Raw genomic sequence first — 144,179 nt, 5'->3', positions numbered from 1 at the left:
ACAATGGCCAAGAATGTCCTCTATGCTTGCTCTAGTCTACTTTTTATGTCCTCCTTACTTCGTCTGTATGTGATTTTTTTGCTTACAGGGTAGCAGAATTTCTTAGCTACGTCTACCTCGTGGTCCCCTATATAAGTTTACCGCTAGTCTCATTTGTGCTACTTCTCATTACTTTCGTCTTCCTTCGGTTTACTCTTAGTCCACATCCTGTAGTCTTCATCCCACTCAAAAGGTCCTGTAATTCTTCTTCACTTTCACTGAGGGTAGCAGTTTCATCAACGAATCTTATTGTTGGTATCATTTCACCATGAATTGTAATCTGATTGTTGAAAATTTCTTTCATTTCGATCTTTGCTTTTACGATGTATAAATGGAGCTGTGGTGGTGAAAGTTTGCGTCTCTGTCTCACAACCTCTTTACTTGGACCGCTTAACTCTTGGTATACCATTTTCATGTACCTTTCTTGGTTCTTGTACACATTGTATGAAATTTAGTGAACGCAAAATTGGAGTGTGTAGAAATGGCACAGCAGTAAGATAAATCCATTGTTAGTAGCGAGGACAAACCAACCACAAAAAGTGCCGTCAACACTGTCCCTAATAGCACAACCTCCACGGCCTGCGATGTTCCCAGAAAGAGAAAGAGAGAGAGAGAGAGAGAGAGAGACAGCTAGCTCCACTTTAAGCCTCCTGTGGAGCAACACCACTTTCCCCTGTTGCAGTAGCGGGAGATGGGGGCTGACTTATTTACAAGCAGCCGAGACGGCGCCCCGGCTCTACGGAATGCGATATAGGAATTCCGCGCAGGAGAAAGGCAGCCCCCTTCCAAATCCTCTCAGCTGACATCCGATATGCTGACCCAGAAAAATACTTTGCCTCGCTTACAGAATTGGAGAATGTATATATAAAAAGCACGACAGAATATTCTTTCCGAACAACGAATGTGTAACATACGTTTACGGATATTTTTTCTTCTTTAACGAAAGACAAGGAGGTTACAGATTTTAAATCTCCACATCGTGTCCATTAGAGATGGAGATGTTGCTCATGTTGGGCAGTAAATTACCCGTAGTCCCAGAAAGGGAACAATTACGATTTCGTCAAACGTTTTCCTTTTTCTTCCGTTTTGGCCAACTGTTGACTACTTGAGAATTTGAGGCTCAGTGTTTTTTTCTGTTTCTCCAATGTGTTTTAATCTTTCACAACATGCGTTTTTTTTTCTTTTTCAGGCCGTTTCATACATTTTCTCCTACAGCTTCCACCTTGGAATCCTTTACATTTAACACTTTCCTCCCGAAATTGTCTCTTTCTATTGCTTCTTCTACTTTTGTGTTGTCCATGTCTAATTTTTTTTTATTTTCCGGATGTCTCTTTTCAGAGACACCAGTCTTCAAAAAGAATTATCTTTATTGTTCTGTTATTTTTTGAGTATTTCGCTATATGCTGATGGAAAAAAATCCCAACACCAAAAAATTATTAATGTAGAGTTATGAAATTTTTGGAGTACATTTGTCTAGCTAAAATATTTAAGTGATTAACACCGCAAGATCACAGGTTAATGGACGCGTGAAATACGTCATTGCAAATCTGAAATGCTGGTACATTAATAACCGGTGTCACCGCCAGAAAGTTGAATGCAAACATGCAAACGCGCATGCATGTTATTGTGTAAGTGCCGTATTTCAGTTTGTGGGATGGCGTTCCATGCACGTGTCATTTGGTCGGTCAATACAGGTACGGTGAATGCTGCCTGTGGATGATGCCCCACATGTGCTGGAATGGAGACGGATCTGGTTATCGAGCAGACCAAAGCAACATGTCGACATACTGTAGAGAAGGTTGGTTTACAGCAACGGTATGTGGGCGAGCGTTATCCTGTTGGGGAACACCCCCTGCAATACTGTTCATGAGTGACAGCACGACAGGTCGAATCACCAGACTGACGTACAAATGTGCAGCCAGGGTGTATGGGTAACCGTGGTAGTAGTCCTGTTGTAATACGAAATCGCACCCCAGACCATACATATCTCCAGGTGTCGATCCAGAGTTCCTAGCACGAAGACAGCTTGGTTGCATGCCTTCAGCTGTCCTCGTCCTAACCAACACACGGCCATCACTGGCATCGAGGCGAAATCAGCTTTCATCAGAAAACGCAACAGACCTCCACAGGGCCTCTGGCTTGGAGCTGTCCTTGAAGTTACCGATTTTTAACAGTTCGTTGTGTCACTGTGGTGCCAACTGCTGTTGCAGGTGCTGCACGATGCGCCACAGCTATACGCCGAACACAACGTTCTTCCTCTCGGTAGTGGCACGTGGCCATCCGGGGCCCGGTCTTCCTGCAACCGTACATTCTAGTGACCACCGCTGCGGGCTGTCATGAACAGTGGCTACATTTCTGTCAGGTATCGAAGAAGGAACATCCAGCTTAGTTTAGCTCTATTACACGACCTCGTTCAGCTCAGTGAGGTATTTATAATGGCGTCTTCGTCGCCTTAAACGCATTCTTGACTAGCTCCAACTCACCACGTCCGATTTCTAAGGTAACTGACACTCAAGACTAATAGAGCGTGTATTTAAAACAAATCTGACATGCGTACTTATAGTGGCGCTACTACTGCCACTCTTATGCGACAGCTGTGAAATATGAATAGACATCTTTAAGATGTGGACAGGCGCCGTTTTGTTGCACAACTCATTCTTGGTGTTGTGACTCTTTTCCGTCAGTGTATTTCATCACTGATTCTTAATTTCCACGCTTCCTTACTCCTTATTTAAGTATTTAGCGGGTGGCTCATCATATAACATATTCTCAGGCACGTAAAATTCAAACAAGTGTGAAAAACGAGGACTAAAGTTCATAAAATACCAAAAGAGTATATATCAGTCCAATTTTGGGAATTCGCGCCATAGTGAAGAAGTCGGTTTGCCATCCACAGTAAGACCATAAACAGCAATCTGCTGTAGCTTGGTAAAAGGACTGTGAACTAGGACTACATTGCCATTCTGATGTAATTGGCTTCTCCCATCAGTGTAACAGTTCGGCTCCTCTACCGTCGTTTCATTTTATCCTCTTCATATTTTTGGGTGTAAAACGTATGCCAGAGGATTTTTCTGCGATATAGAGAATGTCGTAAGCACAATCTGACCAGGAGTTGTCCCACTCTCTTGCCACGTTTCCGAAATATAAAAATTGTCGCACTGTTAATACTGCAGCACCACGAAGATGGAAACAGGCATGAACACTAATAGTTGCTTCGATAGTCAAATGTTAAGTATTTCAGTGCAAACGGTCAAAGTACGTAGACGCAGACCCATCTACATTCTGTATATAAAGGCAAGATTATGCTGTGGGGTTCTAATTCAGGAATCTTATTTGAATAATGCTTGTTTATGAGAAGATGGGTTCATGTATGGAAGCTGTAAAGTCCCTACTGCGAGTGGTGCACGCTACTCATATAAACAGAGGTGCCCAGATAGCCAAAGGAAAATTTAATTTTATTAGCGTAGCACGTTCAAGAAGTACAACTTAAAGCTGTTTCCGATTTAATGTAACTGAAGGATCGTACTGATCTGATAAGAGTTTGACGCTAAACAGAGTGACATATTCTTTAATGAATGAGTCACACTGAGGTGGCAGAACTCAGGGGATACCGCCTAATACCTCGTCGCATCTCCTTTTCCCCGGCGTAGTGCCTAAGGTCGACGTGGCATGTACTTAACAAGATGTCCATAATTACGAAAAGGATGCCAGTGCAGGATTTTGTGCAAGAATTGAGCTCTCTATTATGTCCCATACATGTTCAATGGGACTCACGTCGGGGGATCTAGGTTGCCAACTTATTCGCTCGAATTGTCCGGAATGTTCTTCAAAGCCATCGCGAACGATTGTGGCCCGGAGACATGGCACATTGTCATCCATAAGAACCCATCGTTGTTTGGGAGCATCAAGACCATGAATGGCTGCAGCTGGTCTTCAAGTAGTAGAACATAACAATTTCCAGTCAATGATCGGTTCAGTTGGACCAAAGGACCCAGTGCACTCCATGTAAGCACAGCTCACGCCATTATGGAGCCACCACCAGCTTGCACAATACGCTGGGTCCATGACTTCGTGGGGTCTGCAACGCACTCGAACCCTACTATCAGCTCGTACCAACTGAAATCGGGACTCATCTGACCAGGCCATGGTTTTCTAGTAAGCTACGGTCCAACGGGTAAGGCCACAAGCCCAGGATAGGCGGTACAGGCGATGTCGTGCTGTTAGTGAAGGCACTCGCGTCGTTCGTTTGCTGCCGTTGTCCATTAACGCCTGATTCCGCCTCACGTTCGTATCAGATACATCCGTCGTACGTGACACATTGATTTATGTGGTTATGTCACGCAGTTTTCATTGTCTTTAAGCACTGACAACTCTAAACAAAAGCTGCTGCTTTCGGTCGTTAAGTAGAAGCCGTTTGCCATTGGATTGTCCGTGGTGAGAGGTATTGCCTGAAATATGGTATTCTCGGGACGCTTTTGACGCTGTGGACCTCGGAATGTTGAATTCCCTAACGATTTCCGAAATGGAATGTCCCACGCACCTAGCTCCAACTACTATTCCGCGTTCAAAGTCTGTTAATTCCGGTAGTGCGGCCATAATCACGTCGAAAACTTTTCGGATGAATCACCTGAGTACATATGACAGCTCCGCCAATGAATTACCCGTTTACACCTTGCGTAAGCGATACACCGTCATCTGCATACGTACGTATCGCTATGCCTTAACTTTTGTCACTTCAGTGTAAGGTTTTACACTGTGTTAAATAAGACCATCGCCAGGTTAATCAGTAGAAATATGTCACCTTAATTGTGAGCGTGTGGGTGCTATTCTGTTATTCTGCGCAACGCATTGCTCTGAGATGTACCCTTTACCCTGTGGCTCCTGCAAGATGCAATTTCCACCCCCACACTACTACAGAAGCCAGACAGACGATCCTAACGTTCTAAAGAGAAATGCCTGAAAAACTTTCAGCAATAAATATCTTCTGGAGTCGCTCGCTGTAAGGAAATGACACAAAAATTCACAAAATTTCTCGTAACTAGTGGGATACTTGGGTACTGGAGTAGTGCTAGCTAGTGTAAGAAAAACACGAAACTAACGAAAATTATTATTTTCTTGCAAAAATTCTGAGAAATGGCAATGGCACTTTCAATTATGAACTGAACAAATTATTTCCGGGTTCTTTTCGGAATGTGAAGCTACCTCTTAAGGATAGGACTCGCTAATGAAATTTCTATACAAAGTTTAAGATTGTTATTGACTTGGCAGAATGGCTGAGAGCAGCGCCTTCTCAACTTAAATAATTATCTGTTAGAATGTTGCTAGGTACGATCGAGGCTGTCGCATGTGAAATGCAGTGAAGTGTACTGTTGAGGAGAAAATATGGGGCTCGCAAGAGCTGTAGCGCACAATACTGTAAGCTGCGATGACTGCTGTCTCCGCCGCTCGCTGCTGACAAATAAGAGAACTCTCGTTCTATCTGGATTGACCTTCGCCGATCAAACTCTCCCTATGCCTTGATGAAGTCAAGGACTCCTATTCGCCCCTAGTCTAACTATTGGCGTGGTACACCGGTCAGATAACCAGTCCACCGCGATGCCACTCAAAAATTCGCTCGCAGGCGTTTAACTATAACTCTGTCCGTTCACACTGCACAATAAGTATGGCGGCCAACACAGTGAACAACACTTCATCGCAAGGACTCAATGTAGAGTCACACTCCGATTCCCTTTCGACAGAGGTGCTCTCGCAGTGAAGTACTGAGGAGAGACTTGTTCCTCACTCTTTGAGTGCACGTACGAACGCGCACACACTCGTTACGTGTTCTCGCTCCAAGAGCCACAACGGAACGGTCCCTCTCCACGCCAGATGTGAAGGGGTATATCTTTCGGTCTCTTCAGCTCAAGGCGTCAGGAATATCGTCTGCCAATCAGCATTGCTCTTCTGAAACGGGAGAATGACGTTTCGTTTAAGGCGACCAATCCAGAAATCTGTAGCATCGGCGTTTGGCGTTTCCTGTCTCCCTGTGGAAACCTCTGAAACTGTGTGCTATGTTTGTAAAGAATGCGTAGGCTGGGCGCTCCCACACAGTGTAGCGAAATTTGCTTTTAAGCTGAACATGGGGTCGTTCTCCCTTTCACTCGGGCAAACGCTGTCTGCTCTACGGGCGGTCGCCGGCTGATGTAGATAGGTTGACTCGTCCTCTGAAGGGACCGACCTACTGGTGTGCGGTTTGCCTCTCCCAAACTAAAAGCTTTTGTGACCGTCGTGTCTTGAATGTGTGTGTGTACGCCAGCCTCGAGTATTTCAATCTTGGTGCGTGCTTGTGATTTTTTTGTTATTTGCATATCGTTTACACGAATTCATACAACATTGACTTTATCTTATCGACTTTGGGTTCGAATGAAGCGTCTTGATGTGCGGAATATGTTGTGAGGGCGGAATATGTAAGCAATGAAGGCCAGGAGACCACAACGTCTTACATAATGTATGCTAGTTACAGGTGTAAGTACACTGTTCGTACTAATAACGGTATTACTGACGTATATGTAGTCCGTGCTGATGCACTCGCGATGACTAGTGGACTGGACGTGATGCGCGGCAGTAGCCTTCGACTATAAAGTAAAAATATCTCTGGAGTGAACATTCGGATGTGCAAAATGACTTTAACCTGGTCACGTGACCTCGAGATGCCATAGATTTTTCCTTAAAGCGCTATGCACATTTTGAATGTCGGCACATCACTAGCGCTGACAGATTCGCTCCGCAGGTGCCGTGGATTCTGCATAGTCGTTACGTAAACATCACAGCAGTCTTATGGAATAAACCGGTTTGAGGAGAAATGAAGGAAACCAAGAAACTGCAAAGAGCTTCTTTGAGACAAGCATCACAGCTCAGATGCACCCATTTTTTGTTATCTGTGTCAGCCACCGCATTTTTTCGGTACTTCATGTCATTTAATCTCATTACTGAATCTAATGTAAATTTTTTCTGTGGTAATATTACACAACGGCTTGATAGCAGGTCAGAACCTATGAAGGTGTCCGAAAACCACCGAATTTGCAGCATGTTGGCGACTATACAGCCTGCTTCATTTATTTTTCCATTTTTTTTTTTGGATTTATTTTCCTCTTTCTTTTAGGCCAGCGTATAGTTTTGCTTGCTTACTGGTAACTGACGTACACATTTAGCGCATTTGCTTCATACTGCATCTCAGACTAAATAAGTGAATAAAAAAATCCTCTCTCTGGCTGAACGCACTACAGGGCCATACGTATCCCACACATTACAAATGTATATGGCACACGTTTATACGCTCCTCTCGCCGCTAACCCTCCTCCCACGTTTCCCTTAACATGCAGTATATTGCATAGACTTTGGACTTATAATACTGTTGCTCCTGTAACGATTATTTTAGCTCTTCACTGTCGGACCATTTAACAGCAACAGGGGAACTGGGCGACACACTTAGATGGCATCTTATGTAACAATATTTTTTGTTTGTTAATGAAATGGCGAAACAGATATATTGGAAGTAAAATTCAACAAAGCAGCTAGTTATAACTTCGGTTACAATGCTTCAGTCTGTTGATTTCTTATTGACTTACTTCCAAAGCAGGCTATACAACCTAGGTGTGAGGATCCCAGTGTTGTGATAAAAACAAAGAGCGGTTATTCTGTAACAGACTTGTGCACAAAATGAATTTAAGATAAATGCACTCATGCGCACACGCGCAGACGCGCACACGCAAATTTAGATTTTGATCTCTATTTTGCAAAACATCCTATCCGACCAAGAGTGAAATATTTCATGAACATTTTCCATTTGAATAAAGTAGCTTTTTACGTGTATCACTACCAAGTGATAACATACATTTCGCACAGACAAATACAGATTTAAAATATTTATTCAAGATGCAACCAGAACAGCCCAGTACGTAAACGAAAATTTGTAGTAAGGACTATGGGACCGAACTGCTGAGGTCATCGGTCCCTAGGCTTACGCACTACTTAATCTGTCTTAAACTTACTCTAAGGGCAACACCCAAACAGCCACCCACCCACCATGCCCGAGGGAGGACTCGAACCTCCGACGGCGGGGGGGGGGGGGGGGGGGGGGGGGGGGGGCACGCGAACTGTGACAAGACGCCTGTGGCCTGTGACCTCATGACCTCACCCAATATTCATATAACATATAACACAAACTATTTCTGTTGCCACTTGCTTTTCTTTGGACCTGTAGCAACAACACTAGTTCGTCTTGCTGTTACGAACAAACAAATGGTGAAACGGCAACAAATACATTAATATTATGAGTTTCGAACTCTGCAGAAAGCAAAGGCAAACGGCAGTATCCCGAGGTCCCGTATGAATTCCCGTTCAATGTTGACAACATGCGAAGAAGGCAATCTCACTCCAGACATATTTGGCACCGACCGGTAAGTTCTGCGCGTTCGGCATTGAGCCGCGAGAATCTTGAACTGCCGCCGTCGACGGACTGGGGAGCGCTATATAAAGCCGTCCGGCGGAGGAACACCTAGAGATTGTGGTGGCAGCACATCGTGGAGGCGAGCTAGTGCATAGATAGCAGCGCGGTACCCGACGAACATCGCGCCTCTAGGTCCCGCAGCAGCAGCTGCTGCTGCTGCAGGCACGATGTTCTGCGGCTGAGTTCCAGGCACCTTGGAGGTGCAGCGACCTGTGGTACACTGCTGTGTGATTGGCTGTAGGCGCCAGCCTAGGCTGCAGCAGAATCTAGCCAACGTTTTTCTGCAGTGACATGTGGAATCCACGGAAAACCAATATTCGGAATGTTCGTAAAGAGATTTGAATCTTGTTTCTCCCAAATGTGATTCATGTATTTAAGCACTGCTCCATCTCATGACTGTGATATTATTGTAATCCACAACGCAAATAAATGAAATTATATATGGTACAGAAAAACATTTCGATAGTAAAGGTCATAGCAAGGTAGGGGCGTCGAAGTGAGTAAAATGTTTTGTCAAGTAACTTATACGTCGGATATTCACCTTTGTGTTGCTATGGACCTCAAATCGCCATTTGGCGACGAGTGCACGAAAATGTGTAAATTTAAACCAGCTTGCGTCAGCGAATACCTGTTATGCTAAAGAGAAAAGTTATTAAATAAATAAACTCCAGTAACAGTTTCAGTCAAACAGTCGTTGCCTTCGGCGGTTTCGTTAGATATGAATTTGCTGTGATGTTTGCTGGATAAATCAAACTACGCTAACATTGCCGTCACGCTACTAATTCGCTAAGATAATAAACCATAATATTAGATACATCCAAGCACGTTGAGTTCTCTCACAAACTTCTGCACGTTCGTCGCAAACTGGCTGTCGTTTTATAGCCATCACTAAAAAATGGTGCATGTCCGTCCTACGGCTATTTGGAAAATTTCACTTGACTGGATGTACCCTAACCTGCTCTTACATTATTATCGCATTGTTCCTCTCCATCCTTTAAGACACCCGTATTCTGCTGGTAGCTCACATTCCTGTGTGTCCATCATACTGGTACTTCTGCAAGAATGGTAGTGCAATATTTCTGATAGTGAGCTCATATCCAAGAGGACTGGAGTTTAAATTCCCGTCCAGATATATGGATTTTGGCTAGAAAAGATTTCGAAAAATTAGCAAAGCCACCCTTATTATATTGCCTTATTCTCTCCAAGTTTGAGATTCTGTAGCATCTCGAATAGCATGTCATATTTTTCTCCTCATTCTCAAAGTTGGTGAGCTTGTTTATCCGTCCTTGTTTCTTGATGCTTGTCTTTTGATGCTCTCATATATTCTTCATGAAAATTCTTGTCTCTGCAATCCTCTCTGTCTTCTTTTCCAAATCATTCGTTTAATCTCGATGGTGAACTGAAATTAACGGCGAAGTGGGTTTCTAATTATGTTGTTCCTCCCAGAACTGACTATTTTGAGGAGACTCATTGAAGGAAGTAGGAAGAAGAGAGTTTCGGTTTAGCGTACCGTCGACATCAAGATCATTATAGACGGAGCTCAAGCTCGGATAGTGTGAAGAATGGGGAGGGAAATCGGCCGTGCCCTTTCGAAGGAACCATCCCGGCACTTTCCTGGAGCGATTTTGGGAAATCACGGCAAACCTGAATCTGGGTGGCCGAATGTGGGTTTGAATCGTCGTCCTCCCGACTGCGAGTCCAGTGTGATCACCACTGCACCACCTCGCTCGGTAGGAGACTCATTGTCTCTCCTGCTTTTCTCACCATTCCTTTTTTTGAGATGCAGATCATGGTCTCTTCAATATTCTCCTTCAATATTACGTCTCGAAAATTTTCAGTCTTTTCTTTCGCACCTTCCTCGTCGTCCAAGTTTCTATCCCATACAAGAGAATTATCGAAATGCATTTCTTCAGAATAGTTTCCAAGTAGTCAAGGAGACACTGTTTGACGCCAAGTATTCTTTCCTACGTAAGTGATTCCTTTACATGTGTTGTTGTAGCTTTAACGTCCGTTGTACATTATACTTCCATCGTCTGCTATGGTAAAATTCACAAGGTAGCTGAAGATAGCCTTCAAGATGTATGATTGTGTTCCGTTTTGTGCACTTTATGGTATTTGTTTGTTTCTTCTGGTCTTCATCTCACACCTTTCTATTAAGATTTGATTCAAATCCTGCAGTCCGTCTCCATTTCCGCCATATGAAATTCCATCTGCAAGAAGGATCGTTCCGGGCTTATGCGAATTACTTCATTGAATTCACAATATGCAAACGAAGTGAAAGCTAAGTCAAACCACAGGATTTACTCCCTTTAGTACCTTAGCCTGTGGTCCGTCCTCCGCCACCACAGCACTTTGATTGTTGTAGAGCTGCAAGATTACTCTTTTGCCCCTGAAGTCTATGACGATGACGGAGTGATTTTTCATCTACAGAACGTAACATTATTCTGTCATTACGAAATGCCTCAAGATTTCTAAATGGTCCTAAAAAAAGCCAAATGGGAATAAATAATACGTTCAGAAAAATGATAATGCTTACTGACTTCATTACGTTTTCTCAGGGAAACAGCAGCTATAGATGGATTCCGGACACCAACTAAGTTACAAGCACTCACTTTTACATACCATGTCACTTCGTCTCACATGTCTTTAGTCACAGAAACGAAACTTTCAAGTTCAATTATAAGCAATCAGACGTGACGTTTTCATGAGTAGCTAGTCACAAGATCAACCAGTTCTGTATACGGCCATATGCTACATGAAATGGTGCGGCGCCTTTTAAGAGGGGAAAAAATGTCAAATGTTCTTGCCAACCAAGTTAAATACAACAAATACAGCATCATACTAAATACACAAACTAGGTACTGTTCAAAACTAAAGACAAAATCAAACATTAAGAACAAAGTAGATTTAATTAGATTGGATTGAAGCATGATGGGAAATTGTACGAGGTCTTAGAAGAAGAGGGAAGAATCGTATTAATAATCAGCTGGTTTTCGTGGTGTATTAGAGCTTGACTTCATCGAGACTGGTCTGTGTTCTCACGCTGTGGCCAGTTTCATACAATTTGTGAACTTAGAAGAAATAGACGAGCAGTTCACTACAAAGTATTACTGAGACCGATCATAAATGATCTTTTTCATGTCCAATAGACTTGGCCACTGTTTCTATGTTTCGATACAGTGCATCGATACGTGGAACTGTTTCAGTGTTTCGGAACGGCTACGGTTCACTGTTTCGAAACAGTGGTGTTTCGTTCCGCTGCTGTCTCGGATAACTGGACCAGATTTGGTCTCAAGCCAGACACAGAAACTGTATCGTTGTTTCAAAATAAGGCTGTTTCAGTCTACCTGTGCTTGGAACGGACTAATTGCATCGAAACAGTGATGTTTCATTCCCCTCTGTGTCGATCGAGATTCGGGCTCGGCGCAGGTACTGAAACACATTTAACATACCACTTCATGAAACCCTTTCAAGAGTGTCGAAATCTTTTTGACAAGCAATAGCCTGAAGCTTAAGATATCCGAAAATAAAGCTTCGTTTCTAGCTGACTGTCATATTCCGAAATGGCGTAACATCTTCTTTATAAACACTAACCAAGCAATAAAACAACGTACACTATTCACATTCAAAATAATAAATATGTGAAAATCATTCAGTTAAATTACACTTTTTGATAACATACGCTTCTCTGTTCATGTACAGTAATCATATTAAGAAACGTAAGTAAGCCTACAAAATTTTGAATAAAAAAAGGCGTAGAGTGACAGTTACTAGACATATACATAAATTTGATGTAGGTATTATTGCAAGCAATCTGTTTGACATATCACTGATAGTGTAATGATGAACGGGAAGGACTAGAAAGCACGGTGAATTTATAGTAACAGTTCGAAACACCTTGAAAGACAAAACTTTTTTCTGTTGTATTTTGTTATTTATTCGACTTATTTGGTGTTATTTGTGAGTCTATAGTCACTGTGCCTATTATCCTCAATGATTCCCTTTGTGTGCATGAAAATTAGCAGGATGGGTATATTACCCACACTAACGGAATGTGGGAATTCCAGTAGCATATCCGTTGTTTCTGCAGTTTGCTCCCACCTCCAGTTCCGTTCGTGGTGGCTCTTCTGTCTTTAGCTATAGCTGTCCTCAGGCAATTGAAAAGTATGAAAGTCACACGATACGAAAGCAGCGCATTTGCTGCAGAAATACGAAACTGTCAAGACGCCTATGTGATAATTTCATACTTTCTGCGATATGATTAGCGCTCTCGTACCTCATTTGTGTTTATGTGGACATACTTATACAGTAGACAGTCAAGACGATAAAATGTGTAGGCTTATTAGATTACAAAACACAAATAGTTTCACTGTTTCGAAACAGCGTATCGAAACATTACATTGTACCGTTCCATTTGTTTCGAAACAATTGCGTGTTTCAGTTCGCCCATCTCTAATGTCCAATCACAAGAAATAATTTTAATGGGTAAGTCTATCTGCTTCGAAAGTGATAGGGAAAGACAGTTTACGCACAATTACAACAACCATGGGGGTAAAATCACTTACTGTTAACTCATAGTTGAATATTAAGAACGAATTCTTAACTGCGAGTTGCTACTTTCATTATTTCAAAGTGCAAGGGAAAACACATAAGTGAATTCCACTACTGTTAAATGACCTACAATCCGTCTTTCGATTAATTGCAATAGATTGCAAGCTGTCGTCTCTCCACCCGAATGATTTAAGAGAAAACTGCACCCACATCAGAGAATCACTTACTATGGATACTGTGGGTTCCAAGGGAGCACGGAGTACCTGAAATACCGGTCTCTACAAAACAGAATTTTTAGTTCGTTGAGTGAATTTGTTCAAGATTTCAAGATGGCTGCTGTAACACATGATACGTTTAATATCCAGAAAAAGGAAAAATTTCTTCTTCTTTTTGTAGCATATTTGTTCCGAATATGCGCAGCGTCGACATGATTATTTGCAGATTTGGCACCGTTAGTTTAAGGGATAAACAGATGTCCTTCCTATCGCCATCCCGTTACACCCGTCACCGTGCCTAATTTGCGTATAGGAGGACACTGTCGTTTAGTCCATTTATTAAGTGGCGACCCTGCCCTACTCTGTGACTACTACTCTCAACCTTTGATGGTACATCACTTTGCAATCTGGTGCCAATTTTCATCTGTATATGTTTACGTGTGTGTTTGCCGGCTACTATGTCAGATGTTTCAGCGGACGACACTAGTTCTGTCGATCGCGCGTTTTGCTTTTTATTCGTCGTAGTGGCATGGCGAAGCAAATTTGATTCGCTATCTCCCTCTGCCCCCGCGTGCAGAAGCCACCACCATTTCAACGATGTCCTTAGCTGCTTCTCTTTTAAAGTTGCTTGACTGAGATTTTGTTTTCGCCTCAAGTTTTCATTTATCACTTGTTTTTCCTTACGTTATGATACTGTCGCTCATGACCGTAGCACTTTTCCACCCAAAGGTGTGCGAAAGTTTTCCGAATGTCTGCAAATCTTGTGACTGAGGTAGGACTCAGGTAGCAGCCGTGTTTTCACCTACTCAGTTGGCTGGTACACTTTTTTATTTGGTCTGCCAGACGGATTCGATGCGGGAGCGGCGCTTAATTAATGCTTTAACGTCACGTAAATTCTACGAAGCTATAATCTCAAATCAGAATCAGGTACACAATTCAACTCTGGTGGCTCTGCTAATACATAGGAATGATCGTTTTTTTTACCATCATCTTAAAATTACATCGAGTCGAACAAAGATCTACGCTTACAAGGGAATTTCACCAACTCGACCTCGTATTTTAAGGAGAAAACAGGACATATGCAAGATATCAGCCCCAGTGGTCGATAAGGCACTATAATTTAGACCATTATTCTGAAAGTAGGCAGTTATTACTTTCTGAACGTACAGCTTTTAAACGCCCCGCGTCGCTTGTTTATCACTCGCTCAAGTGCATTTCGCCTGCTTAACGCGCCTCCTTTCCACATTTCCAAAAGGCGACAGCTCGTTACCTGCACGCCTCTCTTACGGACAGGGGCAAAGTAGTATCCGCAGCCATTTCATATTCAAAGTAGGCTTCATCACCACTTAATTCCTCGTTTCACACCTCTGTCCGTTTGTATTAACGATGGTCGTGGGAAGCTAGCTGTGGTGAAAAGACAGCTCCATCATCGTCACCGTTATCCTCTAGTAAATAAGCAGCGAACGTCATTCCACTATTTTGTTCTATGTCTAGCGCGTCTTCATCTGCGAAGTTGGCTATGCTTTCTGTAATAGAATTGAAAAGTATAACTAGTAGCACGAAATAAGCCTCATAAACTTTTGTTCCCCTTGTATAAAATATAGTCGCATATCTACATATAATGACGCTTTCCAATCACGAATTTCAGGAGCTGTCGTTTTTCACGTTTTAACCTTGCAATTTGGTCATCATTCCATACCTCTCCTGGAGGTGTTGGACTACCACTTGCTGGTTTACCGACAGTATACATACAAAAGTCTTACTGACTTCACTGAACAGCACTTGGCGCTCGAGCATTAAGCGCGGGCAGTGGGGCGGAACGAGTTACAAGCAAGCGATGTGTGCGCTTGTTTAAGGTTGAGTTAGCGATATTTCCTCGTTAGTATGCGAAATCACAAACGGTTAATCCGAGAAACAAGAGTTTACTTAAAACGAAACTAAAACCCAAGTCTCGAGGCAAAATGCATTCTTAACATACTGTATCTGCAGTGTCGACAGTTCATTTGTCAACAGTACCCGGCGCACCACGCACTTTTAACACAGCTACATGGGAGACGGCAGGTTTAATTCTCTCGCCAGAGCGCTGTCAGGTGAGATAGCTCTTCAATTGGTGGCTGTCTCCGATGGAGGGCGCCACACATGCACGCCACCAGAAGACGCTCAATTCGTGTGACCTCACTGCCAGCGATTTTGTTTGCCGGCGCATCTTCTTAAGCAATCGCAGGTCAGAATTTCTTCTGGAGTCAGTGAATGTTCAGACTAATATCAATCTTGGGACGAAAGACTGCAGTGAGAAATTACACATGCAGCACAAAGCTGCTAAGCATTGTTAATTACCAGTGACTTACCTGACTTTATCTGTATTTAGGACTACTTGTTTCTATCAAGAACATTATTTTAATTGCATGTAACTCAGCACTACAAAAAACAAAAAAAAAAACAAAAAAAAACAAAAAAAAAACCACTACAAATGGACATACAGCATATCATGTTATGCACATCTCAATTATTAGATGTACGCATTGAAACAAACTTATTAATGTGTTACTTTTTTGTAGTTGACTGATGGTCTTTATTGGCTACCTCAACTACCGACACGTCAGTATCAGGATAGACTGCTTAAAAGCTTCCATCTTGTGAGTTAGATGGAAGGTCTGTGTAAATACTTGAATAACGACTTGTTCCAAGTCAGTGCGCCTGGTCCTATCGAACCAATAGCATAGAATGCTTTGTGTATCTCGCGGGATGGCCGAAACCCAGTCAAAAATACTAACTCGCGTTCTGATTGGCGAACCAGGGTACAAATACACTGCCGGAGAAAAAGTTGGTACACCAGGATAGACGACGTCGGTTATCATCGGATGACGGCATTTACCACTTGAGAGATAGTAGATCCATGCCTACTGATAATGGTTTCAGCGTCGTCTGTCAACAGATAGCGTAGTGGAGTAGCTACTAGAGTGCCATCTGTGTCTACTCTTCAACAGAGAATTCTCACAGCCAGAAGGCTCGGCGTGATGTAAATGTGTGAAACAATGGTGGCAGCCATGCCATGGAGACGCATTCGTGTTTCCTACAGCCAACTGAGCGATTTTGAAAGGCGTCAAATTGTGGGCTTCCGAGAGGCGGGATTGTGCTTTCGGAGAACTGCCACACTCGTTGGACGTACTGCGTCAGCTGTGCAGTGATGCTACTATAAGCGGTAGCGTGAACATTCTCACACCGGTAGACGAGGTGCTCGACGTCCATGCAGCACAGAATCCCGCCAGAATCGTCGTTTTGTGAGGGCAGCAGTGGCAGATCTTTCATTTACTGCAGCACAGATAAATGGACATGTGAGCCCAGATGTGTCAACACGAACTGTCGGGAAGTCGTTATCAGCAGTTGGACTACAGGAACGCATGCCTCTAGCCCGTCTTGCACTCATACCACAGCTTCAACATGAACGGCTGGACTGGTACCGTCAGAGGATCACTTGGAAGATGGAATGGCGCACCGTTGTTTTTCACGATGAAAGTAGATTCTGACGGCACGCAAATAATGGTCATTGGCGCGTGCTACGTAGACTTGGTGAGGGCTGTCTCGTAAAGTGCATTCACCCAAGACACATTGGCCCCATCCTAGGCCTTATGGCCTGGAGTGTGATAGCCTACAATACTCGTTCACCTTTGTTTCTGGAGGGGCGCTAACCAGCGCTCTGTACTTGCATAAAGTTGTGTTGTGACCGTAGAAAATTTTAATTTTTATTCTTCCTTTGTGACCATGATAAGAGACCAGTCTCCATAGGCAAACAGCCAGTCGACATTAAGAAATAGTCCACCAGGACGTAGGGACAAGATAAGCGGCGGAGGCTGCCAAGCATGGCTTTTTGGTCAAATAACTTAGTGTTTGACTTCCTGCCAGAGGAAGCAGCATGAATCAAACTTGCACAATGGAAGACGCAAACACGAGGGCGATAATACAGCAAGGGAGAGTGTCAGTCACGTGTGGAAAAGACTCATGTGGAATCAAATTAAGTTGTGTGCAGCAAGAAACGAAAGTGTCATGTGGAACCGAAGGCATTCTTGCGCAATCCGACCAATTAGAAACGAGAGTGTCGTGTGGAACCATAGGCATTCTTGTACAATCCGATCACTTAGAAATGAAAGGGTTGTGTGAAACAAATTAACTCGTGTGCACCCAATTACATGAGAAACGAAATAAAAGGAAATGCAGCGGAATAGCTAGAAGCAGAGATTCAGATGCAGATTCAGAGTCAGTGCCAGCAGTTGGAGATTCCGCAGCGAGACGCCAGCGGGGCCGAGTAGGCCCATAGCAGCCAATGCAGCTGATAAAGACTTCAACTACGAGAAGACGGTGACAGACTCTGGTGGACACTTAGGAACTGCAGTTCAAGTAGGATTTTTAGAGTTTCATTGGAATAGTGTTGAACAGAGGTTGTTAGTCTTTGTCTCAATTACTTAGAGAGATTTCAGTGGTAACGAAGAACAAGTGATTGCTCTGTACTTGTTTCTTATATGTATCAGCAGTTAGCTTTGAATTAGCAAGTCCGAATAAATAGCCTGAATCTTACTAAGGGGTTTATGGTCCAACACCTCACATAAGTATATGTGGGAATAAACTTGATAGAAACTAACGAATCTTTTCTGCCTATTGCAATTCCGTAACCAATTTCAGGAAACTTATTTGCTTCAAACCAAGGAGATTCTCTCCCTCTCATCTTCGATATAAAGGTTGACAGCAATTTATAACTAACCCATTGTCGTTAACGTCCTGATTGCGCTACGCAGTTTGCACTTGCTTCATTCTGGTACGGTGAGGCTGTGCCGGGACGTGACAGTTGTTAGACACTGTCTTGTTCATTCTTGCAACAGGAAGGTGATCTGTTGCTCCAGCAGGATAACACTCGACCACACACCCCTGAAACCGAACTTGCTCTGCAAGATGTGCAGTAACTTCCTTGGACAGCACGATCTCCCAACTTGCGTCCAATCGAGAACGTGTGAGGTATGATGGGATGAGAAGTGACTAGTGCGACTCGTCAACGAACAACTCGTACAGAACTACGTGGCTATGTCGAACAGTCGTGGCTTAAGGGACTCCGGAAAGGCTCAAAATCATGAAAAGTTAAATTTTTACTTTTTTGCGTTTTCTGAATCTGCAGACTATTACCTTTTAATAGATATATAATTTATTCAATTCCGAAGACTACAACTATTTTTAAATTTTTTTTGAAATGTGTTCTACATGGGCGTGACCCACTGTGGCGCTGTCAAACTGCTGTCAAATGGTGTTATTATTAACGTCCGTGTTCATCAGGTACATTTTAGTGATGTGAGATAAAGTATGTGTAGTGGCTAACCTGTGATGGTTCAATATATATCGCTGGTGTGATTGTCGATTGTTTCATGTTTATTTACTCTGTCGTTATCTCGAAAATATTCGTAATTAATTCTGTTTCTTGAGTCTCTGTTTTGTTGAAGTATAATAATGAGTAAAAGTAAAGTTATTAGAAATCCTCTGAAGGCTTTTAAGAAAAGGAGAAATGTTGGAAAGTATGTGTTATTACTGTAAACAATAAAGACGATAACCAAGTGAGTGAACCTAACCTCTCAAGTACACCTGCCCATAGCAGTCAAAGTGGGAAAGAAAATACTTCACAGAAGAAGCTTGGTTCAATGAGTGAAAACTATGAATGTTTTATGGGCGAATCGGATGTGAATGAAATATTTGATATGTCGGTTCTCAAAGGAATTTTTTCAAACTGTGTAAGATGTATTCATTGTAGTGAAGTTGGTCTGGAACTCTCCATAATAAAGCACGTAGGACTTGCTAGTGAAATACAACTGAAATGTGATAAGTGTTCATACATGACCACCTTTTGGAACAGTGTTGCAGTAACTGCAACTGAAGAAAATGGTAGCAAAATCTACGAACACAACAACGAGCGATGCTTGCTTTAGACAAGGAACGCCTTCGGGCTGCAGACAGGGCTGTAAAGAGTCTAGAAATACAAGCAAGAGTAAACAGGAGGAGGAACAAGAGGAAGCTGGAGGAGGAGTTTGCAGAGGATGAAGATAATCCATCCTATGGACCTGGAATGCACTAAAAAGTTAATCCAATCTTTGTCGCTCGATTCCCAAAACTTTTATTTTCTCATACTAATTACATGTTTTCTAAGGATCTTCCAAACATATTTGTTTCAAACTTTCAGTAAATGTTACACAGTACCTTCTGCATAATTTAACACAGCCTTTTTCCAAAAAACTGTATATTTTTGAATATATAAATAAAAAATTGCAAAAAAATGTTGTGAATTTTCATTACAATTGAAAAAAATCATCTTTAATAACTGAACCTAAATTTTGTAAAATACCTGTGTTAAGTTGTAGCCCATATTCCAATAATTAATCTGTAAAAAAGTTCAACTTCCTACCTCAAATACTTTGTGAGGAAAGATGTAATTTATAAGCGTTATTTTAACACTGCAAGTATAGGGCGTTCCGGAGCCCCTTAACCTATCACATTACAGTAATCGCCATCTGTACGAATGACTGGATGCCAGACTCAGAGCCTGCACTGCCACACCTTGGAGGTCACTCCACTTACTGATATGGGTGTTTCAGCATGGGTCGATGCCTGGTATCTCAGAACCCCTTGTGCTACTGATCTGTAAATGTAATCGCCAGGTTTCGAGAGGGTGCGTTTCTGGATGAGGTATCGAATATATTGCTTCCCACTACTTATACCTCCCGAGGAGATCACGAATGTAAAATTAGAGAGATTAGAGCGCGCACGGAGGCTTTCAGACAGTTGTTCTTCCCGCGAACCATACGCGACTGGAACAGGAAAGGGAGGTAATGACAGTGGCACGTAAAGTGCCCTCCGCCACACACCGTTGGGTGGCTTGTGGAGTATAAATGTAGATGTAGATGTAGATGTAGATTTCATCTACTCCACACGCACTGATGGAACAATAAATACTGAGAGAATTGGAAAGCTCTGAAAGAGGTGTACTAATTTTTTTTTCCGACAGTGTAGTTTAACGTATCGGAAGAGAACACCACATACTCACACTACCAAAGATGCATAGGCACCCGCACTTAACAGTCTACACGCTGATCGACACTCTAACCAACCAAGTGAGAAACACAGTGCTTAAAGCAGATTTACAAGGAATAAAAGGTACTCGTCACTTAATAGCAGCTTTTGAATAGACAGGGCTTTTATTGTACAGAATATCGGATAGGATTACCATGATTTTATTTACCCAATTAGGTGCAGTTTGTCGTAGGCTTTTATCAAAAATGTTCTGGTGAGGTCGAGAGCACGGGCGAGGAGAGGGCGTTCCCGCTTCCCCCGGCTGGTCTACCTGCCGCTGCGCTGGGTATTGTTAGCCCCGCGAGACGGAGAACACAGCTGCAAATTTTAATGATGTTTGCCGACCGTGACATCGATCCCCACAGCGGGCAGCCGGAGGGTAGCAGCTAGCAGCGGACGCCGCCTTGCGCCCCGCAAACACAGCACTGCCATACACCGCGCAGTTTGTCCCGGGAGCGGTGTTTGCGGCACGTGGGTTCGTGCGATACACCACCTGCCCAGCGAGTAATTGGATTTGTGGATTTTCGCGTGCAGCGAATAACGCACTTTGTCTCCCCAGAAACACGGGAAAGGTTAGAATTCGTTCTCCATCGCCTCCGCAGTCACGTGGGTAAGTTCTCTAAGCGGCCAACGTGAATCAGGACTTCAGCCCAAGAAGTTTTATTCAGAAACTGGTTGCCAATGCCAATAGCACGTCTGAATATCTAACAAGGTTTACACTATAAAAAAATTTCGGATTTCTTTTGAGCATGCGGTACATTCGGTGGCTCGCAATTGGTATAAAGTTATAGACGAAACTAACGTGCACTGAAATGACAAAATATGGCGGAAAGTGAAGTTTTTTTCCGAAAGTAAACACTGCTGTGTAAATGTGGGAAACAATATGTGCACAAGTGATCAGCCTTTCTTATTTTCGGGAGAGGTGGAGGGGGGGGGGGGGAGGATTGTTCGGATTGTTCGTAGAGCATTTGTGACGTATCTTGTCATAGTACAGACCTTTATGAAGAGCAATTCGAAATGAATGCAGCTGTTATAAGCGGCTATAACCATTTAGTGCATAGCGAGATACCATTAAGGATTATAGACAAAGCAAAAACATGTTCCACGGTAACACAAATGTAGTGAATCGAATGCCTGTTGGTTTTTGAATCGACATTTTCCACAACGTTGGCTCGGTTGTACTGGACAAAACTAATCTCAGTTCTGCTCTTGGCCACCTAAACCTCTAGACCTGACACCCACGGATTTCGTTTTATGAAGGTGATGCGCGCCTCTTTCTTCGAAACCAATTCAAAAACTCAAAATGTTCATTTCTAACGAGCTATCGACAATGACTCCAAATGATGTAGAATGTATGGCATGAAACAGTTACAGCTTAGAGCTCGTCTGTGTGACCAAGACGCCGGCCGCGGTGGTCTCGCGGTTCTAGGCGCGCAGTCCGGAACCGCGCGACTGCTACGGTCGCAGGTTCGAATCCTGCCTCGGGCATGGATGTGTGTGATGTCCTTAGGTTAGTTAGGTTTAAGTAATTCTAAGTTCTAGGGGACTGATGACCACAGCTGTTAAGTCCCATAGTGCTCAGAGCCATTTGAACCATTTTTTGTGACCAAGACGAGTCATATATCTCATATAGTACCTACAAACAAATTTTGAATTCTCTTGTACGTTCTCTGTAATTTTCATCGAAGTATTGCTATGTCTTAAAAATTTGTAGCCTTCTGTAATCGCAGTATTCCCATTTAGTGCACTTATACTTTCTTTCATTCGATTTTTAAGAGTAAGCTGAAGTTCAAGAGACTAATCAGGAAGAATCGTTAAGCAAAGAAGTGGGATACGGAGTAGTAAGGAATGAAGAAATACATTTGAAGTTCTATAAGGCTATAGATACTGCGGTGATGAATAGCTCACTATGCACGCATTTTGGTTGCAGAGGAATGAACTTCTCTATAAAGGGCAATAACAGTAGTTTGAAAGAAAAACATATTTACAGAGAACCTAACTGCGAAGGAAGCATGAGTAACAGAAGAAAAACTTCAGATGATCGACGAAAGAAGGAACTACAAAAATGTGCAGTGGAATTCAGGAATGCAGAAATACAAGTCGCTTAGGAATGAAATAAATACGAATTACAGGGAAACGAAGACAAAATATACGAAAAATGTGGAGAAATCGAAAAAGGAGTGATCGTCTAAAGCACTGACTTAACATAGAGAAAAGTCAAAACAACTTTCGGTGAAATTAAATGCAACGGTGGCAACATTAAGAGTGCTACGGGAATTCCACTGTCAAACGCAGAGAAGAGAGCGGATAGGTAGAAGGAATACATTGAAGGCCTCTATGAGGGTGAAGACGTGTATGACGACGTGGATGAAGAAGAGATAGAGGCTCCAGTATTAGAATCAGAATTTAGAAGAGTTTTGGAAGACTTAAGGAAGAATAAGGCGGTAGGAATGGATAATATTCCATCATAAATTCTAAAATCATTGGATAAGGTGTCAAGATAATGGCTATTGTGCAAGATGATCGAAATTCTGAGAAAAATTTGGGCAAGCTATACAGAAAGACATGTGATATACGTTATGTACAAGAAGCAGGAGGGAACAATAAGGGTACAAGACGCAGAACGAAGTGCTCGGTTTCAAATGGGTGTAAGACAAGGCTGTAGTCTTTCGCCACTGCTGTTGAATCTATACATCGAAGAAGCAACGACAGAAATAAAAGAAAGGTTCATGAGTGGAATCAAAATTTAAGGTGGAAAGATATCAATGATAAGATTTGCTGATGACATTGCTATCCTCAATGATAGTCAAGAAGAATCACAGGCTCTGTAGAATGAAATGAACAGTCTAATGAGCACAGAATATGGACTGAGACTAAATCGAAGAAAGACGAAAGTAATGATAAGTAGCAGAAACAACAATAGCAATAAACTTAACATCGCGAGTGGTATTCACAAAGTGGATGAAGTTACGGAATTCTGCTACCTAGGCAGCAAAATAGCCCACGACGGACGCAGGAGGAGGAGGACATAAAAAGCTGACTACCAGTGGCAAACAGTATAAGTATCAAACATAGGGCTTGCTTTGATGAAGGAATTTCTAAGGATGTACGTTTGGAGTATAGCATTGTATGGTAGTGAAACATGGACTGTGGGGAAACCGAAACGGAAGAGCATCAAAGAAGTTGCCACATGAAAGGAGTTCGGGATGGGCCGTATCAAACCAGTCAGGAAACTGATGACTCAAAAATAAATAAATAAATAAATAAAATAAAACCACGAAGATGCAGACTTCTACATCTACTTCGTCTACTTCTACATCTACATCTATACCTTTATTCCTCAAGAGATATTGCGGTATTTGGCGGTAGATATTTTGTGTATCAAAGCTACTTTTCCCCTTCCCTGTTCCAGTCGCGATTAGTTAGCAGAAAGACGGATTGCTGGTTATCATCGGTGTGGGCTCTAACCTAATTTTATCTTTACTGACTTTTCGCGGTGTATACATAGGAAGAAATAACATGTTTGTTGACTCTTCTAGAAACATACGCTCTCGGCACCGTAACAATAAACAACATCGGGATGCAGAACGGCTCTGTTGCAGCTCCTGCCACTGGAGTTGGTTCAAATGGTTCAAATGGCTCTGAGCACTATGGGACTCAACTGATGTGGTCATAAGTCCCCTAGAACTTAGAACTACTTAAACCTAACTAACCTAAGGACATCACACACATCCATGCCCGAGGCAGGATTCGAACCTGCGACCGTAGCGGTCGTGCGGTTCCAGGCTGTAGCGCCTTTAACCGCTCGGCCACTCCGGCCGGCCCAATGGAGTTGGATGATCATAACTGAGACGCATTCATGTTTACTAAATGAACGTTTAACAAAACGCACTGTTCTTATTTCGATCTTCTTTGTTTCCTCAATCAGTACTATGTGGTACGGATCTCGTATTGACGAGTAGTATTCAAGTATTGGTCGAACGAGTGTTGATGGACATCATTTCCTGAGGATTGTTCCAATGCATCTCAGCCTGGCATCTGTCTTACTCGTGATTAATTTCATGTGGTAGTTGCACTTGAAATAACTCTGTGCGCATACTCCTAGATATTTTATGGAAGTAACTGCTTCCAGAGACTGCTGTGCAATTTTTTTATCATACAGCGAAGGGTCTTTCTGTCGAGGTATTCGGAATACGTAATATTTGTTTATGTTGAGAATCAATTCTACCCCCTGCATCATGCGTCGATCTTCTGCAGGTTTTCCTGCTTTTTGCCACAATCTGCAAACGTAGTGACTTCTCTGTATGCATCATCATCCGCGAAAACCCTGATATACAAACAGTCGAACACAGGCTACTTTAAACTGGTGTAATTTGAAAATAAAAGGCCACATCTACATCAATAATGAAACTCACACAACGTAAAAAAGCAGAAAAAATATGCCTGGATGCAAGATAGTGATTACAGGACAGGGACACAACGTTCGGCCATCAGTTCAAACTGCACACATGAATTTTTAGAGAACGAATAGAAAGAGAAGAAATAAAACGCCGGCTCAGTAAGTGATAAGGCACCTTGCGCGGTGACATATAGATGGCGGATGCCCCAGAGAATGAAAAAGTTTAATTTTAATAAGAGCTCTTCGTTTTGTAGTAAGCATTGCTACCTTTATGTCATGGAATCACGTGTTCGGTTCCCGGATGGATCGGAAATTTTCTTCGCTCGGGGACTGACTATTTGTCTTGTCCTAATCGTCTCATCTCAGTTCCATCGCCTCGTAATTCGCCGAACCAGCACCAAGTAGAAAGACTTGCACCAGGCAGCCGAAGAGCACCAGGTGATGTCTCCCAGCGAGTAATGCCACACGGTCATTATCATATTAATAACGGTTGTTCATTTTTGACATAGAAGCTGTCACTAGAAGCGTCTCAGTCTCTGGCCGTTTGTAATCAGATTCTAGTTTTGTAAGTAAATCGCGGGTACAGATTCACTGTAGTTATACGAAGACATCGAGACGGTACAGTACTACATAATAGGTTCCCTAGTGCGCCAAGGCAGTTACTTAGCACTTAGACACGATCACACGGAAATCTTTGCGTTACATTATAATCTTAGTATTTTTCACTTTTGAATCCATTACGTTCGTTAATATCCGAAGTGTGTGTTCCTCTAAGCTTCGCTGCTTTTAGTAAAAACACAGTGGTGGTGTCCCGATATTTCATTTAAACGTAATGGTATCTCTGCGCACTCCTATCAGAAACCACAATTTATTGATGTACAACATTATGGCGCTACCGGCTATCAGCGATATTATCTAAAGCAAAGGCTAGGCGGAGCATGCAGGAGACTGTTTAAACGTGTGTTCGAGAAGTTTATTCGAGCACGAGCTATGCTCACCTTGTCTCCCTCAGTGACCTAATTTTGCTCAGCGTAAGCAGTAAGTTCGCTGCCCATAGGCGAAGCATCTGCTTCTATAAGGGACGATCAAAAATTTTCCGTTGCAGGGCGTTGCTGTAGCGTACATGCAACGTAGCGTGACTCTGATGCGGGTACATATGCACCGACATGTAAACAAGGGATTAGTATGGCATTTGTTTCACTCCGACGTGCCTGCGGTGAACGCGGAAACGTGAACTACAGCGATGTTGTTACCATATGGGTCCAAACAGGACCAATGTTTTTTGTTTTCTTGGCTGCCGGATAACCATCGGTAAAGATCCATCCAAGAATGTGTATCGGGCAGCATGCCTGCCGAAAGCCACCGTTGTGGAATGGTGCAGTAAATTTCGTGTTGGTCGCGGTTCGACACAAGACACCCCCATATCGCTAAATTCGTAACTCAGTAGTGTCGCCAAATAAAGCGGGAAATGCTTGAGCATCCACCCAATACTCTCCATATGATTATCTCACTTCGATCCCAAAAAAATAGCCTGAAGGGTCGATGATTTCTGTCGGACGAGGATGAGCAGCAGCAGCTCACGCAGCAGGACACAGTTTTACCAGTTATCTTCAACCTGGTTCTTCGGTGGGATGATTACCTCAATGCTCATGGCGATTTAGCTGCTTGGCATATCGATCCTGAACTGCACCGCCTTCTATATCTACATCTACATCTACAATTTTAGTAGCTAGGCGTGAGAGGAATTCCGTAGACTGCGAGAATGACGTTTCTTTTCCTGCTATAGTGATAAAGTCTTTATACATCCGAAAGGATGAATAAAGCAAAACTGTAACATGGGGAATTTGACTGATACCTTCTAGAAGTCGAAATACATAACAATTAGTTTTCAATATGAGGACCGTCAACTGCCTTCGGACTGCGCGTTCTGGTTATCTTGGTGAAAAATGTTCGCAGTATCATCCTCTACAAACATATTAAATTTGTAAAACTCATTCAGTAACACCCCTGGAGGGGCAACTGTGACTGCGGAAAGCAGCTGGTATTTGAGAAACAGGTACAAGAGGGACAGTAACGAAGCAAGGCTACAAGTTATTCACAGCTCTTTTCAGTACACAAAATAGCCATATATTGAAAGAAACAGTAACATCTCAAGGAATTATTTGAGAAAAGAAAGTTATTTGAACAAGGTACTATAAGTAGCAATAAAGTCACATCACAAATGACATACGATGATATGAAAAGATCTATTTATTGAGTACGGTAAGCAAGAGTGAATCTGTTACCATCCTACAAGCTGGTTTGAACACTACAGTGCCAACAGAAATGGTCGTTACCTTCCTCAGAACAGGAATACTTATATGAAAGCATGGTGAAAAGTAATGCCTCCAAATTTTTTAGAATGAAAACTTAAACATTTTTAAACAAAACAAGCGTTATTAACATTTGACATCTTTATTCTTCAAGTCTACATACGGTTTTGATGTCATCTTTGGCCCTCTAGTTCGAATGGATGTTTTGACAGTTGCTGACAGTTGTCCAAGGAGCACGTATGTCTGGGTGAGTATGTATTTGAGGGTACCAGACTTTATCTGTGATATATTTTTCGTTACTTTATTACTCATGTTGACCCCTCTCTTCGGAATAATCGTTACGAGACCAGTTAAAAGTGCTGTTGTATTTCCTAACACGAAGGTTACTCGATTGAAGCATGTGAGTAGACACACTCTCATGTTGATTTGTGTCTTTGTGGTCAATTACGGCTTAATGTAGGTCCGACTTAACAAATAGTAGTGGATTTACCTGACATGTTTCGTATAGTTAGACCAGTAGGATATGAGTACCTAAGGTTTAGTTACGTAGATGTTTCCGTCCATTAGGTTTTTCAATGCCCTGATGACGGGTTAACTGTCATATCAATGCAATTTTCATCTGCATTTAAATGTTGTAACGATGGTCTGTGTAGTGGCGATCATTTTCTAGCGACTTTCCGCGATTACACGATTAAGAAATGAGATATTCGGATATTATATGATGAAGTGTGTATCATCCTGTACTTGGCAAATTTTGGACCCAATATGGACTCTCATTTGACTGAACATTTCATGGTATGTATTTGAGTTTACCTCTTGGTTTTTCCGTTCCACTGCGATCTATATATAACAGTCAACGTCCGGTTTGATTGAACACTATTTGATACTTAAAATCCAAAGAGACGTAGTCTAATAATATGTTTGGTATTTGCGCGACTTCCTATAACGAAACTACTGTTAATTTTCTTCATTCCGTAGATACTCCCCAGAAGTATGATGTTAGGAATTTTCTGCCCAAATAACTGATGTGGGTTCCATCTTCCAAATTGTGTTCGTACAAGTAGAAACATAAAATCATTGTGTTATTGTTGCAAAAGGTGTGGTTTTTGAAAAGTTAACGTACACAATATCCACCTTTCGGTTGTGGTATGCAAGGTCTTACCACATGGATGGACACATGTTTACCTTTTATTTTTTACTTTTCGTATTTTTATTTTTTTACTTCTTAGAGTCATCATCCTAGAGTATTATTTTGGTTCCTCCTTGTGGAATATTGTCTAATAACCATTGAGTGGAGATATGGTGTTTCAATACGTGTAATGCTTTTTTAATGTATCGTTTCTTTAGGGTATACTTACTATAAATAGTCCCAGTGCTTATAGTGCACCCCCTATACTTTACCTGATGTATGATCTTGTTACCTACTTTACATATGATTAATCGGTCCCTTTACCCGTCTTTTACTTTTTGACTATACATTTTTGCAGACAATGGATGTACTGGATTGATGGTTGCATTACTGTGACACTTCTGTTTTATGAATACTTCCATTACGTTACTGAGGATTTCAGAACATACATGAATGAATAACTAATTAATTTCTGACAGTACATATTACGTGGTATCTTGTAGATTTTAATTAAGACTGAGTTCTTTTAACTGCGTAAATTAATCTGTAACACTTGCAGCCTTTAGACAATACGTTCTGTATTTCAATATGTACTTATTGTTCTGTTATAATCTTCACTGTATATATTTTAATTACGTAAATTAATATGCAACACTTGCATCTTTTAGACAATACGCTCTATATTATAATGTGTACTTGTTGCTCTGTTATAACCTTCACTGTGTAATGAGCCGACGGTTACTACAAGAATGATGCAAAGAGAATTAAAGCCATGGGGATGAGCCTTATGAGCGCAGTACACACACACACACACACACACACACACACACACACACACACACACACACACTTATGAGCGCAGTACACACACACACACACACACACACACACACACACTTATGAGCGCAGTACACACACACACACACACACACACACACACACAGTGAGGGAGAGGGAGGGCGAATGTGGTGGCGATACAAGATGGGTATTAGGGCGCAAAGTAACAGTAAATTCGAAAATATCGAGAGAACTACATCATACATAAATGATGAAAGAAAACATACTGTGGATGGTTTTTAATTTACGAGGATAGCCACAAGCTTTAATTATTACCCAGAAAACATAATGTTACAAAAATATTTATTTATTTATTTTTTGTGTCGAGGTATAAATGGTGGTTCAACTGTTCCTACCGCTGTCGTTTTATGTAAGTCGCAATGTTATATCGGGCCTTCATAAAAAAAGTGCCAGAGTTTCATATTCTCTCACTCGCAACGTGAAAACTATTAGTCATACAAAAGAAATGAACGATAGCTTTTTGCAGCAATTTTAATGCAGTTAAATGTGGTACAGGGATATGCTTTCGTTGGAGACCACAATTTTCTATTTATTCAACAAAAGCGTACAAAAGCAACATTTAAACGCACCTCTACCTCACACTCCTGTCTCACCAGTTAGGATTTCTAGTAGGTTGTTCGTGGCACTGTACAAAAATCTGTACAAAACTTTCCAACTACACGAACTATTCCCGATATTAGACCTTTTTGGTCTCTGTTGAATGGGTTATTAGGCAGTGAGCGTAGTCGCTTACTTCGTTAACATTATTAATTTATGCATGTATGTGTAATGAACGAAAAAACGACTATTGTAAATGTTACGCTCAAACAAATTACATTGAAAATAAATCAAAACTTTACCCTTAAAAGCACAATAGCTTCACACTCAGAAGGCTAGATGAATAGCACAATGTAATTGTGCCTTTCACGCTGTTAAAATTCACCAAATTATTATGTAAAATTTATATAAGCGTCTATTTCGCAATTTTTAGTTCGAGTACGCCGGTGGCGTCAATGAAGACCAAAAAAGGTCAAATGAATGAAATAAATCTTGCAGTGGCAAATAGTTGTAAAGTGCTACGAGGGAGTGCCACGAACATTCTAGAAATGCTGACCGGTGGGAGCTGAGTGTGGGAGTGGGGAAGCGTCTGAGATTCATTTTCTTATGTTTTTCTTGAATAACTCGAAAATGTGACCTTTAGCGAAAACGTATCCCGGAGAAAAATTTAACTACATTAAATTTTCTACAAAAATTTCCTGTTCAATTTCTTTTCTATAGGACTAATTGTTCGCGTGTAAGAACGGGAGACGGAAAATCTCGCGCGCGTTTTATGAAGGCCAGCTACAACATTGGGGGTTATGTAAAGCCACAGAGGTAGGGCAACTGTACGTGCACCGTCCTGGTATGCATTGAAATGTCGGGACCAGAGTCATGTGGCACGCCACTAGTGGAGCAAAATCAAGAGGACGCAGCCCACTGACAAAGCGATTGCCGATTACCGTGAGGTGATTCGTTTTCTGCATTTGAAGCCAATTAACGCTCCAAGAATCAATGTTGAGTTGGTGGAAGTGTACGACTGCACTGGCGGCCGGGGTGGCCGAGCGGTTCTAGGCGCTACAGTCTGGAACTGCGCGACCGCTACGCTCGCAGGTTCGAATTCTGCCTCGGGCATGGATGTGTGTGATGTCCTTAGGTTAGTTAGGTTTAATTAGTTCTAAGTTCTAGGGGACTGATGACCTTAGAAGTTAAGTCCCATAGTGCTCAGAGCCATTTGTACGACTGCACAATATTACGGCGACGCAGATGTTTCCAGTGTGGTCAGACAAGTCTGAATGAAGAAGATCAATCGCAAGAGAAATGGAGTTCCTGTTGATTGAAGACTGGCGTATGATAACTAAGGTGAAAGTGGAAAACTGAAAATAAGTTTTCAACACGTAGCACGACATTTTGAACGTCACAAATACAGCCACCCGTTAGATTCCGCAACTACTCACAACTATTTAAAAAAGTCCACCTAACTGAGACTACAGCGGAAATTTCAAAGGAGAGACCGACTCCAGCACCAATTGGGTATCTTAAAATTCGCCAGTGAAAGTGGAAAATTTGTGCCGGACCAGCACTCGAACTAGGATCTCCCTCTTAACAAGAGCAATTGCCTTAACCGCCTCGGCCATCCGGACATCCTTCCTGTTCGACTGAAGTTCTCAACTTGTCACAAGCTAGTAGCCTCCGCTGTCCACTCATACTTACTCGCTGCGAGTCCGGTATTACCGCAAGAGCCACGGATTCTGTTGAGCATCTGCACTGAAGTTATCAAGGCAGCCATGATGACGAATGTAACACTACGTACGTGTGTGTTGTGCATGAGCTGTCGGATATGTCCGGCAGAACAAACACCACAAATGTATAATTTAACATTGGAAATGTTGCAACTGTGACAGGCCCACTACAGCCCATTTCTTCAGACACTAATCACGATATATGAGTACTAAATGTATTACTACGACCTTAGACATAGAAGCTAAGAAAGCTGCGTCAACACATGGAGTCATCTTCACCCAGAAATATCCTACCGAAGTTACTGTAGGCTGCCGAGAGGAAGAGACGCAGGAAGCTTCCCAGCGAGGTGTTTTTGCCCACAAACCAATTCGGCAGAGGTCAAGTCACATATCCCGTTTCTTTGGGCAAAATATATTGCCCCTCCCCCCCACCACCACTCGGAATTTCCTGACAAGACAGAATGTAATTTCTTCCTTATTTATCAAATGAAGAAGTCATTGCATCGCGGTAATATGCAGAATGACATTTTCTGACGGGAAAATGTTTCCTGAAGAGCAAAAAGGCAGACTTCTCGGATCCAGGTCTCCGACAATTCATCCATCGCTGAAAGAATGTATCGCCTTGAAGGATAATGTTTAGAGAAGCACTAAGACAATCATCTAGTTTCATAACACTGTCCAAAGATGAAAATGTTTCGGGCTCAAAAATGACTGAATCTTAGGTATTTGTAGCTCCTGACTTCATAAATAACTATAGAAATGACTGATTAGTTCTAGTTTTGGCAGTAAAATAACAAGTCATTTTTTTTAGAGTGTACGTTTTCTGTTCGGGAAAAAGTTATAAATTGGCACAACCATCAACTGACAAAACACAATTTTCTTCAGCTGTTCGTTGGTTATGAACACACACGGAGCTGCTGTGAGTACAAGTTTAATATCGTTTCTGTTGTAATTAGTGCAGGATTTCTGGTCCTCTGAGTCGTTTAAGGTGTAAACTTTATCAAAATGCCACGGAAGGCTAAATTCAATGAATAACTTTTAGCACGTCTGTGATGAAGTAACATTTTCATCACAGAAATGGAATCTGACATATCTTGTGAAAACTGCCTATTGGCATTATTTTTGTGTGATAGTAAGGGATGAAGATAAGTCATGCGTTCCACATATATGTTGTAACTCTTGTTGTGCTATACTAAGAGAAAGGCCGAAAAATAAAGAACGATATACAGCTTTTGCTGTACCTACGATTTGGCGAGAGCCTACAAGGCATGTTCGAATCAGAGTTAAGTGATCTCATTCCAGACTTTGGTTTTTCAAAGGAGAAAGCAGAATTTTTACGGCGAAGACTGCAGCAAAAAAATGGTTCAAATGGCTCTGAGCACTATAGGACTTAACATCTGTGGTCATCAGTCCCCTAGAACTTAGAACTACTTAAACCTAACTAATCTAAGGACATCACACACATCCATGCCGGAGGCAGGTTTCAGACCTGCGACCATACCAGTCGCGCGGTTCCGGACTGAGCGCCTAGAACCGCGAGACCACCGCGGCCGACTGCAGCAATGGCATCTCTTCCAACACGATGTGAGGGTCTCACATTACAGACAATGTCAGAGGAATCTGCTTCCTTATTTTAAGAAGAAAATCTATCTTCTTGTTTGCTGCAACATTTGATGAACCTTTGAATTTGAACAATGATCGATGGGGCTGTTCTCAGGCACCCCCCCCCCCCCCCCCCCCCCAAAGCTAAGTCTGGAAGCTGTGTTACTTCACAACTTCAGAATCGTCTTTCTTTTGCTCCTGTTGTTCATGCAGTTCATATGAAGGAGACTTACACAAACACGGAAGCCGACCTCAACACGAGTGGAAGATAGGTGGCAATCTGAATGTCATCAGTGTTCTCTTAGGAATGCAACTAGGCAACGGCAAGTACTTCATAAATTTAGATAACATTATTGGAAAACAGCTAATAAAATTTTTTCCTTCACATTTTCGGTGACCAGGTGTGCAGATGTGAAAATGGAGGTAAAGTTCTCTCTAGAGTTTTCTCTACTGTCGCGATTTCAGTGCAAAACATGGTCACTTTTCAACAAATATATATATATTTAGCGTGACTTCGATAATAGGATGCAAGTGTCACGATGACTCACTGTAGAATAGTGTCTTCTGAACGTGATGTTTTCAGTTAGAGACGATATTCACAGTCCTATTGCGCCGCTTTCGCTGCTGCAGTGAACGTTCGATAGGCGCTCCCGACGGGCGTGCTGTCGACCGTGAATATGCAAATGCCTTCAAATCACGTCCTGACAGACCTGTCACAACTTGCACCTGGTGGAATACCCACCGAAATTTGATAATCGTGCGTAACTACAGCATCTGCATCGACATCTACATCCACACGGATACTCTGCAAATCACACGTAAATGCCTGGCAGAGGGTTTATCGAAACACCTTCACAATAAGACTCCATTATTCCTCTTTCGAACACCACGCGGAAGAAACGAAGACCTGTATCTTTCCGTGCGAGCTCTGGTTTCCCTTATTTTATTATGATGATCGTTTCTCCCTATGTAGGTGGGCGCCAACAAAATGTTTTCGCATTCGGAGAAGAAAGCTGGTGATTAAAATTTCGTGAGAAGATTCTTTGTTTTTAATGGTGACCATCCCAAATCCTGTATCATGTCCGCGACACTCTGTCCCTATTTCGCAATAACACAAAAGGTGCTGCACTTCTTTGTACTTTGTCGATGTACACCATTAATCTAATCTGGTAACGATCCCAGACCGAGCAAGTGGCCGGCCGCGGTGGTCTAGCGGTTCTAGGCGCTCAGTCCGGAACCGCGCGACTGCTACGGTCGCAGGTTCGAATCCTGCCTCGGGCATGGATGTGTGTGATGTCCTTAGGTTAGTTAGGTTTAAGTAGTTCTAAGTTATAGAGGACTGATGACCATAGATGTTAAGTCCCATAGTGCTCAGAGCCATTTGAACCATTTGAACCGAGCAAGTGTACTTCAAAAGATGACGGACAAGCATAATTTAGTAAGTCTCTTTAGTAGATCTATTACATTTCCTAAGTGTCTTGCAATTAGACGCAGTCTTTTGTTAGCCTTCACCACAACATTTTCTATGTGTTCCAATTTAAGTTATTCGTAATCGAACTTCCTAGGTATTCAGTTGAATTTACGGCCTTTAAACTTGACTCGTTTATCGTGTAACCGAAGTTTACTGCATTCATTTCAGCACTCGTGTGCATGACCTCACACTTTCCGTTATTTAGGGTCAATTGCCAATTTTCCCACCATACAGATATCTTATCTAAATCGTTTTGCAATTTGTTTTGATCTTCTAATGACTTTATTAGTCGATAAATGACAGCATAATCTGCAAACAACCAAAGACGGCTGCTCAGATTGTTTCCTAAATCGTTTATATAGTAAGGAAAAGCAGAGGGCCTATAACACTATCTTGGGGAACTAGTTTAGTCGATAACCCTCCGTCGATTACTACGAACTGTGACCTCTCTGATAGGAAATCACGAATGCAGTCTCATAATTGAGAGGATATTCCATAAGCACATATTTTCATACAAGCCGCTTGTGTTGTACAATGTCAAAAGCGTTTTGGAAATCTAAAATTACTGAATCAATTTGAAATCCCTTGTCAGGAGCACTCAACACGGCAGATGCTACTACGCTAAAAGGAATCAGTTTAGCATAGTGTGTTCGATCTCGCAGTAGGGAAGCTTATAGATGTCGACAGGTTTAACCTACCATATGTAAACAATTTTGCGACAATTGTCCAAAGATTTGCAAAAACTAGTCGGAAAGCTCTTCATAACCATCAAGATCCAGTCTTTGAGTATGCTACCGTAACTAATCTACCTTACTATTGCAAAGATCTCATAATATAGCATGGTAATTTGCTGGTAAAAGCGCTGATTCTTAAGTGACCATGTTCCATTAAAAGACTATTTTCCAGTACCAGCAGTAGAAACGTTATGGTTATAGCGAACACAAAGAATATGTTTCAGAATTTTAGTAGAAACACTTGCAATACTTACGCTTCGTATCACTGCAAGAATTATATTGGGTAGGTAATGACGTCAAAACTGGAGCACTTTAAAGACAATCGACTGGAAATTAGCTGCTATGTGCTGGCATAAGCTGTCGCCAGCACACTGTTTAGCAAAGGGGTTGCAAGAAGATCGATAACAGGAGCTGAATCGAGCGTGCTTATGGGGAGACAGGCAAAAGACAGACTCACAAGCAACGTGCCGACAACACCCTTTCGACCGCCAATATTAAGATCACTGCCACTGACTAGACGGCCATTCCCAGTCAGCCACAAACAGTCAGCCCATTTCCACACTGAGTCAGTCACAGTCGCAGTCAGCTCACATTCTAGCTCATTTACTAGTTAGCAGCTGTCAGTTCACATCACTGGCTACGAGAGTGTAGTGTATATAGTGGGACTTGTACTTCAACAGCAGTGAGGCTAATGTTCACTATCATGAAAGAGCTTGTACCACAACAACTTGCTTAAAGATTAGCAGCCTCTTGTTCTTATGAATAAAGAACACTGTTGATGCATGAGTGCAGTTGTATTGTCGAAAGAGGATACCAGCCACCAAACAACATCACACCTTGCTTCCCATGGTACAAGAAACTACAGTGTCAAAGACGACACAAAACTGCTATATGATTGTGAGGTGAATATGATGTGCACGAGATAATTAAGCTTATTACGTTGCCTGCATAAGGAATAAATATTGTCATATGCATGATACAGAATTCGTAAATAATAATATATTTGCGGCCGAAGTGGCGGTGCGGTTAAAGGCGCTGCAGTCTGGAACCGCAAAACCGCTACGGTCGCAGGTTCGAATCCTGCCTCGGGCATGGATGCTTGCGATGTACTTAGGTTAGTTAGGTTTAACTAGTTCTAAGTTCTAGGGGACTAATGACCTCAGCAGTTGAGTCCCATAGTGCTCAGAGCCATTTGAACCATTTTTTTAATAACATATTTGAACAGAAGGCGTAGTTTGAAACATTTTAGAGATTTATACGTCTACATTGGCGCTGTACACATTATATTATCATCTGCAGAACTTAAGGGCGAGATAGAAAAAGTAACATAACATGTTAACAAGTAGGTTGGTTCAAATGGCTCTGAGCACTATGGGACTTAACATCTATGGTCATCAGTCCCCTAGAACTTAGAACTACTTAAACCCAACTAACCTAAGGACATCACACACATCCATGCCTGAGGCAGGATTCGAACCTAAGACCGTAGCGGTCACGCGGTTCCAGACGGAAACGCCTAGAACCGCACGGCCATACCGGCCGGCTTTAACAAGTAGGTGGAAATGAATGAAAGTGAGGGAGTGTGTCGTCATAGGTCTCCCAGTCGTGCACGGCACTTGGACGTCACTTGCCTAGCGGTCAGCGTGACTATAGCTCCAAAAGCGAGTGGTCCCTCAATACGAAGGACTTTAGTGAACCAGAGAATATAGTGCATGTCATTCAGAGAGCAGTCACGGTGCGCTGTGGTGATGTTATTCACTACAATACAGTATGTAGCCAACTTCTGGATAACTTTACATGGGAAAGAATCACCGGGAAACTGGAAAAAGGACGAAGTGTGATGTGTGTAGCCCAGGAATTTAGTACTGCTCAGAGCACGTGCATGGGGAGCCATCCGAATCACAGGCGTTGCTGCCTGAAGGACAGAAGGTGGTCGACCACGATCAAATACACCGAATAATGACGGCTACATTGTGAAGCAGCCAATAAGGGACCGACGTCAAACAGCGAATGCAATTGCAACCACATTTAACTGGACTGAAAGGCACACAATCTCACGCTCCACGGTGGCGTGGCGACTGCATGCATGGTGGGTGTCTCTCTGCCCGACGACCAATACGTTGTGTTCTGTTGGTACCGGCACATCGGCGGCACTGTTTATGATGGTGACAAGAGCATAGGGATTGGACCAAAGGTGAGTGGGGTCGAATTCTGAGAGCAGATTCAGACTAAGCAGTGATTCTGAACGTACCTTCATATGGCGAGAAGTGCGAACATGTAATGCATCCAAGGACATCGTCGAACATTATCATTTCGCTGATCCAGATGTTACGACGTGGCGAGGCATAATGTTGCATGTGGGTACTGGCCTCTAAATCCTCGAATCCTGTACAATCATCGGTCAACGTTATTTTGACATCGTACTCCTTCCCCATGTGCAACTTTTCAGAGGCCCATTCGGCCCAAACTTCATTTTTTTGAATGACAATGTGCGACAGCGTCGAACAGTGCAGGTGAAGCAGCTCTTATAACGAGAAGATATTCGGCGACTTTCCTCCTCTTATCACGTCGAGCAAGGGTGCGATGCATTGGGAAGATGTAGAGTATCTTGTCCACATGCGCCATCGTCCATCCAGCAGTTATCGACTGTACTGTTGAAGGAACGGAACGGCCTGGAAAAGGAACTTCTTACCAATATCGTGGCCAAAGCGTGTGCACGTTGCAGAGTATGCATCGCTGTCCGCGGTGAATACACATCCTTTTAAGAAGCTTGTTCCCCACTTTGTAATGTCCAGGTGTCCACCATCAAACGCTGTGACTCAGTGTAACTACTTTGACTGTAAGTGTCATTTCTGTTTCTCTCATTCCGTATTTCTTTCAGTTACCTTCTGTACTTTATCGCAGTTCTTTCAGTATATGGCACAAGTTTCATCGAGCTATGTTACTTGGCATAGACATATCATGTGAAAGTTACCTTCATCTTTAAGTTTATGACACCAGTGTACCATACAGTGTAGAGGCCATAAGCAAATACGACGTGACAATTTATGTAAACTGTCCCAGTAACATAGAATGCCACAGCCTCTCTGCAGGTGTGACTGTTTAAGCTCATAGGCGATGTTAGCGGGCTATAAAAATTTTGTAAAGAAAATGGAAATTATTCCAACAATTTGTGAAGGGCAATACGTATTTATTGGTGAAACATAACTGCGACTTATATAACAAACACAGTAGAAACATTGAAGCTGCCAGATAGTCGTTGACCTGAAGTTTTGCGACGCAATTTTGTCTCACTCTCTACCTCGTTCCTCTTGTGCCAGGTGGTCCCTTCTTCTTGCCCTAACGAATGTTTGAGCGGGGCAAAACTCTTGATTAGTGAGTAAAGTGGAGCTGAAAGTTATACAGATTACGAAAGAAAAATATCAAGTATACAAATGTTACTGTATTAATGAATTACTACCAATATTAATTCAGAACAATTTTCGAGTAAAGAAGATCTGGCAATGAAAATGTCCCATTCGTCTCCATTACCGCTACACAATAATAACTGCTGAAAATTTGTGTGGCGACATAGACCATAGAGGGCACAAGGCTATCAGAAGACAGGAGGTGAAAGGTCGAACTTTATAATATTTGAGAACAAGTCATTCCTTTAAGAACTGATACACACATCTTCTCAGCATAGACAAATGACCAACACATCTTCATAATATTACGTAAAATATGAATGTTACTATCATAAGTGATTAAACATTTACTTATTTTTATGCTTTCCCTGCTTCGACCTTCACACAAATGGCCAGGCGACAACTGCTGGTACGTAATTTTCAATAAAATAAACTTTACCAACAGCCGTGTACTTCAGGTTATTTTACTTTATTTCGAACGCAACCAGTTTCGGCAATTCATTTTGACATCTTCAGGCCCCAAACGCTTTTTTCGAATCAACAAGCTTATCGTATAGCACCATAAAACTGGATACCGTGAATCCCAATTGCCATGCAACTGATTCATACGAAAGGGTGACACAATTTATTTTATTAATATATTATAATAGACAACTGAAGAGCCTAAAGATACACGATGTTGAACTACAGAGGCATAGATGAATGAAGCACCATATTTTAAATGTCATTCCTGTCAACTAATCTAAACCCTAGAGGATCCGCAGAACCTCTATGTATAAGAGGAAGAGATACTATCAGGCACTTCAAAAAAGCTAATGGTTAAGAACCAACACAGAATTTATAATCAAGATGAAAAATAATGACTGCCATAAGGCAGGCAGTAACGAGGTAATACTCTCAGCGGTACGTGGATACGTACGAGCAGTGTGACAGCATAATGACAGATAGCGCTCTCGTAGCACTTTGCTTAAGGGCGGTTGACCGAGAGGTATATAAGACACACTCGGACGTGGATTGCCTCACGTCATCGCTGTAGGTGGGCTGTCGTTGGCTATGGGCTAGCAAATCCCAAGAGTTGGGAGCCGTGTGAGCTGTCCAAGCGTGGTGTAATGGCCGCGTTTACACAGATGGTAAAAATGGCGTAATGGCTTTTTATACTGTCCACATTATCTGTAATATTTCGTGGAATGGAGATAGTCGATGGACAAAAACTGCAAGTTTTAGATTAAGTTGAGACGGAATGACTGGTTATTAGAGCTTTCTAATAGGCCAGCATTTTCAGAGTTACAGGTAATCGAATAACATATTCTATTTCCATTTTTTGCAATTACTTAATTCTATTAACGACTCTGATATTACATTCAGTGAGGTGTCAAAGACAGATCTCGGTGAGAGCCTCACACACCGGTATGCACGACTGTTAGGCCCTAACTGCCAGAATAAATATAAATCTCTATACTATCTAACATGTGGAGTGTTCTGGTTTTTGTGTAATTTATTACACCACTTAGTGCGCAAGGATTGCACTGAAAAGGGAAATATTAAGACTGTGCTCCCAGGCCCTGTTAGGTAGAGAATACCTAAACACGCCGGCTGTTAGACAACAGAAGAACAGTTATTGTCGGTGTACCTAAAATATGTCAATAGGGAAGGGGCATCCCTAGTTTAGGACAAACAAAGTCTGTTCCCCGCACGAATAAATTTTTATTACATAAATTACTATTCACATACGGGTTGAGGATGCGGAAATAGTAATCCTAGGAAAATCCTATAGGAAGACCCCATGACAAAAATACAAGATCAGAAAATTATATTCATCAACATTAACAAAACTTAATACAGAAAAATATGAGAAAAGTGCAAGTAGAAATCTGAACTGAAATTTTCGTTAGAAATAATTATCCTGACAACATAAACTAAACTACTGTAGCTGGGTAGTGTTTCCCATCACCTTAGCCAAATTTACACCTCAGGATTACATGGCTGTCACGAACACGAGGGAATTCTATTACTCCAAACTTACGCAGTTCTGAAGTAAAAGCACACAAGTTACTTCAACATTTAGTGCCTCAGCAGTGCGCCGTTTACAGAGTGACAACTTCTGAACCGCATTAAAGACAAGGTGTACAGTCATAGTCATAATTTCTGAATGGTTTGCGTTAGAACGTTCAAACTACACGGTTGGTGTCGATGCATGTTGGGAATTAGTCTGATGTGGATATCGTTTGATTTACCGATGAAGCCCGCTTTCATTTGGATGGGTTCATCAATAAGCCAATTTGGTGCCTTTGGGGGACTGAGAATCCACATTTCGCGATCGATAAGTCTCTTAACCCTCAGCAGGTGACTGTGTGGTGTGTAATGTCCAGTCACGGAATAATCGGTGCGATATTCGTTGATGTCGAAGTGACTACTGAAAGGTACGGGAAGGTTTTGGAAGATGATTTTATCCCTTTATTCAAAGTGACCCTGATTTTGACAAGATGAGGTTCATACAAGATGGAGCTCGAATCCAGCAAAGCAGGAGAGTGTTTGATGTCATGGAGGAACACTTTGGGGGTCCGCACTCTGGCTCTGGGGTACCCAGAGGCCACTGGCATGGACCTCGATTGGCCGCCATATTCCACGGATCTTAACAAATACGACTCCTTTTCTTCGAGCTATATTAAAGATAAGGTGTACAGCAATAACCCCGAAATCAACGATGATCTGAAAGCAATAATTCAGGTGGTCATCGACAGCATCGATGTTCCGACACTTCAGCGCGTCATGCGGGATTTCGCTATTCGTCTGCGCCACATTATCTCCAATAATGGCAGGCATATCCAACATGTCATAACCTAAATCCGAATTCTCTAGTGACGTTTACATATTGATAAAAGTGTGTCTGCGCCGTAGTTTGTAACTAATTTACGTTTTTCTTTTCATATAATTCAATAATTGTCAACCTGTACCTTTCAAAGTGCGCAGCGACAGTGGCGGCTATGGCCGGCTGGCGCGTTGTACTTGTCAACTTAATAACACTGGCTTCTGACCGAATTTAAGCACTCGAGAGGTTCCCTTAGTTCCCGTAATGTGGAAGCCTAAAACAAAATGGTTCTGCACGCTCGCCAGGACTGTGCGATGTGCACAATATCGACCTCGAAGTTCTCGAAAGAACTTTAACTAGAACGGCTCGTCTCGTTTTTTCCACTTTGGAGATCTACGAGGAATTCAGCACAAACAGGGCTGAAACAGAGTCTAGTGAACCAAAATGAATGCAGAAATACCTCTTTCTGCATCTCCACGAGGCGTTCAGTGCCTCATTCAACATTCGACGCCTCTCGAGAGAAGAGAGCCCCAATTATCCATCCGCAACTGACTACATTGTCGTGAACGTCCCCCACTGTACCATGGCCTTGCCTCGCACCAACACTGGTCTCAGTCAGTGGGAGTGCTCCGTGCATTCCGTACTTGCTCGTTCGAGCCAATCAGAATTTTCCTTGTAAACTTCTGCGTCGCAATAACGTCGCCTTCTCCCTCCTTGCCTTCCTTTCGTGCAATCAGTATCCGACTTTTTGTCACTGCGTTTAAGTGTCGCCAAGGTAGGTGTCGTTTCATGTGAATCACATGCGCTGTTCACTACAGGATCACGTGATCCAAGTGTTTACTAAAACTGCGGCGCAGAGGAGAGTTTTTCCCACCTGCACAAAGGTGAGGACCCAGACCATTGTCGTCTTAAATTGGGTCTCTGTGGTGAGGGTCGGTTTGTTGTGTGTTCTACGCTTATGTTTCCTAAAGTGGATTTTAATGTCGCGTTTCTGTGTCCTAATCTGAGCCAGTGCTCCCTTTCATTTCAGTTCCACGTTGCTATAAAAATGTACGACTATTAATACCGTATACATGAAACCCACTTGTGTGCCCATCGCTCACTGCACTCCTCATTATGCAAACTAAGCTAATCACATCCAAAATATGGCACGTGCCATATCAATCGAATCCGCAAGTCGTGGAGAATCATAATTATGTGAGGTGGTGAAATACCCTGCCAACTTACAACTATTTTGCAAATTTAGATAAAAATTTGATTACACAAAGTTTGTATTATTTATAGCACCGGTGACTTGAGACCAAAAGTGCTGCGTCAGTTCTGAGTCCATAATTCGAAATAGGAGATGTTTCTCTTAAGGAGTACGTCTACGTGCTTTCTGATACAAAATTAAGATAAATTTCAACTTTTCAGAGATTCTTCCAGTATAAAAATGCTACAAATTACGTTAACTCATAGAACACCTACGTTAGGCGTACAGTATCCGGTATTAATTTGTTCAGGAACCAAGCAAGTAGTTGTGGTATAATTATTTCGAAAACATCATGTGTTGTTCCAAGGTTGTGAATTTCTCGAGTTTGATAAATCGCGACGGTAGCAGTGGGAGACCCACATCGAGTAAAGGGTATAAATTTAGACACAAAGATGTGGGATGGACTGTACAAGACGATTTTTTACGAAATACCTGTGACGATAAACGCTGCAGTTTAGCCACATCGGTAAAAATATTTGAGCTGAGAAGCTCTAAATTCGAGACTTGAATGGACTTAGCTCTGGGAGCAATGCTATGATCCTTCCGTAAAAGTTGTTGGGTCTTAATCGATGCTTCAGTGTCTTTAATCAGGCTTGGTAGAATTTAACTTCAGTGTCAATTAAGAGCCCGACTGGTCTTATGATTCACCACGTTTAACACAAATATCTGAGGACAGTAACACAATTAGACTTTACTACTCACGTATGTGCACTACCACAATTTTAAATCAGCCCTACATCATTATTATTCAGCGACACCTGCAGGTGTTTTCTATGAACAATATTTTTAGGAGTAGTCGGTGTCCATCCACCCCTTTCGACAATGCTGCGCCATAAACATGAAATAGTTATCTGTGGATCTCTTTCCAGAGCCTGAGTAGTATCGTTGAAATTAACAAAAACTTTTTTTTAGTTTTACAGGTATAAGAAGGAGCGTACGGCATGTACTATAAACAGGGATTAAAACTAAATTTCATAAAACTATGTCGTACGAAAACAACTGTGAAATATGATCATATACATCCACAAATAAATAACACTGTTAGAAATGGTAACTATAAAAAGAGTAAGAAAATAATGTCCACCGCGTTTCAAAGGTTTAAACCTCCATCATCAGGTAGAGGTATACATGTTAAGGTGACGTGTGTGTGTTGAATTACAGCTTTGGGGTAACCTGTGGCACTGTGTACTGGAGAAAAGGAACGCTCTTTTAGAACATGGTTTTGGGGATATTTTTGACTAAAATCAATAACAGTCAATAACAGTCACTGTAAAGCCTAACATTAAACGTTTGCATAGCTAATAGTTGTGACAATAATTATGGACGCTCGATGAATCTACCACTGTAGCGTCGTGTGCCTTTTGATTTTAACTGGCTGATGAATTAAGACACTTACGCCTGTGAAGAGACTGTAAAATTCAGAGGTTCTGTTGGAACAATTGACACGGAGTGTCACATCACATTATTTTGCGGGATCTGTCCTGTACGTGTATAGCACCAGTTTGTAATTGGATTTTGGAACATATACTGTGTTAGAACACCGTAAAGTAACTTGATGAAACCTGCATGGATTCAGACATTATCATTCTTGCGAAACAGAGCTGAGAGTTTGTTTTTTATTCATTGGAGGCATTGAACACCATCGACAGGAGATGTGAAGCTGATTCCTTATTTACAGGTGTCAAAGAGGCTTTTGACACAGTTCTTGACAAACGGCTGCTGAACAGATCGTCTTAACAGAGCGATTCGATTTGTGAGTTCCTGTGGGAAAGTCACAGTTCGCAGTAATTAATGAAAAGTCGTCTAGTGAAACCAAAGTTACATCTAGGGTTACCCAATGCCTCGTTACCACCCTTCTGCTGTTCGTAACCTATATAAACGATTTGGGAGATAATATGAGTAGCCCCTTACACTGTTTACAGATAGTGGCGTCGTTTACCGCCTAGTAAAGTTATGAGAGGTTCAAAAGATAAAATAATTTTGACGAGGTATAGGCATGGTGCGAAAAGTTAAAATTGACCGTGAACAATGAAGTATGTCAGGTCTTCCTCATGAGCGCAAAAACATTCCGTTAAATTTCGGTTGCACAATGTATCAATCAAATTGAAAGGCTGCTGATTAAACTGTATACCTGGGGTTTACAATTATGAACTTACATTGGGACCATCAGGCAGAAAAGTTGAGTGGGGGGTGAACTAAGGATTGCGTTCTATTGGCTCATTTCTTAGATGGTGCAACATGTCTACTAAAAATACTGTCTACACTACTGTAATACGTCCGACAGCAGCCAATTTCGCCAACTCGCCACGAACGACCGGGGAGGAGAAGGGAGCTGGACACACCCTGGGGTGAGCCCCTGAGGAGCGGCCACTGCAGTCATTCGGCAAGGACATAGCGGGAAGCCGGGTGGATGCCCTCGCCCTGCTCAAGGGGGGACACGTTGCAAAGGGCCTGTGTGACAACCGTACCGAGACCTGATGGACACCTGCAGCCTTTAGGACAGAACGCCAACAATGTATGCGCAAAATCATCAGAGTTCTTTTGGGCTGGAGTGGCCGCACAGTTTGAGGCACCAAGTCACGGATTGCGCGGCATCTCCTGCCGGAGGTTCGAGTCCTCCCTCGCGCATGGGTGTTGGTTGTTCTTAGCATAGGTTAGTTTAAGTAGTGTGTAAGTCTAAGGACTGATGACCTCAGCAGTTTGGTACCTTAGGAGTTCAAAGATACATCTTCTGGCCTGGCAGCAGGCATTTTACCTGCCTTGGAAAGCAGAAAGGTGCTGACACTTCCAGCACCCCATGGGCACAGCAAGGAGCGTACACAGACTGTGGGGCATTGGCGCAGGGAGGCATGCGAAAGAAGTCAGAGTTCTTGAGAAGATGGGTCTATTCAGGCCTCACACAGAGAGAGCGGATATACAGAAGTGCTGTGTTGCTTCTCTCGCGACAGCCTCAAAACGAAGGAATGTTGTTGTTGTTGCTGTGGTCTTCAGTCCTGAGACTGGTTTGATGCTACAACCCTATCTCACTCCATTCCCAACCACTACTTCCCTTTCATACCCCTCGACTCTTATAATTGCCATCTGCTTTCAGTACAAATTGTAAATAGCCTTTCGCTCCCTGTAGTTTACCCCTGCCACCTTCAGAATTAGAAAGAGAGTATTCCAATAAACATTGTCAAAAGCTTTCTCTAAGTCTACAAATGCTAGAAATGTAGGTTTGCTTTTCCTTAATCTTTCTTCTAACATAAGTCGTAGGGTCAGTATTGCCTCACGTGTTCCAACATTTCTACGGAATCCAAACTGATCTTCTCCGAGGTCGGCTTCTATCAGTTTTTCCATTCGTCTGTAAAGAATTCGCGTTAGTATTTTGCAGCTGTGACTTACTAAACTGATAGTTCGGTAATTTTCATATCTGTGAACACCTGCTTTCTTTGGGATTGGAATTATTATATTCTTCTTTAAGTCTGAGGGTATTTCGCCTGTCTCATACATCTTTCTCACCAGATGGTAGAGTTTTGTTAGGACTGGTTCTCCCAAGGCTGTCAGTACTTCTAATGGAATGTTGTCTACTCCGGGGGCCGAAGGAATACAACCTAAGAATGTGAAATCGTGAGAAAAATGCCGATTGACGATGCACACGCCAGTCACACCAGATACGAAATTTCCACGGAGAGGTGTGGCTATGAAAGGGCTGCACTGAAAATTTCATGCGCCAATGACAACGATGAAAGGAAGAATATTTCGAAGAGGAGTTGGACAAGGGGAGGCCACGACTTTTGGAACGCGGATTTACTGTGAACTTCGTACACTCGTACTACTCCATGAGGACAACAAAATGTGTAAGCACTAGCGCGTCCTTCTCAAGCGTTATTGAGAAAGTCGCAAGATAATTTCGGTCGTCAAATACATATAGCTGTGCGTGGCTATTTTTACCATGAAGCGGCTGCAGCCGACTGGTGCCGGCACGGTAGCTCATGGTGTTCGGTCAGAGCATTAGCTACCCTTTATAATAAAAAAACTGAGCAAACGGATCATCGAACAAACTGAACGGGTGTCATCGGCCTTTGAATAAATTCAAAGCACAATATAGAACATTTTTTTTCTTTGAAAAAAAAAAAAGAGAAGTGTTTGGCGTTCAAGCCGCTGAATCGCTGAATCGAGTTCCGTTCGTCAGTTTTTTTTTATTTTCAACAGTCATTTTCTTTATTATTTATATTACAATTGATATAATAGGGAAAATACGTGCAATGAGATGAACTTTTATTAAATTTACAATGTTATTTGGCAGTCTACTAATTTTTACTATTACAAATAATGTAATATTCATAACCATCGACTAGTAAACGACCAAACGCATAAATTGATACTGAAAATGTATGCTTGTCCGTGATTTGAGAAATCCCTTTTACCTGAAGGAGCCCGAAACGACTTGTTACCTCCAAGTTTTGATCGGCACAGACGGTTTTCGAAAGATGTACAAATAATCGTCGCTTTCGACATTACAAGTTTCAGGATGGTATTTTTCGTAAAAACATGGAAAACATGAAGTTAAACGGCACCAGCTGCATTGAATAAATGCTATGTTTCCACATACGCAAGGTCTTTTGACGTTTTCCGTGGAAAAACAATCCTCGTTAACATTTTCAAAAACCTCCCTTTCAGACGATAGTTAGGAAGCAAACCATGCGTAACGCAGTATTTCCTTAAAAATCGGCGCTGATAATTGTTTATGCAATATCGAGTGTATTTTAATAGCGTCTTCCGAGAAGCAATTTCTCGTTCTCGTTCGATTAAATACGAACAGTAAGACAAGCATATATTTTCAGTATCACTTTATGCGTTTGATCGTTTACTAGTCGATAGTTATGAATATTATATTATTTGTGATAATAAAAATTAGTAGACTGCCAAATAACATTGTAAATTTAATATAAGTTCATCCGATTGCACATATTTTTCCCATTATAACAATTGCAATATAAATAGTAAAGAAAATGACTGTGTTGAAAGTAAAAAAAATAAAAGAAACTGACGAGCGGAACTCGATCCAGCGGTCCAGCGGCTTAAACGCCAACCATTAAAAAAAAAAAAAAAAATTTTGTTCTATACTGTTCGCTGAATTTGTTCAGCGTTCATCCGTTCGCTCAGTTTTTTAATTATAAAGGGAAGCTAACGCTCTGACCGAACACGCTGAGCTACCGTGCCGGCACCACTCAGCTGCAGCCGCTTCATGGTTAAAATGGCCACGCACAGATATACATTTGACGACCGAAATTATCTTGCGATTTTCTCAGTAACACTTGAGAAGTACGCCTACTGCTTACACATTTTGTTGTCCTCATGGAGAACTACGAGTGTACGAAGGTCACAGTAAATCCGCGTTCCAAACGTCGTGGTCTCCCCTTGTGAGAGATGGAGAAGAAGCGAGAAGGGAGGGAGTCGTGGAGACACCGTGGAAACGAGGGGACATGGGTGCTCTTCCACCCATCGCCAACATCCGCTTCCGACACCGCGACAGAACAACTTCGATCACGCGACCGAGAACTGTCTGACAACGTGGAGATCGTTACTGGGCCTCTCCGCAAAACCGCGCGATTGCTGATGAGGGCAGCCGACTGGCGCCGCACAGCTCCGAGGCGACGAGGCGTTCCGATGCAGCGCCCGCCGCCGACAGCACTACATGACGAATGCTCACAAATAATGGTGAGACGAATCATCCCTCTCTCCTTCCCCATAATAACTGAGTCGTTTCCACGCCCAGGCAATGCAGCCCTGAGATTTGTAATTTTGTTTTGGTTTGTATAAACAGCACGAAAATAAATACATTTTGTGGTGTCACCGCCAGACACCACACTTGCTAGGTGGTAGCTTTTAAATCGGCCGCAGTCCGCTAGTGTACGACGGACCCGCGTGTCGCCACGGTCAGTGATGGCAGACCGAGCGCCGCCACACGGCAGGTCTAGAGAGACGTACTAGCACTCGCCCCAGTGGTACAGCCGACTTAGCCAGAGATGGATCATTGACAACTGCGCTCTCATTTGCCGAGACGATAGTTAGCATAGCCTTCAGCTACGTCATTTGCTACGACCTAACAAGGCGCCATAGCATTTGATATTGAGATTATAACATGTACCGTCAAGAGCGATGTACACCAATTGTGGATTAAAGTTAAGTATTATACGAGGGCGGTTCAGAAAGTAACCTCCGATTGGTCACAGTGCGGGTTGTGGGGGGAGTAGCGACGCCATCTGTGCGTTCACGCACTCAACAGGTCAGTCGGCATCAAGCCGTGGTCGAGTGAACGTCGTACCTGTGCTAGTTTAGTTTTTGTGGCAGTTTGAAATGTGTGCTGCAATAGAAAACCCCGCCAAATGTGAAGTGCGTGCTGTCATAAGGTTTCTTACAGCCAAAGGAAATTCTGCAGCAGCTATTCATCGTGAGCTTTGTGCCGTGTACGGACCAAGAGTTATGAGTGAAGGAGTTGTCCGTGAATGGGTACGTTTATTTAAAAGTGGACGAGAAAACGTTCATGATGAAGAGAAGAGTGGTAGACCATCATTGGTGACTGACGAACTCGTTCAGACAGTTGATGCAAAAGTTCGTGAAAATCGACGTTTCTCAATGTCGGAGTTGTCTACTGGTTTTCCACAGATTTCTAAGACTCTCTTGTACGAGATAGTGACAGCAAGATTGGGTTACCGTAAGTTCTGTGCACGATGGGTGCCCAAAATTCTTACCGACCACCACAAAACTCAAAGAATGGCCTCTGCATTAGACTTTCTGTCACGTTATGAGGACGAAGGAGAACCATTGTTAAACAGAATCGTGACCGGTGACGAAACCTGGATTAAGTACGTGAACCCTGAGACAAAAGAACAATCAAAGATGTGGGCACATTCAAATTCGCCTACCAAACCAAGAAAAGCCTCGCAAGATTTTTCTGCCAGAAAACTGATGGCAACGGTGTTTTGGGATGCCAAAGGGGTGTTGTTGGTTGAATTCATGGAACGTGGTACGACCATTAATCAAGACGTGTACTGTGAAACAATAAAAAAGTTACGACGGGCTATACAGAACAAACGCCGTGGTATGCTGACTTCCGGTATCGTTTTTTTGCACGATAACGCCCGTCCTCACTCTGCTCGCAGAACAACGGCCCTTCTTGAGTCCTTCAAGTGGGACGTTATCAACCATCCACCTTACAGCTCAGACCTGGCGCCAAGTGATTATCACCTCTTCATGCATTTGAAGAAATGGCTCGGGTCACAGCGGTTTGATGACGACGAAGAGCTCAAAGATGCGGTCACAGGCTGGCTCCAGGCACAAGCGGGTGATTTTTATGCAGAAGGAATTTCAAAGCTTGTGAAGAGATACGATAAGTACCTCAATCGCTATGGAGACTATGTAGAAAAATAGTGCAAAGATGTAGTTGTAAGATGTATATATTAAAATATTTTTATTTAACTTGGTGTATTTTTTTAAATCAACCAGAGGTTACTTTCTGAACGGCCCTCGTATCAACTACGTACTTTATTTGCTACTATTAATTCCCTTAACTGTCAGCGTGTAATTAAACGCGTGCATTTCGGGCTCCTATAGCAACACAGTGTTGGCTCTTCTGCCAACACTTCACATTTCGTTCATGTTTTCATCATATAAGCAATCTTTTACATTCATACATGAACCCCTTAATTATGAACCATTTGTGTTTAATTTGATTTCACTATTTATATCAAGCAATTGTTGGCTCCTCGTGTAGGGCACTCTCATTAGTCATCTGCACGTCATTTCATGTACGATAGCAGAGAGAACAATCACAGTTCACTACTTTTTGGCGCCCAACGTGGGGCGACCTGATTGGTAATTTTCGTGGTATCTGATGTCACAAAATAATTTCTAGAGTTCACTATATTTTTGGCACCCAGCGTTGGGTGATCTCAATGTCACAAAGAAATTTCTCGAGTTTACAACACTACACTTGCCAGTCGACTTCTGGAGTACTGCTGGGTACTATGGGATGATTGCCAGATAGGATTAACAGAAGACATCGAAAAAGATCAAAGGGCAGCCCATTTTGTATTATCATGAAACAGTGGAAGGACTGTCGTTTTTATAACACTTGCATTTGGTAGTAATCATAACTCGTACAATCACCTACTTCCTCCATTGGATACAAATATAGTTCGTTAACTTCCAGTTACAGAGGGAAAAATTACCATAGTGATAAAATATTTCAGAACCAATATGAAAAGATTTGTGTGTTCAATTTTCTCATGTGCTATTCGAGTGTGGAATGATAGAGAAATAGTGTGAAACGGTCCTATACACCATCAGCCAAACACTTGACGTTTGAATTGCGGAATAACTATACAGAAGAAGGGTCGGTCAAAAAGTAATGCCTCCCATTTTTTTCCTACTTAAAGAAATTAAGTTAAGTGAAAAATTTGAATTTGGCGCCATTCCTCAAACCTTCTTCTGCAATCCACTGCAGTAGTAACTTTCTGTGTCAACAGGTGGCAGCACAGCAGAAGTTTGTAAGATGGCCGACATCGATGTTCGTTTGAGACAGCGTTGTGTGATTGAATTCTTGAATGCAGAAGGTGAAACGCCCATACGCATTCATGAAAGACTGAAGAAGGTGTATGGTGTTGTGACAGTGGATGTCAGCACTGTTAGACGATGGGTTCGTCGTTGTAAGGAAGCTGAAGGGCAAACACCGTTGACTGACGAAAAGCGGAGCAGCAGGCCGGTGAGTGCAGTGACTCCACACAACATTCAGCAAGTTGATGACATCATTCGTGGTGACCGTCGGGTGACTGCAGATGAAGTGTGTCGCATTATTTCTCTTAGTAAAGGCAGTGTGATCACGATTATTAAACAATTGGGGTACTCAAAAGTTTGTGCACGGTGGGTTTCAAGAATGTTAACCGATCAGAATAAAGAGGCAAGGAAAACAATAGCCTCCCAACACTTGCAGCGCTTCCGTTTGGAGGGAGATGAGTTTCTGAAAAAAATTGTGACCGGGGACGAAACATGGGTGCATTTTTTTGAACCCGAATCAAAGAGGCAGTCAATGGAGTGGCGTCACACAAGCTCGTCGAGGAAGAAAAAATTCAAAACTGTGCGATCGGCAGGGAAAGTTATGGCAACAGTTTTCTGGGATACAGAGGGTGTGATTCTGGTTGATTTTTTGGAGCAGGGATGCACAATAAATTCTGTTCAGTACGTCACAACCCTCAACAAACTTAAAGCACGTCTTCAGCGAGTTCGCCCAACAAAATCAATGGCAGATGTTCTTCTTTTGCATGACAATGCAAGACCACACACCAGTCGTCACACCTCTGACGAGATTGTCAAAATTGGATGGGAAGTTTTGCCTCATCCCCCATACAGCCCTGACCTGGCACCATCAGACTTCCATCTGTTCGGGCCACTAAAAGAAGCTCATCGTGGGATTCATTTTGAAGATGAGGAGCCCGTCAAAACATCCGTGCGTCAATGGCTTAGGAAGCAGAGCTGTGCTTTTTACCGTGCTGGGATACATGCCCTTGTTCAAAGATGGACCAAAACTGTAGAAATGGGCGGAGATTACATTGAAAAATGACAAAATGATCCTCAATGTTGTGGTTTTCAACCTATGTAATTGCATTTAAATTTCCTGACAATTAAACGTAGAAAAAAAAATAGGAGGCATTACTTTTTGACTGACCTCGTACTAACAAATCTCAATTACCCCTACCGTTCGATTATCTCATCATTTACGTGTTCTATTCCATATAAGCATTTTTATCCCCAAAAGTAATATGTTTTACTACTGCACATCTCATATTCGTATATGCAATCATCTGGCTGCTAATTCCTGTCTTAGTTTCCACTCTAATTTTTTCGACATTGTGCTACTTTTAGACATCATTTAATTCCAGTGTACCTCTTGTATTGTTTATATTTCTCCTACAATTTTGAAACACACTACTTCACCATCATCCTCTGCATTCATGACGTTTGTTCTACAGGTGCTGGAAGATTGACTTTGGGTGAAACAGAGTACTTACTGAAGAATACGCTTCACATCAGCTTACAGTGTCACATAATGTAATTTTCAAAGTTTATTGAAATTGTAGAACACAGCCAACAGAATATATTTTGGTAAGTCATTAACATCCAATCAAGATGGAATGTGATGCTCCCAAAGTGGAATAGATGTTTTCGCACTGATGAAGACTGAACTGTCAGAGCGTGGAAAATATTCTAATGTCTGAGTGGCTTTCACTAATAGTCCAATTTACTTCGCCACCGACTAATACTAACGGCGTCACTATAAGATTCCCTGTCCCATTCGACTGCATTGCACGTACAGAGGGTTGATACGTTTGGATATCTGTGTACCTGGTTATCTGATGAATGGACGTATGACACAGGAATAAAAGACGCGTTAAACAAGCTCGACGGGCGTTCTCAAAATAATAAAAATAAACTTTCTGACATGAACTTACGACCAAGTTTATTGTTTCAGGTTTGGTCAATACTTGTTAACGGTGTAGAACAAGGGCGTGAAACTCGCGACTGATGGGCCTAATGCAGCCCTTAAAATTATTTGTGTGGCCCGCCACGCCAGCATAACGATATGTTAACACTTTGCCGTGTGCACGTCTCGTACAAATTAATTCGCGCGGCGCCGGCAGCGCCGATTCGGATTACTTGGCTTGTCGCTGACCGCTTGTCGCCTTTCCTTTGAGGACAAACTTCACACTCACTGACTTTTACGCGCTTTAATTTTCCGAAAATCCTCTATTTCGTCGTATCGTTCCAAAAGGTCGTATTTTCTTTTCAAGTAACTTCTCTGCAAGTTCTACACTGTTATAATAATTATCCATGCAGAGGTGATGCAGCTTTCCATCAGAAGGTGTCAATAGTTCCATCACTGTTTTTGCTAAAGACTGTCCAGCGCCGGAATATATCTTGAATGAGAAAATGTATCCCGTACTCGAACCACACAGCATCCAAATGAGTATGGCGTATTTCCTAATTTTCGACGGATTGCAAACTTTAAAATTTAACCGTCCACGCCACAGTATCATTCCTTCATCAGCTGAGATGTTTTAACTTGGATTAAACGTTTCTTTAAACTTTCTGGAAAAATAGTCAATTACAAATTGCACTTTGACAAGCCGGTAGGCATTATCCGGTTTATTGTTGCTGTCGGAATAAAGTAAAAATGATAATATTTGTCTGAATCGGTTGCACGACATCGTTTTGCGAAATTTCGGTGTGTCTACCAACGGATTCGTTGACCAATAATCATCAATTCTTGCTTTTTTTTTTTCCTTACAGTTCCCATAAGGATAGCAAGCCCAAACCATTTTCCAAGTTCGAGTCCCGTAACGTCGACAGTTTCCTTGTATTGCAATTTTGAATGTAGTACTTGTTGGTTTCGTTGCTAATATATTAAAATAGATCGTTCCCAGTATATAATTCTACGATATCCTCGACGCTCTGTGTATCTTTGGAAAATATGTTTGGACCCGGGGATCCTTCAAATTTATTATTGGTCCTCGATAAATCAAAGTCTGACGACTGTGTACTGTCTTCTTCGTCTGATTCAGCCGAATCAGTTGGCAACCGCAGCGTTCGCCGAATTCTTCTTGGACTTATTCAACTATCTTCCTGCGATTCTGCTTCACTTTCATTTTTTTATATCCAATGTCTTCTTTCCAATCGGCCAACTCGTCCGGAATGTCAGACAAGACGTTCGCGCATTCATCGAAAATAATCCTATTTTCTCTTTCGTCCGCCATGATGAAAGATCACAACTACTTATAAAAACAAAACAAAAACTTGTTTGTGTGTGTAACTTATTGTTAGCTAAACAAAACACCAACAGAATGCAAAAGATACTAAAGTGGTGTCGCCGGCCACTGAGCGATACTATGCTCACGACACCTCTGTGGTGTCGCCGGCCGTTGACCGCAACTTCGCGCACAACACCACTTGGTGTCACCGGACTGCATAGTGTTAATATCGTGTCACTTTGCGCGCAGTTGCATAAAACTCAACTAGCAGTGAGTGTTTTGGTGGGCGACTACCACGTGACAGACACGAAGAATATAAAAGGAGATTGCACTCAAATGTTTTGCAGACTCCTCCTTTCAGTATGCGCTGCAGTCAAGTGAGTGGAGCAATAGCGTTGGCTTTGTAAAACAGGAATGTGTAGTGTACTGCTCCGCATTCAAGCACTTGTGCTTTGACTGTATTTTTATTAAATTCCTTTTAGACTCTGTCAAAACTGCCTTTTTCCGCTGAGAATAGCAAGTGAGGAATGCCTTCAGCGTGTCAGCACAGACCGCACGCACGTCTCCATCTACAGCCCCGCTGCCCACGTGGCCGAGAGAGGCAGAGCCACCGCAGACAACCACACTGCACACCGGAGCGCCAACCAACGGACCAAAACCAGCCCTCTCCCCCACAGCGTCGTGGGCTTCAATAGCCGAAAAGCGACCACGAATACAGAGAAACGACTGCCGCCAACGGCGCCACGTATGCCTTCTTCACATGATAACGAGTAAATCGTAAACAGAACACTGAACTGATGTTCAACTTCTACTTACACTCGCTTAGCACCATTGTGAAATGTAATGGTCAAACAATAGAAAAGGTAAACAAATACGGTTTATTGTATGCCCATTTCTTTTCCAAAGTTTGACGCAGGGTGAATATTTGATCTATAGTTGATCTGTTCCTCCGAAAGCCATCTTGATAAGCCCCCACAATTTCATCTACATATGGTGTGAACCTGCTTAGCAGAATATTCGAGAAAATTTTGGAACATACTGGTAATAGCGATATCCCTCTATAATTACTACAATCAATTTTGTCGCCCTTCTTAAAAATTGGGATCAGAATAGACTCCTGCCGCTCTTCAGGTATCATCTCTGAGTTCCATACTTTAGTTATCACTTTGTGAACTTCTACCACCAATTTCTGTCCCCCATTTTTAACTAATTCTTCAGTTATGCAATCTGATCCTAGTGCTTTATGGTTTTCCTATTTTTTAATTGCATCTCTTACTTCCTTTTCATAGATTTTACAAAAGCATATGATTCAGTATTGCAATCAAAATTATACAGAATTCTTTAGGAACTTGGAATACCAAAGACGTATGTTAGACTTATAAAAGCGAGTTTGAAAAACACAAAAGGTAGAGTACACGTCGGGAAATTGGAGTTAGAAGAATTTGTAATAAAGAACGGACTTAAGCAGGGAGATGCCCTGTCTCCGCTACTTTTTTAATTTAGTCCTAGAATATATTGTACGAATGGCAGCAGATAATTCAGAGGGTGTGAGGTTAAATGGAAATATTAAGATATTAGGGTATGCAGATGATCTAAACATCATCAGCGACAGGGAAGAATCTGTAACAGCAAATGCGAATGCGTTAATCAAGGCTAGTGAAGATGTAAGTCTAAGGATAAGTGAAGACAAAACTAAGTACCTGGTTACTACTAGAATGATAACAGCAGTAAATCAGGAAATGTTAAGAGCTGGAGACATGCAGTTTGAAAAAGTGAACAAATTTAAATATCTAGGCGTGGACATCATTTCGAGAAATGAGATTGAATCCGAACTGGAGAAGAGATTACTGGTGGGAAACGCGTGCTACTTCTCACTGAATAGATTACTTTCATCACGGATATTGTCCAGGAATTTAAAGATTAGAATATACAAAACTATTATTCTACCAGTTATGCCGTATGGGTGTGAGACTTGGTCTCTCACTGTGCAAAATGAAAAGCCGTTTCGAGTATTTGAAAACAAAATTTTGAGGAAAATTTTCGGAGCAAAAAGGGATGACATTAGCGGAGAGTGACGAAAACTGCATGACGAAGAGGTTCACGAATTCTATTCAAGCCCTGACATAATCAGTATTATTAAATCACGTAGGCTGCGATGGGCGGGTCACGTAGCTCGAATGGATGAGGGCAGGGCAGCGCGCAGAGTACTGGTAGGGCACCTAGAGGGAAAACGTCCTGTGCGGAGACCGAGGCGTAGATGGGAGGACAATGTGAAGGCTGATTTGAGGAGCCTAGGAAAGGAAATAGCCCAAGACAGAGACAGATGGCAAAAATACGTTGCTGCGGTAATGGACTCTCGAGTCCAGTATGACCAGTGAGTGAGTGAGTGAGTGAGTAAACAAATTCGGCTACAGCCGGGACGAACAGAGCTGAAACGGCAAAAAACAGCAGGTTTAGAGATGCTGTCTAATTTCTATCAATATGAATCAAAAATACAAAATTCATACAGTTTCTTGTTCAGGAAAACACCGTTATTTGGAAGGATTTTTACTTCCTGCTGGTCACTTTATTAAATATGCTCCTGCTTATACGAAGTCAAGGCTGATCTAAAGACTGTTCGAGGAAATAGTCGATTTAGAACAACAATCTAACTACATTAGAACCTGTGATAAATGACTGCTAATTATTTCATTCGAGAATATAGTGGTCTTATGTTGTTGTTACTGAAATTGTTCCCAAATTTGAAAAAAAAAAGAATTTTCCTCCAAATATTTCCACGTGTGTTCCAGTTCCGTTCAGAAATCTACTTTTAATTCGATAGTAGAAAAGGACCAGAAATTATCTGCAATAAATATACGTTCTCTAGCACCCTACTGAGGTGGAAAACAAAAGAACATAGAGTGTGGACTGTTCGATAGCATGACAGCGCTTTATGATAAGATTATCAACTACGAACCAAGTATAAGCTGTCCGAAGGGTCCAACAGTTGACACAGAAATTACCGAAGCAATATGCTAGCCTCGAAAGCCCCGAACGTGCCGTTATTTCGCGAGAAAATAGTTACGTTCCGTATCCATACCACCCTCATTCCATGTTTCGTTCTCACAAATGAGAGGACGTCGGTGGCTAAGCACGTATTTTATCCGGCGCGCTGCGGTAATCTCGCTTGAAATGAAAAGCAAACACACACACTCAACGCAAACACCACACCTACTATCTTCTGCAGGCAGACGTGACGTCAGAGGACGCTTAAATTGGTAGCTACCGCTGTTCGTCAGAGCGCCAAAGTGACGTGACAAATGATTTGGCATGTGTCGCTGTGGACACATGTCTCCGACGGGGCATATACGTGACTCAACGATAATAGAAATTGCTATTCTGTTTTCGTTGGCCAATGACGATCTTCTGTCTTTAGTCAAATTAACTAAGTTGCCATTTTCCAGGAAAGTTGATTTATTTCATCGGTGGTCGCTACCAAATACATTTATTTTTAAGAGTTTTGCGTTCAGTGAAACACGATTTCTTATTTCTCATTTTTACCGGTATATTTCTGAGCAGCGTTTGCAAAGGAACGAAGACTATAATGTAATGTACCGTCTACGGAGAGGTTATTAGCGGTGTACGCTGTTTGGACGATCCGAAAGTAAACATCGTAAAAGTGCGTTTTTTCTGAACATTATAGCAGTTTGTGATCAGTTAAACCTCACTTACAGGCAGCTGAAAAAGAGGTACAATTTCGTAAATGCATCGCGAATATCTAAGCGAAAATGGAAGTTTATAAGAAGTCAACAAATTACGATGCATAATGAAGTGAAAACATACCGCTAATGATTATGGTGATGTAAGAATGTTCTAGCATGTATGGGAAAAATGACCAGTAAACATAAACCTAAAAGTATATGTTTGATTCATTCTTACTGGTATGCTGGTGTGAAGGAACACGGTATTTTAAGCTTTATACAGGAAGAAACTGCAACGAATGTGTGATTAGAGGCGAAGTATAAGTACTGATTACACAAGAATTGTTAAGAAAGTAGACTGTGTCCTACTGAAAGCAACTACCAAGCGTACAGCTTCGTTGATTTAGCGAATCTAAGTTTGAGAATTAATACAAATTTACGAAAGATTACTTCTTGTAAGGTGACGATGTAGTTGGATGTGCTTTTGGCATTCATAGTCAGCTATAGCGCCAGAATTTCAGCAACAAATTCCGAACGACACTTAGGCCCCGCATACAGGAGGTGCCTCTAGGAGAAGCCGTTAATGAACAGGCAAGCAATTTCTTCCACTTGCTACTCCTCGAGAGGAGGTATGTTTTCAGATGGATAATGTAACATTGTGGCTAGACTACGGCGCGATACGGCGAGTCTTAAAACTACTAGTGATTAGCATAGTGAGTGGATAGTACATCAAGAAAAACAGGAAATATAAGGACACTTATGAAAGACAATCATGTGCCTGGAGGTAAAAATTATTAAATAGTATTGTATTGCAACAAGGGCAAGAGGCTTGGCTTGTGGTGAGGGGATAGAGTATTTGACGATTTTCTGTTGGCCAATCCGAAATGGAGCAGTTAAGTGCAATGCGGGTACCAGCTTGGCAGAACTATGGGAAGACCTCATCTTGATTATTGTCAGACACATCCCAGGGGCTACACACTATTGGCTGAGTACTATCTTCGTGAAAATGCGCTAGCGTAAGTGGGTGAATAAACTAAGCATAGATGACATTGTAATTCTGTCAGAGACAGCAAAGGACTTGGAAGAGCAGTTGAATGGAATGGACAATGTCTTGAAAGGAGGATATAAGATGAACATCAACAAAAGCAAAACAAGGATAATGGAATGTAGTAGAATTAAATCGGGTGATGTTGAGGGTATTAGATTAGGAAATGAGACACTTAAAGTAGTAAAGGAGTTTTGCTATTTGGGGAGCAAAATAACTGATGATGGTCGAAGTAGAGAGGATATAAAATGTAGGCTGGCAATGGCAAGGAAAGCGTTTCTGAAGAAGAGGAATTTGTTAACATCCAGTATTGATTTAAGTGTCAGGAAGTCATTTCTGAAAGTATTCGTATGGAGTGTAGCCATGTATGGAAGTGAAACATGGACGATAAATAGTTTGGACAAGAAGAGAATAGAAGCTTTCGAAATGTGGTGCTACAGAAGAATGCTGAAGATTAGATGGGTAGATCACATAACTAACGAGGAAGTATTGAATAGGATTGGGGAGAAGAGAAGTTTGTGGCACAACTTGACCAGAAGAAGGGATCGGTTGGTAGGACATGTTCTGAGGCATCAAGGGATCACCAATTTAGTATTGGAGGGCAGCGTGGAGGGTAAAAATCGTAGAGGGAGACCAAGAGATGAATACACTAAGCAGATTCAGAAGGATAGAGGTTGCAGTAGGTACTGGGAGATGAAAAAGCTTGCACAGGATAGAGTAGCATGGAGAGCTGCATCAAACCAGTCTCAGGACTGAAGACCACAACAACAACAGCTGTACAGGGTGAACAGAGACAGACGGAAAGGTTGTAAGGTTGTAGCAGTGTAGGTTGTATTGAGAAATAATTTTTGAGGAAAAAAGTAGATACGTTGTGCCGTTTCCAAGTTAATTAGGATTGGAGTTTGTCAATTTGGTCGTTAGGCAAGCAAATTCAAGCTTCTCACCAGAGACGTTGTCGCCAAGTGTGTTGTGATACAAAAATTGGACATGGTACGGTTGCAAGGATCGAACCCGAGCGAAAGACTGAGCAGTCTCGTGCTTTGTCATCTACGCTATGAGAAAAACTGGCACAAACGGTATCTAGCTGGCCGCTTGAATTCGCGCACGTAACGGCCTGATTGAATAACTTCAATGGTAATAAACTCGGAAACGGCGCAACGTATCTAATTTTTTCTTAAAAATTATTTCTCAGCACAGCTTGTCCTGCAACACCATGTCAAGCTTTTCTGGCGAAATCATGTCACTGAACACAAGGTAACATTTATTAACGAAAGTAATGCCACTGTGGTCTGGTTCAGCCTCTACAGCTACCATTTGATCTCATCCAGCTTTTCACTTTTCAAATTCAGCACCAAAATGAACATAGTTTGATGCTCCAGTTGTCATAACAGTATCATATTTTAGCAGTTGAGGCGCAAAAATATGTTTATTTTAGCCTACCTTTGTTCAGTAGATTTCAGTCAACATACCAGTCACACAAGCACTGCATCACATTGAGGCTTCCTCCATAGCTTTCATTCACATACATTTGGCACTGTCTTTCGTAAGGGCACAATACGAAATAGGTTTTCTGCACCGTATAGTTTGTGAGAAGAAAATCTACAGCCAGTCACTTTTACTATTGACATCAGCAACCTCACTCGCTTAAAAATGGGGGGGGGGGGCTATTTTATTACCAACAAAACATACACTACTTAACTCATACCCTGTTGCCTAAGTTCAAAAATGGCTCTGAGCACTATGGGACTTAACATCTATAGTCATCAGTCCCCTTGCCTAAGTTAATGGTCACTAAGCACATTATATTCAATTACAGTAACTTGCCTAAGTTAATGGTCACTAAACACATTATATTCAATTACAGTAGCCATTTTGTTTACGGCGGCGTTCAAGTTTCCATTGCTTCTAAATAATCACTAAAAATTGCTTCTGAATTAGTAAATTACATGTTTCATACATCATTTGAACGATTCTTTTATCGTAATGGCGTGGAACGAGACAGTATACTGGAATGCATATATGATAAACGTTAATTGATGTTAACTTATCTTTCAAATCTTAATCATTGAACTACATTTATAAACAAGGTTTTATTTATTTGTTATTTATTTATTTTTTTTTACTGGATATCGGTTTCTAAGTAGAAATTTGACAATGGAATGGAAGAAGTTGTCCAGGAGAAATGGTTTTAAATTAAATTAAAAATTATTTTTCTATCTGACAGACATCTTATGTTATTGGGTAAATGATTAAAATCTTTTGTTGGTGCATACTGAAGTACGTTCTGAGCCATTGACACCTTTAGTAATGAGTATGGAGGTCATTTACCTCTCTAGTTTTGTGCTTAAGGAGATCACTGTTCTTCTCAAATTGTGATGAATTATTTATGAAGAACTTCATTAACGAATGTACGTATTCTGACGGCGCAGTTAAAATGCCTAGCTCCATGAAGAGGTATCAAAAGATATTATTTTTACTGTTCGCTTTTGTGCAATCAGTACTTTCTTTCCAAGTGATAAGTTACTCGATAAAAGTGTTTTGTAAGACAGTATTAAAGGGGAAACGTGCAAAACATGTCAGGAGGTCGATTCGTTTGTTTCCAGGATCAGGAAGTTTATGAAGACAAAAATAGCTGAACTTCATCGTTTAAGAAACTCAGTAATATGCTGCTTCCAGGTCAGCTTTTCATCAATGTGTACACCCACAAATACTGAGCATTGTAGCACATTTACTGACTCCCGCTCATGAACTACATCAGTTGTTTATGTGACTGTTTGTCGTACAGAACTGAATATAGTGTGTTTTTTCCTTTCGAATTTAGGTAGATATCATTTTCTAAGCACCCCTTCATAATTCTTTGGAAAATATCATTTACCTTATCTTCTGTTGCTTTCTCGTTAATGGGATTTATTGTAACAGTATTTTCTGCAAAAAGTACCAATTCTTCATGCTGAACATCAAATGGAAGGTCATTCACGTATACAAGGAATGGGAGTGCAGCAAAAATTGAAACCTGTGGAACACCCTTTGCGATTGCTGTCCAGTCACTAAAATTTTCTAATCTTCAGACATTGTTTGAATTGTTGAGATCAACATTTTGTATTCTGTTTGTTAAATGTGATGCAAGCCATTAAGTCTATAAAACTTGCACACCAGTTGGAAAACTGACCAGAAATTAGATCAAAACACCAAAATAATGTTCCTAGATCATTTTCCTCTCCGTATCTTTTAACAAATCTACACTAAAATCTCCACAAACTACTAACTGTTTCTTCTTGGCTGATTGGTAGCTCAGTAATTCATTTAGATTTCTCATAAACAGCTTAATATTTCTGAGAGAAGATCTATAGACAGTTACAACTATCAGAGAAGTATTCTGTAGTAACAGCTCACAAGCAAATGCTTGTAGGTTCTGACCAACACAGAAACTAATTGTTTTAAAACTTTTGACTTTGTGTCCAGCTTTTATACATGTTGCAACCTCTCCTTTTTCCATGTTAACTGTACACGTAAATCATACTAATCTATAATCCCCGATAAATTTTGTAGACACTCCCCCGACTGAGCATACCTATTTCAGGCTTTGTCACTGCATCCTTCGCTTGGTCAACTCATTCACATACTGTTATAGCCACAAAATTTCATAAGACAACAATGCAGTTCTAGAACATCTTTTCATGAAGCATACCCAAACTACACTCTCTGAGCGCCTAAAACCAACGGTTGCGCATCCGCCGAGATGTTCAGGATCTTTGTTGTATCGATCTAACTCAGTGTCTTGCCAATATTATTACTGTCTCGTAACTCTAAAAGCTTTACATATTATATTCGACCACAAAAGAACATCTCACTTTGTATTTCAAATGACATCGCTGCTTTTTAGACATATTAATTTTATTCCGAGCAGGTTGAAACATTTATAATACTATAATATACAGGATGGTCCATTGAGCGTGACTGGACCAAGTATCTCACGAAATAAGCGTAAAACGAAAAAACTTCAAAGAACGAGACTTGTCTAGCTTGAAGAGGGAAACCAGATGGCGCTATGGTTGGCCCGCTTAAAGGCGCTGCCATGGGTCAAACGGATATCAACTGCGTTTTTTAAAGTAGGAACCCCCACTTTTAATTACATATTCGTATAGTACATAAAGAAATATGAATGTTTTAGTTGGACCACTTTTTTCGCTTTGTGATAGATGGCACTGTAATAACATATGGCTCACAATTTTAGACGAGCAGTCGGTAACAGGCAGGTTTTTTTAAATTAAAATACAGAACGTAGGTACGTTTGAACATTTTATTTCGGTTGTTCCAATGTGATACATGTACCTTTGTGAACTTATTTCTGGGAACGCATGCTGTTACAGCGTGATTACCTGTAAATAGCACATTAATGCAATAAATGCTCAAAATGATGTCCGTCAACCTCAATGCATTTGGCAATACGTGTAACGACATTCCTTTCAACAGCGAGTAGTTCGCCTTCCGTAATGTTCGCAAATGCATTGACAACGCGCAGACGCATGTAGTCAGGCGTTGTCGGTGGATCACGATAGCAAATATCCTTCAGCTTTTCCCACATAAAGAAATCCGGGGACGTCAGATCCGGTGAAAGTGCGGACTTCGACGACCAATCCGCCTGTTATGAAGTATGCTGTTTAATACCGCTTCAACCGCACGCGTGCTATATGCTGGACATCCATCATGTTGGAAGTACATCGCCATTTTGTCATGCAGTGGAACATCTTGTAGTAACATCGGTAGAATATTACGTGGGAAATCGGCTTACATTGCACCATTTATATTGCCATCGATAAAATGGGGGCCAATTATCCTTCCATAATGCCGCACCATACATTAACCCGCCAAGGTCGCTGATGTTCCACTTGTCGCAGCCAACGTGAATTTTCCGTTGCCCAATAGTGCATATTACGTCGATTTAAGTTACCGCTGTTGGTGAATGACGCTTCGTCGTTAAATAGAACGCGTGCAAAAAACCTGTCATCATTTTGTGCCCAGTGGCAGAACTGTACACGACGTTCAAAGTCGTCGCCACGCAATTCTTGGTGCATAGAAATACGTTACGGGTAGAATCGATGTTGATGCAGCATTCTCAACACCGACGTTTTTGAGATTCCCGATTCTCGCGCAACTTGTCTGCTACTGATGTGCGGATTAGCCGCGGCAGCAGCTAAAACACCTACTTGGGCATCATCATTTGCTGCAGGTCGTGATTTACGTTTCACATGTGGCCAAACACTTCCTGTTTCCTTAAATAACGTAACTATCCGGCGAACGGTCCGGACACTTGGATGATGTCGTCCAGGATACCGAGCAGCATACATAGCACACGCCTGTTAGGCATTTTGATCACAATAGCCATACATCAACACGATATCGACCTTTCCCGAAATTGGTAAACGGTCCATTTTAACACGGGTAATGTATCACGAAGCAAATACCTTCCGCACTGGCGGAATATAACGTGATACCACGTACTTATACGTTGGTGACTATTACAGCGCCATCTATCACAAAGCGAAAAAAGTGGTCCAACTAAAACATTCATATTTCTTTACTTACTACACGAATATGTAATAAAAAATGGGGTTCCTATTTAAAAAAACGCAGTTGATATCCGTTTGACCTATGGCAGCGCCATCTAGCGGGCCAACCATAGCGCCATCTGGTTCCCTTCTTCAAGCTAGACAAGTTTCGTCTTTGTAGTTTTTTCGTTTGACGCTTATTTCGTGAGATATTTGGCCCAGTCACTATCAATGCACCACGCTGTATATATTCTAGCCCAGATATATTTATTTTATCCCTGGCATAAGTAAAATATAAATTTCCCGTTGCAGTTTAAGAGCCAGAGGCCATTGGCGGTCACTTCCGCTGCACTGATCACTAAAATCTTTCTAGTTCCTCTGCCTATCACTAGACGACATGAGCCTCCATACTACTGCTCATTGTTGCATAATGTGATTGAAGTATTATTCTAGTAGCGGGATGAACTGTTAGAGGATTTGGTTTATTTCAGTCAAATCTCAATGACCTGGAAGTGGGACGCAGCCGTCTCCAATCAGTAACATTTCGGAGGGGATTTTCAGTTTCGGCATTCACCTACTAACCAAGAGTAACCTCCTAAAAACACTTAGTGGAACTACATTAAATTTTTTTCTACGGTAACATTGTTTACTGTATCAAAACTGTTTATTTGTGTGCGCGACCTGACACACACCATCGCACTTACTTACTTTGTCAAAGTGTTTTGGTGTATATGAAGTCACATGATAAGGACAGGAGGCTGTGACCTGTGGAGATAGTGTTACAGGTAACTCCAGAGTCGTAACACAGCACAAAAATGCCGTATTAACCAATATAAATCAATCCGATTATCGATGTTTAAAACTTCTAAACACCTCGGTGGGGGCAGACCTTAACTGGTGACAGTAAACTTGTTCCTACATTCGACATTATTGTTTATGTCCCATTTCCTAATCTAATTTCCTCAACTTCGCCTGATTTAAATCGACTATATTCCAATACCGTTGTTTCACTTTTCATCACGTTCATCTTATAACTCTTTTAAAGACACCACCCATTCAGCTCGATTCCTCTTCAAAGTCCTTCGCTCTCTTTGTTGGAGTTGCAATGTCGGAATATGGATATGGTGCGATTCAAAGTTTAATGACAATATTAAACTAATCGTAAGAAAGACACATGCTGGACTGAGTTTCATTAAAAGAAACCTCAAGAAGTGTAGTCCAACCACAAATGAGGCACCCCTTGTTGAACTGATCCTTGACAAATGCTCCTTATTCTGGGATGATTAATAGACAGGATTTGTAGAGAAAATAGAGAAGAACCAAAGAATAGCAACGTGTTACGTCACAGGTTCACTTAGCGCGTAAGCCAGCTCTAATGCAGATGCTACAAGAGAGGCGTTGTGTGGTTTACTGTTAAAATTCCGGCAGTGGACGTTCCTAGAAGAGTCTGCGAATATATTTCATCCTGCTACTTAAATCTCACGAAAATACAATTAAACGAAAATTAGACGGTTTCGAGCTGAAACGGAGGCTTACCGACACTCGTTCTTCCAGCGCATCATTCGCCTCTAAAACAGAAAAGGTAGGAGGTGAAAATGGTATACAAACTACCCTTCGCCCCCCCCCCCCCCCCCCCCCCCACACACACACACACGATAAAGTGGCTTACAGAAATGTTGTGGAGACACTGATTGGGGTTGTTCGGCCACCAGGTGACAAGTCTTCCACTTCGGCGACTTGCGTGTCGATGAAGACTAGACGGAATGCTGAAGACAACACAAACACCCAGTCTCCGGCTTGGCCGGGAATCGAAAATGGAATCTCACGATCTAGACACAGCGACGCTAACCACATTTTTTCTTTTCGTTCTATCTGTATCCTAGTCATTTTTCATCATCAGTTCTGTGCGGATGTTGCATTACGCCTCTCAGACACCATCGATGCAAACTTCATTCAGTTTTGTGTCTTAGAGAGGTTGGAAAACCCCCTGCCCCAACGCACTTTTCTTCTTCTTCCTCTTTTTTCGACCTGTTTCTCCAACGTTTGACGTCAGTGGTTCTGTGAGAAAGTCACGTGAGCTAAGTTACTGTGTCGGCACGGCTAGTCCATGAGCGGTGGGCGGTTTCACGACATATTTGCTGGTACTGGAGCGTGTTTAACCTAGCAATACCAACTCAATTTTCGTACTGCCAAGAGGGAAGTCCTGTATTTCACCACAAGAAAATGAAAAAATTGTTAATTTCTCTTAACTTTCATAAACTACTTGGTTTTGAAATAGGTTCTGATGTGTAAGTCGTGTTCAGTAATTGAAAATATTCTTTAGCACAATCTAAGAAATACCAACGCATTTTGCGTAATTTGTTCACCGTTGGGAGCGGTACTTTACGACCATCACAAAAAATAATAGACAACTTCGTTAAATGTCGTTCACTATTATTCACAACATGCTTTCTGAAGATATACAGATGTGTAAAGAGGGTCCTGAATCTGAAAATATGAGTCTGACACTTGTGGCGAAAAGTCAGATTCACTACTATGACTTAAATGTTTGGGTTACGTTTTACTGAAAAATTTAAAACAATTACAGTATGTGTATATGAAATCATTAAATAGAATAAATAATTTTTACACCAGCACATAGCAAGATGACATGTTTTCGGAAGTCCCCTCCGTACTGCGAGGTTGATGCTTTAGCCCAGGTGCATTACCGGTTTGAATCCCCTCTGTGGATTATTTTTTGAGTTTACTAACGACGTCAGTAATACGTAATGATATACTGAAGAACGTCATTTTTAAAACTAACATGTACATTTTTGAGTTACTTTAACTGAGAAGCAATTCGTCATGCTTCAAGAACTCTTTAATGACAGATAAAATCTAAATAGCCTAAATAATAATGCTTTCGCCGTTCGACTCTCATTTCACATACTTCTGGGTAGTTAGTTAATTAGTTACATGTTCACAGACCTTTTGAAGGATTTTTTATGGACATGATGTGAAATGAGACAGTTTACAAAACACTTTTACATGATTAGTTTTAACATAGCGAACATCTTAATTTTCAATTCTACTGATGCAACTACACTTAAAACTTACTTCTTTTTAAATTACAGGCTACCAGATTTCAAATAATAAATCGTGTATGAAACAGAAGGAGTTGGCCAGAAGAAATGATTTTAGGTTAGACTTAAAGCTGAATTGTTACGTACTTTTCAGACATATAGCTCAAAAAATGGCTCAAATGGCTCTGAGCACTATGGGACTTAACATCTGTGGTCATCAGTCACCTAGAACTTAGAACTACTTAAACCTAACTAACCTAAGGACATCACACACATCCATGCCCGAGGCAGGATTCGAACCTGCGATCGTAGCAGTCGATCGGTTCTGGACTGAGCGCCTAGAACCGCTAGACCACCGCGGCCGGCTTTTCAGACATACTATGTTACTGGGTAAGTAAGTAATTTTTTTTTATTTTAAATATAGTTAACTCCTTTCTGAGACACTGACAGCTTTAACAATTGATAATAAAAGTCACTTTTTCCTCTGGTGCTGTAGGTGCGGAAATCATTGTTATAAATGGAAAGCCCAACACGGCATTAATTTATGTTGTTAACCGGTTTTCGATTGACACGGCCGTTTTCAGACATTTAACTGATTATTTTATTTATTTATTTATTGCTTATTTAGCCTGACCAGATCAGATCCTTAAAGCCCACTCTGACAAAGAAGTTCACAGTAATAATAGACGTAATAATATTAACATTGAAAATAGTAATAATAGTAACAGTTGCTACTACAACTACTACTACTACTAATAATAATCGTAATAATAATAATAGTTCTATAATAATGATAATAACAACAAAACTCCTCCACTGCCGGTCCGAAGCCGGGACCTCATTTCGCAAGTGATGAAGAAGGAGGAGGGGGAGGGGGAGGAGTAACACCTCGTTAAAAAACCTTGGTCCATCTGGCTCCGGATGGTAGAACCCTGTGAGGGTCCCTGCCTAGGCTTACAGTCCAGACGCGTCTGTGTTACAGCCAACGGTAGTCTGGTCAGCGTCTGTTGGCTCTGTGAGCTCGGCTGCGATTGAATCTTCTGGAACGCGAAACGCCAGTCGAAATTATGTGAGATCCTTCGTGATTTCACCACCAAAACCTCAACACAAACCAGTAATCATGACAGACAATGGAAAAGAATCCACTACCATGAGCCCCAATCAGTAAGACTGGGTAATAGACCTGATCATCTGCTTCCAGGGGATCAGGCGTGTCATAAAGAGAAGAATCGGAGCTTCTCAAAAACCCTCAAGATAAAGAGAATATCTTACATGGGAACACTCAACACAAACAGAATACTAAATTCAGGTTAATTGAAACAATAAACAAACACCATGGATAAATTCAGCTTCAACATTATGGCAATACAGGAAACACGATTCACAGATGAGAACCACTTTGATTCGGAAAATTACGGAATATAGAAGGGGAAACCAGCCATAACCATTCCAGGAAGTAATCTCAAACTCTTCGAAACAGGATTTGTACTACATAAATCGATGCTAGACTCTGTAATACATGTTACCTCAAAATCACAAAAAATTTCAACAATCACCGTACGATCTGGAAACAAAGCCTATACACTAATTTGTGCACATGCCCTCACAAATAATTATAACAAGAAGAACCCAGGGATAATAGAGGAATTCTGGGAAGATCTGGAATAAACTACCAGCAAAATCCCCAAGAATCACGTAAAAGTGTTAACTAGGGGATTTCAATGTGCAGTTATGCAAGGAAAGAAAATTCCGAGACACGACAGGGAAAAACACGGCCCACTAGAGAACAAACAAAAATGGAGAGAACCTGATAAATTTCTGCAGAAATTTTGAGCTGAAAATCATGTCAACACAATTCCAGAAACCACACGGAAAACTACACTGCTGGCCACCGTAAATGCAACACCAAGAAAGACAAGAGGTAGCACAACAAGATTTATTTTGTAGATAACATGTTGACCAAGTATCAAATGATTACGTTTACAGACGTCTGTGACATGTGGTTCCTGCCAGAATCAGTAGCCAGAGTAGCCGCCATTGTTGGAGATCACCGCTGCCCCACGTCTCGGCATTGAGTCAAAGAGACGTTGGATGTGTTCCTGGGGTACAGCAGCCCAAGCAGCTTCCACACGTTGCCAAAGATCATCTGGTGTGGCAGCTGGGGATGTGATCTGGGTCACTCGTTGAGCAACCATGGACCACATGTTTTCTATCGGCGAAAGATCCGGAGAGCGAGCCGGCCAGGGAAGCAATTCAATCTGGTTATTGACGAAGAACCTTTGGACAATGCGTGCCACGTGTGGTCGCGCATTATCCTGCTGAAATATGGTTGTGGCCGAGCCCTGAAGGTAAGGAAGGACAACTGGCTCCAGCACCTCGGATATGTACCGCCGGCTATTTAAAGTACCGGTAACGCGTACTAGAGGCGTGCGAGAGTAATATCCAATACCACCCCATACCATAATACCCGGTGCAAGACCAGTGTGGCGGTGCATAATGCAGCTGTCCAGCATCCTCTCTCCACGGTGTCTCCACACTCGAATCCGACCATCATGGTCGTGCAGACAGAAGCGTGCCTCGTCAGTAAAGACAACGTCATTCCATTCTGCCGTCCACATCCGTCTGTCATCATACCATTGGCGACGGAGACGTCTGTGGTTCTGCGTCAATGGTAGACGAAGCAATGGACGTTTTGCGGACACACCACTCTGCTGTAAACGGCGTCGAATGGTACGCGCAGACACTGGATGATGCGTTACAGACGCAATGTGCTGTGCTATGGTTCGGGATGTCACTGAGCGATCCGTCACTGCCATGCGCACAATTTGCCTATCAGCACGTGCAGTGGTGCACTGAGGTGAATGCGATCGACCACGTCGGTCCGTCGTACCCTCCTGCATCCAACGGTCACATATCCGCATTACAGTTGTTTGGTTTCGTCCAACACGACTAGCGATTTCTCTGTATGATAATCCACAATCTCGGTAAGCCACTATCCTTCCTCTGTCGAACTCGGATACTTGATCAAAAGATGTTCGCTGTTGTCTACGAGGCATAACTGATCGTCTTGTGAAACAACCACAAGGTAAACACACGTGCCGAACGTACACTCGTCGAAATCGTCAAGCCTTAAATGGCGCTATGAGGTGGCGCCACAGGCGCGCGTGATGTGCGTATGCGCTGAAATTCTAATCAGTTGCATATCTCATCGCTGCAAACCCATGGTGTAAATTTCACTTGATTCGGATGCTTCCTTCAGGGTGTTGCATTTACGGTGGCCAGCAGTGTAGTAACCGGGAAATCCCCCACCAATGCCCTAGGAGAATTTCAGATAGGCCAAGTAGCTTTACCCATGAAAAACGGTACAGAAATAATGAACGTAAGAACTAGGAAAGGAGTTTTTGAGTCAGATCACCACCTTATCCAAATCAAAGCAAAACTTATAGCCAACAGACAAATCAAGAGAACCAACAGACTTTTCGGAACAGATCCAGAGTACCTGCAACTAACCAAAAAAGAAAGAAGAATTGTCATAAAAAATGAGAGTACTGATAAAACTGGGGCAACTACCGAGAAAGAGGAAACATCGATGATGGAACATGACATGCGACAGAGCCATAGAAGATAGAATACAAGCCGGGAGCCGGCCGCTGTGGCCGACAGTTCTAGGCATTCCAATCCGGAACTGCGCGGCTTCTACGGTCGCAGGTTCGAATCCTGCCTCGGGCATGGATGTGTATGATGTCCTTAGTTTAGCTGGTTTAAGTAGTTCTAAGTCTAGGGGACTGATGGCCTTAGATGGTAGGTCCCATAGTGCTTAGAAGCATGTGAACCATCTTTTTTTAACAAGCCGGGAAAAAATTTAACAGCCATAGAACACAATAAAAATGGGAAGGATTCAACAGGATACATAAAAACACATAAAAAATAATACGCAGAGTAAAAAAGAGATTACGAAAACAGCAGGCTGGAGGAGATATAAGAGGACTTAACCAGAAACAACAGACATAATTTTTTTCAGAATATTCCGAGAAAATAGGACTGGATGTCAACCTCCAAGCTTATGCTTCGAAGACAAGATGGAACACCAGTGACAAATCCGAAGAAAAGGTGTGAAATATTAGCTCTATACTTTGACAAATTGCTCAACTGCGATGAACCAAATCAGAGATTACAGTTTACAAAACCAGATCCTAACCACGACTCCGAACCTCCAACACGCCAAGAAATAGTGAAAAAACAGAGCACCAGAAGAAGATGGACTGATTGTAGAAATATGGAAATTATACCATGAAAACATTACACCTAAAACACACAGAATAATTAAAAACATCTGGGAAACAGAAAAGGTGGCAGAAGAATATGTAACACCAATATCGATTACCAGTAGGTTGTACTATGCAACTGTGTGTCTGTAACTATGAAGTGGTTTTTCTTTACTAATCAAGAACATTGAACTGTCAGAGTGAAATTGAAGTTTGTAATATAAGTATTGTAAAAAAAATACTAACTAACTAAAGAATATTTAAAGAATATTTAAAAATAATGGAATTGTATTACATATGTCTGCTCATAAAAGAGAAATTGTGCTTCGAATGCCGGTTGATGCTTATGGAATTTTATTGTGTAGCATAAAAGATGTAGGGAACCTCTCCGCTACGGAAGTGGCTTGGCGGACGGTAAAAGGTGGTTTTGGCGGTCGACTTGGGCGGCTACTGGGTGCGCGCGCTACGCAGTCAGTGACTAGCCGTTGTACGGTTAACATCGAGGGTGCCAAGTGAGGCATTTGGAAGGTAACCTCTATTGAAAACTTGCCTCGGATATGGATTCGGCTGCCGGATGGTGCTCTTGTTATTATGGAATGGCTCTAAAACGAGAAAAATACGTCGCGTAGAAGAATCTGTAAAGAGCATTCAACTTCAAGAGCGTGGGACCAGTTAGCCGTCACATTGCTTGCCACCACTATTGCTCTACTGCTCCACCAACTTCAGAAACACAGATACGTATTACAGCGTGAACCAGTATATTTGTGCGAGTGTTTGCAATAATAATCGAAGTGCTATAAGCTCGTGTTTTGAACACTAACTTTATCCAGATCATGAACCGCTGCACGATCCTTTCCTAAGTGTGCAGAAAACCAAGTATCCTGTGTCGAACAAAACGATTTTTTTCTGTGTGTTAAATGTGCAATAATTCAGTGCCAAAGTGTATAAAAGTTACTGTCTAAAATACCTGCTTTACAGGTGATGAAAAGGCACACAAAATTAATTTTATCTGAAAAGCAATTTAGCCTTGATTGCTATCATTAATGACTTTGTTGAGATTAATCGAGTACAGTGTTGAGTAATTTGTTTTGAAAGATGAAAATTTAAACTATTCCAAGTAGGACTAACAATTAATTATGATAGAACTGAACTGCTGAAATTATCGTAGAGTTTGCCTAAAGAGACAGTATCAGCTTATGGGTGCCCCATCATATTCTTCTCATACCAAAAAGATATTTGGAATATTACGTTTACTAAACAAATCAGATATTTTCATATTAATGAGAATATAAAAATTGTGTATGTGGTATTATTTAATTTTATTTGTAATATTTATAGGCCAGTTAAGTCAGAACTCTTTCCATGCTCAACACGGTCAAGCATCAAATTCCTCCCGGAAGGTAACGCTAGCTTGCAGGAGAGAGTTATATTTGGAGCCAGCTTGCAATGTAGTGTTATAAATGGAAGTCAGCCATAATACACCCCCTCCACAAGAAAGGAGACAAAACAGACCCTAATAACTATAGAGGAATTTCGTTACTGCCTGTGGCATACAAAATTCTATACAAAGCCCTGTTTAATCGCCTAGAGCCTCAGACAGATCCACATATCGGAGAGTACCAAGCAGGTACAGGAAGGATAGATAGTGAACAGATCTGGTACCTCAGAACTGTAGTGGACTGGCCCGACAGCCAATCCACTATGACGGGTAGCCGAAAGGCACGCGTTTAAGCTCACGCAGGCTGGCGTGAGGTCTGGAACAGGTCAGAGAAATAAGACTAGCAAAACAGGAGGTAACTGGTAGAATACTTAACTTTAATCCATAATTGGAGAACATCGCTCTTGATGATACATAATTAATCTCAATATAACTGGTAATGGCGCCTTGCTAGGTCATAGCAAATGACGTAGCTGAAGCCTATGCTAACTATCGTCTCGGCAAATGAGAGCGTATTTGTCCTTGTAGCATCGCTAGCAAAGTCGGCTTTACAACTGGGGCGAGTGCTAGGAAGTCTCTCTAGACCTGCCGTGTGGTGGCGCTCGGTCTGCAATCACTGACAGTGGCGACACGCGGGTCCGACGTATACTAGCGGACCGCGGCCGATTTAAAGGCTACCACCTAGCAGGTGTGGTGTCTGGCGGTGACACCACAAGAACAATATTAACAACGGGAAAGTACAGAAACACCACAATAACATTTTTTGATCTCAAGAAGTTCTACGATTCCGTATACAGATAAACACTTTTCAGTACACTGGAAGAAAAGAAGGTAAACAACAAGACAACAAAACTAACCCAGGGAACATTCACAAATACAAAATCTAAAGTGAAGCTCATGGGAGAGATTTCGGAACCGTTCGAAATCAGGACGAGAGTGAGGCAGGGAGATGGCCTGTGACCCATTTTATTTAAGGCAGTTTTAGAGAAAATAATAAGGACATGGGACAAAGGAGTCAATGGAGGTAAAGATAGGGAGACACAAAAATAGAACCACCAACATAAAATGTCTGGTCTTTGCCGATGATATAGCCATCATAAGAAATAACAGAAAAGAAGCCACAGAAGCCAGGGGTCGTATGGTCAAAAAAGCGAACGTCAATAATATATCGCGCTTAAGCAAATATCGTTAGTTCCAGCCTGCGTGCGCTATCTTATGAAATTTCTTGGAGGATAGCATCACCGTAGTCGAGTATAAGGCTCGAAGTGACCCTACAAGCTTCTTATTAAGCTCGAAAGGAAACCATTTTTTATATTTTTATAGTGAGAGCTGTGACGCTGACACCTGCTTACAGACTGCAATTGTGTGTTCAGTCCAGTCTAGGTGATGGTCCACAATTATGCCAAGTTCTTAGCAGAAGAAAGAAAGGTTATTTCTGTGACATTCAGGATTAATAGTGGAAGAGATACTCTGTATTCAGGGGCAATGACGTCAAAGAAGGTACCTTGCGAAGTATCGATGTAGATAGAAATGTAGAATTTGCTGATGACCGTTTCTTCTCTCATTCTCCCACGCTTCTCATCGGACATTTTGATGTACTGTCGCTCATCGGATGTTAACAATGACCTGTCGGCAAAGCCCATACTGTCGTCGTCGTCGTCATTGATCTGTCGTTGTTAATATGGATGCACACAGTGGCCGTCTGCATCGAAGCCCACTAGGATTAACCTTAGCGTGAGGAATGCACGCGCCCGTCGGTTTAACCCCAGTGTTCGGTCACTGTGGTGCGATAACAGGTACACCTTGGCGAGCGGCCAGAGCACTTGCGTTGTTCCCGTGCATTGCGGAACAAGCGGCGAGTAAATCTCTCAGTGTTACGTTGAGTGGGTTGCCGGCCAATTAGGCTGCTAGCGGCCATGCAAAATGGCGTGCGGGGCCAGACTGGAGTGGCTTCGGACAATGGTCTCTGCGGTGCTATTGTTCTACCCAATGAATACGCAGAGGCCATGCGTTAGCTCCCGAGAGAGCAGCTAAGGGGCAAACCCGTGGGTTAACGGCAGGCAGTATTTTGCCGTGCGAGAGCCTATACTTTGACCGGCATGTTAGCATGGTTACGTAACACTGTTCTCGCCCTACAGCACCTTGAGCTGACGTCACGACGATGACTTGAGCTTTAATGAAAATTGCAAGACGCGTGTAATACGTTCGTTTCGATAGTATCATAAACAAGCCTAAAAATTAAAAACATGAAAGTAAAATTCCTTTATATTTAAATTAACTATTTTAAGGCGTAGCATCAGCAATCGTTTATTATTCTAAGATGATTTTAGTTTCCTACTTTCGCTCATCATCTTCGATGTTTCAGAAAAGCATGCATCTGTGTCATTCACGAATTAAACAATTAAAACTGTACCACTTTAATTTTTCACGCTTAGCACAACGCGTTTAGAGAATTTACTTTCATTTTCAAATGCATTTATTTGTATCAATATTTTTAGTGACGTTTGCATGTGTGATATTCTGCCTCTTGTAGATGTCTTCATTAACAGAATATCTCTCTATCTCTCTCTCTCTCTCTCTCTCTCTCTCTCTCTCTCTCTCTCTCTCTCACACACACACACGCACACACACACACCACACTCTTGAACATCCGATGTGATAGTGAAGTGGAATCGTAAAGGTACACGTGCAGCAGAAAGGCGGGGTGTAAAGCTAGTTTGCGTCCGTAGTAGAATACTACACGTGCACCCTGGGTAACGCTAAATGAACTAGCAAAGTACAGGCGACCAGATAATCCTTAGTTGATCTCCTGGTCACGGCAAATCACGATGAATTCTAGCAAAACGAACCCTTTGACTAGAGAACTCGGATCGCTGATTCGAGTCTGCCACCAGAATACTGAAGGCATAAGTAGAGCCAAATGCATGTACTTGCATAAAGTTTTAACAAAGAACGACAATGACGTAGTCGCAATTCAGGAGACCCATACTGAAGATGACGAGCAGCTAAGATCAAGGGGCATAATATCTGGCTATGACCTAATAGGCGCCACACACCACAGACATTATGGCACGGCAACATACTTCAGGAGAAATATCGAAGAAGTGGCTATCGTATCAACATCTACCACAAACGAGATTCACGAAGTCATTATAAAAGTGGGTGAAGTCACAATAAATAATATATACAAGCCTCCAGGGCAATCGTGGCCCCCACAAGCCCTTCAAATCCTGCCTCACCCAGCAATATACGTGGGTGACTTTAATAGCCACCATGATCTGTGGAAATATCGAATATCTGACCAAAACGGCGAAGACCTGGTGAAATGGACAGAAGATCATAATACTCAACTAATCTTTGACGCCAAAGACCGAGGTACATTTAAATCAGCCGCTTGGCTAACTGAGACCTGCCCTGACCTCAGTTTTGTTACAACTGACAAGAACAACAAACCCCTGCCGGTCTCTCACAGGGTACTTGAGGATTTCCCCCACTCTCAGCATTGTCCAGTGCTCTTAGAAATAGGTCTTACTATTCCCCTGATATCCTCTTATCCTCGTCCTAGATGGAACTTTGGGAGGGCAGATTGGGCTGCTTTCTCGGAGAAACTTGATAAATGCCTTGGATGGATACCCCCAACGTATAAGAACTACGAAAGATTTGTTGGAGCCGTCATCAGCTCAGCTAAAGTTAGTATGCCCAGAGGATTCAGAAACGAATATGTGCCAGGATGGAGCGAGGAAAGTGAACGGCTTTATAGACAGTTTCTGGACAATGGGGATAAAGAAATTGCAGACGATCTATTACATAGCCTAGACGCGGCCAGGCGTGCTAGACGTCCAGGGCCCCAAAGGAACGAGCCCATACTATAAAAATTAAAAAGGAGCTTAAAGAGCTAAAATCGACAGCAGAGAACAATACATCTTATTCCCAACCCTTTTCAGTCGAAGAGTTAAATATGGCCCTGAACGATATAAAACCAGGAAAGGCCCCAGGGTTTGATGGGATTCACCCAGAATTTCTGCTCCACTGTGGTAAATTTGCAAGATTATGGCTTGCGCGATTCTTCTCTAACGTGTTGCAAACTGGAAAAATTCCGCACACTCTCAAAAAGCCTAAAATTGTTGCCATATTAAAACCGGGCTAACCGAGTGACCAGCCTCAGAGCTACCGCCCAATCGCCTTACTCAGCATGATCTATAAATTACTGGAGAGACTTATGTACAACAGAATGAGCGAAGTCATCCTGGAGGCTGTACCGGTAGAACAGGCGGGCTTCCGGCCGAAAAGAAGCTGCACGGACCAGGTCCTCGCTCTAACAACCTACATCGAGGCGGGCTTCCAAAGACAGCAAAAAACATCAGTGGTATTTGTTGACCTGACAGCGGCGTTCGACACTGTCTGGAGACAGGGCCTGATTTATAAGCTCCTCCGCATCGTGCCATGTCTAAAAACGGCTAACCTTATCAACGAAATGCTCTGCAATAGACCATTCCAGGTTGTCATCGGTAACAACAGAAGTAAATTCATGAAACTTAATAATGGCCTGCCCCAAGGTTCAGTACTGGCTCCACTGCTTTTCAGCATGTATATAGCCGATATGCCTAGGACGAGATCCAAAATGTTCGGATATGCGGACGACTGGGCCTTGGCCACACAACACCGAGTGATGGAGGAAACTGAGATCACACTATCCAGCGATTTGACCACTCTAGGAAAATACTTCCGTGACTGGAGGCTCCAACCCAGCCCATCCAAAACAGAGGCCACTTGTTTCCACCTGAATAACAAATTAGCAAACAAAGAGCTCAAGACCCGCTTTGATGGCGGCATTCTTCCATATAACAGAACACCAAAGTATCTGGGCGTGACACTCGATAGAACATTGAGCTATAAACAACACCTTGTAAACACTGCTGAAAAAGTCAGAACTAGAAACAACATTGTCCAAAAGCTTTGTGGCACTAGTTGGGGTCCACTGCCTCCGTTCTGCGTAGCTCTGCACTAGGACTTGTCTATTCTGCAGCAGAGTACTGTTCCCCAATATGGTTAAATAGTGCTCACATCAAGAAGGTGGATGCAGTCTTGAACCAAACGATGAAGATTATCTCTGGAACGATCAGGTCAACTCCTGTCCAATGGCTGCCTGTATTGAGCCATATCCCGCCGCCACATTTGCGCAGAGAACAAGCACTTGTCAGGGAGTGTCGAAAAATCTAAAATAGCCCAGATTTTCCTATCCACACCCTGAGTAATGGAATTGAGTAAAATAGATTGAAATCCAGACACCCCCCTCTCGCAAGTGCCAAAGATCTGGTAAAGAACGCTTTTATTCTTGAGGACCGCTGGAGAGAAGACTGGGAGGAAAAGACACCGCCTCAGGTTAACACCTTATTGGGAACATCTAACAGACCTCGGGGCTTTGACTTGCCCCGCAAAATCTGGTCTAACCTTAACAGGATCAGGACGAGCCATGGCCGTTGTGCGGACTCCTTGTACAAATGGAGCATAGTGCCATCACCACAGTGCGACTGCGGCGCTGACAGGCAGACAATTCACCATATCGTGGTAGAATGCCCTCTGAGGGCCTACCCTGGGCCAACAAGGGACTTCATGGATGCGACTAACAGTGCAATCGATTATATTTCTAACCTAGATGTTTGTTTGTGATATTGTAACTGTTTTGTGTGTTATGTACTTTTAGATTTTTCATACGTGATTTGTACTTGCCATACGCTAAATAAATAAGCAGAAAGGCGTACAGGCCGACATCATCTGTTGACTGCCCGGACCGCCGACAGTTGAAGAGGGTCTTAATGTGTAATAGGCAGATATCTATCCAGACAATCACACAGATGTTCCAAATTGCATCAGGATCCACTGCAAGTACTATAACAGTTAGGCGGGAGGTGAGAAAATTTGGATTTCATGGTCGAGCGGCTGCCCATAAGCCACACATCACGCCGGTAAATGCCAAACGTCTCCTCGCTTGGTGTAAGGACTTGAACGTCAAAACCTTTCATTACTGTAAATGTTTCCGACTGGAAAAAAATGTCTCTTTTCTTCTCTTTAGCGTAATCTCCGTTGCCCACAGTCCACATTTGGCAAATTGAGCAGTTACAATAGTGAGTAATAGATACTATACCCGCAATGTCTTGTCAATGGAAGAAGTACTTAATACTAAAGCTCATGAAGCTATCTATTGATGTTATTGTGTAGCAGATTCAGTAAATATTTGTTGTTAGTTTAATGAATTTTAGTTGGCCCCATCTGAAAAGCCAGTTTGGTGAGTATGTAAGTATGTTCATTTGAACTGTTTTATAATTTCACATGTTCGTATTTCAGAGAATACCTGTGTCTCTCTAAGCATGAACAGAGAAAACATAAAAACAAAATATGATAGTAGCGTCCCCAATTCTATCAGCACCTTGCAGCTAGAACTTACATCTTTGTACAAATTTTTGAGCTAGGTGCTAGTTGACGCCCGATTTGGTATGGATTTTAATATCTCAATCTTGTCCTGCAAATTCTGGGCTTTTTGGAGAGTGTAGTTTTAAAGACATTTTTCTATTTTTTTAACTTTTCACCTTTTGTAACTTCTTGTTTAACAAATGGCTGTCGCTCTTTATGATTCTTATAGCAAATACTAACGATAACAGTAGCGGAAACGGCGTAGGTAGTAAAGAAAATTTTAATAGCGCGCTGGATTGTTTTATTCACAAAATCATCACAATGACCGAGGACTCGAAGAGAAAATTAATTTATTTTGTCAAAAACGTTAATTAATTTCCCGGATAGTGTCAGTGAAGGATTTTTTCGAGTCAGTAGCAGCATTGATATCACATAACATTGCGAATGTTACTCTGTTGCTTGATTGCCATAATATGCGTAGGAGTGATAGCACAAGATATTATCTCCTGAACATGACTACAGAAATACAAAGTGCCGACCAGCAGTTGCAGCTAATTTTTCTCATCAGTCGTTGTGACTGGGGTAGATCTTCTACTTACCTAAAATGATCTGACGCCCCGATTTGGCCGGGATAGTTCCAATTTTTTGAGTCCAGTCTCCTTATTCATATCGTGTTCTGCGGGGACGCCTAAACGTTCTGCTTTTTAGAAATCAAATCAAATTCTCAGTCATGGCAGGTTTCGACATATAACTCTTTATGTTTCTGACACTATAAAAGTATCTATACTTTTATTTCATACCATTTCCCTAATTTAACGTACCATGACGCGCCGAATTATGAAATGCGTTCACATCAGCCTACTTACTGGTTCGCCCAATTTCGAGATCTCCGGCAATAATTGTGCTGAAGTTGGTATTACTCCAGTCGATTTGCTTAGCGATAACCAAATGTTTTCATATGTATTTCGTTGGAGTCAATACTGTACACGTGTAGCACAGTTAATAGGTTCTTTATTCACTTTGTTCAGACGGTAAACAACTTCGCAAAGCCCAAGTCGCACTGCGTTTTCGATTAGGTACATCTGGAGAGGAAAGAAACGTATTCATAAACAAACGTCATAAACAGTGTAATATAACTACTGTTTTATATTCTGAAATAATTCGAAACTGGTTGCTGTAGCACCCTGCCACAATAGAATGAAATAATTTTTACTGTGTTTTTAATTAAATAAAATTTAAGCAAAGAAATGCTCATAGATTATCATTTATATAATTTTAAAACAGGTATCCATTTATAATAGAGGGCGAGCCGACTGCGATGTTCGCTGCATGAAATGTAGAGGCGAGATTTTTGTTGCTGAAAGGATGGAAGTACGACATACGTTATCGTTTAAAAACCACCAAACACAAGTTGGCAGATCCTAGCGCCGCATCTTCGAGAAATTTAACAAACTTCTTTCGCTAAGTTGTTGCAAGTGAGCACGAACTTAAAACTGTCTGTAGCGCGAGACACATGGACCTTCCAGTTAGTACAAGACAACCGTAGCTTTCGTTCAAGTGATTGTACGTACAAACTTATTCAGAAATGCTTCGAATCGAAGTACAATTGTGGTCGTTCAAAGTGAGAAGTCATTATTGTTAAAGTGCTCGCTCCATATTGTCACGATGAGTTGCAGCTGGAACTGTATAAAGTGGGTTGTATTGCTGTTCATTCTGATGCATCTAGTCATGGAAACACAAAAATCTACCCCCTTCTTGTCCGATACTTCTTGCCTCTTGAACGCATATGCGTGAAAATTCTCCAGTTTAAGGAGCCACCTGGTGAAACTGCAGGCACTGTTGGAAAATATCTGTGTGACACCGTCACAGAAAATAATTTGAACGATAAAGTTGTAGTATGCTGCGGGCACTACGCCAACATAAATTCTGGTGAGCCATCTCGAATTTCCACAAATTAAAGACTGTATTGCTCAGAACAGCATTCGTTTAGAAACGCTGTAAGAGAGCTGCAAATTGCTTGCGAGTGTATGCAGGGTGTGCCATTCACAAGATTTATTACTGTTCCAACATATACATAGCTTAAAAGAGTTCTGTACCTTTTTTTGGACGTAGAGCACAGACAGTTGTTGGATACATAAATAGGTGGTTAGCCTACTGCGAGAGTTTTGTAGCCCTATGGACCACTAAAATCATATTTTTTGTGAAAAGAAAAGTTCCCAAAAATATTAAAGGCAATTTTTGAAAACACTGTTCTGTAGACCTGCTTATGTTTTTACACAATTAGACATCAGCTTTTCAAGCAGCATTATTGAAGGTAGAAGGACAGTATGTTGCAGCTGCCCTAGCTGGAGAAGCACTTCATGAATTAAGAATGAACATGACAGAAAAACGAAAAACCGAATTCACGCCACACGTTTTAAGAAGTTCTGTTGAATCTTAGTGTATAAACGTTATTAAGTTCACTGAAACCCTATGTGACTTTTATGACGGCAGTGCACAGTACATTGAGCAGTGGAGTGATCATTTTAATGTCTTTTCAGACTACAAATTGTTTCTACTGAACTATGCAACTACATCGGATGAGGTTAAAAAAATGGTACGAGTCTCGTACAAATGTGTTACCAGACAGCAAAATTAATGACGATGACTTGCTGCAAGTGTAGGTTAACTGCAGCAGTTTGTCACACCTCAGCGAATAGAGCAATTGAGCGTAGAACAAACTCTGACTGATGTGCTTTGGGTACAAATGTTCCAGCACTTCACATACAAACAAATATCTTATGAAAATATGTCTAATATTGTGGAACTTGTGTTACGACATCCCGGAACAAATGCAGCACTTGAGCGTGTCGTTTCATTGATGAAAGAGGTATCAATACTTGAGAAAACTCATTATGGTAGGGACTCAGAAAGTAATACTGATGGTGAAATTTAATTTGAAATACAGTTGTTGGAAATTCTACGACTTCTTAAACTTAAAGCTAACATCTTCTGAATCAAATTAAATCATTACAGAAGTATGGGGGCATGAAAAATTGACTGTTAGAAGCAAGTTTTGTGTCCCACGTTACAGTTATGCAGCAACTATAAATGAGACTGTGCTTTAGATTATGTTTGTTACCTTATCATTTTAGTGCCTATCATTCATTTTGTTGTAATCTGTAATAATGTATAAGAATTACAGAGCATTGTTGCATTCCCAGCAGTAAACAGTTATGAAATTGGTCCCAGCTTCGACTCACAGAAATATGGTCACGTTAGCTTACCAAAATATTCGTGAGTGCCAGTGTGAACACCTCGCTAAATTCAAATTTTTCTGATATAAGCCCCAAAGACTGACGCTTTTGTTTTGCCGATATCTGTTGAACTTTAACGTAAGCTATGGTTGCAGTTGTCAGCAGTTAGCCTGAATGTGAGCATTACTAAATTTCCTGTCGGTTCAGAGTACACTGAAACTAGTCATAAATACACGTTCTGTTAACGGCTTCTGATCCGCACGCACTTTTAGACCATCAACATGCGCACCTCTCGCCGTGTTTCGTATTTTATAACAAGATATGAAGTTTCTGCGTTGTTCGTTCCTATGCATAAACTGCAACGGCACACACGATTTTTCATTACTCTTATAGATACCCTACTTGTCTATTATACAGTGAAACCGGCAACTAGATACCTATCAAAAAGGTCTCCGTCAATTTCTGCTACGGTTTCAGACAAAGACTTCGTGCAGCTCCATCATAACAGTCGTGAGAGCAGAAGATCGGCCGCGCGGGGTTAGCCGAGCGGTCTCAGGCGCTACAGTCATGGACCGTGCGGCTGGTCCCGGCGGAGGTTCGAGTCCTCCCTCGGGCATGGGTGTGTTTGTTTGTCCTTAGTATAATTTAGGTTAAGTATTGTGTAAGCTTAGGGACTGATGACCTTAGAAGTTAAGTCCCATAATATTTCACACAGCTGAAGATCTCAATGGCCATGGTACACAACCTACCCTTCGAACCCTATCGTAAAGACATCTGTGTTTCTGATGCATCCTCGTATTAATATGGAAATGCGTTGGTGCACCATCACTTTGAAGCCACATCTGCTTGTGGGAATCGAGGGGTTCAGTGTCCAGCAACTGTGACGGAGGATCTCGTATGAACACCAGGTGATGCGGACCAATGAAAAGGGATGGCAAAAAATAAGGTCCTATTGGTTGATCTAGCACACCTACAGCCCTCAAGGTGATGGGGAATTGTTTCTGGTGATCTGTAACAACTGTGGCGTATAGGTTACCTTCACTCCAAGTAAGGCTACAGCGGTAGTTGAAAACACCATCAAGCCTTTCCGTACTGCAGTACTCCTCTGGATAATCCATCGGCAGAGCTCATGTCTGGGTTCAGGAACTCTTGCCTCATTATTTGTACACTCTGTTTTCGATGCAGGTTTAATAACTATAGCAACACTACCGGTGCTATTCTGCCCCCGTTTATAGGTGTTCCTAGTACCTAGCAAGATTAAAAGATGGTTGTGTCAGTCTTTCATACAATGCCCATCAATGTTAATGATTTTCTTACGTTCATTCAACCGACAAATGGAAAAAAGACAGTCTTTGTTATTTCACCTACCTGTCGACATTTTCCACTGAAGCGTTGCCCTGTTTCTTGTCACCTATCGTGTGGGGTTTGTCTTCTGGTTCCGCGACCTGTTACGACTTTCAAATTATGTACTAGAATGACTTCGTTTCCGGAAGAGATCATTCTATTAGCTTAATACTTAACATTGCACCTTCATTCAGCTTTACTTCGAGTGCTGAAGATAGTTCAGTATTGATGAACACTGACAAAATGCTCGGTATCGGTAACATCACAGCCCCAAAATAACTAATACATTTTTTTTCGCCTGATGTTATATTACAGACGCAACTATCTAAAGCTGAATAATCTAACTAATACTTTCACTAATTTTGGAGGCACCAGTACGACTTACAATGGATATCTCTGGAGGTCACTGCTCGATTGCCTCTGAGACTGAGATCGTTATAGTTTTGAACTGAGTTTTTTGCACATTTTAAAACTCTCGTGAGTCAAAGGCTTCACAACACAATCGCAAATTATTATAACTAAATGGTCTTTTCATTGTAACATCACTGTCACATATCGCTTTGCGATTTTGTTTCAGCTCTGTTCGATTCCATGATAATTAACTGTGAACTTAATATGCTTTACTGCGTGTGGGAAGCATTCAGTTCCACGCCAGAAGAGAGCCGATCTTGAATGCTCAGCAGCTCCACAGGGTCGTCAGAAGGTTTCTCACGGTGTCTCAGAAGCGGGGAATGAGTGCTCCTGGAAAAGCAGCCAGCTTTATTGGAAATGGCCCTGTTTCCCGGAATGCTTATTGTGGACAGTTCCTGGCGCTATTTCACTTGCCAAAGGCATCGTGCCGCCGCTCAACACAGCTTTCATTCTGAGAGTGTTTGAGAGTGAAATTTGCCTTTCTCTCCCCACATCAAGGAGAAGTCGTGTACCGGCACTGCCCAGGCATAAGAAAGTTCTCTGCATCCCTCTAAAATTACGTACTGTCTAAACCAGAGTGACGCCGTCGCTAGCATACGCTGTGCGGACAGCGCTAACCAATGGAGAGAGACTGTTTGAAACCAGTAACAACCTCATGAATGGTAATGATGATTTTTGGAAGGTTGAAGTTGTAAGTTCTGCTGCTTTACCCTGTTTTTACGCAGAAAGAGGATGGGGGGGGGGGGGGGGGGGAGCAGACCACATTCGTTCGCAAGGTAGGCAGCAGCATTTAATCCCCCTCCAAGTGTAGCCTGGTAATTGAGAGAGTGCAGGGAAGAACTTAGAATGGAGAGAATTTGCTTCCCAGCTCTCATCTTGTGCTGACTGGCGCCGCCTCGCTGTGCTTACGGAATGTAAGCTTAACTCGGTTAGTAGCGTAATCCACCTTATGAGCCGCTCGCATTTAACTCATTTGGTGATGCATCTTGATGCTCAATTATCTGTATAAAATATTAGTTTCATTTATCTAACTGTTGCGAACTGTCAAGATCTGGGAGTTGTAACGGGACAACCTCCTATAGCAATACTCTTCCTCAACAGTAGATGTCGATACCAGTATTATTTTTATTTATCTCAGTTGCTTTTCTGGAAACTTCAATATAATTTTAAATTCCGTATATTAAATATCAAGCTAAAATTTATGAAAATGAATTACTTACTTTATAAAATGTTTTAGTCTCTGTGTCATAATCTGTAAGAACTAATTCTGAATGTACAGTTAAAATTATTTCTTTTAGAAACAATTGAAATTACGAACTATCGGCACACTTAAAATTGCTATTACTAATTATGCAATACTGTACTGGTTACTATGTTTATATCAGTATTCATTTATGAAATAATAATCGAAATTAACAACGTAACAGAAACCCGTAGAAAATCATTTGTTAAGAAAAATTGTAAACCCTTTGGAACATGGTTAATTCCGCAGAGTGTGGGAGCATGCCTCTGATGTGATAGGACGTATCTTTGTATTTTGGGCCAACAATGTAATTTTGGCTTTGTTAATGTGAAAAATCAAAAGACTGTATGATATACTAAAATGTGAGAAAATATTTTAACGAAAAAACAAAAATTCTGCAACAAAAATTTAAAATTTGTTTAGATCAATCCTACTGTGAGGACCTAAAATGTGACGTTTTCAGCTTGAAGAATTAGACACCTAGACAAGAAAAACTGGAGCCAGCTCTACATGAAAAGCTAAGTAAATAAGAAAGTTTATTGTAATCGTCGCTTCTCTCAAATTTTTCATAAAAGACATTGTTAATTGTTGACAATAGCTGCAAGTAGGAAGGTGGGAGTAGATAACAGATTCTTATTCATTTTTCATCGCATAGTCTTCCAATTAAATGCGAGTCCCACAGAGTTTAGAGTCATTTTATGTTAGTCTCCTACAGTTTTCAGACCATTGTTAATTATTGCTCATCGTCAATAGTTCACTTGATTAGATTAAATAAAAGTTTTGTTTTCTTGATCTGAATTAGATTTTGAGAGCCGCAATGTTCTTCAATTTCCCTGTGGTTAAGCGACTCTTAAACAATAAATATAAGCAACAACATTCCTAGAATGTTTGCTTCTTTGTGATGAGTTTCCGTTTTGTGCATTGGACAAGCCTATTTTTGAAGATATAAGAGACACAGAGGTGGCAGCGAGTGTCAAACGTACACTTTTTTTAAGCAGAAATAGTTGGTCTAATGCTATTGTGGCTCATTTAGATCTCCATCAAGTCTATTTACTGTGACACTATTCATATTAATTTTGTCATGTGTCCTGTGTAGGAAAATTCTGCACACTTCATATTTAATTTCTGTCGGCACCAAATTAGTGAACTGCACGCCTTCTTTACAGCACTAGGCAGGCAATTTTCGTGATTATTGAGAATTTCTCTTCGTTTTGGGTTTCTAAAGTCTTAACGTTTTTGATAAGATTATACTATCTCGTTAGCAGAAAGAAACATGTGGAATCTCATGCAAATGTCATATTGCTGTATCAGTACTCTCCACACTGAACTGAAGTTTCGGTGGGCAACTTATTGGTGAATATCCCATACGAGTGAACACAATCTCCTAAACACCTATTGTGGGAAAAAAGTCGTATCGACAGTCATGGTCAGCTCTCTGCTGCTTCAACGAGCCAGTGGTTCATCAGCTTTTATCTTCGGTGATTTTTTTTCCATTTAGGTGAGAGCTCCATCAACGTCGATGCAGTAGACAGTGGCTTGTTATGAAAGCAGAGGTACATGGCTCACAAGCATTGGTCATCCAACGCCTTGTACCATCTGAAATGCTAACTTTTTACCACTGGTACCTGAAGTCAAAACACAAGATGTGGGACTTTCTACGGCTTGTCTGTATAAGGTTGACAGTAAATGCTTGGGATGCCATGTATCACGGTGCAGGCAAGGGAGAAGCAAGAAGTAAGTTAGTGAATTCAAGGAGGCCTTGAGGCTATGGGACTGTTGGATACGTTTAAGGACGGATTCACCCTCAATTTGGCGTATGCAACACAGTTGTTCATTAGAGGTAGAAACGGACTGAGAAAACGAGAAAATACATACTGACTGTTGCAGAGCCAAGGTCACAACCACTGTCACAAAATGTCAGTTTTCGAGAGAAAAAAAAGGAAGCTTCTGAATCTGTCTCCAAATTAGTGCACAAATAAATTCTTACGTATAATAATATACTGTACAGGAGACCAAACATTAATGGTTAAATTATAGGGAAAGAAAGATGATTCTAAATTATTCTAAAACAGGGAACCAATGATCAGAAGCGAACATTTCATATGGTACGAAGATTTCAGCGAAATGCATGTAAAGCACTTTACTTCGAACTGCTTGTACCTAAAAAAAAAATGGTCAGCCGCTAATAGGACTCGTGCAGTGAGGTTTTAGTGCAAGCTTACCTACGTATATAGAAGGTTCAAAAGGAAACAAAATAAGAGTGTAGTGGCTAATGCATTACTGTTCAGAATATTTAGATACAGCAATGCTTCGATTCAGTTATAAAATGTTACTGGAAGCATGACGAATTGCTTCTAATTTAAAATAATTGACAAAATGAAAATATGCATGTTAGTCATAAAAACAACCTCTCTCTATATACCATTTTCACATTATTAAAGCGTTCCTCTGTATTATTGACTTTGCTAGTAAACTCATAAAATAATCCACAGAAGTGATGCAGCCCGATGTTTCAACTCGGATCCCACATTAAAAGCGCTCGAACACCTCTAAATTCTCCGCTAAAACAGAATGTTCGTAATTGCAAATGGAACAGGTGCACTTAATTGTCGTAATTTATGGACAGAAAGACTATTATAAACCAAAAGCAATGCAAGGTAAAATATCACGCGATATTCCGGATACTATATAATGTTTTTGAAATACTGACCGTTGTGCGCTCATCAAAATGCACGGGTGTATTGCTTTAGAAAGCTGGTCATATGTACTTACGAAACAGGGTGATTAAGAGCTGGAACTGTGTAAATTCTAGACAGCTACGCTAATCCTCTTAGGGACTGTGCATGAGCAGGAAATTCTGTTCTGTAAATATGAGCCATTTGACGTAAATTACTGGAAAGCAGCAAAACAAGCCTGTGATGACGGACAACATACACAAACAGTGCTGGTGTAGAATCACGCAGTTTAGCCGTAATTAAGTCTATCCAAACAAACACCGCGTTAGAAGGCGAACTTTCGTGCATCCTGCGGGATTACTGGTGGCCACTTCACACTGGGTACTACGGAATACGGATCTAACTATAGATACAGCAACGGGTTCTGGTTACTTATGTGCTATAAAATGTACTTCTGACGTGTAAATTGCTTCTACAGTTTCAGGAATATCACTCATGTTTTCCAGTTTATACATTGTAAGTGTACAAACTACTGACACCGAGTTATTAAATGAGGTACAGTGGACCAGCAGCGGCCTCAAATCCCGTAAGTGAAGAAGTTATGAAGCTGATACTAGTCTACTGGTAACTTCCAGAGTCTCTCCAGCGGCGCAGTGCAGTGCCGCAGCGTATGGTGCACGACTAACATAACGCCTGAGAATACCCAATAGCAAATTTTGGGGAGGAGTATAGCAAACTTATTTCTTCAACCGGGGGGGAATCTATAAAAACGACCATAGTGCATGCAGAACCATGAGCAACGCTGAAAAATTCATAAACCATTGTTCATATTGAATCTTATGTGTTTGTTTCGTGTAATTAACGTTACCAGTAATTAAAGAGGACTGAGGGTAGCACTTCTGTATCATGTATGTATTATGTTAACAAATGATCTAGCAAATATCGAAGTATGGTAAACACTTGTAAGTAGGCTGTTTAGGTTTTTTTATTGGTAACGCCACCTCTGTATGAAAATCACTGGCTGTGCTGTGTGCAGTCTGTGGCTGCTTTGCATTGTTGTAATACTCGCCATTGTAGTGTTAGGCAGCTGGCTGTGAACAGCGCGTAGCGTTGCGCAGTTGGAGGTGAGCCGCCAGCAGTGGTGGATGTGGGGAGAGAGATGGCGGAGTTTTGAAATTTGTCATGAACTGCTATATTTATATATGATGATATCAAGGTAAATACATTGTTTGTTCTCTATTAATATCTTTGATTTGCTAACTATCCCTATCGGTAGTTAGTGCCTTCCATAGTTTGAATCTTTTATTTAGCTGGCAGTAGTGGCGCTCGCTGTATTGCAGTAGCTTGAGCAGCGAAGATTTTTGTGAGGTAAGTGATTTGTGAAAGGTATAGTTTAATGTTAGTCAGGGCCATTCTTTTGTAGGGAATTTTCAAAGTCAGATTGAGTTGCGCTAACAAAATATTGTGTGTCAGTTTAAGCACAGTTATGTATAATTGTTCAAAGGGGACGTTACATATGTCGACCCTTAGCCTAGGATACCTCACTGGAATCTTCTGATTTTTTTCTTGTAGTTTGTGTAATTAGTGTAGCTATTGTTTATTGCTAGCGCGTAATTGTAGAGAAAATCTCCTTTGTAGTTGCAGTCTTTCATTGTTGTACAGTAAAACAGTTGTGGCATGCATGTAGATTTGCACCAAGTATTTCGCAGCTGCAATTAACTAGATATTATTTTCAGTGCTACGTTAATGTGTTCTCTTATTTTTGATCTTCAAATTGTGTTTTTCTGTGTTATCGCGTGAAATATTGTGACAATAATGGCGTGTGAAAAACGTAACACTAGGCTCCAAAGTAAAATGAGAAATAATAGTGACGACGAGCGTAGCTTGCCAGCACCACTGTGTAATGAATTAACAGATGTTCAAAGTAGTAATTTGGTAACTGTGCATAGGGAAATGGAGCGGGCGTCAAATAATGGTATAGACAGTGAAACAGTTAGTGAACGGGGAAGCATTATCGATCGATCGCTCGGCAACAGCTCGCCTCAGGAATCCGAAATGACAGGACTCAATTTTGCAAATACTGTGCATTCAGGGTTTGCGTCCTCACCGTTTTTTCAAATGAGTCAAGACACATTTTCCGCTTGTCAAAATGTGAATGTTGCCGGTGCAAATTCACTGCCGAAAAGCACTGAGGAACATGTTTCAGACACCAGTGCATTGTTATTACAATTAATGCAACAAATGGGACAAAAGCTTGAAAAGTTAGACACAATGGAACAACACCAGAGACAAACACAGCAACAGTTAGACACAGTGGAACAAAATCTCAAAAAGTTAGACACAGTGGAACAAAATCTTAAAAAGTTAGACTCATTGGAACAAACTCTTGAACAAACACGTGAAGACTTAACTACTGAGTTACATAACATTGAATCGAAATGTCAAAAAGTCTGTAATGACGTAAAAACACAAATTTGTGAGCATTTTCAACCTATTTTTTCGCGGCATGAAAATGCATTACAGAATCACGAAGCAGCCATAAAAGAACTGCAAACCACTGTTCATGAAAATCATGAGACCTTGTGGGCTAAAATTGACTCAGTTGCATCTACCGATTCGGTTACGCAACTTGCAAAAACTCAGGAAAACTTAAAGGACACAGTAGATTCGATTTCAACACAAATGGACACTCTGAAACTTGGTTCAGAAAAACACACTGAGGAAATGTGTTCACTATCGGAGAAAGTAGCCGAACTTTCGGATCAGGTCACTAACTTATCTACAAAGGTAGATGATGATCTGAATGACACAAGACCTGTAGCCTTCACTGACACAGAAGAGTATGAACAAATTAGAAAATTCAAACAGAATCAAAATCAAATCAATACACAGTACAAAAGAGAAATCCGGGAAGTACAAGATCAGCTGACACAGGTAATACAAGAATTACGTATTTCAGAGGATACTCGCGCCCCAATACGGGAAGAGGGACACAGAAATAGGGAACAGCCACAATATAATAACACAGGGCATTTCGGAAGTTATGAAAGAAATTGGCAATGTGCACCGAATTTTGAGATGGAACGGCCGACACAACCTAACAATGACCGATATGCGACTCGCCGACATGATGATTTTGACTATAAGCTGTTCATTACTACACGTAAATTCAAAACATTTAAGAATTCTGGCAACGACATTCATCCACAATCATGGCTCCAGCAATTCTCTCATTGTTTTCCTCCCAACTGGTCGTTAGAACACAGATTAGAATTTATGTGTGGCTACTTGGAGAATGAACCAGCTGTAAGAATGCGATCGGTGATTCACGATTGCCACAGTGAAGGAGAGTTTTACCATGCCTTTCTCTCAGCATATTGGTCTCAAGCTACACAAGACCGTGTAAAACATAGCATCATGATGATGAAACACTTTGAACAATCTGAATTTTCCAGTCTTATCAAATATTTTAAGACATGTTGCATAAGAATCAATATCTTTCAAACCCATACAGCCCCTCAGAACTCATCTGCATTTGCTTACTCAAATTGCCTGAACATTTACGACACATTATTTTAGCAGGACGTTGCAAAGACGACATTGAAGCTTTTCAGGGACTGTTACAAAAACTAGAAATTGACACTGATAATCGCGGAACGCGAAAACAAGGACACAACAATTACAGGTCACATCTGTCACAATTCTGTGACGACAGAAACAATAACCGGACACGACTGGTCTATTCTTACAACGCAAATCGTGACCAAAATAGACACCACCCGTACGCCAACCGTTGGCACAGTAGTAATAATTACAGGGAAAGATCACCTCTCCGCGGTAGTGACTATCACAGAGACAATCAGAGAAACAGACAATATGGTAACCAGAACTGTTATTATCAAGGGAGACAGAATAACTTCAGACGCAACAGTTCAGCGCGCAGTTACGATTCAGGGAGAAATTCTCCACCACTTAACCGACAAGAAAGAAACTACAGGAACTACCGACATGACGACAGACGATGTGATCGTAACGACAGACCTGAATTGCATCAGAACTGGCGGGATTCAAACAGAGCAGGGCCTTCTCGGCAAGGCGAATTTGTAGAAGTTAGGTCTCCTAATCCCAATAACGACGCGCGCCAACAAAGAGGCAGACAATGACTCGCTCCGCAGGCAGCCACCTGCGCCGGCTGGCTCAGGAAAAAATAACATAGACGCTAACATTAAGAAAAATTCCAGTATTCTTTAACGACGTATACCGCATGATAATTGCGTTGAAGTTGAAACGCTGCGCACTAGAAAGAGTAAAGGTTTACACCACATTTCACATGTAAAACCGTTTATTGAAAGATAATCTGCTTTTTAACTCTGTCTTTGCCATATAACTTTTCCCTTTACATTACTAGTATGCTGTGTTAGACTTAAGAATCTGTTAACATGCAACAATGTTTGAAGTTAAATATCCAGTCAAGAACCAAGAGAACTTATTTAAACAGAAATTACGAATGCATTGTTATAGTGAACAGACGACACAGTGTTGTATTTGTACATTCTTGCTTGTTAGTTGCACGATTACGTAACGACTATCAGGCTTACATACTTAGGACACATACTGGTACTGCTAATGAGATTTTAATGCAACATTTTGGTTTACTTGAAAATACATTCTGGGTTTAATGTACTTTCTGTGAGATACCAGACGACACAGTGGTTAGTTTAAGTGACAACTACACGGTTTTATCACGACGCTTCTAATGAGTGACAATTTACAATGTTGCTTTTGTAGTGTTTCTGTTTTATTTCTGCACAGTTTTTCTGTTTTATTCTGCAAAGTAAAACATGTTTTAGTAGTAACTTTTGTGGTATAGCTACAATGAGATTGCCTTTTCCGTAGCACAACAATACGTTACAGCACAGTACTTTCTTCATCATGGCAATAAGCGTAATAACTAAGATATCTATACATAAAGCATTTCACTTTTGTTTATCATGAGGTAAGTACATTGACTTCTGCAAAACTTAGCTTTCGGAGGACAATAAGTACGACACTTCCACAGAATTATCTTACAGCAAGACGCACATTTAGCGCTACAGGACACGCATTTGAGTGATTAATTTTGTACTTAAAACATTTATTTTTAAAGATATTTGAAGTACAATGATACAAAGGTTTTCAGTGATACATTTCATTTCATTGCTGTAATCTGTAACACCTGAGGGTATAATTACATTAATCCTCAGGGGGGTATACGCCTCCTTTGTGTACCATGTGTGTGGCAACCACAAGGAACCCTCGCTAATATGGTATTTGCTTATACAACTTTACACATCGGTACCATATTTCTCTAACACAGAATTACACAGCTATCTGATCATTTAACTGAGAGATAAACATTTTTTTATTATATCAGTGACAGATGTTTACGCAATTACACAGTTGGATAACTTCACACTTATGAAATTGTCTTTTGTCTGTACTGTGTGAACTGTTCATATTTTTTCGGACCCATTGTGATACTATGAGAGCTTTGAATGATGTATTTGGTATGGGATCATGATTTTTAAAGTACGTTTGAGGCAGATGACACTTTTGACATGAGCAGAGAATTTTTTTAGGTTTTGACATTATTGCAGAAAGCTACGACGTTTTTGAGATTTGACTGAGGTGTTATGATGTTATTTTTTACGACGACGATGTGTATTATGCTGCTGAGATATGTTTATGATTAATAAGCTGGTGCTATATGAGGAATTTGGTTATGCTATGTATTTATTATGATGAAATATTGAAGTGTCGTCGCAAGATTGACGTGTCGACGAATATATACACTCCTGGAAATTGAAATAAGAACACCGTGAATTCATTGTCCCAGGAAGGGGAAACTTTATTGACACATTCTTGGGGTCAGATACATCACATGATCACACTGACAGAACCACAGCACATAGACACAGGCAACAGAGCATGCACAATGTCGGCACTAGTACAGTGTATATCCACCTTTCGCAGCAATGCAGGCTGCTATTCTCCCATGGAGACGATCGTAGAGATGCTGGATGTAGTCCTGTGGAACGGCTTGCCATGCCATTTCCACCTGGCGCCTCAGTTGGACCAGGGTTCGTGCTGGACGTGCAGACCGCGTGAGACGACGCTTCATCCAGTCCCAAACATGCTCAATGGGGGACAGATCCGGAGATCTTGCTGGCCAGGGTAGTTGACTTACACCTTCTAGAGCACGTTGGGTGGCACGGGATACATGCGGACGTGCATTGTCCTGTTGGAACAGCAAGTTCCCTTGCCGGTCTAGGAATAGTAGAACGATGGGTTCGATGACGGTTTGGATGTACCGTGCACTATTCAGTGTCCCCTCGACGATCACCAGTGGTGTACGGCCAGTGTAGGAGATCGCTCCCCACACCATGATGCCGGGTGTTGGCCCTGTGTGCCTCGGTCGTATGCAGTCCTGATTGTGGCGCTCACCTGCACGGCGCCAAACACGCATACGACCATCATTGGCACCAAGGCAGAAGCGACTCTCATCGCTGAAGACGACACGTCTCCATTCGTCCCTCCATTCACGCCTGTCACGACACCACTGGAGGCGGGCTGCACGATGTTGGGGCGTGAGCGGAAGACGGCCTAACGGTGTGCGGGACCGTAGCCCAGCTTCATGGAGACGGTTGCGAATGGTCCTCGCCGATACCCCAGGAGCAACAGTGTCCCTAATTTGCTGGGAAGTGGCGGTGCGGTCCCCTACGGCACTGCGTAGGATCCTACGGTCTTGGCGTGCATCCGTGCGTCGCTGCGGTCCGGTCCCAGGTCGACGGGCACGTGCACCTTCCGCCGACCACTGGCGACAACATCGATGTACTGTGGAGACCTCACGCCCCACGTGTTGAGCAATTCGGCGGTACGTCCACCCGGCCTCCCGCATGCCCACTATACGCCCTCGCTCAAAGTCCGTCAACTGCACATACGGTTCACGTCCACGCTGTCGCGGCATGCTACCAGTGTTAAAGATTGCGATGGAGCTCCGTATGCCACGGCAAACTGGTTGACACTGACGGCGGCGGTGCACAAATGCTGCGCAGCTAGCGCCATTCGACGGCCAACACCGCGGTTCCTGGTGTGTCCGCTGTGCCGCGCGTGTGATCATTGCTTGTACAGCCCTCTCGCAGTGTCCGGAGCAAGTATGGTGGGTCTGACACACCGGTGTCAATGTGTTCTTTTTTCCATTTCCAGGAGTGTATATGTGTAATAAGGTAAGGAGTAATGAATAGTGATTAGGGACTCTGACTTATGGAAAAGGATGTTGGAAACCAAGAATCATACTTTAGAATTATGAAATGTGTGTACATGTGTGAATCACGTGTGAATGTATCACAATGCTGGCGAAAATTTTTTGGACACTGTTATATCAATAGCATTTTGTTTCTACACATTTGCAACACAAATTCTTGACCTGTGAAACATTTTATATGAGACTGTCACTGTAGCGGAAACTGCTGTCGTAAATATTTCCGTAAGAAAGTTAAGTGACCACCTGCACGTAATGCGTCGCGGGCACCCACCTGGGCGACAGCCGCCCGAAAAAAAAAGCCATTAGCCTTTCAGTGGCACAGGTAAAAAAAAAAAAGGGGGGGCATTATACTCGCTATTGACATTTCCTTGTCGAAAGCATACTGTGGAGCTCGTAATTTATGATATTTACTGAAATGCTTAATAATTGATGGGAAATATTCTTACATCTGCAAACCTGATAATGACAAGTGTCTTTCTACGAGAGTTGAGAGCTACTGACTTACGAAATGCCACATGACTATTGAATGATATTTGTATGCTTTGGTTTGCGTAATTGCTTATTTCATTTGACATCTGTTTTCCAGCTGTGTTGCAGCATTGGTTTCATAAAATAAAATTAAATGCATTTGCTAATGTGAACACTTTCTGTCAACAGAGCTATTAAATAATAATTTTGTGATCCACATTCTTCAAAAAAGGTGCACTTGGAAAGGAAAGAACAATAAGAAGGGACTAGTAACAGTAACTGCATACATAATATTCTTTTCAAGTACATGGTAATATTTCTTTTACAATAAGTTGTTGTGGTGCACCACTTTAATTACTTAGACATTAAGATGTGATTATAAATTTCCCTTATCTGCATTGTTATCTTTAGTGTACTATTTTTTCTGCTTGAGCTATGTCATGTTTTGATATAAGCTGCTGTTTGCCAGCCATAGTGTTACTGAATTTGACTTTGTGTTACTCTGCTAAGCCAGTTTTACTACTCATTTATTTTTGTTGTTGCTGCACATTGGCTCATATTAGTTGTAATTTTGCATTTTTTCTGTTAATTTAGATTTACTGTAGCTTGCTTTGCGATTTTCCATTTTTTTTCATTGCTGTTTATATTAATTGTTTTATGTGCTGCTGCATTGCCTCGTCCCTTAGTTTAGCATCTGAGCTCAGTAGATTTAAGTTAGCTTAAGAGGGGTAGATTATATAAGAAACTCACTATGGAGAGTAGGTAAAGAATGCGTTGCGAAGTTATATGAAACAGACTTGGGCCAAAATGAGTATTGTGCACTGAGAAATAATTATATTGAAAAAAATATGAATAGAATACAGAAAGCAGGTATAGATAGGACTTTTTGGGAATAATGTTGAATGAAGGGAGATCTCCAAGAAGTAAAGAAAGTTTTGTTTGCAAAATACTGCAGTACAACAAACCCTGTCCTTTCCTTTTGTATTATCCCACTATATGTTTGTGTACCCTTGTGTATTTGTTTTCTTCCTGTCTCTGTGTAGTTTCATAGAATTTTTTCTTCTTTTAATATTAAGCTACATTCACTATGATGAGGAATACTGTTATCCTTGAATATAATTGGCGTTAATAATATGTTATTTACTTTGTAAAGATGTTAGACATTATTAATTCCGTTCTGTTTAATGCTCATGTGTGAAGTTGATGTTTCAAAAGTTATTGTGATCTTTTATGTATGTACTCATGTCATAATTCCACTGATGTATATGTTAGTTCGATTCTTTTGTAAAGCCTGTACTACAAATGTTATCTGTATTATTATGTTCTTTAATGATGTATTTTGTACCTTTGTTATTGTATTTTTATGTTACCAAATTGTAATTGTTACCAGTTCTTCAAATTAAGTAACATTTCACTGCACACGTTTCTGTTGGTCATAGTACATGGACAATATGTGAGAAGTAGGGACTGATAGTGTTTGCACGTGTGTTAATAATTCAGCAAGGGACTGGATAACAGCATTGCTGGTTCTAGGGACAATTCCAAACACTTTGTGAGTGCACAAGTGGTGGTTTATGGACTTGCTATATTCTCTGCAAGACACTTCGATGGTGATTGTGCACCTGCACAGTCGCAACAGATGGCTGCTGGCCATTTCTACAAGGACTACAGTGGGTCTACACCTTTGCTGACTCACCAGTACCATTATTTCTACAAGGCCTGCAGTGGGTCTGCACCTCTGGTGGCCCACCAATACCGTAATCTCTACCAGGACTACAGTGGGTCTGTTCTGTGATGACCTACCTACCAATATTCTTCAAAACGTCGAATGACTCTGCTGTGGGTTTGCTATGTTGTGGCCCATTACCTGTCTGCATGTCAAGAGTCAGCACTGTCTTTCCGTTGGAAGGACAACACTACTTCTTCAAGACTGCATGGAAATCCACTACTTCTATGTGCATTTTCTTTAACTGCTCAGACTTTGAGAAAAACTCTGCATTTTTACTGTGATGAACAATGTGGACTGTCTTTATGGACTGTGAGAAATTTTTAGCTTTTGACCAACATTGTATCAATAAGTGTGTGCATTTGATTTCTTTGTTATTGTAATTATGAAAAATTTTTTTCAAATCTGTATTGGCCACTGCCCAATCCAATTTGTAAAAATTTTTGTGGGGAGCATGGGGGCTATGTAAGTAGGCTGTTTAGGTTTTTTTATTGGTAACGCCACCTCTGTATGAAAATCACTGGCTGTGCTGTGTGCAGTCTGTGGCTGCTTTGCATTGTTGTAATACTCGCCATTGTAGTGTTAGGCAGCTGGCTGTGAGCAGCGCGTAGCGTTGCGCAGTTGGAGGTGAGCCGCCAGCAGTGGTGGATGTGGGGAGAGAGATGGCGGAGTTTTGAAATTTGTCATGAACTGCTATATTTATATATGATGATATCAAGGTAAATACATTGTTTGTTCTCTATTAATATCTTTGATTTGCTAACTATCCCTATCAGTAGTTAGTGCCTTCCATAGTTTGAATCTTTTATTTAGCTGGCAGTAGTGGCGCTCGCTGTATTGCAGTAGCTTGAGCAGCGAAGATTTTTGTGAGGTAAGTGATTTGTGAAAGGTATAGTTTAATGTTAGTCAGGGCCATTCTTTTGTAGGGAATTTTAAAAGTCAGATTGCGTTGCGCTAACAAAATATTGTGTGTCAGTTTATGCACAGTTATGTATAATTGTTCAAAGGGGACGTTACACACTGTATAAAGAAGAGAGATTTATTATACACATATACAGGGGATCCCAGGAAGAATGATTACTATCATTCGAAAAAAGGTCTAATAAATGTGGGCTCTAATATACATGCCTCAAGAGCTATTCCCGCGCCCGGGTTCCCGGGTTCAATTCCCGGCGGGGTCAGAGATTTTCTCTGCCTCGTGATGACTGGGGGTTGTGTGATGTTCTTAGGTTATGTTTAAGTAGTTCTAAGTTCTAGGGGACTGATGACCATAAATGTTAAGTCCCATAGTGCTCAGAGCCATTTGAACCATTTGAATTTGAATCAAGAGCTATGAGCGCTTCATGTGTTTCACAGTAGAGAAGATGAACAGTTGCTCATATCTCTAAAGTTATGCAATGGATCCAGGATTACGGGACTTTTTTTTTCTTTTTTTAGTCCGTACTACCACCTCTCAAAATATAGAAAGCAAAGAGTTTGTACTACAAGAGATTTCGTTCATAGTATCAACGACCAACAAGTACTAAAAGTTTTAAGGCATGCATTTTAGAGCCCATATTTACTTGTATCTTTTTGCTTCGAATGATGGTTACAATTATATCCCTGGATATTGATCTTTCCCCCTGGGACTCCCTGTATGGATGAATATTGACTTCAAGTATCAGCGTTTTATTGGATGTAAAGGATTATTGTGTGGACGATGACTGAATACAAGTCCGATGCTCGAGACATGTCGAAAAATAATGTGGATTGGAGAAGAAGTAAACTGAGAAGCGAATCGTACTCCATTAGGGAAAATCACTGGACACCATTGATCCTCCCCATATCTATGTGATGTGGTTTGTCGACTGCTGCAAGTGATATTTATTTACATGTAGAATACAGCGCCAGAATTAGATTTCAGCATACATATTACCACGTTTTAGCGGCGTTGAATACAGGCAAGAATGCGTCTCCCTTGCTGCTTCTTACATCAGAGAGATCTCTCCCAAGAAATGATGGTAAAATCGCTTCATGATTAATTATTATGAATTTATTCACAGTTATAGATACGTGTGCGAAAACGATACAGCATTTTGAATGAGTCATCTAATCAATGATAAGACTCCACTGTTGTTGTCTGTACCACACGCAACACAAAAGACGATTAATTACGTTTCAATAAATAGTTAAAAGTCAAGCAAGTTGCTATCGCATCGATCACACCCATCCTATGACGTACAGTCCCCCTCGACTGAACAGATACTGACCAAGTTATTCTGAGAAGTCACCAACCACTCTCAGAGTATTAGTTTTCGTTATTCAGATAATCTGGCTATGGCAAAGTTAGTTAAGTCCTTTAACAAAATGAAAGCGCTTTTAACAGATGCTTTGAAGAAGACGAGTATATGTTACATTAACAGTCACGTTCAATAAAACCCAGTTGAACCAATCCGTCCGTTTTCAACCTCAAACGCAGATAGTGAGATCGTAAGTTCTGTGTCTCATAGTAAGGAATATAATTCGGTGCCCTATCATATCAGAAATATTTAGCTGTTAAACTTAATCTGTCAAGACTGAAAGTGGAAGCCAGAAATAACATCATTACGGAGATCACTGCTAGTTGTTCGGCTCTCAGCCATGAATCTAAAGAAAAAGGCCACTGTCAGCCTGGTGCTCCATGGGTGGTACAAGTCTGTCCGCATGCACGACACGAGGTCGACAAGGACGCGGAATGAGACGTGCAGGCTTAATAATGCCTATCTGTGACGTAAAATCACTTCCGCTGGGGAAAGATCAAACCCTAGTCATCAATTATATAATTACAAGCTCTATTTCTGTTTTTAAAGGTCCGATAACTCGTGAAATTCACACTGAAAATCCGACGAAGCTTTGCGCAGGTGTGTTGCACAGTCTCTCTAGTATGCCCGTCGATTGCGTCACGTCACACTTTTCAGCTCCGAGAACACAGAGAGCACGTAAAGACGCAAACAGCAATAGTGTTTCCCACCAAGAGTAAATGATTTATTATTGATGAGGGGTTCCACCGGATTTCATGCAGCCCACATAACACAACTGTCATATATCACAGCAAAGTGCGGTAATGGTGCAAGAACTTTGAAGCAGGACGTAGAGACGTTCACGATGGACGTGGCCAGTGAGGGAAACGATTGTCACTCGATGATCTTGTTCAGTCAGTGGATCAGGCGATTCGAGAAAATCGTCTCCAAAGGGAAATTCAGAATAAGTGGAAAGAAATCTTGACATCAGACCTTGTCCTCCTCCATGACAATGTTCGGCTGCACACTGCAGTTGCGACAAAGATGGATCTAACAGCGTTTTCGACTGTAAATGTTCGATTACCGACCATACAACCCAGACTTGACCACCTCTGATTTACGGGTCTTTCGCGCATGAACCCCTGGCAATGAGGACTGAATTTTGACACAGACGACGAAACTGGAGAACAGCACAGAAAATAGGCAAAAAGCACAGGCCTTCTACGACGAGGGTACTGATAAATTGGTACCACGCCATAAAAAAGGTCTAAGAGTGGGCGTCGGGTATGTAAAGAAGTAGTAGGAAGGTCTAGCTAAATGTTGAAAATAAAACAGTTTTATATTTTCACTGTGGTTTTCATTTCGCCACTGATCGGACCTAAAAAAAAGTTTAAAAAACAGCTCTCCTACATCCAAAGTCCAGAGACTGAGATCTGGATACAACTAAAAAAGCTATATGAAAAGTAACAATATTTTGCTAACGAATCTGTCCAAAGCAAGAATCTAAAAGTGCAAGGCACTGTACACGCAGTAAACAGTACTCGTTGGCCTCACCCACCTGAAATCCTCTCCTTGGCTACCAAGAGAAATGGACTATATAGCGCCCTGCGGAATTGAAACATCTAGATGTTATCTCCAAAACTGGAGATTTCCAGTCGTCACTGCCGACAGCTCCTGTGTTTATGTTCAAACGAGAGACGCCTTCTGGACTGCCGGTTCTGCTCCGCGTACTCCATCGTGGAAGATTTACTGAAGGTAGCTCCATATGCTTCCGAGTTTGTCCACTGTTCGTTGTCGATGCAGTAATTTTCTCTGCATAGATATGTTCATTTCAACTAGCATGTTCTATGTATTTTGTAGTTTTCTATGTTGATGTTTCTGAGAGTTATGAAAAAAAATTACTGAAGCAATGCAAGTATGGCAGAAGTGTAATTACAAGGTTCTGTAAAAACTGAACGATTATAGGATCGTTTTTTATCTGTCCGTCTGCCTGCCTGTCAGTCTGTCTGTCCGACTGTTAAGGACCGTTTTTCTGAGGAAAGAGGCGACGCATCAAAGTCAAGTTTATGTCATATACGACGGTTGTCCAGGAAGTAAGTTACCATCAGTCGCTAAATGGAAACCACTGTGAAAATCACAATCATTTTATTTGCAAGAGTTAGTTATACTTTCCAGATACTTCTCTACATAGTCGCCGCTCCGTCCTAGACATTTGTCGCAGCATTATACAAAATTTCCAACACTATCGTTATAGAAGGCAGCAGCCTTTGCTTCCCGATAATTCTCTACCCTGGTCTATAGAGCGCAGCCTGCGCCCAAGTGTTGTCTTCAAATCCAGCGTTGCATGTGAACAGAGATGATACTCAGGACGAGCCAATTAGGGCTGTGTTGTGGGTGATTGAGAACTTCCCATCGAAAAGGCTGGAGGAGCGTCTTCACTGCCCCTGCAGAGCGCGCAGCTGAGAATTGCCATGAAGAAGGAAGTGCGTGGCAGTTGTGTCAGGTGGGCTGCATTCATTAAGGCGAAGCCTCTCAGCGAGCCCTCCTACTAGGAGGGACACATCGTTGCTCTAGGCACCTCTACTCGGTCGCAGTGCACTCACAACTGAAAAGAGCGTCTTGATGCGATCGACGGGCATACTAGAGACACTGCCCAAAACATCTGTGCAAAGCTTCATCAGGTTTTCACTGTGGTGTCCAGTTAACGAACGATCTGAACTTAGTTTCTGGGCAACCCTCGTATTAAGACCTATTGTCCCTTGGCGGTTTAAAAATTTTGAGCTTCTAAGTCAATTCAACAAAGAGATTTGGCCATCTATGTCACCTTTTTTGATACTCGAAAACCCTCAAGAGAATCATTCGGCACAAAGGTAGGTTTCACAATACAAATAAAGGTAAAAGTTTGAAATTGTTGATTTGTAATTACATCACACAAAAAAATATTTCTTTCGTCATTTTGTACGAGACCTCAAACTTGAAATTACAACATTCGCGAAAGACCTGGAATCCCTGAGACTGCTATCAAGATATTATCAATATCGATAACAGGTAAAAAATCGTCAGTATCCTCGGATCCCAGAAGGATATACCATCTAAGTACATAATTAACTTTCTGCGGAGACTTCTGTGCACGAGTCCTCATGGCACCTAGCCAATATTTTATAATTATCTTCTGTCATTAACTTGCTGTCGAAAATTTTTTGCTATCTGAAACTCTGTCTGTATATATACAGTCCTTGTACGACACACAAGGACATTTTAAACATTCACTGTTCTATATTGTAATTGTATTACTATAACACATATTTTTCTAACCTAATGCTAAGAATAATCATATGTTATTACCACCAATGTCATTTAGAAGCGGTAGATACTTGCTTTTAAATATATGTGTATGCTATGTGTCTCATAACATGTATACCTACAGTTAGTATAATGTACTATAGATATCCAGTAACCTTTGAAAGTTGTACGGTTTGTTTCAAATCTTATCTTTCCACCAAAATTTTTAACAATGACGGTAATAGGAGTTGCAGTTATTAATTAATTAAAATCTTGACGGAACAATGTAATAAAACGCGGGGGCAGAATGTTTGGTGTGATTCGTGTTCACATTTATTACTCGGTGAGCGCTGCAATTAGCACACTGGCTGGGCCTGCAAATAAGCTTGAGAAGTTCGCTCCGTGGATCGTAACATGTAAAAAGAGAAGGAGACCTTATCCAGCCACTGCTGCCCATTCAAAGCAGAACGACTGGTCAATAGCACTCAGTCGCATTGATACCAGCTTCGTAGATTTTGAAGATTTTCCTAATTTGCAGGGCTTTAATTTTATTTTATTCAGTTTCGAGACGCAGTGAGTGTGCCCTGCAACTCATTGCTTACGCTCTGACCAGCCTTCCTGGTACTCGAGACCGGAATCTGAACAGGACTCTTCCATATTTTTATGAACCGAATAGTGACGCAAACACGAGAGCAGCTGATGATTCGCGAGTGATGATGCCCAGGTAGCATTTAAGTACACTTTTATTTGCACGAGAGGCAAATACAAAGTTCAACACAAAGCAGAGTCTGAGTAACAGAATTGAATTATCTTCCTGATCTGATGTTGACACGACACAACCAAAGTCAGTTGTAACAGTAGCCCTACGGCCAGTACCAAGCACAAGTATTCCGTCTAAGTTTCATGGAAGCACTACCAGTCCAGCAGTACCGAGTCCCGGGAAGGCCTGCACGGAGAAGGGGAAGGCTCCGAGGGACGTGACTTCCCGCTCGGTGTGGCTGCTGGAGCAGCGTCGCTGTGCAGTGTACATTCTGTCCCAAAGGCGAGGCTTGTTGACAGGGGCTAATGTATGGACCCCGAGCGGCCGGTGTAAAGTCCGTAGCGTGAGAATTTGATGCCTGCTTTTTTCTCCGGTGTGTAGTGTTGCTTGAAGTCTGACCCATTCTGGTGATTTGTACTTTTGTAGTGTATAAGTAAAAGGTTCGCACATATTATTTATTGCTTCAGTCAGCCAGGTTTTGGGTACTCACTTGGGTCCGTGAACATGCTTTTGTTGAATTTCGTCCTTTCACATGGGCAGATTTGAAGGACATGATCTCTATACATCTTAATGTCTTGGTTTATGGAGTGCCGAACACTATTGACTTCGGAACTTTTATCTTGGTGCGGGTTCAACGTTTCCTACAGAGCCTATTTGGCGTCCCATGGCTCGGAGGACGACGAGCTTGTCGAACATGTTTGTGACCTTGTCTTTCACTTTGTCTTTAACGTATTTCTATAGGAGTTCGCGGTGAATATCTTGGTTTCTCCCCCACAAGAGGGCTCCTATGGCCCAACGTAAACATCTACTTTCGAAGAGTTTCTTAGATTCTTGTAATATTGTTTCGCACTTTGTTCCCCGCAATGTTGATCCCTGGTTCTACTGTGACGTGGTAAAGTTGTAGTTTTGTGTGAGGATTCATATTTGTGCCCTTCAGCAAAGGGATTAGTGCACCCATCATCCTCAGTCCAGGTCCCTTTTGGCTCTATGGGTGTTACATAAAGCAGCTTCGAGATGGACACTTAGTCCAGCTACCGGTCAAGCAGAGTCCTAAGTAGGCAGAGGGCAGAAGGATATTGCGTGGTCCTCGGCGAGCTCGTAACTCGCAAACTCTCGAGAGTCCCTGCAGTTGCAGCGCCCCTATCGCCGATGCGTGCACTGCTTGTGGGAGAGGCGAGCTCCTCTGTTGGCGCCTGCAAGAGGTTAGCGTGTCAGCAGGCGTGTTACTGTTGGTCTGCACTAAGTTTGCAAAGCACGCGCTGTAGTAGCGATGCTGGGAGCGTGACAGCTTCCGCACGAGCAACGCCAGCGGAACTGAAGCAGACTACCCGCTGGTCGTGGAGTTGGGCCGGAAACAGAAACGGCCGACTAACGACTAGTTGCCATATACGTACAGGGTGATCCACTGATCGTGACCGGGTCAAATACCTCACGAAATGAGCTTCAAACGAAAAGACTACAAAGAACGGAACTTGTCTAGCTTGAAGAGGGAAACCAGATGGCGCTATGGTTCGCCCGCTAGATGGCGATGCCATAGGTCAAACGGATGTCAACTGCGTTTTTTTAAAAATAGGAACCCCCGTTTTTTATTACATATTCGTGTATTACGTAAAGAAATATGAATGTTTTAGTTGGACCTCTTTTTTCGCTTTGTGATAGATGTCGCTGTAATAGTCACAAACATATGGCTCACAATTTTAGACGAACAGTTGGTAACAGGTAGGTTTTTCTTTAAAATTAAAATACAGAACGTAGATACGTTTGAATATTTTATTTCGGTTGTTCCAATGTGATACATGAACCTTTGTGAACTTATCATATCTGAGAACGCATGCTGTTACGGCGTGATTACCTGTAAATACCACATTAATGCAATAAATGATCAAAATGATGTCCGTTAACCTCATTTGGCAATACGTGTAACGACATTCCTGTCAACAGAGAGTAGTTCGCCTCCAGTAATGTTCGCACATGCATTGGCAATGGACTGACGCGTGTTGTCAGGTGTTGTCGGTGGATCACGATATCAAATATCCTTCAACTTTCCACACAGAAAGAAATACGGGGACGTCAGATCCGGTGAACGTGCGGGCCATGGTATGGTGCTTCGACGACCAATCCACCTGTCATGAAATATGCTATTCAATAGTGCTTCAACTGCACGCGAGCCACGTGCCGGACATCCGTCATGTTGAAAGTACATCGCCATTCTGTCATGCCGTGAAACATCTTGTAGTAACATCGGTAGGACATTACGTAGGAAATCAGAATACATTGCACATTATAGAGTGCCATCGATAAAATGGGGGCCAATTATCCTGCCTCCCATAATGACGCACCAAACATTAATCTGCCAAAGTCTCTGGTGTTCCACTTGTCGCAGACATCGTGGATTTTCGGTTGCCCAATAGTGCATATTATTCCGGTTTACGCTACCGCTGTTGGTTAATGACGGTTCATCGCTAAACAGAACGCGTGCAAAAAATCTGTCATCGTCCCGTAATTTCTCTTGTGCCCAGTGGCAGAACTGTACACGATGTTTAAAGTCGTCACCATGCAATTCCTAGTGCATAGAAATATGGGTGCAATCGATTTTGATATAGCACTCTCAACACCGACGTTTTTGAGATTCCCGATTCTCGCGCAATTTGTTTGCTACTGATGTGCGGATTAGCAGCGACAGCAGCTAAAACAGCGGGACAACCATAGCGCCATCTGGTTTCCCCCTTGAAGCTAGACGAGTTTCGTTCTATGTAGTTTTTTTCGTTTGATGCTTATTTCATGAGATATTTGGCCCGGTCACTATCAATGGACCACCCTGTATACGAGGGGTATTCGGAAAGTAAGTTCCGATCGATTGCAAATGGAAATTACTGTCAAAATCAAAACTGTTTTATTTGCAATAGTTAGCTACACCTTACACTTACTTCTACACATAGTTGCCGATCCGACTTAGACATTTGTCGTAGCGTGGTACTAGTTTGCAATAGCCTAGTCATAGAAGGCAGCCGCCAGCGCATTTCGTCAATTCTCTACGTCCGTCTACAGCTCGTTGCTCTGTGCCAAAACTTTGTCTTGACAGCCAGCAGTTCATATGAGCAGAGATGAAACTCATGACTAGACAATTACGAACTGTCTCGTGGGTGATCAGACACTTTACACCGAAAACGCTGCAGCAATATCTTCATTTCCCCTGCTGAGTGCGGCCGAGAAATGTTATGAGGAACAAAACGAGTGACTGCTGTGTGAGCTGCACAATATCATGCGAAATCTCTCGGCAAGCCCTCATACTATTTTACAGCCACCTTTACAAGCTCTCTGTGCGCTCAGAATTGAGAAGAACGACTTGCCGCATACTAGACACACTGCCCAACACATCTGTGCAAAACTTCATCGGATTTTGACAGTGGTTTCCGTTTCGCGACCAGATCGGAACTTACTATCCGAACAGCCCTTGTATTAAGTATCCGTATCTGAATTGGTAATGTTCTGAGGTCAACTTTAGCTTAGATATGAATATCTCATTACATTTATTGCTTGTCCCGTGGCTAGCATGAACGACGATTGTATTACGTAACAAACCGTGAAAGTCACTCCGTCTTCAGACCAAAAGTGTCCCATCGGGACCATCCGACCGCCGTGTCATCCTCAGCCGAGGATGCGGATAGGAGGGGCGCGTGGTCAGCACACCGCACTTCCGGTCGTTATGATGGTGTTCTTTGACCGGAGCCGCTAGTATTCGTTCGAGTAGCTCCTCAATTGGCATCACGAGGCTGAGTGCACCTCGAATAATGGAAACAGCGCATGGCGGCCCGGATGGTCACCCATCCAAGCTCCGGCCACGCCCGACTGCGCTTAACTTCGGTGATCTGACGAGAACTGGTGTATCCACTGTGGCAAGGTCGTGGCCCGAACCGTGAAAGAGAGGGAAATTATATACATTTGTCGTTAGTTCCATGCATAACGTGCAAAATGATTCATTATGTTGTAGAACAGGGACTGGAAGGGAAGAAGATTAAGTTTAACATGTCGTCGACTACGAGGTTATTAGTAACGGAAAGCATGTTGAGGTTAAGAAAACGACAGTGAACGAAATCGGCCGTGCCTTTTCGAAGGAAATATCCTGGTATTCGAGATTTAGGTAAAACACTAGAAACCTGAACCTGGATGACCAGACAAGTATTCCAACCGAGATTTTCTGAGTAAGAGTGCACTGTGGTATCACTGCGCCAGGTCTCCCGGTAACAAGAAGTAGACGTTGTCAGCTGGTACACAGTATGGTGCGGAACTGATCGGAGGAATGGAATAACAGGGTATTCGTTACATTAACAGATCCGTATGAGGTCACGATCGCTGCAAGTGAATGAAACTGACATTAAAGTGAACAGAGAGCTTTTGTAGTTGAACCGTGCGTGGCTCGTGTTCGTGCCATTTCTTATTCGACATCCTGTTTTTACTGTAATACCACCTCGTTATATTAATTTCAATTACTGTTGTCACTGAGTTGCCGCCTTGCCTGCCCGTGAGCGGCAGCAGCGGCGCTTATCGATATAAGCCCTGGCGTATTATCTTTGCTGACTGTTATTACTTCCCGGTTGTCGTGAGTTCGGAGTTTGTTCGGATCTGCCAGTGAGTTGGGATGTGCCAGCAGTCAGTTCGGACCTTGCAGTATTTGAGATGGCACGGGGCACAAGTTCAGTCTCGGCGCGGCAGCAGTGAGGTCCGGACCGCCATGACTCGCCCGACGGTTGCCGACACAATGATTAGAGTGGGGACGACTCTGGTTGGTCGTCGGTCGTTCGTCTTGCCGGACGACGTGTATTTGGCCGGCGATGGCTTATGGGTTGGTTGTCGTCCCTGTTATTGTACAGGCACTGCCGTTAAAATTGTTTAGTTCTTCGTGCAAGTGTTCGTGAAACTGTGTGTAGTTTGTGTGATTTTGACTGACAAGTTATTTTAAATTTTGTCAGCGTACTGGCTCTGAGCAGTCGGTCGGTTGGTGCGGATCAACCAGAAAATCTTTGCGCGGCGCAGTGAAGCGGGGCCCGCTGGCGGTCTCTCCGCAGTGTCGGAGTGTGTGGGAACTGTTCCGATTGCTATGAGGTTCGCTGATCACCGACCCAGGACATCAAAGTTGAGTGGTGATTTAACTGCCGAAGCCAGTCTGTTCACATTGTGCCGTTGGTTTTTCATGGTTGGCTGTTGGGGGTATTCCATGACCAACAGCGAGTTTTCGAATTGGCGAAAGTTTGGCTACCATCCGGTGGAGTTTAACTGTATTTTGGTCATTTGAAGTCCAAGTGCACCAGCGGAATTTTCTGCCTTGTGGCCGTTAGCGTTTCGGTTACCTGCCCTAGCCGCTGACGTAGAATTCAGGCAGCGTCCTTTCCTCACCGTGTTGTCGCTGCCCAGCACGTGTGCGTAGTTTTGACAGCTTATGCATACTTGGTTGTGGGCGGCTACGCCTTTTACGTTTTGGTTTTGAAGTTGCTTGTGTACTGGTCGGGTGGAAAGCAAGTCGTCTTGTCGGTGAGTCCGTTGACTGTCTCTTGGTTACGTTGCCGGCAGATCGGATGTAGTTGAGCCGACTACCTGTCTCCCCTAAGTGAACGTTAATATTTCAAGTGCAGACCGACCCCCGGAAACTCCTGAGCGCCGCTGGCTGTACTGCCTTTTCTTACTGGTGTTTGATTGTGTATTTTAATGGCTCATAGCCGATGGTTTGAATTTGTATGCTTTTAGTTGGGTTTTAACTAATGGGCCTTCAGCCGTTTTAAAATTGAAAGATCCTTACGAGTCAAGTCTTGCGTTGTTTGGGCCTTCAGCCTCATTTAAAGTATTTTTTTATGAAGCTTTGGGCCTTCTGCCTTTTGAAAATTCATTGTAGTTGTGTTTTTCCATCATGGGCTTTCAGCCGTCTTAAAATGAATATTTCCTTACTCGTTAAGTCTTAGATTGTTTCGACCTTCAGCGTTGTTTAAAATATTTTTGAATAAAGCTTTGGGCCTTCTGCCTTTTGAAAATTTATTGTAGTTGCGTTTTTCAATCATGGGCCTCCAGCCATCTTAAAATTTAAATTCCTTCATTTAAGAAAAAAATTAGTTAAGGATAAGCTTTGTGTTTTCTGCCTTGTAAAAATTTATTGTAGTTGTGTTTTTAAATCATGGGCCTTCAGCTGTTTTAAAAATTGCCATTAAGCCCTAAGATTGTGTGACATATTCAGTCGATAGTTAAGCTCGGAAATTTGCGCTGAGATGTTTGGGCAACTAAATAAAGTTATGTGTGTTCGAGTGTAACTGACAGCCGCTCATTTTTGGCCCGTTTTCCACAATTCCAACTACCTGTTTATGTCCTGCGGATTTAACCAGGCGTTTCAGTAGTTCTGTCCAGGCGCAACTACATGATTTGATCAAAGCATCTGGATACTCATATGCAATGCAGGAATGAGCACTACATATCCATTAGAGGCAGACCCACCATTATAAAAGGATGCGGGTAGTAGTGCGTTGTCAGAAGAGAAGCGTTAACAGCAGAATGGTCAGGAGAGCTTAGTGACTTCGAACGTCGATCAGCCATTGAATGTCACCTGAGTAAGCGACCCATCAGTGACATTTCATTCCTCCTAATGCTGCGCATGTCGAGTGTTTTTTATGTGAGTGTAAAGTGAAAAAGGGGAATAAGAAACAACAGAAAAACCAAGAACAGGCACACCTCTTGTACTGACGAGCAGGGAACATCTAGCATTACGGGGGTCCTTCTAAAAATAGCGCAGAATCACAGGAAGGAATCATCCCTGAGTTCCAAACTGCTACCAACAGTCTAGATCGCATGTCGAGTGGGCGTAGGGAATTAACAATATTGGAGTACAGTAGTCGAGCAGCTCTTCTTAAGCCACACATTTCCATCGTCAGTGCTTTATTAATACGTCAGGATTGGCCAGGAGGGGAAAGCTGTAGACACCCGTAAGGAAAACATATTTTTATATGCAAGAAAGTTTAATGCCGTAAACAGGCAGGCCTAGAGAAGCCGCCGGGACTGAGTGGGCTACCGCCCAAGAGAGCAGGAGAGGACGCCGTCTGGTCGGTTTGGAAGCTGCCAGCAGAAGAGAGCGAACGGCGTTTCCTCTCCCGGCAGCTGGCCGCGGTTCAGTCACCACTTGACCACCTCCAAGCCACCCTATTGGTTGGTCAGATCGTAAGACGCGCAGTTCGGTAGCGTTACCTCGTCAGCAACAAGTGAGTTTAGCTGCTGATGGTTCAACTCGTTGGTTTCAGGGTGGTTCTATCCGGTTTTGGGAAACGTGACAGACGTTGCAACTTGCCGCCAGGCAGAAAGCAATGACGAACATCAAGTGAAAAATAAAAATCAAATTTTTATACTATAAAACCATTCAGTAACGGCCCCCACTGTACAGCTTGAAGCATGAGGTGGTACACAGAATACGTTTCAGGTGGCATGAAGATAACGCTGCTGTAAAAATGGCTCTGAGCACTATGGGACTTAACATCTATGGTCATCAGTCCCCTAGAACTTAGAACTACTTAAACCTAACTAACCTAAGGACAGCACACAACACCCAACCATCACGAGGCAGAGAAAATCCCCGACCCCGCCGGGAATCGAACCCGGGAACCCGGGCGTGGGAAGCAAGAACGCTACCGCACGACCACGAGATGCGGGCAACGCTGCTGTACAGAGGACGAATGGAAACCAGTGATTTCATGTGATGAACCACGCTATACACTGTGTCATTCCGATAGAAATGTTTGGATTTAGCGAATGCCCGGAAACTTTGCCTGCCATCATATGTTGTGGCAACAGTGAAGTACGTTGGCGGTGATGTTACAGAGCGGTTCTAGGCGCTCCAGTCTGGATCCGCGCTACGGTTGCAGCCTCGGGCATGGATGTGTGTGATGTCCTTAGGTTAGTTAGGTTGAAGTAGTTCTAAGTCTAGGGGATTGATGACCTCATATGTTAAGTCCCATAGTGCTTAGAGCCATTTGAAGCATTTGATGTTACAGTTACGGCGTATTTCATACTCCTGGTGTGATCTGCCTATTGAGCTTTAAGAAAAAGCTAAATGTGGGATGGTATAAACACACTGTAGAGCATTGCGTCCTACGTACAGTAGAGTAACAGTTCGAGAAAGATGTTTCTTTTTATCAACATGACAATATACATTACCAGCAGGAGAACATACCCTTTCGTAAACGAACGTCTGTGAGACAATCGCTTGTGGGCGATAACATTCCCTAAATGGACTCACCGCCAAGAGTCCCGACAACCACGGAATGGAACAGTTTTGGGATGCGTTAGGACGTCGACTTAGCTCCAGACACCAACGTCCAACAACACTACCTTCTCTTGAGGAATGTCCTGCCACCTCCCCTGCACGGACATGCAGACACCTCACTGGTGGTGAAGTCACTGATGACAGTGACACTAAAGCAGAGTTATTAAACACGGTTTTCCGAAACTCCTTCATCAAAGAAGACGAAGTAAATATTCCTGAATTACAATCAAGAACAACTGCCAAGATGAGAGACATAGAAGTAGATATCCTCGGTGTAGCAAAGGAGCTTAACCCTTTACTGCCCGAATTTTTCAAAATTGGATATTTAAATTAATTTTTAATTTTTTGACTTCTTGTGCATCTAAGTAGTGCATATAAGCTATTATTTGACTCTTCTCTGTCTTAGTTTGTCTGTAACATAACGTGTCCATATGGACACGCTGGCCACTCAGATGCATATTTGGAATATTTTCTGTGACATTGAAATACATTTGAAGATATGTTTTATTAAGCAGATTTTTAATACAAGTAAAGCAAAATTTGAACAAAATAATTCTTACAAACCAATTTATAACTCCATGCACAAAATAATTCACAATCATTTGTATTACTGACTTTCATGATACACTTCAAAGCATTTTAGACACAGTCCTGCATCACATTTCCCACATTTTGAGCGAACAGCTGATGATTTCTGTTTGCAGTACAAACCTACACATCCTCTCTTCTTCTCAGTTTTCTTGATATAGTGCTTTATACCATCATATCTGATACCACTTGGAACACGCGATTTGTATCCACACATAGGACTGATAGACGGCCTGCCTGCTCCTTTTACGGGATTCATATATCTTTTTAGGTAAACTTGTAGAATTTCTCTTCTGAATTCAAATTGAGCAGTCCTAGCTCCCGTTCCTTTCTTCATCTACCACGCATTATGTACAGATACGTCAATCAGCCAAGAAAGTAAAGCCCAGTACCACTTCTTGTTTCGAATGTTTATTCTGCACATGGCAATGTTTTCATCCATCCTATCCATTCCTCCCATGTGTTTATTATAGGCTGTGATAATTTGAGGACGTTGTACTTGAACTGTCTTCTTCTCCTTTGTGGAATATCTTTTTACAAATGGTACAGGTTCAACTCCTTCACAGGTAGAAACTACAGTAACCACTACATTGTCCACCCATTTTGGGACTATAACACCATCATCCTTGTAAAGTGAGGATTCAGAATACTTCCTTTCCTTTTTAACTAGCGCTTTCTTTGATGAAATTGGGCACGATTTGAGAACTCTGTTTTCTCTGATAGGGCCTGTTGCTCCATAGCCCTTTTCTCTCAGGTACGACAGAACAGAAAAACCTGTAAATAGGTTGTCAAAGAAAAAGTTGAATGGCAGTAGCTTTACATCCAGTGTCAAATCATCTATCATCTGAACGAGTGGGGCAGTAGCCTTACCAAACTGTGCTTCATATACCGTTTTTGGATTGGGTGATTTTCCTTGATAAAAGAAAAAATTTACCAGATATCCAGAAGTAGTGCACAAACACCATGCTTTATATCCAAATCGTATCGGTTTTCCCCTGATAAATTGCTTGCAAGAGTGTCTCCCAAAATAATTTGTCATTGATTCATCGTAAGACAGACGTTGCTGAGGAACAAACAGCTTATTACATTTGTCTCTTACTATTTCAATAAAGGGTCTAATTTTCCACATATTGTCCTTTTCAACAAATTTGTTACTGTTGTTACAGTGCAGAACTCTAAGAATTTGTTCAAAATGATTTCTCCTCGTCGCATTGCATACAAAATCGTTTTGTGTGTCTAAATTGGAATCCCAGTATAACCTCTTATTAGGGATAGAGTTATAACTACTTAGAATGAGGATCCCCAGAAAACACCTCATATCTTCACAAGTTATATTAGGATTTGGAAAGTTTATTGAAAAGTGTGTAATTGTTTGACTCATCAACTAGGAATTGTATCAGATCGTCATCAAAGAATAATTCGAAAATTTGCACTGCAGACTTATCAACATACGTGTCAAAGCATGGATCAGGAAAAGGCTTCAAATTTGAAATTAGTGCACCATGAACCCAGGTTTTTTCATATTTCTGTTCCTGTAATCTATATTTTTGAAATCTGTTCCTGTGTGTGTGTCTGTTAATCTTATTTCAGCTTCAGCCCTGAGTTGTCTAGGATTGAGATTATCTGCTATTCCTCCGTCATCCTCATCACCCGAATCCTCATCCGTGATGACTGCTTGATCAGGGGGCGTGATGTAAATTCCATCAGCCTGAGGAGCATTTGAATCCTCAAACAGGATGTCTAAAACATCCTGCACAGTCAAACCAGGCTCTAAAGATTCTGCCAGACCTCTGTTATTATATGAAAAGATAAAAAGAAACGAAATCGTTTTTGACCCTGTAACTGCCCAGCATGTCCATATGGACACAGCTGAAATAATCACTTCATACACGGAAAGTGAATCAATGGATAACAACTTTTCTCAAATGAAAATCTCTATAAACATATTTAGATGCACTGCAAACAGTTTCACATGCCAGAATGAAGAAGTTCTTCACGAAACATTACTTACTTTACATGAACATGCTCCATTGCGGATGTCAAAGCACTCCCTGAAATACAGGCTGTCACAATCACAGTGTAAATGGTAACAATGAAGTGTTAACACAATGTACATAAAATTCAAACCCTCCCTGAAAACAATATGTGACTGCCAACGCTAAAAATAATTGTAAGCCAACAATGAAGTAAAATAAAACTAGTCAACAATTGTGTCCATATGGACACGCTGGGAAGTTATGGGTTAAATCACTTAATAAAGGCAAGGCCTCCGGTCAAGATTATATACCAGTCAGGTTCCTCTCAGAGTATGCTGATAAAATAGCTCCATATTTAGAAATTATATGCAACCACTCGCTCACTGAAAGATCCGTACCTAAAGACTTGAAAATTGCTCAAGTCGCACCTATACCCAAAAAGGGAAGTAGGAGTAATCCGCTGAATTACAGGCCTATATCACTAACGTCGATTTGTAGTAGGGTTTTAGAACACATACTGTATTCGAACATTATGAAGTACCTCGAAGAAAACGATTTATTGATATACACTCAGCAAGGATTCAGAAAATCTCTAGCTCTTTATACTCATGAAGTAATAAGTGCTACCAACAGAGAATGTCAAATTGATTCCATATTTTTAGATTTCCAGAAGGCTTTCGACACCGTTCCTCACAAGCGTCTTCTAACCAAACTGCGTGCCTTCGGATTATCGCCTCAGTTGTGCGACTGGATTCGTGATTTCCTGTCCGAAAGGTCACAGTTCTTGGTAATAAACGGAAAGTCATCGAGTAAAATAGAAGTAATATCCGGCGTTCCCTACGGAAGTGTTATGGGCCCTCTATTGTTCCTGATCTATATTAACGACATTGGAGACAACCTGAGTAGCCGTCTTAGATTGTTTGCAGATGATACTGTCATTTACCGTCTTGTAAAGTCATCAGATGATCAAAAGGACTTGCAAAATGATTTAGGTAAAATATCTGTATGGTGCGAAAAGTGGCAATTGACCCTGTATAAAGAAAAGTGTGAAGTTATTCACATGAGTACTAAAAGAAATCAGTTAAATTTTGATTACGTGACGAGTCACACAAATCTGTAGGCTGAAAATTCAACTAAATACTTCGAGATTAGAATAACAAATAACCTAAATGGGAACGATCACATAGATAATATTGTCGGTAGAGCAAACTAAAGACTGCGATTCATTGACAGAACGCTTATAAGGTGCAACAAGTCTACCAAAGAGCCTGCTTACACTACGCTTCTCCGCCCTCTTCTGGAGTATTGCTGTGCGGTGAGGGATCCGCATCAGGTGGGACGGACGGATGACATCGAAAGAGTACAAAGAAGGGCAGCTCGTTTTGTATTATCGCGAAATAGGGGAGATAGTGTCACAGACATGATACGTGACTTGGAGTGGCAATTATCAAAACAAAGGCGATTTTCGTTGCGACGGGATTTTCTCATGAAATTTCAATCACCAGTTTTCTCCTCCGATTGCGAAAACATTCTGTTGGCACCCACCTACATAGGCACAAATGATCATCACGATAAAATAAGAGAAATCGGGCCTCGCACAGAAAAATTTAAGTGTTCGTTTTTCTCGCGAGCCCTTCGAGAGTGGAATGGTAGAGATAGCATGAAGGTGGTTCATTGAACCCTCTGCCAGGCACTTTATTGTGAATAGCAGAGTAATCACGTAGATGTAGATGGTGTCCCCAGCAGAGTTCAAACCATCACAAAAGCGAAGGTTGACATATGTGATATTAATGTCCAGTAATCGTGTCCGTATATTTATGATCGCATAGTGTAGTTGCATGTCACTAGTCATTAAAGAGATACTTATCGCAGCACATTATGCAAAAATTAATGGGCATGCCTAGAATAACAGAATTGCAGAGTTGGTTATCAATCATACCGCACCGCACGTAACTCACAAACAGCGTTGACATTTACTGCCTGCAGAAGCGACATTTTCACCCGTCAACGCGTGACAACTACGACTGTTGCTGGTTCTATCGGCGGCAAACTTTGATGAAGTAACAGCAGGCTGTGTCAAATCGATGCGTCATGGGCGCTTAATTCTTCCATTCAACTCCTGTCAGATGATGTTATCTCCCCCCCTCGGGGAACTACACACGCTAATGGTGTAAGCGCATGTCGCCTCCTGGTACGGTGCTACACACTCCTACGGGCGGAGTAGCTGGTTGGCCGTAAATCACAGCGTGTTTAAAAAAAAGTACACCTATTCCAGAACACTAAATCTCCTGCATGAATGCAGATAGAAAGTTTGGGCCAATTTTTTGCGCTTAGGGCTGTCAAGTTTTTATTTTCGTACGAAACTTCCGACTTATGATGATATTTCTTGTACATGTAAGAACTTATAACCTGGGCTACTTTTTGAAATTACGTTTAGGATGAATGTTTTCATGTACGTCCCACACGTGCTAAATGTGGCCTCCACCGGACACAAGACAAACGTACAGACCATTGCATTTCTGGAGGCATCGTACTAACTGGTGTCACTATGAGGTCTCGTAGTTTACCCAAAATTGTTGGAAGGCGATGCACGTAGGCGGAGTGACCAAAAATGTCACATACCTTGAGATCAGGAAAGTTTGGGAGGCAATGGCGTAATGTAAGATCTTTACGTCTCTGACAGCCAATCTGTCGTTGAGGCAGCTTGACGTTACGAATGCTCTTGCTTGCACCTGCCAGAGTGTTTTTTGTATCCTACTCTGCATAGGTAGAACGCAGGTTATGATCACTCGCACAGGCGGTAATGGAGAGACCGGTGGAACGACAGGCGGTTGCGAAAGTCTATGACGGCGGAGTTGATGAAATGAAGGACTAGCCAAACCCAAATTCAGAGCGTAGCAAAGTGATCTTAAGCGTATAAAAAAGCCCAGGAAGCAATGCGAATCACAGTCTCCGTCAGAAGAGGCCTTGGTACGCCCAACGGCACCAACCAACAGACCGTCGTGTCTTTCTCAGCCGTTAGGCGTCACTGGATGCGAATATGGAGCAGCATGTTGCCGGCACACCGCTCTCCCGGCTGTTGTTAGCTTTCGTGACCGTAGCTGCTACTTCGCAATCAAGTAGCTGCTCAATTGGCATAGTGCTCTTGCCAAAAGCGCTCAGCAAACCTCGACGGTCATCCACCCAAATGCTAGCCAAGCCCAACAGCGCTTAATTTTAGTGTTGTCACTGCGACAAGGCCGTTATCCACACTTAATACAACCAAGGTCAAAATTCTACTGTTCAGTGTTGCATAGCTAAAGGCTTCAAAGACCAGCAAGAGACTGGGCAGCAAGAGCCGGACCGCAGTATTTAGCGGTGTACTGACGCCAGCGACGGGCTCCAGGTGACACGGTGGGCACGGCTACGACAACGCTTCATACGGGAACAAGCTGCAGCCGGAATATGTAGACCGAATACCTCTGACTTGTTCTCCCTAATGATTCTCGTGCTGGGGGAACCCGAATCACTGTCGGGTACTAAAGCCGTTCTGTTCAAAAACCGTATTAATGGAATATTTTCGCGTTCGTACGAAAGGCCAGCTTTGCAACATATCCAAGCGCGTGATTTCTGTAACCATATTTTCCACAAAAATAACTGGCTATAAATCTTTTCTCCAAATACTGTCCAAAACCCAAATCTTTACAGAGTGTCTGTCACGTTCTTTTATAGTGCATGACTGCTGTATTTCTCATATTCTTGCGTTGCGATGTCTTCCACTTAAATAGGACGTAGCCACGTCACTGAACACTAAACGCGAAAAGTGATATTTCCAGGTTCAGAAAAAATTGACAATCTACTCTACATGTTGCTGGTGATAATCGAGATGAGGAGCTTGCAGCCTTGAAGCTCAAATTTCGCCGGAAAACATGCCAGACGGACACATGAGAAATAGCTATCTCCCACGATGAGCAGATTGCTGTTGATTACGAGCCAAAGTCTGTTGTATGCGACCCATGTCATGAAAGGGTTCGTTGTGCCTTTCACGTTGGATAAACAACCAGTGCCTTGACACAAATGGTGCCGTTATAAAATGCTTTGAGCTGTAGGAGGCGCTGTGCTGCACTCTCAACGAAAATGACGCCGCAGTAGTTGAACTGAATTGCGCCTGTTGAAACGGAGAACTCAAAACGCCTTTTATTGCTTTCTATCGCCGTCTCTGCTCGACACACGTTGATAATGAACGAGCGAGCTGGTAGCTGCAGGTAGACCCCTACCAGTCACCACACAGACCGACAACTTACAGCCAGCATCGAAGTTTTAGTTTTGACACGTAAGGCGAAATCCACCCCAAGATTCCTGTTCCCATTCATGTAGAAGATACACTCTCCGGTAAAATCAGATGAATCTTTTTGAAACACCTTAGAGTGAGATACGTTATTTTGAAACTCCTTGTCAGATAAAACTGTGTGCCTTTAAAATGTCTTTGTAGCGGTGACACACGTACAATTTCTGTCCCTGTCACGGCAACAATTGCAAAGCCACTTTTACATTATTTTAATTATTTTTCAGCTGTCGGACTCGGAATTACGAGCTTTACGTAGAGAACATGTTGCGTTGTGAAATAATCCTAACCATGGGCCGAATATAAATATTTAGCTTTTGTACTTCTCAAATGTTAAAGTCTCCCAATTAAAAGATGAAAACATCGTTTTGAAATAATAAGAGTATGAATCAATATCAATTTGATTTCTTATCCTTTTACCACATAACATACTTCCTAAAAATGCCTAAGTCATTCACTCTTTTTTTAACAGTTAAGCTCATTTCACACACATATTGAAGTGACCATTGCTACATTTATTCAACCGGTAATCAGTGACCAGTGCAACTTTTCTAATTATGTACTAATAGCAATACGTTCTGTCATGGAAGTTACTCATTAACAAGCCGATGCTGTATCGTACATGACGTATCTAAATATCGTCGTCAAAATAAATGTTCCATATTGCAGAAATTTTAATATTGAACACTGTGACACAGAAATACGTTAGGATATCAGTACAGTTGTTTGTTTGTAATGTAAGTCTAGCGGAAGCAGTCCATGTTTCTGCAGTGATGGTGCAGAATGTACGTTCTGTAGCAACCGTATCACCTGTAAACATGCATTACTTCTGTTGTATGTCATTACGAGAGTTGTGTTGCTTCAGAATGGTTCGGACAACTGTCACGTACGATCAGAGGTCCCTTATAGTCACTGTAATGGAGCGGGAAGTGAGAAAGGTGAATGTCACTGAGAGTCAGATTGATGTCTCTACAATTCGGAAGAAGTTTGTAGCGAAAGTTCAGTTGAGAATCGTTACAGAAGCGGCAGCGGAAAGAAAAAGAAACAGATGAGGAAGACCAATATTGCGTACAACACCAATCAGAAACTCTCGATACAATGCTACACGTCTACAGCGGCATTACCAAACAGCTAAAGTAGAGCCGGTGTCAGCACAGACGATACGAAATAGGCTCCACGAGCAGGGATTACGTTGCAGAAAACCTCTCAAAGCTCCTCCACTAAATCGAGTTCGCAAATGGGCTCGCGTAGCTTAGGTACGAAATCACTCTTTGTAGATTAGTCAGCAGTGGGACGCCACCTCATTAGCCGGCCCCTGTGACCGAGCGGTTCTAGGGGCTTCAGTGTGGAACCACGGGGCTGCTACGTCGCAAGTTCGAATCCTGCCTCGGGCATGGATGTGTGTGATGTCCTTAGGTTAGTTAGTTTAAGCAGTTCTAAGTCTAGGGGACTTATGACCTCAGATGTTAAGTCCCATAGTGCTTAGAGCCATTTCAACCATTTTGAACAACCTCTTTTCCGATGAGACCCGTAGCAGTCTCCAACCTGAAAATAACGATATTCATGTGTGGAGGCAACGAGGACAACATTTGCACCCTAACTGCCTCATAGATACCCACCCTAACCAAGGCATATGACTTAAAAATAGTCGGGATATCACAGATAACAGTGACTAGAAACTGCAGTGTTAGCAGTGGAATCATGTGTAAGGTTTTGTTTTTGTTTTTTATACTGTGCTTATGAAGTGTATATGTGTTTATCTTCTTTATTTTTGTTTTATTCTGATTGCACCTCACAGAAAAAAAATCAGTTTTGCTTCCTTTTACATCCAGTATTGACACTAAAGCAATATGCAACATTTATTTCCTCGCAGCTTACCACGGGTAAACCGAAACAAACACTTTCACTTCATGAACCGAGATAATGTTTTCAACTTTTAATCGTACTTTCCAGCAAATTTTTCCAACTATTTGAGCGCTATGTGGGCACACGACCACTCTGTACATACCCCCAACAACGACACTCTGCAAACCAACAACGCACGACCCGTAGCGCTTGGGCATTGTTGACGTTGAAGCAAAACAGTGACCCCACCAGAGAAAAAGCTCGTTCACCTTCAAAAATTTCTAGAAGACAGGGATGAGAAAGGAGTACGTTATCACTACGGCATAACGCCAAAGATGGCAGTTCTCGTTACATGCCGCATCGGGACTCGAACCTAGAACCACCACGAAGTTTCGGAGGGTAGAGAGGGGGAACGATCATCCCAAATGAGCTATCCAAGTGTGACTCTCCATCCACCCTCACAAACTTCAATTTTGCCAAAATCTGTATCTTATATTTTGACTTCTCATCGTATTTAGAATTACAAATCTTTATCTTACTTTACCTTTCTTCATCCGTCTTACAGGAGACCTAGTCCAATAAGTTGTGGCTATTCAAGAGCGCATGAATGAGGTTGTACATATATGAAAAAGATACTGTCAGAACTGAAGCTGCAGATTCCCGTGGCTGACGTTGTGCATGGGTAGCTCATTAAATGAGTGCAATGACCCGGAAAGGCAACATTCCAGGTTTGCGTGCCTCTGTGCTGCAGACAGCTTTAATCTTTAATCTTGTGTGAAGTTTGAAAAGAGTGAACACTTCGCTGTAGAGTGAAAGGCTCATTTTGTTTCCAACTTTATTTACATCTAGCGGGCCCTGAATCTCCCAGTAAAAGACGAGCACTGCTAAGTCAAATATTTTCACACCAATTTTAATGGATATTCTTCGTTTGGAAAACAGTTATTAGTATTTCCAAACTGAATCCTAGTTATTTCTTTTAAGTGATCTTAGGCGAACTCCGTACTCCACATTTGTAGCCCCGGCCGGTGTGGCCGAGCGGTTCTAGGCGCTTCAGTCTGGGACCGCGCGACCGCTACGGTCGCAGGTTAGAATCCCGTCTCGGGGATGGATGTGTGTGATGTCCTTAAATTAGTTAGGTTTAAGCAGTTCTAAGTTCTATGGGACTGATGACCTCAGATGGTAAGTACCATAGTGCTCAGAGCCATTTGAACCATCTGAACATTTGTAAATAGTTGCGACAACGTAATATTATTTTCGTTGTACGCTCTAAAAGTGTTAAAATGTCTCTAACAAACGCAGGCAGAATGTCTATGGCACAACACTTAGCGCCATCAGCGAGTCACTCGTAGTACACTGTCAGTATTCTGGTGGTCAAGATGCCAAAAATTACGCGACTGCTTGGTTGTACTGACGCTATGATCAAAATTAAGGTAACGGAAGCGGAGAAAACCAGAAGGGAGGAGAGAACGAAGCGGTATTGGTAGGAAAGATCACGTGCTGAAGGAAACACTTGGGATTATGAAGGGTTGAATTGAACAAAATAAAAAAATTCGATTTTAACGGCCCTTCGACAAGGGAGTCATTAGAGATGGAGCGCAAGCTAGGATTTGGTAAGAACACGGGAGGAAACAGGACGTGGCCTGTCAAAGGAACAACTGCGGCATTTAAGTGCAGCGATTTTGGGGAAAAGGATTACCTGAATCTGGATAGCTGGACTGTGATGTGAACAGCTTTCTACTAGAGAAAAAGTCCAATATCTCTGCATTTTGCTCTGTGTCTGTGTAACGAATGCCATGAGTTTAATGTAGCTGTATGTTGCCAATCCTCGTAATTTCAGCTAGAGAAATATGGACTAGACCTCGCACCGAGGATGAACATAAGCGATGCAGTCGTGCACAACGATGAAGAAAGTCGGCGGATTCAGAGCACTATCGCACTAATGGGCCCCCCATAGACTCTACCTCGTGCGGGAAATAGGAGGCGATTGATGTCACTCCGATCCGCGAAAGAAATCATGAGAGATAAAGCGAGGCGCTCGCATTGTACTCCACCGGAGACGCGTTTTCGGATGTTTCCGCCGGCGCTCGGCTCGCCTCGTGTTTGCATTCATGACGGAGACCAGTGGAAGTCGTGCCTACTTCGCAAATGCGCAATGCCATTTCGCCGCCGCTGGATTTGAAAAAAAGAGAAAACGTTTCCAGTCTTAGCGGCTATTTGCGGCTCATATGCTCATGTACATGCAGAGAATGTGGGAGAAGTATTTTTACCTCTGGATCAGTGCCGCCAACACACGCGTTATTTGCTGCTTGCTGCCTATGGATCGCAAACCTTGGTAGTAGGCGACAATGGCACCAAAGTTACTGACTACTCGCGAAATTTCCCGAATTCAACAACGGCAGCAGGAACTGTAACATGGTAAACAAATCAATTATCAGTTGTTGTTGCAGATGTTGATATTTCCACGATGACGTTTCAAGATGCCTGGTGTCCCATCTTCAGATGCTTACATGTTTTATTTGTCAACATTTCTTTCTTTTGTAACGGAAGTTTTTAAGGCAGCTTCTGTAAAACGTCGTAAGTAAAGAAACAATGTTCACTACGCGTAAATAAATGCAAACGTCTGAAGATGGGGTGACCATAAATTGATGCACATTCGAAAATGCATGTGTTGAAGCAAGGGTAATTTGTTGGCGTGGTGCGGTGGGAAAGGGATGCCATTAGTACCGGTGCGTTATCCAAGAAACACTAGCGTCAGGGACGCTCTAGTCACAGTCTAATGCATGAAGTCATGAGACTCTGCTGTGAAAGTTTTTTTTTTGTTTTTTTGTAAAGCCAAGTACTAATCTGCGAATACAGAATTTTTCAAAATGCACTTGTGGGCCGGCCGGGTTGGCCGAGCGGTTCTAGGCGCTACAGTCTGGAACCGCGCGACCGCTACAGTCGCAGGTTCGAATCCTGCCTCGGGCATGGATGTGTGTGATGTCCTTAGGTTAGTTAGGTTTAATTAGTTCTAAGTTCTAGGGGACTGATGACCTCAGAAGTTAAGTCCCATAGTGCTCAGAGCCATTTGAATCAATTTTTTTTGCACTTGTGGTTAAGTAATATAGGTCTTAAATTCTATAAAGGTTTCCTAAGTTTCACATTCACTATTTGGCTGAAAGTGTTTCGAACAAAACTCTGCTTTGATCGATAGATATATAGCACGTCTTTGTGCAAAGGTCCGTTCTTCTGGTATTTATTTGTAATATTTGTTATTAAAGAAAAACGGTATTATCCAGCAAATGTCTGTACGTTACAAGAGAATCATGAGTAAACTGTCCTGTAATGTACCGTTTCTTACCTTTCAGGGTTCTTAGGAAACTAAATAATGACAAATGTGGTCTTTTTTGTTATTGTAAATTTTTATGGCAGTACAGATGCCTCCAATTGGAGAAAGTGTGTTACAATTCAATATAAATTTTAGTATTCGCCGAAATCGTATTCGGAAGTGTCGCTTGCTGGCCGCTTGAGGCGCTGTTATCGCTGTGGATAACAAAAGCGAGACAGAGTGTCGCGACTGTTGTGTTACACTGTACTAAAGTTTTGATTTTATGCTCTAAGACCGCAGTGGCTAGTCACATGACGACATGGCCTGTGACCTTAAGTAAGCATGAGAATCAGGGCGGTGGCTCGCCAAAAATGTCATATGTCTGGATTATACCAATGGCGAGGTTTCATCATTTCAAGCTAATGTAACAGGGTACCGAGGGAATTGTTTATTCGCAGGTTAGCACTTGGTCTCATAAAAGGAGTCGGTAGGTTCTATTAGAAGTCTTTGTGGGATTCGGTTGTTTCTTTATTAAAACAATATTTGATTCAAGTATCATTCGCATCTTTTACAAATATATTGCTGTGATAAAAAAAGTCTTTGGCTGCGATGATCTCTCTTTTTAAAAATGATTTCTGTTACTATTTGCTCTTTTGTACGGTTTGCGACAGTGCAGCCCAACCCCTGCGGCTTCAAATCGCACGGTAACACCTATCTCGCTTGGATTTCGTTCGTTGAAAATTTGCACTTTCCCGTGTCATGCTGAATAATGAGAGGAAAAAAAGTTTTGTAAACGTCACGCAAAGACCAATTATGTATACAATTCCATCCAACCTTAACCCACACAAGCACAATAGTTACGTAGTAAGAAAGTCAGGCAAAGAAAATGATTTCATTCATTATTTTATGCACTTAAAATTCACACTATTTTCAGGTTAAATTTAAAGAAAGGTCAATATCAATTATTTCAAGTGCAAAAACAAAGGATTTTTAATACTCGTGGTGATTTGGGCCATAATCTCGCACGACGCACAACCCTGGTGGATTAGGTGGATTTTGTACGCCTATTTGAGGCCGTTTCTCTGCTTCATAGACCACAAGTGTCCTGCATCAATTTGTACGTCTCGATCTCACCTACATCACTGTGGTCCGTTGTAAATAGCTATTCTTTACATATTGCATATTATCGTCTTTTTACTTATATCACTTTCCTTCTGAAACGCTCCGAATTTCATCATTAAAAATAAGTCCACATTTATACATCGTCTAGTATTTCGGCGACACCTGCAGATGTCTGCAATGATGATCTAAAAACAAAAGTTAATAATGAAATACCATTTTCCTCTCTTCATCTCACTATGATGCACAAATATCACGAAAATCTGCAACAGGGGTAGAGAAATCTGAATAGCAATCAACAGAAATGATGACGTACATTCCGAGATGTTGAACAAAGTGATTTATTTTGCAACTTCTAAAGTCAAGAGCCCTTTCAGACATACGCTAGCGCCGTGAAAGCCAGGCGAGAGCAAAGCCTTGGAGGCTTGAGGAGGGACGGATGGGCGGCTGTGTTGGGCTCCGTGAGGATAAATGAGACTCGCGCTTGTGGTCTCGGCCCAGCTGGGGCGCCCTGAAAGCAGCGCTTTGTCGCCGTCGGTGGCGTCTGCAGCTCCGCGTAAATCATTCCTGTCGAACCGCTTCGGAAAAGTCTTCTGATTTGTCTCACCTCCTGACTTTCCGTACCGGTTTGTGAGAATTACTATGCCCTTTACTTCAGCATGTGACTGCAGTACGACTTTATGCTACAGAAAAAAGCAGGAGACAAGTGGCCGACTAACACACTCTCTGGAATTAGGTTTTGGTATATAACTCAAGCCACCATTTAATAGTTTCTCAAATCCACATCTCGCAAGGATATACGTTCATCTGCATCTACACCTACATCCATACTCCGCAAGCCATCTGACGGTGCGTAGTTGAATACCTCTCTCGGTTCTCACTTCTATTCCAGCCACTTACTGTTCGTGGAAAGAAAGATTGTCGGTATGCCTCTGTGTGGGCTCTAATCTCTCTGATTTTGTCCTCGTGGTCTCTTCGCGAGATATACGTAGGAGGGAGCAATATACTGTTTGACTCCTCGGTGAAGCTGTGTTCTCGAAACTTCTACAGAAGCTCGTACCGAGCTACTGAGCGTCTCTCTTGCAGAGTCTTCCACTGGAGTTTATCTATCATCTCCGTAACGCTTTCGCGATTACTAAATGATCCTGTAACGAAGCGCGCTGCTCTCCGTTGGATCTTCTCAGTCTCTTCTATCAACCCTATCCGGTACAGATCCCACACCGGTGAGCAGTATTCAAGCAGTGGGCGGACAAGTGTACTGTAACCTACTTCCTTTGTTTTCGCACTACATTTCATTAGGATTCTTCCAATGAATCTCAGTCTGGCATCTGCTTTACCGACGATTAATTTTATATGGTCATTCCATTTTAGATCGCTCCTAATGCCTACTCCCGGATAATTTATGGAATTAACTGCTTCCAGTTGCTGACTTGCTATATTGTAGCTAAATGATAAAGGATCTTTCTTTCTATGTATTCACAGCACATTACACTCGTCTACATCGAGATTCAATTGCCATTCCCTGCACCATGCATCAATTCGTTGCAGATTTTCCTGCATATCAGTACGATTTTCCATTGTTACAGCCTCTCGATATACTACAGCATCATCTGCAAAAATCCTTAGTGAACTTCCGATGTTATCCACAAGATGATTTATATATATTGTGAATAGCAACGGTCCTACGACACTCCCCTGTGGCACACCTGAAATCACTCTTACTTGGGAAAACTTCTCTCCATTGAGAATGACATGCTGCGTTCTGTTATCTAGGAACTCTTCAATGCAATCACACAATTGGTCTGATAGTACATACGCTCTTACTTTGTTTATTAAACGACTGTGAGGAACTGTATCAAACGCCTCGCGGAAGTCAAGAAACGTTGATGGGAAAAAATCGCAGCACCAAAAAATAATTAATGTTGAGTAATGAAATTTCTGGAATACATTTGTCTAAGTGACTAACATTGCAAGATCACAGGTTAATGTACGCTCGGGATAATTCATTGCACATGTGAAATTCTGGTACATTAATAACCGGTGTAACCGCCAGAATGTTGAATGCAAACATGCATGCATAGTATTATGCAGGTATCAGATAGTTTGTGGGACGGATTTCCATGCACGTGGCACTTGGTCGGTCAGTACAGGTACGGTTAATTTTGTCTGTGGATGACGCTGGAGTTGTCGTCCGATGATGTCCCCTATGTGCTCAAATGGAGACAGATGAGGTGATTGGGGATAGCAAGGCAACTCAGCAGAGAATGTTGGGTTAAATCAAGTGTATGTGGACGAGCGTTACCCTGTTGGAGAACATCCGCTGGAATGCTGTTCATGAATGGCAGCACAAGAGGTCAAATCACCAGAGGGACATACAAATTTGCTGTTAGAGTGCGTGGGATAACCACGAGAGTGCTCCTGCTGTCACACGAAATCGCACCCCAGACCATAATTGCGGTTGTGGTCCAGTGTTTCTAGCATGCAGACGGGTTGGTTGCAGGCACTCAACTGGTCTTCTTCTAACCAATACACGACCATGACAGGCACTGAGTCAGAAGGATCTTTGATCAGAAAACGCAACATTCCTTCGCCCTGCCCACGAATGAGCTCTCGCTTGACACCACTGAAGTCACAATGGCAGTCGTTTGGGGTCAGTGTAGTACACGCTACACGGCGTCTGGCTCGGAGCTGTCCTTGCAGTAATCAATATGAAATTGTTCGTTGTGTCACTTTGGTGCCAACTGCTGCTCACATTGCTGCTGCAGATGCCGTACGATTCGCCAGAACCATTAGCCGAACACGATGGACTTCCCTCTCGGTAATGCCACGTGTTCTTCCGGAGCCTGGTCTTCTTGCGATCGAACATTCCTGTAACTACTGGTGCAGCAATCCTCTACAGAGGCTACATTCTTGCCAAGGAAAATCTAGCTGAAACCCAGCGAGGTGTTGACAGTGGGGCCTTTGTTGCCTTATAGCGCCACTCATATGCAACTGACGTAATGTCTGAACAGACTTAATCTTTCAGATGTAGAAACACTCCTACCAGCTTCCGCTTATGTCGCACAACTCGTTCTTGGTGATCACATTTTTATCCGTCAGTGTACTTATCTTTTGCAGACCCACGGCGTTGCATGGTGTCTGATGTTATATAAATGCTTTCTGTAACGAAAAGAAAAACTGCGTATTGTTTGTTTATTGTTATTAGTCATCAACACAAAACAGAAACATGTCTGTACGTCACCACAAATAACCACCACCAGTGTTACCACCACATTCCTACTCAGAGTTGAAAATACGTCGTCATCTGAAGCCGTAAGAGAAACCATTACCGCCGGCCGCTGTGACCGAGTGGTTCTAGGTGCTTCAGTCCGGAATCACGCGGCTGCTGTGGTCGCAGGTTCGAATCCTGTCTCGTGCATGGATGTGTGTGATGTCCTTGGGTTAGTTTGGATTAACTAGTCCTAAGCCTAGGGGACTGATGATCTCAGATGTTAAGTCCCATAGTGCTTAGAGCCATTTGAACCATTTGAAACCATTACCTGCAGCTCCCGTCACTTTCCTAACAATTACCCAAACTACCTGAAAAGCTGTTCACCTGAATGTGAAACGCCTACTTTTAGATGGGTGGCTTGTGATGTCATTCTTATGGCATCAGCTAAATCGTAAGTCACGGTGACAAGTTGGTTTTTAGTAAGTTATCCTTTGTACACATTCAAATACTGATTTCTCGATTACAAATCAGGAATCAGAATTTAACATGTCAAAGTGTTTCATAAATTATCGATGTTTTAATTGATCAAGCACAAAATTAGGAACAATCCACGCCCAAGTTTATCAAAACTGTCCAAAACCAAATTTGCTTACAAAAGCTAAAAATAGCCTTACTGGAAGGACAATTAGCAACGGGAAATAAAATCTCGGCAGGATCGGCTCAAAATGTGAAACAGTGAAAATATCTCGGAAAGGAAACTGGCAATTGGCGCCAAACAGCCAAAAAATTTCAGAGAAGCTAGCAAATATTTTAAAAGAAACTGCCTTGAGACTCGGAAAGATTTCCATCGAAAATACGACTAAAAACCGGTCCAGAGTCACAAGCCTCAAATGATGTGGAAATTACAAACCAACCTAAAAGATTAAAAAATAACAAATTGTCTTATGAAGACAGAATTTTTGCAGAGCTCGTGAAATCAGGCAGTCCAAATACCTTAAATGAATGTTCGTAGTTCATACAAAACATTTTCAGACTGAGAAAATTTCGGATGAACGGAAAACTGCACTGATGCAGCCAGCAAATAACAAAATGAAGTAGAACTGATGTTGATAATCATAAAGAGATTTTCCTTCTTCCTGTCCAATACAAAATTCTATCTCAGTATCTCCTGGACTGTTCACGACAACAACTTCAATGCAAAACTGGTGTTGTGAAGCGGATCTTAGTGATAAAAAGAATTTAGATCTGAAACTTAATCTCAACCATCAAAAAATTATAATAAGAGAGTGGTCTGTAGGTCTAAAGAATAATAATTATGAGTGAAACACTAAATTGTGCAAAATGTAAGGCAAAATTCAGGGGAGAAAGTTATCAACATTTTAAAATTAAAATAGCAGTAAGACAAGTAGATGGAATCTCCCCCATTACAGTTCAACTGTACCTCAGAAAAAGTAATTTAGAAGTGGAGAAAAATTTGAGACGGACTGCTTAGCTTTTCCGGAAGGCCCGGTTACTTTATGCCGGAACATATAAACATTACAGAAACAACTAGAAATTCTTAAAGAAATGGCAAAAAGAGTGGGCCTCCAAAATCATTAAAAAACAGAAATACATGGTCAGCCAACGTGACACTCAAACTTCTAAAATTAAATATGGCAGGACTGAAAGCATTTCTGATTCAAATGTTTAGCCGAAACTATTGAGAAATACTGGTCTGGGAAAGCTAGGATACGAAATAAGCTTTCACAAATCTGAAACAGCTTTCAGGTGCATAAAGGGTATCTACAACAAAAAGCGCATCTCAAAAAATATATAAATGAGACACTACAACACATCCATAAAACAAGAGTGTATTTATGAGGACGAAACACTCTTTTTGAACAGAAAGAGCGACGCAAAAGCAGCCCAAAAGAGAGAACGGAAACTAATCAGGAAAGTTTTAAACACAAATTGTACTGGGAAGTAACATAAAGACTAAGAACAAATAAAGAAATTAACATTTTTCGGAAATGAAAAATGCTGGCTAAAAATTTTATGGACATACTAATATTTAAAACTTGGAACCAAGCAGAGTAATTAGGCAGGATGTGGAATTCTACGAAACGCGCAGGTGATCTACAATTGGAATAATATAATAGATTGGTGCAGTAAACGGAGGCCTGGAGATTTATCAGAACTCAATGCAGATGAAAATTATCGATCGGACAGATTGCCTATCTGACATCTCAAGAAGACCGCAACAGCTTGGGCTGACGAGCGGAGAGAGCCTATTCTGAGAGAATGAAAGTAGTGTGGACTTGTCGATCGGACAGAACTTAATGCAGATGAAAATTGTCGATCGGACAGATTGCCTACCTGACATCTCAAGAAGACCGCAACAGCTTCGGCTGACGAGCGGAAAGAGCCTATTCCGAGAGAATGAAAGTAGTGTGGACTTGTCGATCGGACAGAACTCAATGCAGATGAAAATCGTCGATCGGACAGATTGCCTACCTGACATCTCAAGAAGACCGCAACAGCTTCGGCTGACGAGCGGAAAGAGCCTATTCTGAGAGAATGACAGTAGTGTGGACTTGCCGATCGGACAGAACTCAATGCAGATGAAAATTGTCGATCGGACAGATTGCCTACCTGACATCTCAAGAAGACCGCAACAGCTTCGGCTGACGAGCGGAAAGAGCCTATTCCGAGAGAATGAAAGTAGTGTGGACTTGTCGATCGGACAGAACTCAATGCAGATGAAAATTGTCGATCGGACAGATTGCCTACCTGACATCTCAAGAAGACCGCAACAGCTTCGGCTGACGAGCGGAAAGAGCCTATTCTGAGAGAATGACAGTAGTGTGGACTTGTCGATCGGACAGAACTCAATGCGGATGAAAATTGTCGATCGGACAGATTGCCTACCTGACATCTCAAGAAGACCGCAACAGCTTCGGCTGACTAGCGGAAAGAGCCTATTCTGAGAGAATGAAAGTAGTGTGGACTTGTCGATCAGACAGAACTTAATGCAGATGAAAATTGTCGATCGGACAGATTGCCTACCTGACATCTCAAGAAGATCGCAACAGCTTCGGCTGACGGGCGGAAAGAGCCTATTCTGAGAGAATGAAAGTAGTGTGGACTTAAAGAAAACTAAAAGAAGTCTCGGAAAATGCGCATTGTTACACCTTGCGTGTCACAGAAGTGCTCAAACGTGAATAATAATAATAATGTAAGAAAATCATCTTTTAAGTGAAACACATTAAATCGTATTACGGTATTTTTATCCCGTGCTTCGACTGTGACCGTTTCGTCTTGATGATTTTCGAAGAAAGTAAAAAATAGTAACTTGCACAGTGCTCCAGTGTCATGCTTCGTCGGATTTGTTGGTGGAAATTGACCTCAAGAAAGATATTGAGGGAGTAACAACTACTTCCGACTTCCAGGAAATGTTAGTTATGTGACATATAATTTCTAAACAGGAAACCATATGCGAAAACTTCTCTTACTCAGTGAAAGCTAACAAAGTAAACAGAAAAGTTAAGATTGGTACAGAAAAGAAACGAAATTGAATCTGTGAGCCGTGCTTGGGTACCTCAGTCAGTAAGACAGAAGTCCCAGGTTAGAGTCATAGACCGCACCCGTTAAACTGAATTACAGTGTCGTTGTGGAATCTTAGATCTGAACGTTTTATTGCTAACGGAAACTCATCCAAAGTTGGCGAAGGTATATTGGGTGTAACTACTAAACCCCTTTTTCGTCCAACTACATTACATTATATCGTGATAGAGCAAATTAATCTCAATCTACTATGTACATGAACGTTTTTACCCTGAAAATTTACAATAAAAAAATAGAAACTTTAATGTAATTGTTTTTTCCTTATAGGATCATCCGTGCAGTGCACATGTTCGTGCAATTTGTGCTACGTGCAAAGCTATACGGACATAAAAATTTAAAAATTGATTTCTATCCAACATCAGACCATTTTCAGTTCTCAAAAGCAAATTGGCTATGCATTCTCACAGTTTTAGTACCAACTGTAACTTATACACAGTTGCATTACTTTTATTAATTGCTGGGTTGCTTTTGAGACCTGAAGATGATCTAATGTTGGGCCGAAATCGATTCTCTTCAGTAACAGAAAGCAGTGGTACAGTTGTGTATTTTATAATACAGTTTCAATCTACTGAAGCATTTTCAACGCCACCTACACAAAAAAAACGTACAGATATACTGAAAAGTGAACAAAAAGAGATACAACACTGACTCCGAGATATTAGCATACTATTTTATAATTTGGTGTGAGGTGAACTGACTAATTAAAAAAAGTGCACTGAACGTCGTCATCGGAAGCTCTGCTCGTCGACCTGTCTTATGACGCTGAACATTACAGGTGATGAAGAGAATTCGCTATTCTTGCAAGGCATGCGGAGAAGAAGATACAGCTAAATAGCGTGATATGCGTAGCACCAAGTGTTGCAGACTTGTGAAAGCCAGAGAGAGAGATGGAAGTAAATCTTGAGGAAAATCATTCACAATGGACGAGATCTGTTTTATTTACCCCATATGTGGTCAGCAACATTATACAAACAAGACGGAAATAAAGTCTACTGACTAACTAACAGTATAATTCAGCCATCTAAAGAATCCGAAAGCCCGCTATAAATGGAGATATTAAGCGGTAACAGTGTATGTAAATCAAGAAACATTATTGCAAGGGATAAGGAAATAATTGTAGCCACTACTCATACACATTGTCTTTAGTTCCAGAAATAAAGACAACTACATAACACAAGATGAAGTTGCTTGAAATTTGATTTTGCAAACCATCTGTCACGTTGTGGCGAAGCCGTGTCTCCGCAATATCCGTTCTTCTAGCAGTCCTAGACCCGCAAGGTATGCAGGAAAACTTCTGTGAAATTTGTAAGGTAGGATATGAGGTACTAAAGTGCATGTCATTTACGACGGCGGCCGAGTTTAGGTTCGTTCTGCGCATCTCACGTCACAAAACACAGTCAGCCAATGAACAGAGAACGATGTTACCAGAACTCGACTGCAGTGCAGAGCACGGACGAGTGTCTTCAGTTTTAGAAACGTTCAGTCAAAAATTAAGTAATTGAACAAAAGCAATGTCTTGATAGCAGACTTTGTTTTATAGAAAGTTTGGAAAAAGCATTCTCTACACCAATTGCTTCATATTCTATTAATTAATTAAACCAAACAAGCAATAAGCCTCCAAATTCAGGCGATAGCAAGGAAAGGCGTTTGTATCATTCTCACTAACAGCTTTTTCGCAATAAAGAACAGTGGTAATTGTTTATTTCCTATTGTACTTCGACGAAACGTGAGTAATTCATAGTCATACCAACAGTGTTTGTCGGTATTTTGCGTGACATTTTAAAGTCCTCCGGGAGATGTATTGAACGATGAGCTGCGTTAGCGTAACGGTTAAAGTATATGGCTGCTAAGTGAAAGGTTCGGACTTCAAGCCTTGTCCGGTGCTTAATATTTTCTTTATTTAAATACAATATCGAAGTATCTTACTTCATGAATTTTATTCGTTTCAATGTATTTCTTTGAAATTTCTAGTAGTAACTAAAGTCGACCATACGGAAGGTATACAGTGTGGACTTTTACCTCTGCAAACTCTTCAAAATTTCGTGCAATGGTTTACTACATCTAATGCTGCACAATAACGGCGTTGAACATCGAAACAAAATTAAGTCGTTTATGGGGGGAAGGTATCAGTCAAGAAGCTGTGTAAAAATCAAATTTTTGGGCCAAGTAGTTTTTGTGAAATCGAATGTGTGTGACAAAGCAGTCGCCGGCCGAAGTGGCCGTGCGGTTAGAGGCGCTGCAGTCTGGAACCGCAAGACCGCTACGGTCGCAGGTTCGAAACCTGCCTCGGGCATGGATGTTTGTGATGTCCTTAGGTTAGTTAGGTTTAACTAGTTCTAAGTTCTAGGGGACTAATGACCTCAGCAGTTGAGTCCCATAGTGCTCAGAGCCATTTGAATTTTTGACAAAGCAGTCGAAACACCATGTGTCTGCACAGGTGAGTAGTGCAATGATGACAAAATCGCGCACAGCGCGGAATGCGGGGAGCACGTCTCTGTAGCAGCGAAAGGGTTAATGCGGCCGTGGTGGCTTTACTTCATAAACTGCGCGCTCCCCTCTAAACGTAAGTTTGCTAACTATACTATGGCGCTGCTTCTCTTGGCGCGTACAACTGGCAACGCAGCAATCTTCCGCGTCTGGGCGGGCATGCGCGAACCGCCGAGATAAAAGAATTTCAACTATAGCGGAAGTGAATCTGTGAGGGCAGATCGTAAGTTGTACACGGGTGGGTCAGTCAGTAAGAGCACCCAGTCCTGGTCCAGCAAACAGTTTTAATTTGCCAGGAAGTTTCAGGATATGGGCCTGTTTGCAGCAAGACAGGTAGACAGGTACTCACGTGGACAGCACAAAGACGTCTGTGCACAGTGACGCTTGTTGCGGCTTCCCTTGTGACGTGGCGGCAGAGTGTGGGGCGGCGGTTGCCAGCGACAGAACTGTACATCGGAATGCCACCGCCTCTGCTTCACATGGTGCTGGATTGCAGCCATAACGTTTGGGCAGCGGCTGCACCCAAATTTCGAAGCCTCCGTGACGTTATCTTTCAGCGAGATAACGGAATACCTAATGTTGTGCGCTCTGTCCTCACCTTCCTAGACTGTTGTCATCGCCATGACATTCTCCAGATCGCTCACCCACTGAAGAGATACGGTTCTGATGCCGAGAGAGACTGGCACACGACCACTCGCTAGCCACTAAGTTTGATGAACTCTGCCATGGAGTCGGAGCAGCATAGAATGACGTACTCATATTTGTCATCAAGTTTACTTTGACTCGGTGTCGAGTTGGGTCAGAGCGTATGTGACTGCCAGAGGTAGCAACTCTTTCTCAAATGGTTCAAATGGCTCTGAGCACTATGGGACTTAACTTCTAAGGTCATCAGTCACCTAGAACGTAGAACTACTTAAATCTAAATAACCTAAGGACATCATACACATCCATACCCGTGGCAGGATTCGAACCTCCGACCCCAGCGGTCACGCGGCTCCAGACTGTAGCGCCTAGAACCGCTCGGCCACTCCGGCCGGCCCAAACACTTTCTATTAAATTTCACCGCCCCCCCCCCCCCCATCCTTTCGCACACGCCTAAAATCACCTACGAATTTAATCACGTACTATTCTTACTGTACTATATATGCACAATAAGTAAAATTTCTTTATTTTCTGTCCCTCGTACTGCACTTTCAGTGGTCATCGGGGTATACACGGTGTCCCAGGGCGAATGATCCTTATTCATGGATACGACAGGAACGATTATTTGAATCAAAACATTTATATGAACATATGCACTTTTCTGAAACAAAATACATGTAATGTGCCTTGTTATTTATTTTTTGTGTCATACAACTAGCGAAAAAAATACTCCTATTGTAGCACAAAAGGGTGAATGTGCTTCTGTTTAAAAGACCCCGACTGAAAAGCGAGGTACCAGGTGCCTCATTCTACCTTCCTCAGCACCATTAAAAATTCTCCCAAAAAGTTTGGCATGCTAATATATTCACGCTCTTTTTAACATGCAGTTCACCTCTCACTCCCACAAGCTCTCCTAACAGTAACTCGCTGACACCCCCAGTCCATCGCTGTAAGTCGCTCATACCCATCCACTCCTAACTGCCCATTCTCAGTCACTCACTCAGCCCAACTATTCACGATCATCTCTTCCTGTCTCTCAACTGTCACTGTCTCCTGACGTTCAGCCGCAGTCGCCTTCGTTCTGTCCTATTACTACTGTCCCCTCTCTCACTGTTTCAACTCTTGCTCTCTCTTACTGCTACTGTTGTTCCCATTGGTGCTGTCTCTTCTCACTGTTAATATCTCTCTCCTCCACACTGTCGCTGTACCTCTCTTCCTCATTGGCACTGTCGTAGACTCTGCCTCCCATTATCACTGAGTCTCTCCTACTTCTCCTTTTCTTTACTCCTGTCCCACTTGCGCTGTCTGTTTCATACTTTTCCTAGCACTGTTCTGTCGCTCTCAACTATTTTCCATTACCATAATTTTCCTCTCTTTCTCTCACACTGCTATTGGCTCCTTCACATTTTCTCTCTACTACCTTCCAATATTTATCACTTTTCCGTCTCTTTCCATTGCCACTATCTCCTCTCTCCGCATAGAAATGTGGGAATATATTTAAATGTCAAAATTTTTGCGAAATTTTTAAACGTGCTGAAGAAAGTAGAATGAGGCAGCTGGTACACTACTTTTCAGTCTCTTGAACAGGAGCGTATTCGCCTTGTGTGTGCTCTGATTAGAGAATTTTTGCCCTGGTTTCCTTCTCTTCCCTGCTACAGAAGGGCATGCACCACATATGAAAAGAACTTCATGGGTCAGTAAAATTTTCCTGGTTTACTTATGTGAAATCGAAATAATGCATGATTAATTTTACAACTAAGACAGAATTTTACCCGCACAAAAATGCTTCAATATGTGCATAGGAACGCGTTATATAGGTCTTGGATTCACTCGCGTCCATTTAGAAAAGTTTTTACTGAGTTTAACGAAGGTGATGTTGGCCTGATGTATTCGACGATGCCCTTTGGCTAAACTGTCTAAAGGATCGTTTTAAGAAATATCAAATTAAGATCAGCCTGAAGATGTCTAAATAAGGCGAAACGCGTTGTTGAAAAATAAAAAAGAATAAAATTGCACCATTTTTCGCCAGTACTGCTTCAATATTATAATATTGGGTTTCCAGAACCATCTGATGATAGCCGAGACAATTCATACCATGCTTCTCCGTGCTACATTACTTTAAAAACTACGTTTCCGCCTCACACCAGAGTTTACGTGAGTGTTTCACCTGTGTAAGTAGGGCAGCTTTGAACTTCTGTATCTCGAAATGGATGAAGATATCAAGAAAATTTTCAAGGTTGTTCGAGATCGGGATCTTAGTAATATATCGTTGTAATATATCGTAAAAACTACAGCCATTTGCTGTGCGTAGCAGTCTTGGAATCCGCGTCTCAGATTTAATACGCAAAACCCATGTTTTTGAGGGGTTTCCGATAACAGATAAAGATTTAAGACGGAAAGATAGGACTGCTAGATAAATGTCTAGAAATTATACGGTCAAAATCTGAGCAATTTGCAGCAGTTAGTTATTTAAATATCTGCTGCCTCGAAAAATGTAGAAAAACGCTTTTTTTCTCAGCAACCACTAATGATCTAAATGGTGCCTCCATAGACCACATCTAATGCAAAACATATCATTTGCTCCATTTGCCTAAGCTGGAGAAAGTGTGTAATATTCCAACTTTGACCCTATACTGCAGGATAGTTACAGTAAGACGATCCTTATGTTGGGTATATGACGGTGTCTGACCCAAGCGTTATCCAAAACACTTTACTCGACCTTCAAATCACCAGTAGAACCTGACGTATGAGCCCCGGAAAAATCAAATCATGCTGTTATATGCGGCGTTATGGAAGATATTGGTAGCTCATATTGTCGTATGCGTATCGATACATCGTCAGGTTTACAGGTGTACACATCTGTAAACTTGGCTTCATCAGTGTATAGCATTGATGGAGGCGTATGACGATTGTCATTTAAGACTGACAAAATTCAAGTCGTGTGGCACTGTCGGCAGTGCGAAAACTATGGATGCGCTTTATTTGAAATGGCTACAAGTTTTCCGCATGTAATGTGCGCCATACATGTGCTCGTGGGACACTGCTACGCGCAGGAAGTCGCCGTGTGCTGGTAGTGGGACTACGCTGCACCAATCCAACAACGTGATGTTCCTGCACCAGTTGCTGAAATACACGTTTAGGAGAAAAATGGAAACTTGAAAAAATATCTGTTCCACACAAATTGCTGAAAACTCTAGTAAACACTCTACGATCAGGAATTCGAAGTGTCGGAAAGCGCGGACGGTATTTTTCGACAGCAGCAGGAGAGCTACCATCGCAGATGCTGTAAAAATACACAATATCTGTATATTCTTCGTTAATGTACATGGGTGCCATTTTAGCCAGTGCGCGTGCAAGCACAGTTAATGGATACTTCTCTCTGATACATTCTCAATCCTTCCGACTACTTCACTCACAACACACCATGGACCATTGCGAGATCAACGTGGTAATTTAATGGCGGAAAGACATCCCAAGCAAAGAGATTGAAAGCAGTGAGGTAGTTTGGGCTAGAATAAAACGGCAAAGAAATTGGATGGTAAGACACCAACCCAAAAACAGATTTACATTAAATGTGTCCTATCTCGGAATAGTACTGATGTCCATATGAAGTCTTTTGCTCCAAATGACCGTTCCTGTCATACCCCAATGTAGAACATCCCTCCTGCGACACTCTATACATCATTTCATCCATCAAAACTCTCGTAGTGTAATGTAAACGAAGCTAATGAAAATAGTTTACCTACATAGTAATCCAGCCATAATGAGGTAAAATAATGTGAGAGATACCACTTTAAAACAAGAGTTTAGGAGTATTACCAATTAACAGAGCCAAATCACCAGGTTGGACAATGCGTTCACGTGTAGAAAATATGATGATTAACTCGCTAGTTATCGTTGTTGAAGGAATATCAGATCGTTTATGTTGAGGCAGTCTGAAATACTGAAATTGACCTTGTAGTATGATTTGGTAGTAAGAGTACCAGATCATCGATGAAGCCTTCGTCTAGACGTAGCAATTACTAATACCAGTCCACAGATCTTTATAAAGAATATATTCGTGGGAAGTTAAACGTGTGCTACCTGTGAAAGAATTTGAGCTGTGGAGAACTAAAGAAAGGAAAAGGTTCCACAAAGGCTCTCCCACGATACCACGACTATAGGTTCTTCAGATGGGTATACCATGTTTTGCTTATTTATATGAAGTTACAGTGACGACAGTCATGAATTCACAGAGACACCAGCATCACGTCATCCGAGCTGCGCTATTCAACAGCAACGTGAGACCACTGTGTAAATTTAACATTTTTCTTAGGCGGCTGTCAACGGTTGTTAAATATTTAGAGAGATTCATGACGTGCAGTTCCGTGGGATTCTGTCAGTAACAGTCCTACCTCCACCTATATAATCAGTTAAAACTCTAACTCTAAAAATGCTCCACAAAACGCGTTTTGGCGAATATTTTTAATCGAATTTCTCTCTAGATTTTGGAGGTAATGGAAAAGAACTAATAACAAATTGAACCTTTCAGTTGTTTCGTGTTTGTTTAGTTCAGGTGGCAGCACACAGATTGCAGAAAATGAGGGTTTGAATTCGATCAAGGCAAGGCCTATTCAGTCGGAAAAGTTGATCATAAACATTATTCACCGCAATGACAATACCACATTATATCCCCGTAGGTTCTCACGCAATGCGAAAACATTCAAACTAATAAACGAATTTCAGTTGTAATTGGGATGATTTTTTTATGCGCACAGGAAATAGTAATAACTTTAACGTTCACAGGTTTAATTACAGTTTCAGTAATTAAATAAACATTTGGCCGACGTTTAGAGCTTGTCCCTATAGCTGAGCTACTGCAGAAGTATTACGCGGTGCTGCGGAAGAAATAATTAGAAAATTTTATTTTCCAAAATGACAAAAAGCTTCAGCAGGTACCTTACGCTTTTCAGTAAAGCATCCTGAGTAACTTTTTGTTTCTAGACTGAAGTGTAATCTTTCGAATTTCAGGTACAGATCTATTGGAAATTCTGGATCAGGCGTCCATATCATGTTTATTTGGTAGCCATTTTTTTATAGCGAGTGTTACATAGGAATGATCAGATTGCTTTTTCTGTTCTATAATCGTACACCGACTGTGAAATACATTTCACTAGAATTCTTTTACTTCATTGGGAAAACGTTATGTATGGTGATACAATTTTACTGTTGCTTTTCTCATGTTAAAAGATAACTCTTTCTTATTTTTGGTTTAGCATGGACATTACCAAAATGATAATTGGTATAATACACAAATAAAAAAAAGCTTTGCATCACCTCGGTTCCTGTACAGAAAATTGGAAATGAGGTCAACATAGACATCATTTCCGCCCTATTTACTGCTCATAAAAACCATACATTGTATACTGTATCACCATACAGTGAGACCTTCAGAGGTGGTGGTTCTGACTGCTGTAGACACCAGTACCTCTAATACCCAGTAGCACGTCCTCTTGCATTGACGCATGCCTGTATTCGTCGTGGCATACTATCCACAACTTCATCAAGGTACTGTTGGTCCATATTGCCCCACTCCTCAACGGTGATCCCTCAGAGTGGTTGGTGGGTCACGTCGTCCATAAACAGCCCTTTTCAATCTACCAAAAAAAAAAAAAAATGGTTCAAATGGCTCTGAGCACTATGGGACTTAACATCTGTGGTCATCAGTCCCCTAGAAATTAGAACTACTTAAACCTAACCAACCTAAGGACATCACACACATCCATGCCCGAGGCAGTATTCTAACCTGCGACCGTAGCGGTAGCGCGGTTGCAGACTGTAGCGCCTAGAACCGCTCGGCCACTTCGGCCGGCTCCATCTATTTCAGGCATGTTTGATAGGTTTCATGTCTGGAGTACATGCTGGCCACTCTAGTCGACGGATGTCGTTATTCTGAAGGAAGTCATTCACAAGATGTCCTCGATGGGGGAGCGAATTGTCGTCCATGAAGACGAATGCTTCACCAACATGCTGCCGATATGGTTGTACTATCGGTCGGAGGATAGCATTCACATATCGTACAGCCGGTACGGCACCTTCCATGACCAGCAGCTGCGTATGTCGGGACCACATAATGCCACCCCGAAACAGCAGGGAACCTCCACCTTGCTGCACTCGCTGGACAGTGGGTCTAAGGCGTTCAGCATGAACAGGTCGCCTCGAAACACATCTCCGACGATTGTCTGGTTGAAGGCATATGCGACACTTATCGGTGAAGGAAACGTGATCCCAATCCTGAGTGGCCCATTCGGCATTTTGTTGAACCCATCTGTACGGCACTGCATGGTGTCGTGGTTGCAAAGATCGACCTCGCCATGGATGTCGGGAGTGAAGTTGCGCATCATGCAGCCTATTGCGCACAGTCTGAGCGGTAAGACGACGTCCTGTAGCTGCACGAAAAGAATTATTCAACATGATGGCGCTGCATTCAGGGTTCCTCCGAACCATAATCCGTAGGTAGCGGTCATCCACTGCAGTAGTTGCCCTTGGGCGGCATGAGCGAGGCGTGTCATCGACAGTTCCTGTCTCTCTGTATCTCCTCCATGTCCGAACAACATCGCTTTGATTCACTCCGAGACGTCTGGACACCTCCCTTCTTGAGAGCCCTTCCTGGCACAAAGTAACAATGCGGACGCGATCGAACCGTGGTACTGACCGCCTAGACATGGCTGAACTACAGACAACACGAGCCGTGTACCTCCTTCCTGGTGGAATGAGTGGAACTCATCGGCTGACAGACCCCCTCCGTCGAATAGGCTCTGCTCATGCATGGTTGTTTACGTGTTTTGGCGGGTTTAGTGACATATCTGAACAGTCAGAGGGACTGTGTCTGTGATACAATACCCACAGTCAACGTCTACCTTCAGGAGGTCTGTGAACCGGGGTGATGCAAAACTTTTCTTGATGTGTGTACTTGCTGCATAAGCAATCCACCGAAACAAATAAAGAAATAAGAAGTAAAAGACGTAGTATGTATATAATTCTGAGCAGGAAAAAGCTTTGTAAACATGTGTCGTATTTTGACCAGATTTTCTGGTACGTTTCTTCATATTGCATGGTCACAACGATAAAGACCACAGAAACCAAATACTCTCTTCTAAATTTTCATATGTTAATCAGTATCGCACACAAATTTTCGATGCAGTAAGGTTATGGGACTGTGGGTGCTACATTCTTCGATATGGACATCGATGTATACATATACAAATGGTGATAGTATCATGTACATAAGGTATAAAAGCGCGTTGCATTGGTGGAGCTGTCATTTATACTCCGGTGACTCAGTATTTTTGCAGGAGATGTCCAGTGACTTGTTGAATCCATGCCACGTCGAGTTGCTACGCTACGCCGACGAAAAGGAAGTCCGACACGTTATTAAGATGTCTCACATGTCTTTTGTCACCTTAGTGCAGGCATGTATAGTAGTGTAATTCTTCCAGTATATAGACTCAGCATTAGAATTAATGTTTACCACATTCTCTCAGTAGCAACGCATAAGACAGATACCTTCATATGAACAGAAGTTCATAAAGAGTTTAATGAGGTAACATCACATTATATCTTCCTATGCCAGGACAAATAAAACCCACGCACTATACTTGCGCGTGAGAGGCAACCCAAGAGAGAACAGAATGTCCATAATGTACCGTTGTGACGTCAGAGTTTTCTCAGTAACTACTAGCCGCGACCTGAAGTTATACCTGATGTCTCCTCACGTCATGACGCCAACACTAACTAGCCTGTGCCTCTCCAAAACATCTGAAGAATGGGATCTGTCCCCAGATCACCGCCATACTGGCCGACAACAGTCATCCTTGGTAGTGCAGAACCGTGATTCATCGCCATTCATGGTTTCGTGATCTGGGTACCATTCCAAACGTCGGGGTATTAACAGCAGCTTACGCAGCGGACGGTAATGCCCTACACGGACTTTCGCTAGTCTCCGAACAATGATATGGGATGACACAGAATGTTCCATGAAGTTCATTATTTGATCTCGGACGTTAGGCGCAGATATGAAGGGGTTACGATTTGCCTCGCACTGTATAAAACATGACATTCTGAAACGCTTATTTACCGCAGTAGCGCTTAGCCAAGTGCTGGTGCTTCCTGAAAGCCTAACTGAGGCTGACCAATAGAACCGACTGGGATTGACATGTGTGTAATCTTGGTGGC

This window comes from Schistocerca piceifrons, chromosome 3 (genome assembly GCF_021461385.2).
Source record: "Schistocerca piceifrons isolate TAMUIC-IGC-003096 chromosome 3, iqSchPice1.1, whole genome shotgun sequence".
Classification (NCBI taxonomy): Eukaryota; Metazoa; Arthropoda; class Insecta; order Orthoptera; family Acrididae; genus Schistocerca; species Schistocerca piceifrons.
The sequence above is the reverse complement of the archived record's forward strand: the minus strand, read 5'-3'. Positions refer to the sequence as shown.